The following is a 126,446-nucleotide window of genomic DNA, read 5'->3' on the forward strand; positions in this document are numbered from 1 at the left end:
TGTCATCGATCGCCATTTTCGAAACTTCCTTCGCAACCAACAAATGTCACGCAAACCAAAAACCAAAAAAAAAAAAGAAATAACAACAAAACCAAAAAAGCCGCACGCAGCGCACTATCAGATTCAAGCACGAGGGGAATTGACGGAGGGATTTGGCCTTATAATTTAGAGATGGAGATTAGAAGATTTGATTTGATTTGATTTGATGGAGGAAGCGAGGAGAATACATGAGAGAGAGTTGACGGTGGTGGTTTGGATATCTCACGAAGATTCCATTATTTCTGAAGCTGTGCGGCTTTTGTGAAGTGCACAATAGCCAATAGGTGGCGTCAGGCGTGGTGTACAAAGGGAAAGAAACCTGGGCCCACACTTTTTTATTTTTTCTTTTATTTAATGACTCGTGACTTATCCGCTAGTGATCCCAGTGGGAACTTGGAAGTGTTTTGATGGATAACTATTGTCAGGTCACGGTAAATGATACAACCACCACTCCTTTTCGCCTCAACGTAATAGTCGTCTAGTTTCACACACACAAAAAAACTATCAAAATTGCCCCAAAAGTGTGAATCAGTAAAGATAACATAATTCCAATCGTTATACCGTGCACCATGGCACAAGTAGCAATATGTGCTGTACCTCTCAAAAATGGTTTTGTTAAATTGAGTAGGAGGTTGACACGACAAAGTGTATGCGTACTGATATATAATTATGTACATTATGTTATATAACTATGTACATTATGTTATATAATTATATACATTTTTTATGCAATTATGTACATTCTTTTATACAATTATGTACATCTGAAACATGATATTTTTTTAAGAGATAAATGTTTATGTATATTATGTTAAGAGTTTATATGTATTATGTTAAAAATTTATGTGTATTATGTTAAATTATGTGTATTATCTTTTCAAAAAAGAGTATGTGTATTTTGTTATACAATTATGTACATTATGTTATGCGATTATGTACATTTTCTAAACATGAGATTTTTTTAATAAGTTAACAGCAAATACGGAAAGCGAAATTTCCAAAAAAAAAAAAAAAAATACAAAACGACGTCGTTTTGCACCAAGGCGCACAATGCAATGTGCGCCTTGGTGCACGATATAAATTGCCACATAATTCTTGTATTTAACTTTATTTTATTTTATCAAATTCGTTATATAGAACTTTTTGTGTGTCTGATTTTCTTGTATGTGTAAATTAAATTGAGTGAGTTATTTAAAATTAAAGTCAATCAATCACATAACGAGTTATCTCATAAATAATTTTGTATTGAGTCTTACATGAAAAAAAATCTGCCACATTAGATAGTAAAATTTAATGAGTAAAGTAATTGGTCCAATCCAGTAAATATTGACTTCTTTAATGGAGTAACCCAAGTTTCCTTATGGGTAGCTCAGTTAGTCATAATGGTGAAGTTTAGGAAGAAGAAGTTTTGAAAGATGGCTAAAAGCGTAGTTGAAAAAATCGCTAGGCGTTCCTCAGACGCTCGGGGAGCGTCTAGGGCACCTAGGCAGGGATTAATCGACGCCTATGTATTTTTTATTTTTTAAAATTTTATTTAAATTTTTTTAATTTTTAAAGACTTAATAAGTATAAACTATTTAATACTTTAATAGATAATATTAAAATATTAAATATTAATCTAAAAACATCTAGAGATTGAACAATTTAGGATTATTAAGTTTAAAACAATGTTGTTTTGAGTAAAATAATCCATTTAAAAAAAGAAGTGAGCAATAACTAATCGGCCAACTAGGTGACTTAGTCGGTGCCTAGACGGCCTAGTCGGTACCTAAGAGGCCTAGACGATTTAGGCGGCCTAGTCGGCCAGCAATCTAGACCACTGATTATGGTGATACGCTAGGCGGTCAGTCAGTGCCTAACGTTTAGGCGTTGATTAATCAATGTGTATGTGAGATTTTTACAAGCCTAAAAGCCATTGCACGTCATTACCAAGTATGAATAACCATTATTACATTTAGAAACAAATAAATGATATCATGACTCTCGCAATGTATCATTTTGTGTGTGGGCTATTAATATTTGGAAGATAAATATATAATAATTTGTATAGATTATACAAAGATTTAAATTTTAGCATTTTAAGCCTAAATATATCAAATTGTATTCAATGTTACTCCAAACACTTAACAATAATACTGATAATCATTCACAAATACTTTATTAATTAACTACGATCTAATTTATTTCTCAATCCATTAGTGGCTTCAAATTTATTAATACTCATGATATTTTTTTTTTTTTAAAAGAATCTCAATCCATTTAGCCCATGGTTTCTTGAACCGACATTATAGGATATGGTCAAGCCGCCAATCATGATGCTGAGGTGGAACCCACGTGGACATATGTTAAAAAGCTAGACACTTTCGTGTTTCGTAGGCCAATACGACTTTGCAAACTCACAATAAAAATAAAACACGTTCATATGAGCAACTCAACTGGTCATAGAAGTGAAATTTAGGAGAATAATCAGAAATTGAATCTCATCAACGATAATAAGGGGACTTCTTGTGCACAATAAGTAAAGATCTAGCCTCTGTGATTGAGTTGAGTTATTAATTTACTATGATTTACATTATTCTAAATGATATGTAGGACTGGGATTGAGAATTCAACTTTTTGAAAAAATAAAAATAAAACATTTATAATATTTGCAGAGCATTATGTGGATTTAAAATAGAATATCGTAGATTAATGGGAGACCACATGGGCTGCCCCAACGATGATATTCATCTTATGCGGAAAACTGTATGTGGCACGCTGAAACTACGGTACAAAATTAGTATTATCGGATCACTAAACACGTGTTAGTACGATCCAAAATTAGTAATTACACTCCTAAACATCATTAGTGACGTCAGCTTCGCTATTACGTATGGAGATTAACTAATGACAATGGGATAATAATGCACTTCTTTAGTCGGTGACCAAGATAACATGTTGACATCTTCCCATCTAATTTGAATATCCTTTGCATTATTTCTTTAATTTATGCTTATTTTAAATTTTGTTTTAAAAAAATCGATTTAATTAACATGTGAACGAGCGTATATATATACAATTCATCTTTGATTATATTTATTCTTTTAAAATTAAAAAAATTGCTATTTTTTATAATGACAACTGGAAATATAAACATTTTTTGAGGTCTTCTAATAAATCAAATTATATTATGCACCGCGGTGCATAATCGATTATGCACCGCGCGTCTTTTTTTTAAATGAAAATAAACAGTGTTTGTTTCCGCCGTTTCGCACCCTTTTGCAAAAAGTAACTCTGTTGTTCAGTGTTATTTTGTATACACTGCAGTTTCAGTTCAACACAACTACAGTTTCATTTCGATATAACTATAGTTTCATTCGATATTTATAGACTCAAATATGTGAAAATGTTATTTAATTTTATTTTATATACACTATATTTTCATTAAAACACAACTACATGATCATTTTGATATAATTACAGCTTCATTGTACAATATACACTCAAATATGTGAAATGTTATTCAGTTTCATTTTATATACACTGCAGTTTCATTTCACTATAACTACAGTATCATTTTGATATAACTGCAGTGTCGGTTTAGATATACTATAGTATCAGTTGGTGTTTAATACACCAAATAAGCGGACTCCGTTAACTCTAACGGCGGGCCGTTTCTTTATTTAAAGAAACGGCGCCGTTTTTTACCGCGGTGCACATGCACCGCGGTCTATAATATAACGACTGCAAATTGAACTTTGAACTATTCTGAATATTCATCGCATTATTTATTTGTTTTGGACTTTGGAGGGGTACATAGTTATCTTTTTGTGGTGGTGTAATATGCATGCACACAAGCACATATGTAAGCTTACATACCTTTTTGAAAAATCATAAAATTTGTAATTGCAAAATATGTATTATTATAATTAAAAAGTATATTGATAATTTGGAATACAACTATGATATCTAAAAAACTTATAGAGTGAATTTGGATTAGCACAATGATTTATGTACGTATTTCTATGCTTATGAGTTATACATTGCACTATAAATATTGTACTATTATTTTTGTATAATAAAATTATCTATCAGAGCAACTATATTTGTAATTTTTTGATGGATTTTTGCATAAAGAAAAACTAGAGAATTAGAGAGGCTTTTTGAACAAATAGGAATGATTTTATTTTTTATTTTTTGGTTGAAATTTTTATTACTGCAAGTTTAAGTTTTTTTTTTAAAGCTATTTTTTTTGTTAAATTGACGCATTAATGCGCTGCTGCGAATTTGATGACCTTTAAAAAATTTGTTAGATTTTTTTTTTTTCCTTTTCTTTTTCTTCTCTTTTTCACTCCCCTCTCTCCTAGTTGGCATGGCAAAAACTCTAAAAAAAAAAAAAAACATAACTAATGAGGTTGCTCATACATCTTTAAAATTTTGTTAGTGCATATTAAATGTTATCATAGTTAAAAAAAAAAAAATTAAAAAGATAAAAAGAATATTGTTTTGTTATGATACAAAATAAATAAATGTGGATGTCTAAGCTGATATTCAAACTCACAATTTTTTACCTAAGAGATAAGGTATTTTATATGTACTAGTATGATACCCGTGCGATACGTGGAATGATTTGTAAAATAAATGTTATACTGTGTTAATAAAATATTAGAATAATTACATCAAAAGAATATAATTAATTTCATACGACAAAATAAATTTTCATGTATATATATATATATATATATATATATATATATATATATATATATAGGTGTGTAATTAGTATGATAATGCACGGATTAAATATTTGAAATATTAAAATTCTAAACAACACATTTATAATAGAAGATCAAATGAAAAAGAAATTCCTTTAGAAAAAAAATATACAAAATAAACTCAATGATTTTTTTTTGCAATTTCTGCACACATTGAAGAACCTCCTACAGTGAGTTTTTGTCAAAATCTTTTATCATATTCAGTCCTTCACAAATCTTTCGTTTACGTATGCACATTGGTCCACTTCCACCAGATTTGTTAAGGATCATCATATAACCATTGAAGAAGCAAATAATAATAATAATAAAAAAACTTAAACTCTTTGCAAAATAAAGGAAATAAGAAAATACAAAACCCTGCATAAGAACAACCCTGCATAAGCTTACCATTAAAAAAAAAAAAACCCTGCATAATGTAGGCATTATCTATACCACTTCCAACCAGCAGATGCACTGCAGCTACCCAAACGCTCATTGAGTTGTCACCATCTTCGACCTCTACCCTGTGCAAGTAATTGAAACATCAAAATCCTTGGTCCCATAACTCAAGCCGACTCCTCTTCGATGTTGCCTCGCCTCCGCCATGTATAGTTTCTCCACCATGGCCAGCCGCAGTAATCCATACAGAACGTGAAGTTCCCCGAACCTACTTCCAGATAGCCATCATTCAAGATAGAACAAAAATAGCCAATCATTCAAGATAGAACAAAAATAGCCACATGAACAATGCAAACCTTTTCACCAGAAAGCTTTTCTAGTTTATCAATGGATCCATAACAACAATCTCCTCACCATCCTCACTAATCCATACAGAACGTGGAGTTCCCCAGAACCTACTTCGACTAACAACCCAATCCCTTGCATTTTCCTGTCAAAGAACACACCTCATTAAAAATATCAAGTGATAAATTTATTATATGAGTCGTCAAACAAATACCTAATCGGCTACCTCTTCTTTTCTTCTTCGCCTGAATGAGATCGGAATCCGAATCTGGGTCCATTTCCTTCCCGCAATCTGAGGCCTATGTGAAATCCATGAACCCAATCTTGCAACCACTATGCCTATATATATATATATATATATATATATATATATATATATATATATATATATATATATATATATATATATATATATATATATATAAAATGCAAAGATGATATCGAGAATTGAACAAACGCCTTGAGCATAACAATAGATCATTACTCTTTATCAATAAATATTTTCTAGATATAAGAAAAGACATATTGATAAATAAATTGTTTGCCTAGGAAATCTAATCCAGGAACATACACCATTAATAACATCTTTTATATGGAGTAATTAAATATTTCAAAAATTGTAAAATATCTGAGATTTTGCACAAATACCGCATTTACCAAACGGTGTCGTATTGCTTGGCCGGGAATTGGAGCCATTTTTTGTGGCCAATACATCTGGCTTTATTATAGATAAGATAGGATAAGATAAGATAAGATGTAGTAAATGTTAACAGAGAAAAAGCTAATCTCAAGTTCCAACAAAATCTGCATTTGGGAGTTGACAATGGAACATCTACATGGCGTTTGGTTGGAGGGATTTTAATTTTTAAATTCCCTTTCCACTTAATTCCCACCTAATTCCAAAGGTCATTAAGTTCCGTAGTTTGGTTGGAGGGAATTGCAATTCCCCCATTTTCATGGTTAAGTCATTAAGGTTTTGATAGTCCATTATCAATGCTTTAAGACAGTAAAAATACTCTCAGTAACATTTTTGTTTGGAGAATTCTATTTTTTTTTAATATCTAAGTGGAAGGGGTAGACCCAAGGAAAACGGTTAATACAATCAGTTAGGAATCTCTAAGCGCCAAGATGGAATACTATCCGCGTCATCCTCCAGTAATTTCTTGATATCATCTGGTGGAGCTTCGAGTATATGGATACCTCTACGCATATTTCTGGTGGAGGCCGCTAGCGCATCTGCAATGTGATTCTGCTCACGGTAGATCAGAGACACTTTCCAGTCACCTGCTTTGCTTAGTTTTTTTTCACATGCTAACAGAAAGTTCTGAGCTGCAACGTCTTCTATGTTTATTCCATTGATGCCTGCTACGAGCTTTTTCGAGTCGCACTCGATATCCACACTGGTGAAACCTTTTGACGCCCCAAATTGTATCCCTTTTAGTAGGGCCCAGGCCTCCGCAATTAATGGTGAGCATTCGTCTCTTATAACACAACCTCCTCCAGCTTTTCCGGTACGTAGATCCACCGATCCATCGACATTTATTTTGAATCGCCCAGGCGTTGGTTTGTCCCATTTTAAGAGGCTCCAGCGAGGGGCTTGGCAACTGCTCCTATTGCTTCTGGAAGCTGAAAAGGCAGAGGTGACATCCGTGAGTTGGGTTCTAATCCAAGCCACCTTGTTCTCCAGGGAGAAAACTTTATTATTAAAAATAGCTTCGTTGCGCCATTTCCACAGCCACCAACAGGTCAGGGCGAAAAGAGTGCTGCTACTGGACGGGTTTCTGTTTGTCCCTCTAGTCATAATCCCAGCGTCGAACCATTCTTGGAATGTCCTGGAGATAGATTCCATATTAAAGGTGGGAGAAATTGCATTCCAGACTTCCTGCGCCCAGGGGCATTTTCTCAGTACATGCTCGGTGTCTTCAGTAATATCATTGCACAGCCAGCAATTATCATTGGTTGTAAATCCTCTTCTTAATCTCGCGCTGTTAGTCATGATCCTTTCGTGCTTGACTAGCCATAGGAAGAAACAGATGCGATTAGGTACCTTCAATTTCCAAATATTGGACCACTTAGCTGCTTGCAACGAGGGGACTTGATCAGACGCCATTTCATAGGCTGATTTTACTGAGAACTTCCCACTAGCTTCCTTAGCCCAGCCGATGAAGTCGCGTTGTGTTTGATTTTCGCAAATCATCACTGCCGCGATTTTACAGAGGATATTCTCTGGTAATAAATGCTCCAGTTTACTCCAGTCCCACCCCAATGTGGAGTCACAGTAAGATCTTACTAATTTAAATAACTCATCATTTGGAATCTGATCTAGAGCGAATTGGTGTAGCGGTCCGTCATCTGTCCATCTATCCAACCAAAATCTTGTTTGCTCTCCGTTTTTTCACTACGCACCTGACTCCCTTATCCAGTAGCGGTATAGCTTTGAGGATACCCTTCCAAGCGTTGGACATGTTCGTCTTGGCAAACCAATCCAAGAAGTGTGGGGAGGATGTTATGTACTTAGCTTTTAGGAGTTGTATCCAAAGGCTGTCCTCATTCTGTATTATTCTCCAAGCGAGTTTAGCCATAAATGCTGTATTCATCCAGTCCAAATTGCGAATGCCAAGACCTCTATTGGATTTGGATCTTGTCACCGTCTCCCAATTGATTAGGTGGCAGCTTCTCACTTCGTCAGAGCCTCCCCAGAGAAAGCTTCGAATTAATTTCTCTATGGAGGAAACTACTCCAGCCGGTAACAAAGTTGACTGCATCGTGTAAAAAGGGATCGAAGACAGTATAGATTTCGCTAAGACATATCTACCGGCCAATGATAATGTTCTCATCTTCCAACCTGCTAGTTTTGCTTGGATCCTTTCCAACATTCCCGCGAAGGATTCGTTCTTCAGTCTCCCATGAATTGAAGGGACACCAAGATACTTGCCCATGTCTGCAACCTTTGTTATGCCAGCTATATTTTCGATTTTCAGTTGGACCTCGATCGGGGTATTCTTCGAAAAGAAAATGGAAGACTTCTGTAGGTTCACCCTTTGGCCAGAGCTGCTACAGAATCTGTCCAGGCAGGCCTTCATCTCTGCGGCTTGAATTTCTGATGCCTCGCCTATTAGAACCATATCGTCTGCAAAAAATAAGTGCGAAATGTTAGGACTTTGGTTATTGGCTTTGAAGCCCTTCCATTTGCCTGAGGACACAGAGTTATGAATAAGATGACTAAGTCTCTCTATACATAAAACAAAAAGGAGGGGGGAAATGGGGTCTCCCTGTCTGATTCCGCGTTCCGGTTTAAACCACTCAGATTGATGCCCGTTCCAATTAGTTGCCAACCTTGACGTGGTCACACATGTTATAATATTTCTAACCCAGTGACTGTCCAGCCCGATATATGTAAGTGTGTCCTTGATGAAGCTCCATTTAAGCCTATCATAGGCATTTTCCAAGTTTATTTTAATCACCATCCATCCCAATGCACCCTTTTTACACCTCATCGAATTTAAGATCTCTTGGTAGACTAAGATATTATCCGTTATTTGACGCCCTAGCACAAAACTTGTCTGGTGGGGGCCGATAAATTTTCTGGATATATCCTTGAGTCTTGATGCCATAGCTTTGGTTAAGATCTTGTAGGATACGTTGCATAGCCCAATTGGGCGGAATTGCTTGACTGACTCCGGGGAGCTGACCTTGGGTATTAAGGTGATGACTGTGTCATTACAGGAGTCCGGGAGCTTGCCTTTTTCAAAGAATTCCAAAGCAAACTTGACTACAGTGTGTCCTACAATGTTCCACGTGTTTTGATAGAACGAAGCATTAAACCCGTCTGGACCCGGGGCCTTACATGGCTCCATATCGAATAGAGCCCCCTTGATCTCTTCGGCCGTAAAGGGCTTGTTAATCTCTGCCAGCTCTGGATCACTAAGAGTGGGGAATTGACCTCTTTGGAGGTCTTGTGTATGGGAGTTCAAATCTTCCGAATACAGCATCTTATAATAATCTCTCACATGATTTCTGATTAAGCTCTCATCTTCGATCCATCTTCCTGATTCATCCTTTAATTTGGTAAATTTTTCTGTGTTGTTCTTGGCCATAGTGGCTGTATGGTAAAAGCGGGTATTTCGGTCTCCCGAGTTGATCCAGTCCTCCCTTGAGCGTTGGTACCATAATAGTTCCTCTTGGTAGAGGGTGTTTTCCAACTCCTCGCGAGGCTTTCTCTCTAGTCTTAGCAAATTAGGGGTTGCCTTGGTGCACAGACAACGTTGCACTCCTTTTAACCTGGCCAGAATCCGATTCTTCCGCTGGAAAATATTACCAAACACACTCCTGTTCCAAGCTTGAAGAGCCTCCGCTATTGACTTTTTTTCTGATTCTAGCTCCCCTGTTGTATTCCATTTTTGATCTATAAACTCTTGGAACTTCGGATGAGTAGCCCAGGCAACATTGAACTTGAATCTTGAGTGCTGGTTTAGTTGGGGAGATGCAGAACTGCAGGTGTTTACTAACAAGGGAGAGTGGTCAGATGCGACCATCGGGAGATGCTGAACTTGGGCTTCGGGGAACATTAATCTCCATTCTATATTGGCTAAAGCTCTGTCTAAACGGGCACCCCTAAAGGTTGATGAGTTCACCCCTCTCATCCAAGTGAAAGGCGCACCCGTATAACCCAGATCGAGCAGTCCCTCTCTGAAGATCCACTCGGAAAAATCAGCGCATCTAGAATGGTTGAAAGAGACCGGGTTGCTGACTTCGTCATGACCTATCACAGAGTTGTAGTCCCCAACTGAGAGCCACGGTTCTTCAAATTGTGACATGACAAATCTGCAAATAATTTCCTCCTTAGTTGCAGGTTAGGGCTGCCGTAAACGAATGACAGAACCCACGGCTCCAGACCAGTTTCACTAACCTGCACAGCCAGGAATTGTGGATGAGTCTAGATAATATCTAGAGTTATATTGTTCTTCCAAAGGACCCAAATCCCCCCGGAAAATCCAATCGCCTCTATTCTAATCCATTCGGGGAAGCCAAAGCCAGCGCATATGCTATTTGCCTGGGCTCCCGACACCTTAGGTTCAAGAAGGCATACAATGGAAGGATTATGCATCCTAACAAAATGTTTGAGGGTACGGCGAAAGTCTTTCGAAGCCGCCCCTTGGCAATTCCAAATTAAGCTAATCATTAAGTAAACAACAAACGAAAAGAAAAACGCTCAGGAGCGTGAAAAAGGATACATGTGACGTCAATCGACCAAGGGCAGTGCTCAAGAGCGTAGCGCGGCACAAGATGCCTCATGACCTAGTACTGACCTATTGTCTGCTTGATTCACCAAATTCGAACGCCCCCGATGGAGGCGTCTCTGGGTTGTCATTAACTCTGTATACCATTGTACTCGCAACCCGCCCTCCCCGATTGGAGCCTCGAACAACCGTGTGTTCTGTCTCGGCCGCGGTCCTTCTTGGAGTCCCTCTTCGCGTGTTTCTGCCCCTTTGTGCTCTGTGCTGGGCAGGTTGGGGAGGTCTTGATTGGCTAGACACCAGTTCGGAATTTTGATCTGCACTGGGTGCGTGTGGCAGAGGGGCGTTACCATCACTCCGATGGATAGTTCTAATCCTTGGGAGGTTGTTCGTTGGGTTGTTCATTCTTGTATTAACTCCTTCGTATTCCGTGTGCCCTTGAGTATTGGGTTGCAAGCCTCTATTATCATCCAGACCCGCAAGGGTAGCAAAACGTGATGGTGAACCCAGACCTTGTTGTGCTACTGCCTTGCCTGAAGGCGTCTGTCTACCGGCTTCTTGGACAGGGATTGCTTTCCTTGGGCCTCTTCTTTCTCTTCTTGCAACTAGCATCCAGGGGCCGTAATTGGTCGACAAGTCTCGTTCTGGGCGAGGCGGCCGGTTCTCCGGTTGGTTCGGTGCCTTGTCCCCTTCCCCCAATTGGTTAGATTCAGAGCTGTGATCCTTATTGGCGCCGCACTAAGGCTATCTGTGGCCGTATAAGCCGCAAGAAAAGCATATCAAATGAATCCCTTCATATTCAATCGGCCAAACCTTCTCCTCAAGCGTGAACTTTGATAGCAGTGGTTTGGAGATATCAATTTCAACACATACCCTGGCAAACATGCCTTTTGAGATTAAGCTAGTAGTGAAGTCGACCCTAACCGGCCGCCCCACTCTTCTTGATATTTTCCTCACGAATTTCCCTTCGAAGTATTCAACAGGCAAAGTAGGGAACCTTACCCAAACCAGTAATTTCTTGGTTTTGTTGCACGAGGGGTCAAAATTAGGTTCCCATTCTTGAACAACCAGGTAGTGGTCCAGAATTACCCACGGCCCTTCATATTTGGCAAATTCGTAGTCCCTGAGCGATTCAAACTTAGCGATGAAGTAGTCCTGATCTAGCGCAATTAGCTCGAAGACAGACTCTGGTTTCCACATCCTTTGGAGTCTCTGTAGTAGGTAAAAATAGCTTACTTTCCGGCCAAGAACCTTACAGATTAGCGATTTACGCCAAGGTCTTCGAATTCTCTCCTTTTCCTCCTCCGTGATGGGTATTACCGGATTGCATGGGTCCAAGGCCTCCTCATCCATTGACTCCTCGTCTGAATCGACGTCCCTGTAAGCGGTGCTGTTGAAATCCTTCCGGCCCCAAGCTTGATTCGGGGTTGCATCTGGGGTCTTCCACTGGGCAGAGGCCGGTGACAAAAGTTCATTCTCCGCCGGAGTATCTTGGACTTGACTTACTGAACCGATTGGAGATGTAGTCCCCAGCTCCGATCTTCTTCTTTTTGTTTTCTTCGAACTTCTTTCGGGCAATTCTTGGTTGGACGGCGACTGAGGGGTCGCCGTCGGCATAACGGGTTCTGAGATATTCTCAGAGGAAATTTCCATTCGTCATCATATGACACTATTATATTGATTTCTTGTTTTTCTTTCTCAGCATATTTGATTGTGATTATTATTTTCTGTTTTTGTCACCCAATAACTAATTGAACTACCCGTACTGCCGTGCAAGTATTATTTCCCATTCTTTCCTTCTAACTATTCTCCCAATTGTTCATACAGAACTCTCGTTAAGGCATATTTGGAGAATTCTATTTGCACCACCCTAATTGCTATCTACACCACCTATTTAATATGTGTGATAGTTTTATAGGTGATGTAAATAGAAAATTGTTATTTACACTATTTTCATTAATTGTAGTCAAATATGATTTTTTTTAACAAATATTTATTATAAATGACACTTTCCCCCTTAGGTATATGCTTTTAGCATTTTTTCCCTCTTAGTTATTCATGTATCCATATTTGCCTCCTCAGTTATATTAAAAGTGACATGTTTTCCTCCTTTTATGTTTGATAGACATTTTTACCTTTAAAAACTAAATATTTCATTTATTTTTTCTTCTCCAACAAATTATTGTTTATATGTACGGGTGATCACGGTTCAGTTCAAACAATTTTTTTTATTTTATTGCCAAGTTCAAAATTTATTTATTTATTATAAATTTTATTTCTTATTTTTTTAAAAAAATATATAAATTTAATAATTATTTTATTGTATTTTATTTTTTCGGCTTCTGAATCGTAAGCAAAGCCAAAAGGAGTTTGTTTTAATTTGCAATCACACGTGTTATATATTACTTTTCCAAACTTCATTTCAGTTAAAAAAAGGGAAAAAACATTGATTTCTTAGGCTTTCGCATTCATATTGAAGTTGACAATCCATTACGTTCCAATGGTATTTTGGAGTGTGATTTTATATCAAAGATTATATTTGATTTCTCTCTTTTTTAGGGATGCACACCTTCATTAGAGGACATATATTATATATACTAGTAATTTTCAATTGCTTTGATTTAAATCAATTGGTCTTTATATGATTATTATAAATAACTAGTAATTCACCCGCGCGATGCACGGAAAAAAATTATGTTATTATAAATATAAATAAAAAATAAAAAAATTAAAATATTTTAAATTATTTAATATAATAATATTTTTGAGCTTGGGGTCAAGTATTTATTATTTTTATAGAATACAAAATTACAATTAAAATTAAAATTATAATTATAATTATAATTATGTATGGTTAATATAATCTCTAATTATGTGCATATTCAAATAAAGTTATAGAGATAATTTACATAATTACATTGATTTATTCTTAATTGTATTTCATCTATATTATAATTTTCACAATACAAATAATAACTAAGATAATTACATTTGGAAAGCAAATTTTAAATTTTGTATGTGTAAATTTAAACTCTAATTGAACACATTTTTATATGATTATATAATATATAGCTATTTTATTTTTCAAAAGTATATTTTTATATGATTATATAATATATAGCTATTTTATTTTTTAAATGTTGTGTTTTTTTTTTTTTAATAATAAAGGATGTTGTGGTATTAATTGTAACATTAATTATTTCCCAAACCATATAGCTTTATTATATAATAAAATATAATAAAGGATAAAGGATATAATATATTGCTATTTTATTTTTCAAAAGTATATTTTTTATATGATTATATAATATATAGCTATTTTATTTTGTATGGTTAATATAATCTCTAATTATGTGCATATTCAAATAAACTTATAGAGATAATTTACATAATTACATTGATTTATTCTTAATTTTATTTTATTTATATTATAATTTTCACAATACAAATAATAACTAAGATAATTACATTTGGAAAGCAAATTTTAAATTTTGTATGTGTAAATTTAAACTCTAATTGAACACATTTTTTATATGATTATATAATATATAGCTATTTTATTTTTCAAAAGTATATTTTTATATGATTATATAATATATAGCTATTTTATTTTTTAAATGTTATTTTTTTTATAATAAAGGATGTTGTGGCATTAATTGTAACATTAATTATTTCCCAAACCATATAGCTTTATTATATAAAGGATTGTTATTGTTATTATAACTAGTATTTCCCGTGCGATGCACGGAATGAATTTGTTGTAATATATTAAGAATATATGAATCGATATATAATTATTTAAATTAGAATATCAAATATTATATAGTGCAATTAAAGATAGGGTTTGGATCGTTTATATATTTTGATGTTATCATTGCTTGAATTTGTGTAAATAATTGGTCAAATTAATAGCTAATGTCTAGATATACGCATACGGTGCTATAACTTTGAAGATTTTATTTATATTTAGAATTTTCATAAATTAGGCAAATGTGCTCGTTCTCTAACAACTCAGTTATAGAAATGAATTGATATCCTTATTCATTTGATTGGAATATATATTTTTTTGTCTAGATATATAACAATTTTTTCATTTAAAAAAAAAACTTAATATCACCGATTATATTTACACATTATTGAAACCTCTTTGTAGACGACATTGGTATTGACAACACAATCTTGTTCATCTTCGTCTAGAGCTAACACCTTCAATCCATCAGGACCGATTACTTGGATTAAAATATATAATGGTAGAATATTACTCAATTAGTTATCCTTTTATATTTTCAGTCAATTAGTGATATCAGATTCATTTTCAGACAATTATTTTTTTTTTATTTTCAGTCAATTAATCAATTAGAATATCAAATGCAGTGATAATTTTACCTAATTTTTCGTTCAATTTTTAATTGATGATTTAGATATTATTATTGAAATATTTCTGTTCCATTTTTAATTTACCTTTACTATTGTTTAAAATAAGCATTTACTATTGATAATGTAGAATATTATTATTGAAATATTTTTCTCTAATTTTTAATTTTCATTCAATTTTTAATTAAAATGCAATGATCTAACCATTTTTTTAGTCAATTATGGAGCATTTTTTTTTTACAGTCAATTATTAATATTCATTTCTTTTTATATTTTTAGTCAATTAGTAATATTAGATTCATTTTCAGTCAATTTTTTTTTTATTTTCAGTCAATTATAATATAGATGTATTGATATTTTTACATAATTTCTGTTACATTTTAATTTGATGATGTAGAATATTTTTAATGAAATATTTTTGTTCCATTTTCAATTTACATTTACTATTTTTTAAAATATGTCTTTACTACTTGATGATGTAAAATATTATTATTGAAATATTTTCTTTCTATTCTTAATTTTCCTTTACTTCTAAACAAAAAGAAAAAAAAAAAACTTTGGACTTCTCACTACTTGCCCACATTGATGGGCAAGCAATTATGTTTGTAAACATTTTCAAGAGCTCATCTTTCTAAACATTTTCAATGTGAGATTAAAATGATCCCACATCATTCTTCTTATTTTTTTCTAATTTTAATTTTATTTTGTATATTGTTTTGTTTGGATGATGATGATGATGATGATGATTATGATGATGATGATGATGATTATTATTATTATTATTATTATTATTATTATTATTATTATTATTATTATTATTATTATTATTATTATTGACGATTTTAAAAAAAATTAAGATTGACAAATTCACCAAAATTTTAACAAATTCGTCATTTTAACAATTTATCTTTAATCGAAACACCAAAAATATTATTTAATAACTCAGTAATTTGCTCTAAACTGCTAATAAATAAAACAACACATACATTTTGGGTTAATCTTTCCCAACCCACTAATAATAAATAATGAATAAATAAATAAAAACTAAAATAAGAAGACAAAACTAAGGTTTCTTAAATAAGAACCTTTTAACTTTTCAATACTTACAACATTAATGGACAAACAATTATGTTTGTACCTCTTATATAGAGGAGTTCAAAAGCTCATCTTTTCAAACATTTTCAATGTGGGATCAAAATAATCTCATATCATTTACAAAGAGAGTCCGTGGCTCCCTTTTGTCTTCTTTTTTTTTTTAAAAAAAAATTTAATTTTATTTTGTATATAGTTTTATTTGGATTATTATTATTATTATTATTATTATTGTTGTTGTTGTTGTTGTTGTTGTTGTTGTTGTTGTAATTTGATTATTTGGCAAATTCGACAAAATTTTAACAAATTCGCATGTTTAACATTTTATATTTAATCAAAACATCAAAAATATTATTTAATAACTTAGCAATTTGCTCCAAACTGCTAAAAACTAAAATAATACATATACATTTTGAGTTAATCTTTCCCAAACCCCCTAATAAATTAAAAAATATTTATAAAAAAAAAAACTAAAATAAGAAGCCACTAAGATAAGGTTTATTAAATAAGAGTCTTTTGACTCGTTGGACTTCAATAGGTTGAGAAAATTTATACGAATAGATATTATATGTAACATGGTCAATCGAATAGTTATGTTGTAGAACCGTGTCCACCTTGCAAGGTGGACACAATTCTATGTTAATAATTATTGAACTATATGTTCATAATTATAAAACTATATATTCATAATTATTGAACTCTATATTCACAATTACAAAACTATATGTTCATAATTACTTAATTATATGTTCATAATTATAAAGTTATATATTCATAATTTTTGAACTTCATATTCACAATTATTGAATCTCTATATTCATAATTACATAACTATATGTTCATAATTATGTTCACAACACTGTGTTCATAATTATAGAACTATATATTCATAATTATGAACAATTTTGGAACCGTGTCTATCATGCAAGGTGGACACAGTTTCACAGCATAATTTGTCGGGTTAATAGTACTCAAAAATAAAATAGGAGCATTTGGACTTCTCAATACTTGCCCACATTGATGGTCAAACAATTATGTTTGTAAGAGGGGCATTGCTCCTCTTATATAGAGGAGCTCAAGAGCTCCTCTTTCCAAACATTTTCAATGTGGATCAAAATTATCTAGCATCATTTACAAAAGGAGCCCGTGGCTCCATTTTGTCTTTTTCTTATTATTTTTAATTTTAAATTTAATTTTATTTTGTATATTGTTTTGTTTGGATTATTATTATTATTATTATTATTACTATTATTATTATTATTATTATTATTATTATTTTAATTTTATTTTTATTTTATTTTATTATTACATTATTAAATAAGATTTTATTATACTTGAACAATAATATTATTAATTATATTATAGAATATAATACCATTCATAATATTACCAATTAATAGATTTTATTTAATTTTCATTTAACATTTACTTACCAAATAAGCTTTACTATAAAAGTTTGAGGGGGGGGGGGGGGGGGGGGGGGGGGGATGAAATATGATGATTTTGTTGTTGTTTTTTTTTTTTGTTTTTTTGAAAAGGGATGATTTTGTTTTTATATAATAATAATAATAATAATAATAATAATAATAATAATAATAATAATAATAATAATAATAATAATAATAATAATATATAATATATATAGATTAATTATTACCCTAATACTTAATTTATAATTCTGATTTTAAAATTCTTCTTCTTCTTCTTATTATTATTATTATTATTAACATTAACATTTGATTAGTTTTATAAAAAAAATATATAAATTCTAAATTTTGTATGAATAAATTTAAACTCTAATCCGACGCATTTTCTTATATAATTGTATAATTCATTGTATATACACATAATATTTATTAATATGTATATAGGAAAGTTCTATAATATAATTTGATTAATTATAATTTATATTGATAGATTTATAATTAAAAAATTACATTTAAAATTTTAAAAAGTAGCATTTAAATTTTGCATAATTATTTTAGTGCATAAGTGTATGTATGATTAGAAATATTCATTTTGGTTAATTTAATAATTTCATTTCTTTAATTATATTTCATATTTTATTATTTGTAATTTAATGAAATTGTCACAAATATTTCTATGGAAGAAATCTTATATTTCTCAATTTCATTAATTATATTGATTATAATTACCAAATATTGTGGCAATTACCATAATAATTTCATTAATTATATTAATTATAATATTTGTACTAATCTCTTCCAAATTTAAATACATTACCATAATAATCACACAAAAGAATGAAAGAAAAATTATCAGAATAATTACCTTTAATAAAAATAAGGAAATTATATTAAAAATTAATTATATATTAAGGTAAGTATAATTTATTTCATGCCAATAATATTATACATTAAGTATAAAAATATATGTGTATATAAATTACCATAATAATTACACCGAAAAAGGTAACAATATATATAATTATTAGGCAATAATATTAATAATTAATTATTAAGGCAAGTATAATTTATTTTGTACTAATAATATTATACATTATATACTTTTAATTTTATATTGATAACCATAGTCTATGTATATACTTTAAGAAAATATTCATTATTAAAGAGGGGATATATAATTTAAAAAGTAAATTATTTATTAGATTACCTAATATAATTGTCTTACTAATTGATTCCATGCTACTATGTATAATTCATATATTTTAATTTTTTTAAATCTAAATAGCTATTAATTGCCTTAATAATTAAAATAATTGTTAGTCAATCAATATTCAATAGTACTAAAAGTATTATTTTGAATTTTTATACATAAGATATAATATTATTAAATCAAAATAATTAAAAATAATGTGTCTATATTACAAAAGATTTTATAATAGTAATTTTTATTGCCTAATAGAATTTGGCAATTATTAAACATTGTTTATGGTAATTATTGTATGACATTTAATACTAAAATTATTAGGTAGAATTTTTATAATTAAGGTATAATATTATTAAATCAAAATTATTAAAAGTAATGTATCCACAATATAAAATAAATTATACTTGTCTTAAAAATTATTTTTTTAATGCTAGTGACTCTATTACACTGTATTAATATAAATTTACAATAATCATTTATTAATATAAATTTACAATTATAAATTTGTATAAGGAAAACATAGAAACTTCTGATAATAAAAAAAAAAAATCCCTCCATTTCATTTTTCTCTTTCCTCACCCTCACATTCCCACTCTCTTTAGAAAAAGGCAAAGTTGGATGAGAAATGGCCTCTATCCACAACGTCTTCACCCCTCAATTCGATTTAGCTTTTGCTTGATTGTTGTTTTGCCCAAGAACCACGTAAACACTTAACGCTGCTTGTTAAAAAAAACATAGAAACTTGAATGAGATGTACAAATCTCATAGTCAACATACTAACTCTAAGTTTCATAAAATCTTAGAAGATTATCAAAATCACCGTCGTTATCATCCTCGATCGCATCTCTATGCTCTTCCATGAAAACTAAAACATTAGGGTTCTGTTACCAAGCCTCCTCCTCCTCAATCTCTTTTTGTTGAAACCCATTCACAGTAGGCTAGAGGTCCTGCTTTTTAATCAAGTAACTGAACACAAAAAATCACAATAAATTGATGAAAACAACCAATCCAACATGCAGAATGCAACACTTTGATCTCAGGGTATTTAAAGAAAAAATGTCAAAATCAAATAACATATACCCCAAATATACATACATTTACACCGGTAACTGAACAAACACTTGAACACAATGTAACAACATATCATGATATACAAACCCCTAACAAATCGAAATAAAGATGAAAACGTGAACATAGTTTACACCTATCGGAATCATAATATTACCTTGAAATGAACTATGAGATCTGAGCCCCTAGCTTTGCAGGCTGCATTCAGAAACAACCATATAAAACTTAGAAATCAAATGAAATCATGAACTATATAGAGTGCAAATGAAAGTATAATTTGTATTTATAGGTGAAAAATACTAATTCCAAAGGAAAGTATAATAATTTGTAATTAAGGTAATAACTTATTATTATTATTATTATTATTATTATTATTATTATTATTATTATTATTATTATTATTATTATTATTATTATATAGATTAATTATAATTCTGACGGAATATTTCTTAGCATTAAAATGAGTACGTGTATATATAATTTCCATATGCATACCCTAACAATTACAACTACATTTCACAGGATTATTTATGAATTTAATTATTAATTATATATAGAGTACCATAATATTCTTTCCATAAACTTCACACACAGAATATTTATAAATTTACATAATTGTCCTTAAGTTTTGGGGGGAAAATTTGGCTAGGAGGATTTTACTTTTATATATATATAGATTAACAATATTATTATGGTCTTGTGAAAATTAAATGTTGATTATCATCATTTAATTTTTACAAGACCATATGGCTTTATTATATATAGGATATGATTAAGCCAACTATCATGTAATACCATAACATTTCAATTACCATTTCAAATAAATGGTCATAGGTTCGAACCTTGGGGATGGAGTTTAGATTCTTAGGGTTAAAAATGTTTGAGAAAATATAGAACAAATATAACTAATTGTGAAGGCACAACACAATTTTATTTTCTTATACTTATGATTCAGAACCGAAAAAATGAAATAAAATAAAATAAAATAATTAATGAATTTATATTATTTTAAAAATAAGAAATAGAATTTATAATAAATAAATAAATTTTGAATTGGCAATAAAAAAAAATTTGTTCAAACCGAACCATAATCATCCGTACATATAAACAATAATTTGTTGGAGAAGAAAAAATAAATGAAAAAAATAAAATATATTTATTGTTGAATTTAAACTATTTTAAAATAAAAAATAAAATTCTAAAATAAAGACGGTTCAAAATCACGAACCAGATCCGAAACCACCAGTTTACAATTCAGGATTCAGTTTTTTATTCATAATTTTAATAAATTGAAATCCAATTATTGGGTTTTGGATCTGAATCATAACCATAAACTTTTAATTCGATTGCTATAGTGTATAGGGATGACAATTCTACCCGCACCCAATGGGTTCCACGCATCCCCGCCCCTACGAGTTTTAAAATACTCGCACAATTTGCGTAATGGGTGCGGGTATGGGGGGAATTTTGTATACCCGTGCGGGTATGGGGGCGGGTGCGGGGGAGGTATCCCCGCCCTGCACCCGCACCCGCACTTATATATATTGTTATTAGTATTCATTTATTATATAAGTTTATGTTTATTTTATAATTAAAAATGCATAATGAATTAAACTTCTTAGTTTTTTGTTAATAAAAATTGAATATAAACAACACAAATAACATAATGAGTAAACACTTAATACAATTTATACTACCACCACAATTTAAGTTCCAATTAAAGATTAACTTCATTGGCTCTTATTAAATTTTAGAGTTATGTTCAAACTTATAAAAAAATCTATGTGATAATTAGAATTGATGAATCAAATTTTTATTAGATTTAAGTGTAATATTAATAATTTGAGTTACGGGTTGGGTATTACCTGCACCCGCGAAATCCCCACGGGGGCGGGTATGGAGTAGGAATTTCATTACCCGCGCGGATGTAGGTGCTAGTGTAGGGAGTGGATTGAGAATGCGGGTGCGGGGGCGGGGGATATATCCCCCGCACCCACCTCGCTCCGTTGCCATCCCTAATAGTGTCTGGTTCAGTTAGAACCGAACCGTGGTCATCCCTACGTATACACAATAATTTTTAGAGAAGAAAAATAAAAAAAAAATGTTTACTTTAAAGGTAGAAATGTCAATTTAATATATCAGGAGAAAAACCGTCACTTTTAGAATAATCGAGGGGGCTAATGTGTTAACACGAATAATTCAGGAGAAAAAATGCTATAAGTATATAACTTAGTGGGAAAATGTCATTTTCTCTTAATTAAATAAAAAAAAATTAATTACACCTCATAAATGAGGTTTGACCAAGGTGGTGCAAATAGCAAATAAACTCCCATTTAGCTATTTACACATATGTAATTATTAAAAGTTTTTACCTTTTTACAATTTCAAGATACTTTATATACACTTTTAACCAAAGGGTGGTGCAAATAGCAACACCCTTTTGTTTTCAGCAAACTCATCCGAAACGCACTTATAAAAACAATTATTTAATAAATGATATTTTGAGCATTTCAAAAAAAGACATAGGGTGCCGATTGTAGAAAGTTATTTGGTAATTTAATTGTTAGCTGTTAGTTGATTACGTACATGCAAAACGACTTTATGAAAAAAGTTAATCGAAAAAGTTATTTTGAGTAGCTTTTTGAATTTTAGCATTTTGGAGCAATAAACTAGTTCTTACATGCCAAAGGCCTTGTGGTTGAGCAGCGTAGTTGTGGCCCTTCAAATGAGATGTCTTAGGTTTGAACCCCAGTGTGGGACATTGACTGTCTTTGCGATACTACATTGTAACAGAGTCAATAGATTTCAAAAAAAAAAAAAAATAGTTGTTACAAAATGTTAATATAGGAAGTATATTTAAGTTCGTACCATACTCAATTGGGAATATAATTAAAGAGCTCCAAATGTTATCTTAGCCGCCCATTGTAATTTTTTTTTAAAGGAGCCTTCATGGCATTTATTCAAAATACTGCGAAATAGTGTGAGGCGGAACAGAGTCCCAATACATAATAGCAGGCTGACTAGAAGTAGATAAAGCTAAAGTATGAGCTAAATAATTCTCTGATCTAGGAATGTAAATAACCGAACAATAATTAAACGTAACGATACATGCCCTGCAGGCATCTATGGCATAGCCAATATACGACCGAAGAGAGGTCGCTGAGTGTGAGAGGTATTGTTGTAGAGTCAAACAATCCGTGAACAATTGTATAGAGTGATCTCCACGAGTCCATAACCATGATAGGGCTTCCTTACATGCGAGCGATTTGGCCATAAGTGGGGACGAACAATCTGGCAAACGTATACTGAAGGCCGAGACATATATATTCTCCTTCCCCAGTCAACAACACAGCTCCAGCAGTGGCTGCTCCCGTGTGATGCGAAAAGCTAGCATCGAAATAACATTTTAATGGCGCATGAACTTCCGGTGATGGCAGTGTACTTTCGGCCATATCTTATTGGTGCGGTACGCTCGGCAAAGCAGGTTGTTGCAGCGGCATGGGAGTCCGAGCGGGATGTGCTTGCTCCCATGCGTGTACTCCGGCAGCGGCTGCGGCAATCACTCTTCGCGGACGTGGTAGGCATATGCATCCCACACCGCTCCATTTCTGGTTCTCCAAATGTAATATAGGATTGCAGCTGCGTGGATAATTTGGTTAGTGTCTAAAATATTTAATAGTTCACTAAACCAACTATAGAAAATATTTGTGATGTTGATGGGGATTGGAAGGTGAGATTGGCTCCAAATGGTCTTAGCATAATCACACAATACCAAAGCATGCATTGTGTCTTCATTTGCCATCCCACACATAGCACATGTTGGTTGTATATCCACTCTGTTTATAATCAGATTTGCCGTAGTGGGGAGAATATCATTCAATGCTCTCCATAAGAAAGTTTTCCATTTGGGAGGTATTTTAAGTCTCCATAGGCCTAGCCAATTATCAAAATTGCTCGTAGCATGCCCATAATCTCCAATAATAACCCTGTACCCATTCTTTACTGTATAGTTTCCTCCCTGGTCCCCATACCAATACCACATATCGTCATAGTTTGGTGATATTGGTATTTTTAAGATCCGGGGTATATCAATGGGGTCAAAAATATCTGTCAATATATCCGGATCCCAAGTATGTGTTTCCGGGTCTATTAATCCCTTGACAGTCGCACCATTCAAGTGCACAGGCTTTTCTGTGTGAATCTCTGGCTCATGTAGGTCCTGTAACCATGGATGGTCCCATATTAAAGTTGTATCCCCGTTTCCAATTCTCCTTCTGATCCCCTACATACCATGTCATGGGCTGCCATAATACTGCGCCAACAGAAGCTCGGGTTATTCCCCACACATGCATCATAAAAAGTCCCTTGGCTTTATAAACTTTTGAAACCAGAGACTCAGGCTTAGTGAGTAATCGCCATGCTTGTTTACCCAACATTGCCAGGTTGAAAGCATGTAGCTCCTTGAATCCCAAACCCCCATGCTTCTTTGGTATACACATCTTATCCCAAGCTTTCCAATGGATGCCACGGTCATTCCCAGATCCCCACCAGTAACCATTCATGGTTCGCTCAATGGCTGTACATATCCCCATTGGTAATAAGAAAACGCTCATTGAAAAAGTAGGCATAGCTTGAGCCACACTTTTTAATAAAACTTCCTTACCAGCCTGTGATAATAGTTTCTTATTCCAGGATACGATCCTTTGCCTGATCTTGTCCTCAATATACGAGAAAGCTGCCTTTTTATTTCTCCCTATAAAAGAGGGTAACCCCAAATACTTCCCATAATTGGGAGCTTGGTCCACACCTAAGACATGCGCCACATTATTCCTGTCATCATCTCTCATATTCTTACTATAACAGATGCTTGATTTATGATAATTGACTACTTGGCCAGATAATCTTTCATACCGTGTTAAGCACTGTTTAATCACTTCAGCTTCCTGAATTTTTGCCTTAAAAACAACAAACTATCATCAGCAAAAAACAGATGAGATATAGGTGGTGCACCTCTTGCAACTCTACAGCCATGAATTGTTCCCTGAGACTGTGCCTGTTGTAATAGCAGTGATAGACCTTCAGCACAGATAATAAAAAGGTACGGGGATAAAGGATCACCCTGTCTAAGTCCACGAGTCGAGGTAATAGGCAGACTACGAGAGCCATTCAGCAAAATATTATAAGATACAGTGGTTACACATAACATAATTAAGTCCACCCACCTAGCATCAAATCCCAACGCCATCAACATATTACGCAGGAATGACCAACTCCGAATTCTTAAGTGGTTTCATTCTGGCCGAGATCATCTTAGCCATGATTCTATAGATCACATTACTCAGCGCTATAGGCCGGAGATCCGAGACCAACTCCGGATTCTTTTTCTTGGGAATTAAAACTATATCAGTATCATTCAAATTAGCTGGAAAAGTACGAGTATTCACCCATTGTCATTAGTTACGCTAACCTTATCCCAATAAATTAGATTTGTAATTTATATCATTAAATTTGAAATTTACTCATTATTTTCTCTATATTTTTACAATTAAAAGTGGATTTACTTTTACAACACATTAAAAATTTATTTATCTTCCTCAATAATTTTTTTTTTGAAGATCAATAAATTTTATTTTTCTTCACTACAATTCTTTTATATATAAAATATGTAAATTTATCAATTTCCTCACAAAGTACACCCCAAATAAGTGAAAGACAAATTTTAAGTCAAAAGCATCAAGTAGTAACTAACTTTATTTTCTCTGTAAATTCATTTAAATACTCTTTAAGGAATAAAAATAATCTTATAGTTAAATATTTTTAAAGTGATTAAGGGAAGCTAAGAAAATACTCTTTAAGGAATAAAAATAATCTTATAGTTAAATATTTTTAAATTGATTAAGGAAGCTAAGAAAATGCTAGTAATAAAGTGAAACAATTCAATAGGGAAAATGAAGCAATTTATTATTCAACTACACATAACTATATAGGAAAAATACATTTTTAGTTCGATCTCTCAATTATATTGTTTCTTGCTAACCATTTCAGTCCTTGATTTTTTACCGTTATAATATATTTTCCTAACTCTTCAAAAAAAATAAAAAAATTTACAGTTTTAGCACATAAAGCAATAAACTAATAAAAATTATATTATAATGTTATTAAGTACATAGTATTTTAGTACTTTTTAGTGTTTTTTTTTAATTATAATTTTCTTTAGTTTGGATATTTCATTTGTAACATAAAAAAACTTGATATTAATAGGTTTGTATAAGGAAAATAGGGACAATGTATCACAATTGGAGATGACAAATTTAGTGAAGAATGTCATCAATTATATATTTTGTGGATAAAATGCCAAAACTAAAAAAGTCGTAAAGAATAAACATAATAAAATTATAAAATACTCATGTATTAAGTAAAATTTTAATAGAATTTAATAATTTTAAATTTTTCCACCATGAGATTAAAATTGTAACTTTTTTGTAGAGCTAGATTAGTATATTAATATTGCAAAGGTAAAAGTTAGGGATAAAAGCAACTAGCAGGGAACAATTGAGGGACAAAATATATTTGACACTGTAACTTGTTGAATGTTGACTATAATTGATGATCGAGGATATCACGATACATATTACTTAATATACGAATATTTTGTTAGGATAATAAAAATAAATGAAGAATTTAATTATCAAATTTATGTAAAATTATAGTATTATTTATTTATTTATTTTGATAATGTAATTATACAAATTATTTTTAATATTAAACATTTATTTAGTTGCGTAACGCGTTATATCTAACTAGTAATAACTATAAAGCTACACCACGAAACTATTAGATAAGAATATTCATATATTGTTAGATCATGTTTTAAGTTTTTGAGAAAGTAAACTTAATTCATTATATCAGAATGGAGAATGTTTACAAGAAAAGATGGAGGGGAATCCAGCCACTCCCCGCAACCTGACTCAGAAAAGGCCTCCCTAAAAACACAGTGAGCGGCACGATTCGCAGATCGCTTAACAAAGTAGAATTTAACATCCTCAATTTCAGATGCCAAATCCTTTACATCATCTACCAAATTGCCAAAAGCTGAACCATAAGACACAGAATGAATAGCATTACATACCAGTTGTGAGTCCATCTCCACATCCACACCTCCTAGTCCCGTAGCCTTCAGTCAGCTGAGAGCCTCTCTTACACACAAGGCCTCGGCTTCCTTCACCAAATAAGCTCCCGCTACAAGCACATTCTTAGCCGCCAAGAACCCCCCACTATCATCCCGCAGCACCCAACCCAACCCCATCCGTCCTTCCTCCTGCCGAACCGAAACATCCGTATTTAATTTAAATCTGGCCAACCGCGGCTTCTTCCAGTGGTCAGCGTCCACCGGGCCATTCACACGATGTTCCTGATTCGCCCCACGCCACCCCTCCAGAAAGTCTAGGGCACGCTGCACCACCATGGCTGAATTATGCACACAGCCCTTCCAGACACTATCATTCCTGCTTGTCCACAATCCCCAACATACCATTACAAACCTTGGCAAAGAGTCAGCACACAACTTACTAACACACCAAAAAAAAAACAATCAGAGACATTATCACCTGCATAAGCATTCAGCTGCGGCACACCCAAAAGGTTCCAAACCCGCCTGGCCTCCGCACAGTTAACAAAAAGATGGACCGCAGATTCAGCCACCAGCCTACACATATGACAATCAAGTGAACAAGCTACCCTTTTCACAGCCAACGCATCACGTGTGGGAAGAAACTCAGAAGCTAGCTGCCAACAGAAACATTTTACCTTGGGGGGAACATGTAAATTCCATATACGTGACCAAGGCCGATCATCCAAGGCAACCATGGTAATCCGTTTGTAGCATGACTTAACAGAATAGATCCCCTTCGGATCCCAATGCCAAGTCCAACGATCAACAGGCCTGCGCCAACTAACCGGAATATTCATAATCAATCTAGCATCACGGGAATTAAAAATATCATTAACACAATCAAAATCCCATCCCGTACCTTGGTCATTCAACAAAGACGTTACCCGAGCTCCAACGACAGACTGGTGCAACTCTGTTTCCACATATGGGTTGTTGTCATCCGGCAACCAGGGATCCATACCAATTATCGTGTCCGCCCCATTCCCAACGACCCTCCTACACCCCTCCTTCAACACCCCTTGTACCGCCATAATACCCTTCCAAATGTAAGAGGGATTACTACCCTCCGTTGCATCAAAGAAACCACCTCTCGGGTAATAACGCGCTTTGTAAACCCGAGCCACCAAAGACTGAGGCCTAGTTACCAAGCGCCAAGCTTGCTTCCCAAGCAATGCTTTATTCATCTCATGCAATTTCCGGTACCCTAAACCACCACAACCCTTCGGCTTACACAACCCTTCCCAAGAGCGCCACCGGATGCCCCGACCCCCTCCTACACTGCCAGTCCACCAATACTGATTCATCAACGTCTCAATCTCACGACACAGCCCCACAGGTAACAAGAAAATCATCATCGCAAAGGTGGGCATTGCCTGAATCACATTCTTCAACAGGACTTCCCTACCCGCTCTGGATAGGAACTTTGCACTCCATGATCTGATCTTAGCAAGTATTCTGTCCTTGATGAACCCCAGAATCTCCTTTTTTCTCCTGCCAACTAGGGATGGTAGCCCTAGATACCTCCCACTCGTAAGCCCCTCCTCCACCCCCAGTACCTCCACCACCTCATTTCGCACATTCTGCTGAACATTTGCACTAAAGCACGCAGTGGACTTATCATAATTAACCCATTGGCCCGAAGCCTTAGAATAAGTATCCAGAACATACCTCATTTGCACACTCTCATCCAAATTTGCCCGATGAAACAAGAAGCAGTCATCAGCAAAAAGAAGATGAGAGATCGCCGGGGCTCCTCTAGCAACTGTGACACCATGCAACACACCCCCATCCATTCTCTTCTCCAACAATGCACTGAGCCCCTCGGTTACAAACAGAAACAAATAGGGCGAAAGCGGGTCCCCCTGACGAAGTCCCCGCCCCGGCAATATAGGCCCCAACTGCCGGTGCTCATGTAGCACACTATACCGCACAGATGTTATCGACTCCATCATTAAATCAACCCACTGCTTAGCAAAACCCATTTTCAGCATTACAGCCTCCAGATACAACCACTCAACCCTATCATAAGCTTTGGACATGTCCAATTTTAGTGCCACGACACCATTCTGTCCCTGCGTTTTCCTCTTCAGGTAGTGGTGCACCTCATATGCTAACATTATATTATCCGAGATTAATCTCCCCGGAATAAAAGCACTCTGCGCACTGGAAATTAGGTTATTCAACATAAATTTCAACCTGTTAGCACAAACCTTTGCCGCGATTTTATAAACCACGTTGCACAGAGCTATAGGGCGAAGATCCTTCATAGATACCGGACTCGGCTTCTTAGGCACCAACACAATAAAGGTTTCAATCGCCCTCTGGGGTAATTTTGCAGTCTCAAAAAACTGCTTACAAAACAACCACACTTCTCCCCCGACAATGTCCCAGTAGTGCTGAAAAACCCCCGGACCAAACCCATCTGGACCAGGCGATTTATCAGGATGCATTTGAAAAGCTGCTTCAAGGACCTCATCCATACTCACCGGCCTTAACAACCCCGCATTATCCACATCAGAAACCCTTTTTGTAATAACATCAATCACCTCCTGCACATCCCCGTAGTCCGGCGAGAACAACTCCTCAAAATAAGCCACCATCAACTCTCCTAACTGATCCTCCCCTTCAACCCAATTACCCTCCCCATCTTGCAACCTCACTACCTTATTCCTCCGCCTGCGGGCTTTTACCGAATTATGAAAGAATCTACTATTCACATCGCCCCCCTTATACCAGTGCTCTTTTGCCCGCTGCTTCCAGTACAAACTCTGCTGTTCTAACAAAAACAACTGCTCATTCTACGCAGCTGCATAACCTCTCATTCCATACCCATCTCGCCGCATACACAACCTTTCCATCTGACTCTTACATCGGTCTATCCTCCGCTGGAACTCCTTATTATACTGACGTCCCCAACGGCCTATATCCGTGGCACACATACCGATTCTAGTAATAGTATCCAAACCCGCAGACCGGGCCCAACTCTGCTCCACAATCTCACGGCATACATACTCCCTTAGCCACATATTATCAAAACAAAATCGTGGCCGTCTCCGAATCCCGGGTAACACAACTGGAGTGACTAACAACGGCGAGTGATCACTGTAAGGGACAACTAAAGATTGCGCCCGTACTCCCTCAAACAGAATAAGCCAATCATCGGATGCAAGGATACGATCTAAATTTTCCTCAATCATATGATCTGTTCCCCTAGACTTCACCCACGTGAACTGAAAATATAAATTTAAGTATCAGTGACAAATAATATAATATATATCAAATATAATTAGGTACACTATCGATATCAAAATAAAAAGTCTTCTAGTTCTCAAATGGCTAACTGAATCCTCAACACGATATTCAAGATAATGTTTGATAGAATTTCAACAAAGGTTATAAATTTTCCTCAAATTAAATATTAAATATTTAAAATAATAGAAAAATTTATACAATGTGTATTCAGCCAATATTACGTCTAGGTTCATAATATATGTGTATCGAGCCATTATTATGTCCAGGTTCATAAAATTGTATATGTGCACTAACATTTGAAAATTCACCTTTAATTTTGGGAGAAGAAAATAGAAAAACTCTAAGGGGGCGTTTGGTTCACGGAATCTTGGATTACCCCAGGTAATAGGATTACCTCCTGGAAGATAATGTGAGATTTTGGGAATGTAAGATTACCTTGTGTGTTTGATTTGGATGGTGTAATATAATATTACCTTGTTTGGTTCATGGTTATATTTTAGGTTAAATAGATCAATTTACAATAATGTCCCCTATATATATATATATATATATATATATATATATATATATATATATATATATATATATATATATATATATATATATTATGTGTGTTTTTTTATTTATATCAATGAATGTATATCAAAACTTAAATATTAAAAAAAAGCTAAATATATAAATATACGCATATGTATATTTAATTATTATTATTATTATTAATTATTATTATTATTATTATTATTATTATTATTATTATTATTATTATTATATAAAGATTAGTTAGCAATGTCAAAGTTGGAATAATTCAAGGTAATCTAAGATTACTTAAAAAAATGGGGGTAATCACATTACCTTGAAAGATTATCGCCACATCAGCTTTCAGGTAATATAACATTACCTGGTAATCTCATATGTTGAACCAAACAATGTAATATAACATTACCAGACTCAGATGACTTAGGTAATCTAAGATGACCTGAACCAAACGCTCCCTAAGGAATTTTCAAACTCTTTGACATTATCCTCAAATTAAATATTAACTATTAACTATTAATTAACTATTTTAAAATAATAGGGAGATTTTTCTAAAATGCATCGAGACATCATTATGTTCATGTTCATTATTGTTTACTTGATATAAATTATGAAAATTTACTTTCAAATATGTAACATTTTAATGGAATCTCATTGACCCAATATAAATCCCTTGCATTTAATACACATCTATATCCCTAGCAAGCAATATACATGGGATCATGATCTACATATCGCTGTGTGGATTATGATTGTCGAATGAAACTGTAATAAAATTAAAGTGATACTTTAGTGTTACTATAATGAAATCAGTGTGTGAAAAATGAAACTAAAAAACAGAGCACATTATCGTCAAATAAAACTGTAATATAATTAAAATGATACTTTAAATCTTAAATCTTATACTAATTTAAATTGAAAATAAGTATTTTTTTAAAATAAAACTAAAAATAAGTTATACATTATTTTTTAAACACTCATGATTCTTTACAAGGTTTATTTTATACTTTCTCAATTTTTTTTTAATCTAAAAACTATATCAATGCCCCCATCACAGGGTTCAATCCTGTAACCACTCATTTGGAATAATAGCAGATCAGATGTACCATCACATGCACTACATAGTAGTTGGCAAGATAAAATGCGATATGTAGATGCAATAATAGTTATTTATTTGTCCAAAAAGGAGATTGAAGTAACAACGTAACGAACTTTAAATATGATACCATTAAAAAAAAAAAACGGAGTATTAAAAAGTGGATAAAATGGGAGCACAACTCGATCTAGACATCTAGTCCACTGTCCACCCTTTGTGAAGGCAAATTAATATATGCTTCCACATAATATATATATCATTAAAATACAAATAAAAAAAACACCATCCAATATTTTTCTATAATAATGACGCACAAATAGCCGCATATTTATGAGTGAAGGGCTGAGATGATGAGAATGACAATGAGGGGTCAAAGCCTTCTTCTCATCTCTTACTGAGAGAGAGAGAGAGAGAGAGAGAGAGAGAGAAATTAAGGAGAAGGTGGGAGTTTGATTTGTGGTGAGAGGGTGGCAATAATGGGGTCGTGCGGGTCGACGATATGATTGCGACCCAGCGGAGGATTATTTCCGACGAGAGGATGGCCGGTTTTCGTAGGAGGAATAGCAGCGGCGGCGGCGGCTCGTCGTCGTCCGGGAATAGAGGGAGCCTGTGGGCAGTGGTAAGAGAGCACCGCTCAAGATTCTACATCTTCAAGAAATGTATCTTCATGTTAATCATGTGGCATAAATATCGCAAACTTTAATTTGATTATATTCAAAATCATTTCTCCATCTTTAATTTCTTGCTCTTTTTTTGGGGTGGCCGGATATATATATATAAATGGGTTTTTATCCGTTTCATTGAAAGGGGTTGATGAATTCATGATTAGATGTCTCATGTTGTTTACATAATTATTACATGCATGCAATGCATGACATACATTGTATTGTAAATTGTTGTTTATAAATGAGATATCGAAAATTCTTGCCTTTTTTTTTTCAATTCGTGATTCGTTTATACATAAAACCAACAACTTAAGCTTTGAAACCCAGTTATATATATTTCTTGATAATAATAACGAAGAATAGCCTTTACCTACCATTTTAAGGTGATCGGAATGCTAGATTTATTTTCAGTTGGAAAATCTTAAAATTCTAACAACTTTGGTGATCGAAATGTTAGATTTTTCATAGTGAATTAAAAAAAAATATTTAAATAATATTAATGACAGAGTTCTACATTTGATATTAGTACAATAATGAAATTAATTAACAGTTAATATTGAAATATAAAAAATTTAAAAATAGTAAAGTGATTACAAATAAAATTCATTCTTAAGATATATCATCATAAAATTAAATTATTTTCAAATTTTATTGATTGGTTTTGAAATAATTATTTATACGACAAAACCTACTGGCTATTAGGTGTCTTCTTCCAAAAAAAATATATAAAAATAAAAATATTAGGAAGTGATTATGGACCCTAAAAATACATCAATATGATTAATGCCGTCGGAGCAGCATATATAATTGCAGCTATTATTTCTCTCGTTCATGGCTGTGGCACAAAGCTAGCTATAAAGACAAAACAAAAGCATAGTAATAATAAATTAAATTATTAAAATCTTATGCTCAAATAGCACCTCTGTGGCTACCCTTGAAGGAAAGTCAAGATCGAACTTCAGTGGTGAAGTATTGACTCTTTAAGCTGCAATAGTTAGAGAAAATATAGAACAGATACTATCTTGTAATAGAGTCAATAATATTAAAAAAAAAAAGATAATAATAAACTAAATTATAACTAAAAGTCTAAAACCCATGAAAGGAATCCAATTACAACGTTAGATTGGATACCAAAGGATTGAAGTCCGTAGTGACTCAAGGGACGACATCTTACTAGGCGGCAATCATTAAATTATGGGTCATTGTTCACCGGTGAACCACTAATAAGGTTCATTTTTTAGTATATTGAATATTTAATTTTAATACATTAAATTTTTATTTTTTAAAAGTATAATGTCTTTATTGGTAATAAAATCTATGACCTCCCATTTGGTCACTTCATGTTACTAGATTACTTAATAATTTGATGTAATTATATGTATAACATAGAGCAAAAAACAGTATGATAAGCATCTCACTTGAATTTGTTGCACAAAATCTTTATAGTGTGGTTTATGACAAATTATACTATAGACCATAATTCTCATTGATCATGGATAAATGTTAATTTTTAGTTTATTCAATATTCATTTTTAATGAATATATTGAAAGTTTATTGTTTTTGTAGTATACTTCAAAAAGAACTTTTAATTTAGTATACAAACAAAATGTACATGTACTAAAATAAAACTTCAATTTATATTACTTCCTAAAAATGATGAATATTTTGTCAATAATTATCTTGCAACGTGGACCAAGGTCATTGGAATAATGATTGGTTATTTACCTTGTGGGACATACACAGGAGAAAAAATATATTTTTACAATCAGCTAACACTATCAACTAATTAAACTTATTAACCTAAATCAACTAACAATTATTTACCAAACACCCCCGTAATCTATCTAAATTGACGACAGAAGATTGCTAAAAAAAATAATGAGAAAAAAAAAAAAAAAAAAAAAAAAAAAAGAGACAGATAATTTTATAAAAATTACAAATTTAAAATTTTTAATAATTATAAAACTAACCAGTATTTTTTTTTAATACTAAAATCTTCAAATCATAATAGGTGATTGTGGTCATATTCTCGGGGGTGAATTACAAGTAGCCAGCCATACGATTCCTGGATTTTCGCATGAATCTATGGGGTTTCCAACAACGAAAGACATAAAAAGAATCTTAGAGAATACAGAATCACCAACAACAAACAAAAACACAGATTATCCCAATGCACTATTGTTCTTAACTCCCTCGTAAACATAATTAAATATCAAATCGCATGAATCTGATATCTGCTTGGAACCTTTTCCCCGACCCGAACTTCAATCCGCTCTCTGCATGCGTTCATGGCCGACGGTAATAGCAGTCTTCAGCCGGGGTTACAGTGGGACGAAGGTTCTCCGGCATGGCTGAACAAAGGAGACAATGCATGGCAGCTGACGGCGGCGGCGATGGTGGGCCTGCAAACCGTTCCGGGGCTGGTGCTCCTGTACGGCAGTATGGTGAAGAAGAAATGGGCGGTGAATTCGGCGTTCATGGCGCTGTACGCTTTTGCGGCGGTTTTGATCTGCTGGGTCCTTTGGGCCCACAGGCTGGCATTCGGGTCGAGCCGAGCGCCCATTATAGGCAAGCCCGAACAGGCCATGGCCGAAAGCTATTTACTGAGTCAGTACAGAGATTATTTACTGCCCACTGCCGACTACGTTTTTTACCAGTTTGCTTTTGCCGCCATTACTGTGGTGTTACTGGGCGGGTCTTTGTTGGGGAGGATGAATTTCTATGCGTGGATGATGTTCGTTCCTCTGTGGCTCACCCTATCGTACACCGTCGGAGCCTACACCATCTGGGGATCTGGCTTCCTCGTCCAAAAGATCATTGATTTCTCCGGCGGATATGTCATCCATCTTTCTTCCGGTGTCGCTGGTTTCACTGCTGCTTATTGGGTAAACCTCTTTTCAATTTTTACTTCCACTACACTAAATTTTCAATCTTTTTTTCTTTTTAAAATAATTAGCCGCTATTAATAAAAAAAACCATTGGTTCAATAGGGATCCTGTATAGATTTCTTGTACATCCTGTCTATTGAGTCATTGAATCTTAGATCTGACCTAAAATAGACTATCAAGCTTACATTACATTGGTCAATCTGACTTACAAAAAAAAATTTGTCTGAAATTAATTTTAACTCGATTTACCTGAAGTTAGTTTTAGTTCAATTTACCTTATTGTGTGCCTGGACAAGTTCATTACTCCATGATATGATATATATAGTTTGGTGAAATTGAAAATTTTGTTATAAGAAAAATGGATAAAGAAATAAATGGGGTTAGATATTGTGTAGGTTGGACCGAGGCAACCGCAGGATAGGCAACATTTTCCACCAAACAACATCATCCACATATTGGGGGGAGCCGGGTTCCTGTGGATGGGATGGGCCGGGTTCAACGGCGGTTCACCGTTGGCGGCGGACCTGGTTACGTCGCTAGCTATTCTCAACACCCACATCTGCACCGCCACAAGCATTCTCATCTGGCTATCCTTAGACACCATCTTTTACAAGAAAAGCTCCGTCATCGGAGCGGTTCAGGGCATGATCACCGGGCTGGTTTGCATTACCCCCGGCGCCGGAATTGTGGATTCATGGGCGGCGATGCTGATGGGAGTGTTGGCAGGCTCAGTGCCCTGGTACACCATGATGGTTCTTCACAAGAAATCCGCTTTCTTCCAGAGAGTGGACGACACGCTGGGCGTCTTCCACACCCACGCCGTCGCCGGCATCCTCGGAGGAATTCTCTCTGGCGTATTCGCCAAACCCAACCTTCTCCGCCTCTTCTATCTACACTCCGACCACAGTGACAGTACCGGCTTTCTATACACCCTACTTCACGGCGAAGTCCAACGCGGGTTCAGGCAAATGGGGTATCAACTGGCTGGGGCGGCATTCATCACGGCGTGGAATGCCAGCATGACTAGCTTGATCTGCATCTTCATAAGCAGGATAGTACAACTCCGGCTGGATGAAGATGATCTGGAGATCGGGGATGACGCCGTTCATGGCGAGGAAGCTTATGCCTTGTGGGGAGATGGTGAGAGGGACCCTCCACCTCTTCGTTTCAACATGACTCCCAAGATCCCTTCATTCTGCCGCCGCCATGGCACTCGTAAACCTCATGTGTAAAGATCAATCACAGATATATCACTTTTTCAGAAACTGAGAATGTATAAAATTTATCCAACAAACAAACACGGTTAATCAGACAGATCCACTAATGGAAACAAACGAACACGGTAATCAAACAGATTCAGTAATGGAAGAAATGGTGTTCAAGAATTCAAAGGAACAGTGCCAAGACAATTTTATGTTTAAGGGTTTCGACTACAAGTAGCAAGGAAGACACAGAGCAGTAAAGGTCCCTTACGATACACTATAGATGACAGAGACAGTGATGAAAGATCCTTCTATATCTAGATTCTGGAACCATGAGCATAGTTCCTTTCAAGATGGGGGTGGTAAGGAGAATATGATCTAGACATCTCCCTCCTTGATCGTCCACCATAAGGCGAACGCCTTGGAGGAGAATAATCTCGACCGCCTCCATATGGTGATCGCCTTGGAGAATAATCACGACCACCTCCGTATGGTGAACGCCTTGGAGAATAGTCTCGACCGCCTCGATATGGTGGTGAGCGCCTTGGAGATCTTCGGTGGTATGCATAGTCATCATAGCCACGGTACCTACCACGGTCGCCGCGGTCGCCACGGTCACCACCACGATAACCTGCAATCCAGACCACTGAATATAGTAGAATTCATAACAGAGAGAATTCAAATGAAATACATAGCTCGACAACTAATATCTTACCTTCTGCCCTGCTGTTCTTGAGTCCAAGATAGTGTCCAGGTGTTGGAGTTCTAGGTCGTTTCCTTCTGGACTGAAACATAAATAATATGAAATCTAAAATACAGATATTTTATATGCCAAAAAGAGGGCAGATATTTATTTGTATAGTTTTATTTAATTTGTATTAATTTTCTTTATCAACACGGGTCAAATTTATCACAAGCAAAGAAGTAAACTGTAAGCACCTCTTCAATATACTAAATAACAAAAAGAAAAACATTTTAGGAATTTTCATACTCCATAAAAGGACAAAGAGCATCTACTTTCACCTCCCACATGACCACGAGATTAATTGTGCAAACACAAAAAAGCCTAGTCAAAGGTGTTACCGTTGCAAAAATATTGAACATGAAAAACCAATGCCAGGCATGCAACACCATTAAAGTCTGATTAGATTGTTGATATTGAATCTTGATTAGTTGAGAGTTGAAAATGTTTGCCGAGGTTGTAAAGTTGGGCAATAAAGTTGCTATGTTTAGTTGATCAGATGCATGTGAAAAACTGTTTTAGCTGGCCATTGATCAGACGGTGTGAATAATATGTTGCAATGGAAGAGAACTGATCATCTTTGATTGTTGCCAAAGAAGCCAAGGCAATGTCTTCTGAGTATAGGCAGAAAACCTCCAAGTCAAAAAAGAAACAAAAATCTGGTAATATTCTTCAGCACTCAATGTATAAACGACTTACCTTCTCCACAGTTATGTATCGACCTTCAAGAACAGACTGATTGAGGTGCTTTACGCAGCGATTGGCATCATCAGCATTGTCCATTGTTACAAAAGCAAAACCACGAGAAACACGAGAACGTGGCTCCACTACCAAAAATACTGATTTTACCTAGCAAAAATAAAGCGAAACATATCAACAAGATCACTATTAGATATTAGATACTATAAATAATAACTTAAACCAGCAATTCCAACTTGTACCCAAATTGTATTGGGAGATTAATTTTAAAAATATTAGATACTTGTACACCCAGTTATTTGTTAGTTATATTTTAAAAACCCTAAATCTGAAAAGCAATTATCAAGACCATCATGACAATGTAAGGAAAGAAATGACTTAAGAACAAAAACAATTAGTACCAACCTTCCCTTCCTTAGAGAAGTGGTCTTCAAGGTCCCTTTCTGTGACCCTTGTAGATAAACCAGTCACATAGAGAGTATCTCCAGGATTAGAAGGCGGGTCCCTGAACATACCAGTCACAAAAAAAGAAAGCAGCATAAATATGGGACAACACACAAGCCCGTTGAAGAGCACATCAATAACACAGGTTAACAGCTGATTGGCATCAGTACAACAAGGTCAAAGGCATAGTTAACTAACCTGCCACGACCTCTGGATGTGGACCTTCCCCTTGGTCTTGACAATGACCTAGACCTAGATCTTGATCTTGACCTTTCTTCCCAAGGGGAAGGAGAGCGTGAATGCCTGCCAAACCAAAGAATAATTCCATCAAAGCAGAAACTGTAAAGTAGAACAGAACCCTAGCTACTAAATGATGGCTTTAATCACTTGCAAACTTTGCCAACGTTCAACACCAAGAAAATCAAAGATTTAAGAGCACATATATTAGGCTGCCTCAACAAGTCAACAACATGGCATTAATCTAGCAGTGTGGAAATCTGCTTACACCAAATTCATTCTTGCAGTTTCAACTCACATCAAAGAGATAATATTTAATGAAATAACCAACCCCCCCCCCCCCCCCCCCCAATCATAAATATTACACCTTTTACTCCAAGGAGTAAGAAAAAAATCTTCCTAATCCATCTAATTTCTCTACTATCAGGTAGACACACACACATATCAAACTCCTTTGGATCAATTGGTATAAAAGGTTCAGTATCAAAAGCCTAGTTTTCAGGACTCTTAACCATTCTTCTTTCATCTAATTTTAAATATGCAATTTAGCCCAAATCAATCCTAACAAAGGCAATAAAAATCCAGAAATTGAAAAAATATATATAATTTAACAGAATCACACTACAAGGCCATTCCATTCACAACCCAAAATCCCATCCAACAATCAACAGGAACGCAATCAAAGAATCAAGGCGGCGATCTTAGTACAATCACACGCACACACAAAAGATACGTGCTTATAAAACAAAGTCAAAATCAATAGAGCGTAAAGCTACGAGCGACAACCGAAGCTTACCTTTTCCGAGGAGAGTCGGCCTGCAAAAAACGAAAAGAGTATATATTCAACAAACATCAAATTGGTATGGCGTATAGGTGTAGGGCACCAGGAGGGAAGGGAGTACACGAGAGGAAGAGAGTGTTTACCATTTCCGAGCAGAGAAAAGGGAAAGAAAACCCTAAACCGCGAGAGAGTTGCAGAAAAGGAGTCGGTACACCGGGGATCACCAAGACGGGAAGGGGGGCGGAGATGGAAGGAAGTTGTAGATACACACACAGATAAGTGAGGGAAGGCAATGCCCCTTTAAACCCTAGAGGCTTTGTTGATTTTTCGAACACGGATTTTTTATTGTATTACATCACATTTAAAAGCGATTTCAAAATTATTTTTTCAATGGACTGTTTGGTAAGTATAGAATTGTAATTTCGTTTTTATAAAGATTACAATTTTGCCCTTGCATTATTATTGTTATCATTCTTATTATTATATAATATACAAGGACATTGACCGTAAATAAGGTTAAAGTGTTTTTTTTTTTTTTTTGAAATGAGGTTATCAAGTATATTAGAAAAGAAATAGAGTTGTATTGTTATGTGTCCGAATACAATAATCAAAGTCTCCCCCTTGTTACATGCGTTCAGCTTTATACTATACAATAATAGTAACGACTATAATAATAGGCACTAATGGCCTCCTATTAAGTGCAACAGCTCCCCTTCATAAGTGTCAGGACTCCTCAGTAATTGTTGTGCGCTCTCCTATGATATTTTGATGAGGTGGTGTCCTACTAAGTGCACTTAATAACTCATATCTCATAATGACTATGTACTATTTGACTGCATTCAATGCGTTGACGGGTTAGACCAAGAAAGTCGAGCCGGATTCGGTGTCTTGTCCAATTATCCTATCACTAACTCCTATTCCCGAGATGCGAGTGTAGCGGAGCTAGTTAGAGAGTAATAAAAATGTAAACTTCATTGAATATCTTGTCACAAACCCCCTTGCTAGCGGTTAGCAGACAGCGAGCGTCCAGTAGTATGTCTGCTAGTTTTTTTTTTTTTTTGGTATAATAATAATAACAACAATAATGATGATTTTTTTAATTATAATACTAGTCTTTTATATGTGTGATGCGCAAAAACATATGCCTAATATTTATATTTGTAAAAATAACTAACAAATCTTTACTAATTAAAATCTATATGAATCAAATTTATTTATTATATTAATCCAATTTAAAATGTCTACAAATATTATTATCATTAAAAAATATAAGAAAATATATTGTGGATGCATTTACAAATTCCCAAAGAGTTTGTCGAAAAATTTAACAAACTCTTGAAGAAATGTAAAGTCTATAATATTCACAATTTTGTTGTACAAATGTCTCGCATGAGGTTTAAGTCATGCAAGCACAAGTACATTATGAAAGCGAACCATGACACTTTGATTAGTATTACGGATCAAGATGAATCCCAATGTTCCCAAACAATATAATATCTCCAAAGTTTGCCGAATTAATACAAATCATAAACCATGATATATAAAATCTCCAAAATTTTAGCATCGAATGCATACATCTGCACATTAGCTATTAATTAGATAATTATTTGCTCGAATTCAAACAATAATAACATCGAAAAACATAATCGATCCAAACCATCTCTTCAATTGCACTATATAATATTTGATGTTATAATTTATATAATTATATATCGATTTAAATATTTTTAAAATATTATAACAGATTCATTTCGTGCATTGCACGGGTGAAAATCCAAATTGTAACTTGTAACAATAATAAAATAGGGAGATAATCGACATGAATATGTGAATGACCTGACAAAATGTAGATTATGCACAAAACATTGGAATGCAACATGCCAATAACAAGGAGACAAAAAATAAAGTACTTAATCAATAATATGTCAACAATCAAACTCAATAAAGCTACTATGAATAGTGCATTAGTATATGATATTTAGTAAATTTAATAAATAATTAATTAAAAATCCTCAAGCTAGGTTCATTTTTTCTATTTTAACAAGTATATGTATACAACATTCAATATTTACATCCCATCTTCACACTTTATTTTTGCACTACTTCTACCTAATAGATTTACATTCTTGTCATGGAAATTATGAGCCAACTCAAACCCGGACTTGAATCGCCTTGTATAGGACTGATCCCGATCCTCCTCCTCATAGGCTTGTGGCCCTAGCTCTGGTCCGACCCTCTTAAGTCTTTACAGGTCAATCTCAATCTTCTTAAGCCCTAATCCAAAACTGGAAGTGGCCGACACTATACCAGAACACTATCATACTAAGATCATCATATGAACTCGATATTGTCTAATCATATACCAAACCTTTACAATGCCATTCACTAGAAAGCAAAATATTAGGTTGTCAAAACATCAGGAATAGTAGTAGAGTATGATCCAATTACTTTGCCCCCAACATCTGGGAAATGTTCACATCCAGGCAGTGGGCTTACTTTCCCATCTGTATCCACATCCAGAGGATACTTTAGAAGATGACCCTGCAAGGGAGTAGTGAAACTCCCATCTATGAATTTTTTCCAGTTATCTTGTGCAATCTTATTCACTCTCCTCACACACTCCAACGTATTCGGCTCCTCAAAACATTCCTCCACCTTTCCAAGGTGTTCTTCCCACAGTGACATTCTGTATCCATAGATCTGGAGATATTGATAACAACATATAAATAATCTTGTTGATGACATAGTTGTGCTGTTATATCAGTGTTCAACTTGTGTCAATGAGTAATTCAGAATTGAAAGCAAACCCTTTATTTGATGTTAAGTAAAAGACCAAACTGCGGTAAAGATATTTTGTCTTAAGTTAAACAGTTTAAACCTGGCCATGAGGGCGACGCTGCTTCCTTGCCCAAGTATGATGGGACTGATAGGCTCCCATAGCGATCTCGGTGTCTTTTGAGCCAGCCATAGATCGTTGGTTGATGTTAGCAGATCCCACTATGACATACTCATCGTCCACTATCATTCCTTTGGCATGCACATATATCATGAAGCGCTGAAACTTGAGGGATTCCGAAACCTGATTGTATCTCAAGACTGTAACTTATCAGAAATAACCCGAATTGCAATTGAAACAAGGTTTATTAGAACAACATGAAATGTACTAGGAAAACTATATGACAGAAATTTATGTTGAAATTACATTATCTTTACCGCTAATGGACTGGCTTACTGAACTTGGAACATCTTCCCGATTGCCAAGGCAATAGAAATTTAGATAGTCTGAAGGACGAGCATCTAGTTGCATGGACTTAATCTCTTGTGCAATGACCTGATACATCATATGCATTGTTTGGCTCTGCCAAAATGCGAACAAAATCAAGTAATGATCCACATTTCTGAGCAGAAAGCAAGTCACCGGCCATCGTAAAAAAGGGGAATCATATATTCATATTACCTGCCAAAAGAGAATTTCTTGCATTGTAGCTGTCTTGGGGTCTCCCTCTGGCCACATTGGCATAACAACATATATGGCAAACCTTTCATTGGCTCTAATTTTACTGACAGCTTTCATTGCCAACTCCATCGGGATCAGATGATCAGCCCCTAGAGTATTAAGTACAAAGAAAATAAAGAGTCAAGTGCACTGCACGCCTATCTCTCGGCACAAATTTTCAACATTAGTGAGAATGAGAGATAAAACTAAGCAAATACTGTGTATGTGGTAGAAAGATTACATAGAAAGAAATGTAATTTGACCTGCATCTTCGTATGATGGCCAAGCATATGATGACCCAAGAAAATACTGGTTTTCAATATATATGAAATTCTGAGCTGATCTTATTGCCTGGATATATGCTGTCTCAATGCTTTTGTCGACCGCCAGATTTTTTCCACAAATAAGGTTCTGCAGTAATTAGGAGCCAAATATATAAGATAATATTTTGTCCACCCTACTGGTTATAGGTTGTCATGTGTGAAAACTCAAAATATGGAGATTTTTATACATCACCTGTTTCTCAGCAATGTCAATTCTTTTGGGAAAACCCTTCACAGAACCTGAATCGATGGAACGAAAAATCTGCAAGAAAAAAGATATATGGCTAAAAAGATTAGAAGGAACTCAAAGGTTCCACCAACCAAATTCACACAATCCCCAGAAATAATCAACCTGAACATGCCAATGTTTTGATTGGTCATTCTCATTCACGTAGAGTTTAGGATCATCCTCCGGAATGGACGTGGTTTCCTTTCCAATAAAAAAGGCTGGGCTGAGTATCCATGATATTCGTTCAACTTTGATCATTGCATCATCATTCCATTTAGACCGAGCCTTTTTCAGAAAAGCAAATTCTCTCCACCTGGTTGCTCTCCTCCAGCGTTGAGCAAAGTTTATAAGCACGTCATATGCAGCAGGCCCGTCAATTCTACAGTGTAAGTCATGCCATGGCTGCCTTGGAGCTTTGGTCCCTGCCTAATATCAGCAACATAGAGAAAGGAAAAAATAAAAGATTGACAAAGAAGGACAAGAAAAAAAATTAAAAGAAAGAAGGAAGAAACAAATGCAGAAAGATTCATTTATCATTTAAATAAGTAGCTAATACAATGTTGTAGTAAATGGAAAATAAAGAAAACCTGTTTAACTTAAAACTGATTAACTTCTATAACCTGTATGACTTAGTTCACCTTTCGGTGTAAAAGTTCTATTTCCTTTGACAAGATAACAAGGTAATAATTGGAGGTAAGGTTCAATTGAGTCTAAAGGCGGACTTCAATTGCTCTGCACAAGTTCATTGACTAATTTGAAGATAAAATGACAATAGATATCAAATTAGACTCCAACACTTACACATAATCTAAGAATACCCAAACATGAAAAAGTAGGATGGTAAAAAACTCACCGGAAATGTAGGCTGATGAAAATCACCCTTAAAAACAGTATCAAGATCATGAAATAGACGGTGTTCAGGTGTATCATAGCGACCGTCACAGAGATCAAGACCACCCAAGAAAGCTGTAATTTTTCGATTATTACCATCGCCCTGTGTATCCACAAGCACACACTTCTGGTGGTGTGTGAACATGGTTCCAACAATCTGGAAACAATAGCCAAATTCACAAATCACAAACACATTTCTCAGACTGTCAAGATGGGTAAAAAGGAAATAATCCAACAAAAAATTCAGAGTTCAAGTGCCACTGTGCCAGTACAACCCCAAGTAGACAATGTATATATCATTACCAAAAAGAGAACTGAGCAGGTGTTTACACAAAGTCAGACCTGAAAAGAGATTACAAGATCTACTAGCACCTCCACACCATCTACCCTAGCTTCTTTACACTAAAAAATAACAGGGATAAACATTTGCCTTCACCTATGTGAAGAGATTGGTGTTCCCTAAAAAACGCTATTGTTTTTTCCTTCTTTTTTTTTGTTCCATGTTGCCCACATCAGACAGTGAGGGATTGTTACCCAGATTTTTCTAACAAAGCACTTCACACCCACAAGTTCTCCAAATAATTTGGCAATCCTTGATGCATTTTATGGCAAAAAATGGCAAATGAGTTTGAAACAAAAACCATATTTATCCTGCATGTTTGCATTTGATGGAATGATATTGATTCATCCCACTGAAGGGAAGACAAGAGTTCCCATCAAGCAACAAACAGCAACGCCTTTTTTAAAAACCTCATGATTTTTGTTCAACATTGAAAAATTATTCTCGACAAAAACATGCAATGTTAAAGCCAGTAATCTGCTCTGAATAGCCAAGACAAAACAGATGGAAGCTAGGTGAGCTGTTGAAAGGTGGTATAAACAAAGTATTACATACAGATGAAGTAATAGAATATAAGAGAACTCACTTGCTGCTTAATAAAGCTAAGCTTACTGCTGGCATAACGAGGTGACAGAACACAAATCACAGATGAGTGTTTAAAAAACTTCTTGGTCTCCTCATCATGGGTCGCCATTATTCCTGCCTGCATCCAGTGTCATCTTGAATAAATATTATAAACAAAAATTGAAAATAAAAATATTCATCAAAATAAAACTTACAGCATGGATCATCACCATCAACTACACAAACAAACAGTGGTGAAAAATTATCTTACAGAACAGCATAAACATAGGGTGTTATACATTTTGCACTGTAACAATGTCATCTTCACTTTTCATCTAAATTTTCCTTTCAACTATACTGAAGGCAATTAAACCATCAGAAGAGATTAAAACTTATATCATTGAACATTTTTTGTAATACAGAGTAAAACACAAAACCAAACTCATACCGTGTTAATGAAGAACTTGTCGTGAGAGGTCTTATCATCCCAAACTAATAACAGAACCCGAACACCTTCCTGGGATTTGTACTTGAGCAATTCACCGAGAGTCAAGTCCCCGCCGGATGGCAAGTCTCTTGTAGGCTCTCTTATCAATTTAATCTTCTGATAAACAGACCATCCGACAATGTATATCAAATGATGAGCCTCGGAGATCGCGAGACATATGTCTTCCCAACAAGAACCTCGTTCATACGCTATCCCTCCATCTAGCTTAACCTCCGGCAATTCCAGATTGTTCTTAACATGAGCGTCTTGATACAGCTTCACTGAGCATCCTTTTCTCAAGGGAAAATATGTGTTTCTAACACCTAATACCTCAGGATCGCCTGCAATTCCGTGCTTATACAGGGGATTGGTTTCAAACGGAATGAAATTCATTTCAATACGGAGAGCTGCTCCGGATTTGGGAGGCTTCCCGGAGTGGTCAATCAGTTCAAACCAATCGGAAATTTCATCGCCGCTGGCGATATCCTTGGCCGGAATTTTCACTTTCCCTATACTCTGAGCTCCGAATACATCGTTATCCTTCACGCGGAACTCCAAGCACGCCATTGGATGGGCCAGTGGGATGAGAAAATGCTCCTCCCACACCGGGTTCTGCGCGTTGGGGATTACGCGAGTACGGGCGAGTATAGTTTGAGGCGCCGAAACAGTAACATAAGCGTCCGTAGCTATAACTCCCTTGAGGTGATTTCTCCTCTCCGAGTAACTCGACATGGTAGCCCCGCCGTCGTCGGGGGCATGGTGAGGCTTCCGGCAGACGTCGCAGGCGAAACAGCGGCGGAGCCTCTCGGCGGCCAAGTCCATGTTGGGCAATTTTCGCGCCTCAATGATGTGTAGCTGCAAATCTCCATGCAAATACACCGTCTCCTCCACGGAATTCTCACCCATTTTCGACGATTTCTTCGGAAGCTGCTACCATTCAAACCTTCGCAACAACGCTTCTACCGATAATAATAATAATAATTCCCAAAAGTGTTTATGTTCTTCGATGCAAACACCGCCGTGTTCAAATGGGAGAAGGAATTTGAGACAGGGATATCCTGCGCGCGGGATGTTTGCGTGGTGATCACGTGGCGGAGGGACTGAAAACACGACGGAGTTGGGGGATGGGCGGCGAGCGAGAACGGTATTCGGCGGGCCGATGAGCGGGAAAGAGACCGATCGACGGCACGTGGCCGGAGGCAGTTCGTTTCGTGGCAGATTCAACGGTTACAATGTTAAATCACGCCAACAGCTAAACGGTTAAATCAGCCTTCACATATAAAATTACCATTTTTTTTCCTCTTTTTATAAGGAATAGTGTCGAACCCAAGACCCAAAACCAATTTGGTTGGTAGTAATTTAATTGGTCAATTTTTTTATTTTTTATTTTTGAAAAACTAATTGGTCAATTTAGTCTATTTAATATTAGAAGAGATAAAGTACAAATAAGCCACTGTATTATTTGGAAAAAAGCAATTAAGCTATCGAACTCAAATAAACCCCAAATAAGCCATTGAACTCGAAAAAAAAGAGCAAATAAGTCATTGAACCCTGAAAAAAAAAAGCAATTAACATTTTTTACAGGTTAACTCCAGATTTTTGCTGATTGGATTGTCAAATGTTTATTTTATTTATATTTTTTTATTATTATAATCCACCTACATAGTAATATATTTTAAAGCAATTATAATCAAAGTAGTTTTGTTTTGTCTAGATCTAATTTATTTATTTATTATTATTTTTTAAACAAAAGATCCAGTGAAAAAATAATAATAATAATAATAAATAAATCAAATCTCGATAAGACAAAACTATTTTGATTATAATTACTTTAAAATATAATACTATCCAAGTGGATAATAATATAATAATAATAATAATAATAATAATAAACGTAAATAAAATAAACATTTGGCAATCCAATCAGCAAAAATCTGGAGTTAACCTATAAAAAAATGTTAATTGCTCTTTTTTTCAGGGTTCAATGGCTTATTTGCTCTTTTTTTCCGGGTTCAATGGCTTATTTGAGTTCAATGGCTTAATTGCTTTTCCCAAATAGTACAGTGGCTTATTTGTACTTTATTGAGAAAAGTGTCAAATTGATCTCTTAAGTCATTCGGATAGTGCAATTAGGTCCCCTGAGTAAAATAAATAAAAAAAAAAAAAACTTCATTCAGATTCTCTAAACATATAAAAAAGTTCAATTGAGTCCAAATAAACTCGTATAGTAGGTTAATTCATCCACAATTTGACATGTGTCCCTTTTAATTTTTTTTTTAATTTTTATTTTTTAAAAAACTTTTTATTTATTTATTCAATTATTAAAAATTAATAATTAAAAAAAAAAAATTAGCCGCTGGACAGCCGGTGGCTGCGTATTTCACAGACAGTCGTGGTTGTCCCGTTGTCCGTCCGGCGAGGACAGCCGGACAGCCACGGCTGTCAAACATGAGGTACAGATCTGGACGTCAAACGGCGTGGAACGAGGGCGGTGGCCATGGACGGCCATAGCGTCCCTAGACTGCCATGACCGTCTAAAAAAAATTCGATTTTTTTTATAGACAATCATGACTGTCTGGGGACGGCACCGGACAACCATGACCGTCCATGGCCGTTTGGAACGAGGGCGGCGTCTATCGTTTCAAGTCATTTGAGGTCCAGATCTGAACCTCATGTTTGACAGCTATGGCTGTCTGTGAAATACGTAGCCACCGGCTGTCCTCGCCGGACAGTCGGTGGCTGAAATTCTTTTTTATTTATTTATTTATTAATAATTGACCCTTTTCTCTTATTAATATTATTATACAAGAGTATTTTAGTCTTTATATCACTTCTCTCATTTTCATTATTTCTCCCTACCAAACAATGTACCTGTAATTCCTAATTTATTTCCACCTTATTCTTTTCCACCACCGAATTACAATTCATTTTCCCCCTTAATTCCTTCCTTCCAACCGAATGCACTGTAAAGAGTTCACCATATTAAGTGTGACTTCCACACTACAAGAATAAGAAGAATTTTCTTGAAATTTCAATTTTTAGAATATGGCTAATTTAAAATTTGTATAATACTTTAGGTCTTTAATTATTATTTTTTTTAAAAAAAATTATGAAATCATGGTAGTTGACTAGTTTCTTGCCAATCAAACAAATACAATATAATCTACTCTATTCATTTCTCATATAATTTAAATTTTATTTTTAGGATTTCATTTTTGTGAACCATACAAACCGTAAAAATGAAATAATTAAAATAAAGTAACAAAATCATAAAAATTTTCTTCAAATAAGAATAAAAGTTTGTACATGCAATCAGTATTGAATCTAAATTAATATCATAATAGTGGGGATATTTGATGCTATATATATATCTAAAAAATAATGTAACATTTCCACTTTAGTAAAAGTATGTTATTGACCTTTTTAATCAAAACAACATTCTCTAGTGTGTCGTAAGAATGAATTTGTCAACATATTTAACACTAAATTAAGAAAGCATATGCACCGATGCATTTTTTGTGAATTTTAGAATAGTAAAAATTAAGTTTGTAGTTTTTTCACAAATGAAAAATTAGAGTTTTTTGATGTATTTTTCTCTTATAAGTGCAAAACTTTTGTAAGGTCCACTAATTGAAAAATGGAAACAAAGCGTACTACTTTTCTTCGCGTGTTGGAGACGCAGGCGCCCAGCTAGACACGTGCATTGTCTATTGATCCTTTTTTTTTTTTTTTTTTTTTTTTTTTTTCGAGTCAGACCTTTTTTTTTTTTTTTTTTTTTTTTTTTTTTTCATTCTTCTCTCTTGCTCCTTTCTTTCCTTGTGGCACTTCAAAAACCGTGTAAAATACATAGCTTATGAGAATGCTCTAAAACAAGATGACCTTTTATCATCCATCACACATATAGGCTAATATATATATATAGTTGCATGGATAGTTTGCTGTCAAATGTGGTGATTTCTGTACTGCAATTTCACATATGTTACAAGAAAGAATTTAATTGTTCATTGACAGTACAAAATGCATGTACAACATATACATACATAGAGGTAAATATGGACTAACCCCAGAGCCACACTCCTCTTTTAACTGGATTGTGAACAATTCACACTTCACTCAATCAAACTTACAGTGCCATTCACTGGAAAACACAATGAATAAGGTAAAACATCATATCAGGTTGTCAAAAGATCAAGAATAACAGGAGAGTATGCTCCCATTATTTTGCCCCCAACATCTGGGAAATTCTCAAATCCGGATAGTGAACTTACTCTCCCATCTCTATTCACATCTAGAGGATACCTTAGAAGATGACCCTGCAAGGGAGCAGCGAAACTTTCGGCCGTGTATTTTTCCCAGTTATCTCGGGCAATTTCATTCACTCTCGTCACACACTCCAGCGTCTCAGGTTTCTTGAAACATTCCTCCACTTTCCCGAGGTGCTCTTCCCACAACGACATTCTGTACCCATATATCTGCAGATATTGATGACAACACGTGAATAATGTTGTCATATGAGTAGCTGTACTGTTAAAACCGGTTGTGTTCAACTTGTATGGAAACTGTTCTGGATCAAACCACACTAAAAGATTGAATCCAAGTGGACAATCGGGCCATCCCCTAAACGAACCGAGGCTCTGATACCATGTTATAAACTAAGATTGGGACAGGGTCACTCAACTGGGCTATAATGCACATGAATCAAACCACACTAAAAGATTGAATTCAACCAATTAACTAGTCAAATTACAAGATTTGAACCTGTCCGCGAGGGGGATGCTGCTGCTCTGCCCAGGTATGATAGGGCTGATAGGCGCCCATAGCTATCTCGGTGTCTTTCGAGCCAGCCATAGATCGTTGGTTGATGTTAGCAGATCCCACTATGACATACTCGTCGTCTACTATCATTCCTTTCGAGTGCACATATATCATGAACCGCTGAAACTTGAGGGAATCCGAAACCTGAAGTAGACACACAACTTAGGCGTGCAACACTGTTGTTCAAGTCGAGAAATTTTATTCGGAAATTAGAAAAATTACCTTGTCTGCATCAGACTGGCTGAGTGAACTTGGAACATCTTCGCGTTGGCCAAGGCAATAGAAATTTAGATAGTGTGAAGGATGCACACGCACATCTAGTTTCGTCGACTTAATCTCTTGTGAAATGATTTCAAACATCATCTGCATCGTTTGGCTCTGTCGAAAATCGAACAAAATCAAGGAACAATCCACATTTCCAATCCAAAAACAAGTAACCCTCCATCGTAGAAATCAAGTGGTTTGCAGAGTGGGCAATCCCAGCCAAGTTGGTCAAGCTGTTGACTTGGTAACCCAGTGCACACCCTCGGGGCCTCGGGTAATAGCTGCAGTTTCGCTCTTTGCTAAAAAAAAAAGAGTCTGCAAATTACCTGCCAAAAGAGGATTTCTTGCATGGGAGCGGACTTGGGGTCTCCCTCGGGCCACATTGGCACAACAACATACACAGCAAATCGTTCTTTGGCTCTGATTTTACTCGCAATTTTCAGTGCCAACTCCATTGGAATCAGATGATCAGCTCCTAGAGTGTCAAGATTCAAGAATGAAGAAAATAACGAGCCAGTAAAATTTCCAGGAACAGATATCTTCACCAATGACGATGACACATAAAACCAAGTAAAAAAATTTGTGTACATGGTAACGAGGTTATGTAGAAAGAACCTGCATCTTTGTACGATGGCCAACCATATGATGACCCAAGAAAATACTGGTTTTCAATATATATGAAGTTCTTAGCTGATCTTATTGCCTGGATATACGCTGTCTGAATGCTTCTATCCACCACCAGATTCTTTCCACAGATAAGATTCTACAGTATTTCGAGCCAAAGATGCAAGATAATATGTTATGTTAAAACTCGATTAAGATATAAGGGATGAAGGTGATTGTATACATCATCACCTGTGTCTCAACAGTGTCAATTAATTTGGGAAAGCCCTTCACAGAACCTGAATCAATGGACCGGAAAATCTGCAAAAACAAAACGAAGGATTTCTAAGGTTCCACCAGGAAAATGCACACTATCACGAGAAATATCCAACCTGAACATGCCAATTTCTTGACCTATCCTCCTCGTTCACATAGAGTTCGGGGTCATCGCCTGGAATGGACGTGGTTTCCTTTCCAATAGAAAAGGCGGGGCTGAGTATCCATGATATTCGTTCGACTTTTATCATAGCATCGTCGTGCCATTTAGACCTACGCTTTTTCCCAAAAGCGAATTCTCTCCACCTCGTTGCTCTCCTCCAGCGTTGAGCAAAGTTTATAAGCACATCATATGCAGCAGGCCCATCAATTCTGCAGTGTAAGTCATGCCACGGCTGCCTTGGAGCTTTCGTCCCTGCCTAAAAAACAAATGCAGAAAGATTCTTTTGAACAAGTGGTTGATACCTCAATTGCTCTGAAACACATCCTAGGAATATCCAAACACAATAAAGTAAAGAGAGAATAAAAGCTCACTGGAAGTGTAGGCTGATGAAAATCGCCCTTAAAAACAGTATCGAGATCATGAAATAGACGGTGTTCAGGTGTATCATAACGACCATCACAGAGATCAAGACCACCCAAGAAAGCTGTAATTCTTCGATTACCACCTTCGCCCTGGGTATCCACAAGTACACACTTCTGGTGGTGTGTGAACATGTTCCCCACCGTCTGGAACCAATACCCAAATGCAGAAATCACAAACACAGTTCTCAGGACTGTTTCCATCAAGCAAAAAACAGCAATGTATTTTTTAAACAATCTCAAGACTTTTTTTCCACATTGGAAAATTCTTCTTGATTCTAACATAATGTATTAACATGCAACATTAAGCTGGTAACACTGCAAGAGAACTTACAAACTGCTTAATGAAACTAAGCTTAGTGCTGGCACGCCGAGGCGACAGAATGCAAATCACTGACGAGTGTTTGAAAAACTTCTTGGTCTCCTCATCATGGGTTCCCATTACTCCTGGCTGCATTCAGTTCCATCTTCAATCATTATTACAAACAAAAATTGAAACTAAAAATTAAATTTCACCAATATAAAACTTGTCTACAAAAAGGCAAAATTCTATGGCCCAAGGCCCCACAAGATAGTAGAGGGATAAACTTAGCGACCAATTAAGTGGGATGGGAAACAGAACATTCAGTTATGGTACTCATACTACTCAGAAAATACCACAACAAGTATGGGACAAATATGATTAACGGTCTACCGTTCAAGAGGCAACACAACAAGAACATCAACTATTGCTGGAGATCAATATTGCTTCCACCACTTCTATGAGATTAGATTATTATTCAGAATCGTTAGATTATTTATATCTAACATGGTGCACCACAAGAATTCCACCATATTAGGTGTATCTCCCACATAGCAACTATTAGGGTCTCGATTTGTGTCTTTGCTCACAATCTACCACAGGCACAGGAACCAATTGAGTTGCCCGGGGGCAATATGCCAATATAAACATGGCTCGATAGGATAGTGGATAGGTAAATTTTGGAGACTCCAACTCATGAGAGGACCAGTGCCTAGTGCCCATAAGGAGCCCACCACATTGGGTGTGAGTGTAATCCCCACATTGCAGTTGCTAAGCGTTCAATACTATTTCTTTGCCCACAATTTACAATCTACCACACACAGAACCAACTGAGCTGCCCTAACTGAGCTGCCCTGGGAACAATATGCCAATATAAACATTGCACGACAGGACATTGGATAGGTAAATTTTGGAGACTCCAACTCATGGGAGGACCAGTGCCTAGTGCCCATAAGGAGCACACCACATTGGGTGTGAGTGTAATCCCCACACTACAGTTGCTAAGCGTTCAATACTATTTCTTTGCCCACAATTTACAATCTACCACACACAGGAACCAACTGAGCTGTCCTGGCGGCAATACACCAATATAAACATGGCTCGACAGGATAGTGGATAGGTAAATTTTGGAGACTCCAACTCATGGGAGGACCATTGCCTAGTGCCCATAAGGAGCACACCACATTGGGTGTGAGTGTAATCCCCACACCGCAGCTGTTAAGCATTCGATACTATTTCCTTGCCCAAAATCTACCACCCAACCAACTAAGCTGCCCGTGCGAGCAATATAAACACGGATCATCACCATCAAGCACACAAACAAAAAGTAGAGGCAAAGCCATCACACACAACAACATAAACACAGGTTTTTAGCACATACCAAAAAAGCATCATTTGAAAACCTGTCATCCCAAACTAATAACAGAACCCGAACACCTTCCTCGGATTTGTACTTGAGCAATTCACCAAGAGTCAAGCTCCCACCAGGCGGCAACGCCCTTCTAGTCTCTCTTATCAGTTTAATACTGTGGCGAACAGACCATCCGACAATGTATACCAAATGATGAGCCTCCGAGATTGCATGGCATATGTCCTCCCAACAAGTGCCTCGCTCGTACGTTATCCCTCCGTCCAGTTTAACCTCCGGCAGTTTCAGATTACTGTCCTTAACATGAGCGTCCTGATACAGCTTCACTGAGCACCCTTTTCTCAATGGGAAATAGGTGTGCCTCACGCCTAAGAGTTGAGGATCACCTGCAATTAAGTATATCAATCTTAGCTCGAAAATGAAATAAATGGGTTTCTTTACATGTATGCACTATCATTCTTCAAGTCAACCCTAAGGGTTCCACCCCGACCCGACAGACCATTATCATAGTAACTCAACTGAACATGAACCACAGAGCCTAGATCGTACTCACTGCCCACAAGGAACCCCCTCACTTTGAGAGACTCCCACACTGTGGCCGGTGAGGAAAAGAAACGTATGCATTATCATTAGTACGAGACTTAAACGCACAACCTCTGGGTATGAAAAAGAAACGTGATGTCACATTGTCACTAGACCATAATGTTCTTGGCATATTAAAATTTGACTTAGTATATGGTATTTTAAAATTTTATTCTCTTTGTTATTTATAACATTGTCAATTTTGATATTTCATCTGCAAAATATATATTTGACAATATTCTTCGATAATTTTTTTCTTTTCGATTGTGGCTCATCGTTCTTTTTTCTCTCTCTACATGACCCTATTAAAGTCATGCTTTTTATTCTACAAATAAAATATCAAGACTAAATAAGATTATAAATAAAGAATAAACATTAACAAGTACTAAAATAACATGTATGAAGTAAAATTTTAGTAGAGTTTAATAGTTTGTTGCTCCATTAGTTAAAACTGTAACATCTTTGAAGAGTTAAAAGATTGTATATTGTCGGTAAAAAATTATGGACTAAAATCACAGTTATTATTGTATGGACCGTGGTCCACACAGCTAAAAACGACGTTATAATATTCTAACACGTAATGTACTTTATTTTAACACATAATGTATATTATTTTTACTTATAATATTCAACGACGTCATTTTGGACTGTGGTTTATATAATAATTGGAAAAAGTGTCAAATTGGTCCCCTAAGTCGAGTGGATAGTACAATTGGGTCCCCTAAGTGAAAAAAGTTTCATTCAGGTCCCCTAAACCTGTAAAATTGTTCAATTAAGTCCAAGTTGACTTGTTTATCAAGTTAAATGCATACGGTGTTGACACATGTCTTTTTTTTTTTTTAAGTATTATTTATTATAAATTAATTAAAATAATAATAACTAAAAATTTTATTTTTTATTAAAAATATTATTTATTATAAATTAATAATAATAATAATAATAATTAAAAAAAAAAAACAGCCAGACGGCCACGGCCGTCTAAGGAAGACGGCCATGGCCGACGAAAGAAGATGGCCAGTTTTTTTTTTAATTATTATTATTATAAATTAATTAAAATAATAATAATAATAATAATTTAAAAAAAGAACAGTCGCGGCCGTCTATGGAAGACAGTCATGGCCGACAAAAGAAGACGGCCATGTCCGTTTTCTAGATCTAGAAGATGGCCATGGCCATCTTCTTTTTCGTCGGCCATGGCCGTCTTCCTTAGACGGCCACGGCTTTTTTTTTTTATTTTTAAATTATTATTATTATTTTAATTAATTTATAATAAATAATTTTTTTAATAAAAATATTTTTTTAAAATTATTATCATATTTTAATTAATTTATAATAAATAATATTTTTATAAAAAATAAAATAAGGACACATGTCAATATTGTATGCATTTAACCTGATAAACAAGTCAACTTGGACTTGATTGAACAATTTTATAGGTTTAGGGGACTTGAATGGAGCTTTTTTCACTTAGGGGACCCAATTGCACTATCCACTCGACTTAGGGGCCAATTTGACACTTTTTCCTATAATAATTTGTCCTAAAACCACTAACAAGAAACAATTATGGCGTGTTTGGTTCATGGAATAGGTCGGGAATGGAATATCATTCCCGGGAATAGACCTATTCCATTGTTTGTTTTGTCATTTTATTCAAGGTAATAGCGTTCTCAGGAATGAGCTATTCCCTTTGCAGGGGGAATAGCCATTCCTAGGGGACCCCTGGTATACACTGCTGGAAATTATTGAATTTTCGACCACCTCAAAGTGATCTTAAATCAATTCGAAAGCAAAAAGTGGTCGGAAATAGCAACAAATGTTTTTCCAGATACCAAAAGTGGTCAGAATAAGGCTTTCGACTTGATTTAAGATCACTTTCAGGTGGTTGGAAATTTCATAATTTCCAGTAGTGGTATTAGCTATTCCCAAGTATTTGGGAATAGCTTTAGTACTATAATATCGAAAATACCCTACCACCGCCATCACTGCCGCCGTCTCCACCACCACCCCACCACAACCACCGTCGACACTGCTACCACCGCCGGCACCGCCGCCGCCACCACCACATATTTTTATAAGGGTATTTATGTCTTTTGAAACATATTTCATTCTATTCCTTAAACTAACCAATCATTGTAATATAATTCCTTAAGTCTATTCCTTCTGCGAACCAAACAATAGGATAGAATTCATATTATGTTCCTTGCCTATTCCATTCTTTATAGAATAGCATTCCTATTACCTCAAAATTCATTCTGTGAACCAAAAGTACGATTAAGGTACTAAAATTGTTTTTTTTTTTCTTCTTAAAAAAAATTAATAAGCCCAACAACCCAATAATTAATCTGAAATGCCATCCTACCTGCAATGCCATGCTTGTATAGGAGATTGGATTCAAAAGGAATGAACTTCATTTCAAGGCGAAGAGCTGCTCCGGGTTTGGGAGGCTTCCCGGAAGGGCCAATCACACCAAACCATTTGGAAATTGTTTCACCGGCGGCTATGTCACTCGCCGGGATTTTCACACTGCCAATAATCTGAGCTCCGAACACGTCAGTATCCTTAACCCGAAACTCCAAATACTCCACGCGGTGAGCCAGCGGGATGTGGAAATGCTCGTCCCACATCGGGTTCGCCGAGTTGGGAATGACCCGGGTGCGGGCAATCGTGGTCTGAAGCGCCAAAACAGTGACGTAAGCGTCTCCGATGATGACTCCGCGGTGGTGAATTTTCTTGTTCCGGTTACTCACCGCGCCGTCTCCGCCGCCGCCGGCGGATTCATTCTTCCGGCAGACGTCACAGGCGAACCAGCGGCGGAGACGGAATGAGGTCAAGTCCATGTTCGGCAAATTACTCGCCTGAATAATGTGGAGCTGCAAATCTCCATGCAAGTACATAAAGTCCGTAGAATAATCAGTCATTTTCGATTGTTTCTTCAAGAATGCTATGCTTACATTCAAACCGTAACAGCAACATTTATACCATAAAAAAGAAACAAAACCGAACAGTTGATCTTTGAGCTGAGGGATATTCGAGTTGTGTAACAGTCCGTTATTAGCTGTAAAAGCTAAATTCTTGAAATAAGATTGGGGAAGAAAGGGATATGTTCTAATTTAAGATTGATCTTCGCTGTAAAAGCTAGAGTGCGTCATGAAAAGGGAGAACACAAGAAAGGGATATTAGAAGTGATTAGAATAATGAGTTTGAGTTTTTTGCACTTTTAGTCCCACGGCTATAGTGGCACTGGCAGAATTGATCCACGACTTTTGAATCTTGTAATTTTAGTCCACGACTATTGATCTTTTTGCAAAAATGGTCCTTCCGGTCACTTTTCCGTCAAAATTTCACCGGAAAAAAAAATTCTCTATTTTTAGCTGGGTTAAATGCGGCGGCGGAGTACATGTACCAGTCCAAAGCTGTTGCCGGATAACCCAACTAGCTCGGGGAACGCCACGGCCGCTCCGCCGCTTACTGACAGCCCTGCCTGCTCCAGGAACTCTGCCGTCTGGGACAGTAGTATGTAGCCCAGTAATATTGTATGTAGTCAAATATCAATTTTTTTCTTTTAATTTGTTGAGATAAGTAAAATGTCAATTTTAACCCGGCTAAAAATGAAGAATATTTTTTTTCTGGTGAAATTTTGACGGAAAAGTGGCCGGAAGGACCATTTTTGCAAAAAAATCAATAGTCGTGGACTAAAATTGCAAGGTTCAAAAGTCGTGGATCAATTCTGCCGGTGTCACTATAGTCGTGGGACTAAAAGTGCAAAAAACTCTAATGAGTTTGAAGAGAAGCTTCGTGCTTGGGATGTTCAGCACGTTTTGGGGTGACATAAACACATCGAAGGTGGAGAAGAGGATTGATACTATATGTCCCACCGAGTTAGCTTAATGGTTGAATAGACAATATTTAAAAGAAGAGACTAATGTTCGAATTTCAGTCGGCAGGTTGGATTATATCCAAAATTATCCCTTGTGCGCTGGTGGGGATATTTCTTCGAACCAAGTGCCATACGGTCGGCTTAAAGGTCGGTAGCGACCCATCACATCATGCCGCTTCTAACCCGATCGATTCCGACCATATTCTGCATCCGTCCCCGTTGTGTGGGGCCTTTACTTTCCGGTCGGATTTGTCACCCCGACTGTCTAGGACAGGGTCGACCGTGCATTTCCGGTGACACTGCGGCTGTGCCACGGACATGGCACCACGTGTTGGCAATCTGTTGGACCCCGTTCTCGACCCCTGCATGTATACCACGTGCCTAATATGACGTGGGACCGGGGTTTGTCCCCTCCCCCGCCTATAAATAAGTGCATTTATTGTTGGCGGGGGCCTTATTTGGCAATCTGACCTTCATAGTATTTGATCAGAGCACCCCCGCCCACTGCCCGGCGATCTCGAGTTCAAATACTAGTAACCATAATGGTATCTATACGTCCGTATTTATCGTATCATGCGCACAACCATTTGGCAATGTCTGATGAGCCAATGAATTATCGTGATTTACATTCTCCTAAATGTTTTGTTCGAGCGGTCAATCTGTGGAGGGTCCTTAGGATTGGGGATTCAACCTTATAGGAGAAGGATTGATAGTATCTACATGGCGAGATGGCTGATGGGTTGCCCAATGCCCAGCAATTCAGGCATGACAACATTTATTATGCTGGACAAGTATGGCATTGACAAGATGATGTGGAAATAAAATAAAAAAACATTGTTTATTTTGTTTGAAATCCATATCGCTAGCAAATTTGCTAATGGCAGCAAAAGCTGCCGCCATTGCTGGATTTTAAGATGTGCAAGATAGGCAACAACACAATGCCTCAATTTTTAGAGGGTCCAATATTCATTTTTGACCTAACTATTTAAGAAATAAAAAAAATCTACAATTAATCTAAAACTCATCAGTTTTATTCCAAATCACTTCTCTCTCCTAATGATTACGACCTAATTAATTGAGTAGGGCAAAACCATTTTGTTTCCCAAACGGCACATACGATGTATTGAGCCCTGGATCTGAATAGATAACTTGAAACAATTATACTGATTTTTTTAACCAAGTCAAATCATTAATAATGATCAAATAAGTCAAAATTGAATGATAGGCTAACATTTTACCAAACAGGGCCATTATGATTACAGAATACGAATACTATATACAAACTTTAATAATGCCAAAGTCTAAGTTAAATAAAGAGTTAATTCCACTAGAGATTCCTTTGTCTTTGGTGGCAATTCCAAATTTAGTCTTAGACTATCATTTTTGCCATTTAACATCCCTAAACTATTGTTTTTTAGACACTTTTAGTCCTTCTCATGACTTTTTCTATTTTTAGTAAGGGCATTTTTGTATCTTCATATTTTTCTTTGATTATTTTCTTAGTTTCAACCGGTTTAATTGGTTTAGGACTTTACTAAAAATCGGTTGAAAAATATTATTACTAAAAATCAGAGGTTACCTAAAGTTATAAACAATGTTGCAAAAATCGCGCCTAGGCGCCATTGCGCCGCCGCGAAGAAGGCCAAAATCGGCCATCTCCGCGGCCGGCCGCCTAGCCGGCCGGTCGGCGATTTTTTTTTTTTTTTTTTTTTTTTTTTTAATGTCGGAAAAGTTTCGGAAGGCATAACTTTTGACTCGGTTGTCCGATTCGGACAATTTTTTTTTCAAATCGCGTATTTTTTCGATGGTCTAAACAATCTTTTGAACAATTTTACAACCACTTTTGTAAATAGTTTCTATGAAATAACTATGAAAACCTTATGTTTTAGTACTAAATTTTGAAAATTTGTAATTAAAAAAATTAAAAAAAAAAAAAAAATTCGGCGGCGCCTAACGTTTTTTGCAACATTGGTTATAAACCAATTAAACCGGTTGAAACCAAAAAAATAATAAAATAAAAATATGAAAAGACAAAGATGTTCTTACTAAAAATAGGAAAAGTAATAAGAAGGACTAAAAGTGTCAAAAAAAATTAATAGTCTAGGGATGTTAAATAACAAAAACGATAGTCTGGGACTAAATTTAGAATTGACACAAAAAACAAGGGACCTCTGGTGAAATTAACTTTTAAATAAATTAAAATTATATTACAAATTTAAATTTACAAACACAAAATGTTTTTTACAAAAAGTACAATTATTTAATTAGAAGGGAGATTAGTTGTTAATTTTGGGATTAGAGAATCACCCGAATAAATTTAAAAATTTTAATAGTCAAGAATTAAATGTGACAAAGATTTAAAAATTGTGAGACTAAAAGTGAAAATTTTAATAGCCGGAGATCAAATGTGAGACCGAATGTGGGAATGATTTAAAAGTCTTGGGATCAAATCTGAAAATTTTGATAGTCAAGAATTAAATGTGACAAAGATTTAAAAATTGAGAGATCAAATCTAAAAATTGTAATAATTAGGGACCAAATGTGGAAATAGTAATAACTCGAAGAGATTAGGATTAGTTGACTAAGTTAGAAACTGAATTTGTAAAATAAAATAAAAAACCTTTGTGTTGCCGCCCTTCTGGATTCCGACGAATTTTCAACGCCTCTGGAAAACACGCCGGGAGAAATCGTCTCCGATCTCCGCTGCATAAAACCCTAACACCGCCGCTCCCTCCGCAAGCATCATGGCATCCATCTACACCTGCAAAGAGTGCGAAACCAACTTAAACCTCCACACCATTCACCTCTACCCTCCGGACTTCTACTTCGAGGCCGGCAACAAAGGCACCCTCTCATTCTCCGCCGTCGATTCCTCCAAATTCCGGTTCGAAAAGGAGGATAAGATCATACCCTTCTTCGAGACCGTCAACTACTGGGGGATCCAGAGGAAGCGGACCAAGATCAAGTGCGTCAACTGCGATAAGCTCGTCGGATATGTCTACGACGACGGCCCGCCCATGACTGACAGTCCGGGCCAGTTTCACTTCGGGCCTAGCCAGGTTATTCCCAGGGCTCCGAGGTATAGGTTCAAGAACAAGGCTCTGAGAATCACTTCTGAGACTTGAAACTTTTAAAGATTCAAACTTTTCTTGTTTGTGGAGTATTCTGCAATTATTATTTTGTGGTCTCTGTTTTCGAATATTAAGGTTGTAAAAATTCTTGTGTAGCAGCTGAACTTTTTCTTTTATTTATCTGTAGCTTGTAAAGTGTTTTGTTTTTTCTTCAATTTGTATCATGCTGTCATCCTTATAAAGAAACCATATATTTGATTCATTTAAGGAAGATTGAGTTCTTAAACAACTTTTTTTCTTGATTATTGTTCAACCTGAAACCTTCATCTATCATACTACAAGATATTTGGCAATTTTTCTTAATTCTATGCTGGATTATTGAACCACAGAGTATGATCATACATCATAGGTGAAGAAAAAGAAAGAAAGAAAAAAAATTTTCTTTTGTGGCTACTAGGAAAATTTTTGCTTGTCATTGTATCCCAGTGGTTTCACAAATGATGTACTTGCTTTCAAAAAAAAATTTAAAAAAATGATGTACTTATTAGGGTACCCCAACTACAATGGTGTAAGCCTAATGGGATAAGAAAAATGAAAGAAATTTGGTGGCATTGGTTAGATTTTGTCAATCTTTTGAATCTCGAGTCGTAGTATAGCAACATAATGGTCTTGATCTGTAGGAGTTTCATATGTATTCTTTTCTTGACTTGTTCTTCTTTGTGTAGATGGACAATAAGGAGTTTGGCTCATACAAGTCACTTTCCAAATGATCTAGGCTTGAGTAGCTCCGATTTCGAGGGGGTTAAATGCTTAAAAAGGATGACTGTCCTAATTGACCGTTGAGAAAAATACGTATCAGTTGTGTTATAACAGATGACTTCTCCACTCATCTCTCACATTTGTCTCTTTCTTTTGTCTAATAGCAGCCCTATCTGTCATTGTTCATTTTACAAGAAAAGGAGCTATAACAGCTCCTTGGACTGATAAGATTAGAAACGAGGGACTTATGGTTGTGATTGTGATGGCGGCGGCTGCATATCAGCTTGTGAGGCAAGAATGATGATAGCTTTTGTTAATTAAGCTGCATTACTATGCCGGGAGACCAATGCCAGTGCAAAAAAGACAAATTTATGGTTGCTGTGAGCCTTTGATTATTTAATTGAGCTGGTAGTTCAAATGTCTCACATCAAATAATACACATTTCTTAATAAACTCAAATTTGCATTTATCTATAGCAATTTATTCATCATAGCCAAGTCATGCAACTCAAATATTATTATTTATAAGTAGTGTCTGCAATACAAGTTTCTTATGGATTCCCTATTCCCCACCGGATCTTGATCATTGCCAAAAAATTGATTCTCAGTCCATCTTCCAATCAGAATTCCCCTCGGCTTCTTCTTTTGTGCAATATCCCACTGTTTTCTTCACTTTCTAAAATCTTTATTGAAAGTCTGGTGCTGCTATCCATTTTTGCTGGTAAGCCTAATAGTCAATTAACTATTTTGTCTATAAAGTTGCAGTGAATTGTCTTATCCTCGTGAAACAGGAATAGTTCTTTATCCTTCAGGAGAGTTCAATGGAAGTCTTGTGGTCCTCAAAAGCTTGGTTGGACCCCTAGCTCCATGACTCTGATTGGGATGCTTATCTCTATGCTTTGATTTTTACTGTTCAAGTGCTTATGCATAATAATCATTAAGGGTCCGTTTGGAAACCAGGAAAATGACTTCTGAAAAATGTTTTCTGGAAAATGAGTCATTTTCCGGAAAACATTTTCCTTTCCGGTGTTTGGTTGCATTCTGGAAAACTGTTTTTGTGTGTTTGGTTCATTTTCTGGAAAATGAGTAGAATTGTATAATTAAACATTTTAATTATTTTATTTAGAATATTACAACATGTATAATAATATATAATAATATAATATTAATTTTAAATATAATAAAAAATAGCTAAGTTTTTCAACAACAAAAAAAAAAACTAATAATATATCAAAAATATTATGGTGGTGGTGGTGGTGTAGTGGTAGTGGTGTTATTCGTTATATAATAATAATAATAATAATAATAATAATAATAATTGGTGGTGGTGTGATGGTGGTGGTAGTATGACGATGGTGTGGTGGTGGTGGTGGTGGCGGCGACGGTGGTATGGTGGTGGCGGCGGCGACGGTGGTATGGTGGTAGTGGTGGCGGCGACGGTGGTTGCGGTGGTATGGTGGTGGTAGTGGTGGTGGTGGTTGCGGTGGTATGGTGGTGGTGGTGGCGGTGGCGGCGGTGGCGTGGTTGTGGTGGCGGTGGTATGGTGGTGGTGGCGGTGGCGGCGGTGGTGTGGTAGTGGCGGCGGTATGGTGGTGGTGGCGGCGGTATGGTGGTGGTGGCGGCGGCGGTGGTATGACGGTAGTGGTGGCGGCGACGGTGGTTGCGGTGGTATGGTGGTGGTGGCGGCGGCAGTGGTTGCGGTGGTATGGTAGTGGTGGTGGCGGTGGTGGCGGTGGCGGTGGCGGTGGTGTGGTGGTGGCGGCGGTGGTATGGTGGTGGTGGCGGCGGCGGTGGTATGACGGTAGTGGTGGCGGCGACGGTGGTTGCGGTGGTATGGTGGTGGTGGCGGCGGCGGTGGGTGCGATGGTATGGTGGTGGTGGGGGCGGTGGTATGGTGGTGATGGCGGCGACGGTGGTTGCGGTGGTATGGTGGTAGTGGCGGCGACGGTGGTATGGTGGTAGTGGCGGCGACGGTAGTGGTGGCGACGGTGGTTGCGGTGGTATGGTGGTAGTGGTGGCGGCGGCGGTGGTGTGATGGTGGTGGTGGTATGGTGTTGATGATGTTGGTGTAAAAGTTGGAAAATGACTTCCCCCCAAAAAAAGGGGAAGTCATTTTCCATAAAATTGCCTTCCTTTTCCATTGACTTCCACCCCATTTTCCTTTGACCAGTCATTTTCCAATGTAACCAAACACCAAAACCCCGGAAAATGACTTCCAGAAGTCATTTTCCGGGTTTCCAAACACACCCTAAGTGAAAAAGCTGGAAATTTGTTCTGTTCTTGCAGTTGCATATTCAGAAGCTTCTTATAAAATGAAGCGAATGGCAGCAGAAGGCAAGGTTGATGGAAAAAAGTTAAAGAACACGAGCCCGCCAGTTCCACCGCCATTGCCCAGGTTTCTGATTACAACGAAAGCAGCGGTTAAGCCAAAGACTCCATCGAGCGTGACAAACCAAGAGATTGCAAAGTTTTGGAGGCAGAAGCGCATGGCCGAAGAAAGTCACTTCCTTGCAGCTATCAAGGCTGCAGCTCGAATCAGAGCACAGAATCTCTCGGTAAGGTCATATATCGGTTTGATTCAATCTTGGATGTGGTGGGTATATTTCTATTATGCTTGTTGGTAATCTCAGAACTGAAAATCACTACTTCAGGATTGGGAGGGAATTGAAGATTATCAAAGAAACATAGTTGACATCCTATACAGTAGGATTCTTTCTTAGATCATTAGATTCCCATTCTGTCTCTTATTTACTGTTTTATATTATTTGTTGTAAGTGATGTGAAGGAAGGATAATGTAAATAAACTTTTGAATTGACAGAATTATGAAGTATATGCCAAAAGATTGGCTCCTCCCCTCCACGAAACGTCCAAAGAAAAAGATTAAAAAAAAGAACCTTTTTTTTTTTCCCCTAAGAAGACGCTTTCATTTCTTGTCTTGTATAATATGCTTGTTGTAAGTATCAATGATTACTTATAACTTTTGACAAACGACTTGTGTTGTCTGTCGGAATAATCAAGGCGGATGAGTACAAGGCGTTTGAAGAGTCGTTGCAGGAGGGTGGCAGTGACGAGAATGTTAAGATCATCATCAAGCCAGATAAAACCGAGAAGGAGATCAGAGTGGGGATCAAGGACTGGTAAGTTGCAAGAATATCTGAACCTTTATTTTTTTTATTTTTTTATTTTTGGTTTGGGTAACGCCCCATCATGAGCACCCGCACTTGAGTTGTTGCAGGTGGACAAAGAGCAGGTACGCGTACTTGAACCAACCAGCGATCAAGTCAATGGATAAACGCTCATCCAGAGGCCGCGCTTCCACATACATTTCGCAGCTCAATTGTTACACGACAGCTCCTCCTCCGTGGGCTACAACCACCTTCACCGTCTTCTAGCTCGTAGGCGATTCACGCCATGCATGCCAGCATTATCGATTTCTTCTTCATTTGTGTTTCCTGCAAATCTGTTCTGTGATTGTATCTTCAGCTTTGGAAATAAAATGCTGATTGAATGGCTATGTAAACTATATTGTTATGTTGTACGTTGTGTGATCAAATCATCCTTGTATTCGGTTATTTTGTCACTGCAACATTTATTCATGGTTAACATGTTATTTTATTTAGAGAGGTTCATAGGGAGTCGAACTTAGAACTTGTGTTTACCAAGTCAATTGTCTGATCAACTTGGTTGAGATTATTATACTTTTTATTAAATGTTTTTTTTTTTTTTTTGAATGCATTAAATGTTAAATGACAAAAATTTAAATGAATTATTAATTGTGATAAGCAAACAAAAATCAATAATGTAATGTAACTGAATTAAAATAATGAGATTGAATATGGCAATGTTACAATGATGTGGAATTTGCTCTTTGAAAAATGTTTTTTTTTTTTTAATTTTTATTTTTATTTCTCAATCGCAAAAAAAAAAAAAAAAACTAATAATTTATTGTGGTCCTGTTTATGTCCTTTTAATAATAATAATAAGTTTTGCAATTCAAACTAAGTTAGGCGAATTTCCTAACCTACCTCTATCCAACATTTTATATATTTATTTAGAGTTAATTTCAACGAAGTTTCATTGTCTGGTCATTTCAAATTTACTCTCAAATTATCATTTTTGTCATTTAACATTACTATTATATTTTGTATATTTTTTGTTATTCTGGTGACTTTTCCGATGAAAGCCTATTTTAAGAAAGGACATTTTGGTCTCTTCAATTTTTTTTTTTTTTTTTTTTTTTTTTTTTCACTTTTTTAGTCCAATTTTTGTTCTTAATTTTTCAATTCATCTCTTCTCCTTCAGCCGTAGATTAAGCTGAGGTAGTTGGTGTACGGGAGGCTTTAAGCTAGTTAAAGAGTGCACGCTTCGATGAAGTGGATATTGAAATGGACGCTCTTCAAGTCCATCAATCTATTAATTCCTCAAATTTCTTTTCCTCGTTTGGTTACATTATTTCTAATATTAAAGAAGCTGCTAGTGTGTTTAATCACATTTGCTTCTATTATGTTAAGAGGTTCGCGAATCGTGCTACCCATTCTATTGTAAGGGAAGCCGTTTCTATGTCTGGCCCCAGAATGACATATCATTCCTCCCTCTTTTGTTGCAAGTATGATTTCTGATGATTTAATTAATTAAATTTTCTCTTTAAAAAATCATTATTGAAGAGACCAAAGTGTCTTTTCCTAAAATACTTTCATGGGAAAAGTCACCGAAGGACCAAAAGTATCTAAAATATAATAGTCTAAAATATTAAATGACAAAAATAATAGTCTAGGACTAAATTTGAAATTACAACCAAACACAATGACCTCCGAACTCTATTTATTTATTTATACGGAATACTAGTGAAATGAAACGTGTTGTGCAATTAAATAAATGTTTAATTTCCTTAAAAAAATAAATGTTTAATAATTATAAAATTATAAAATTACATGGACAAAATAAATAAAAAACTATCATATTTTCATGTACAATTGAATAAAATATTCATATTGAACATTTGGTATTTGAATGCGTCATCAATCATATTCAACATTCAATAATGTATAGAGTAAATTGCACTTTTGGTCCCTCAGTAAGTACCCAATTTGCAATGTTATCCGTGCTTTCTAATTTGGACAGATTTGGTCCCTCAATTAGTCCACCGTTTGTCATTTTAGTCCTTCTGTTAGATAATCATCCTAAACTCCAGTTACACCATGGGTATTATAGGAATTTCACTTAGCCTTGATTATAATAGCTTAGCTTTTTCCCGTTCCTCCTCCCTGTCTGCCATTTCCTCCAGCACTGTCTACAACCCTAACCCGTTGGAAGATAAGCTGCTCCAAGCCATTTCCTCCATCACAGTTTTTGCCCAATTTCTGTTCCCAACTGAGACAGAGATTCTGATCAGAAGCCAACTGAGACAGTGAAAGTTGTAACCGTCCAACGCGAAAATCATCTTCAAAATCTAGGAAAGGAGAAAACAAATATTGAGAAGGGATAAATTATTGGGTGCCATGTTGTTGAGAGCGTGGAAATGGTACCAGAATTGCTTAGCGGTGCATCCGGTAAAACACAGGTCATCAGTTCTGTCGTGATTTGGGGTTTGAGCGATATTTCTACACAGGCCCTCACTCATTACACTGTCAAGACTCGCCACAATATTCCCTCTGTAAGTAGCCCAATTGATATGCTATTTGTCCTCCGCATTGAGAGTCTATGGGGTTTATCTTGAGCCATGGGTACGGGTTGACCGAGGTGGCTGGGGTGGTGGTGTCGTGCGTGTGGAAACTGAAAAGGAACGAATTACCTACGGTGGAGCAGGCAAAACTGAAGGCGAGGCAAGGGTTGAGAACACTAGGGACAGCGACAGTGGACGTGGTGGAGGCGGATTCCGGCTAGAGAGTGAAGCGAGACAGGTTGACAATGGGGGAGATAATTCAGAAACATCCACCGGAAAAATTCAGAAATTTGCTCTCAGAGGATCACCATGAAGATGGGGACATTAACCAACATCTACCTGGTGGTGGCTTTCCTCTACCCTTGACGTACTACTCCAACCAACGACCTCTGTATCTCTCTCTCGAACGCCAACAACAGTTCCGACGACATCTGGGTCTCACTGGCGACCCCTGTTTTCCCCAGTAAGCAGGGCAGATCCGGCGTGGGCGCGGCGGCAGACGGCGTCGTGGCTGGATCCCCTTCGTTGCAGCAGCGGACTGGCGAAGTAGAGAAGACCTTCACCTCGATCTGCAGTTTCCGGCGTACTGGTTCCAGTGACGAGTAGCAGCAGGACCGGCAGCGTCAACCTTCTCCCCTATTGATATTCAAGGCTATGTGAAAATCCATTTTTGTCCATGGTTTTAACGGAGTTTATGATGACTGACTAACAGAAGGACTAAATTGACAAACGTCGGACTAATTGAGGGACCAAATCTGTCCAAATTGAAAAGCAAGGATAACATTGCAAATTGGGTACTAACTGAGAGATCAAAAGTGCGATTTACTCTAATTTATATTATTAAATAATTATATATAGTTACGTACATAAATTATTTCATTTTATAAGAACTCAAAAAAAAAAAAAAAAGAACAAAAAAAAAAAAAGAGTAAAATATAGATTTTGTTTTTAACCATCACAAAATTTGAGTTAATTTTTTTTTTTTGATTTAAAAATTATATATACACTAATACCATAAAATTTTTTATTTAATTGAAAAAAATGAATAAGTAAATAAATGTTCAACACAACTCAGAAAGAAAAAAATTAACAAATCATAAAGATTGAAAATGATATAGGCAAAACTAAGAAAATGGTAAATTAGGAAGTATTTTCAAAACTATAAAAAAGAAAGCACAATGTATAACCCATTAATGCAACCAATTACATTAGTACAATTTTAGTTTCAATTATCACTTTTTTTTTTATTATTATTATTTTTGAAAATCAACGGATAAACGATATATTAAGCACAAAACAAATCAACAATATAAGGAGGCAGGACCGGTTTATATATATATATATATATATATATATATATATATATATATATATATATATATATATATATATTGGTGGCCCTGTTCTTGTACATAAATGGAGCCCTACCAAAAGTATAAATCAATCTTTAAAACCACCATAAATATATGATTTTTTCATTTATTGTTTCTTACGTTTTTCACATCTAGATTCATATTTTCTAATACCGAGAGCCATAGTAATGACTAATGATAATATACAAATATGCAATTAAATCAAAATTACCAAACAACAATTTATACACATAACACACTGCACATGTACAGTACATTGTAAAACAGTAAAAGTAAAAACTTAAAATTAAAGATTTAAAGTAATTAAGTAAAAACAAAAAGGATTGAAACAACCCGATTGGAAAGCCTCAAAGCCCTTATTCCTTTCCTTGATTTCGCTATAATGCTACGGAATGTCGGAAACCAGAATTGAGCCGTTTGGGAGAATTGAGGAATTGGGGAAATCTGTGAACTGCGATACTGCCGTCTGCCTCTCAGCGCCTCAGTCCTCGCCCCTCAGCCGCTGCGAAATCGGAAATTCGTCGTCCGCTGGCCGCTGCGAAACCGTCGAAAAGTATCGCAAATCACTTCCTGTGTCTGACGTCCTCTAAAATGCTAAATATTTGATTCCTATCATGCTATTTCTATTGATTTTAGTGTTCTATTACTCTCAGACGTCTCAGTGCTCTGCGCCTTTGTCAATTGCTAAGAAGATTAGAAGACAATTAGACGAAGTCACTTAATCACGAAAAAACAGGTACTCAGGTGTAGAAGAAAAACTAATTTTTTTTTTTATTTCTTCTAAACGTGGGGCGGTGGGGAAGCTGAACAGTTAGCATAATGCATGCCTCAATTAATGAATTAATTATGTTTAGTCGTTTAGAGAACTGATGCAGTGCTTGCGTTTTAATTGTAAATTTTTTATTTTTATTTTTTAATTTCTTAGGTATAAATTAAATATTGACCTATTGGCCCCCCTAAAAATGGGGGTCCTGTGCTGTTGGGATGTGATCTGTAAGGAGGCGGAGAAGACATCCATGAACCTAGGACAAACTCAAAATCAATTGTCTTTGTAAGAACATGAGCCACATGATTCGCTGACCTACTGATATGGCAAACACTAACGTTCCCAATATCCCTAGCAATATTACGACATTGCTTAACAACTGCACCAACATATGAAAGGTCTAGAGTCAAAGAATTAAAAGCAATACAGAAATTTAAACACTCAGATTTATTCGAGCAAAATATTATTAAAACTAAGGCACTTAAGCCAAGTAAGTGCTTCCTTGACCGCCATCACCTCCGCTAGATAAGGGTCTCGTTCACAGCTAAGTCTGCCACCCAAATCTGCTACAAAATATTGATTATCCTACTATCACCTACATATGTTTCATTCATCCCACCTACATACACACTACCATCACCTACCACTACTTATCTGCTTGATGGTACGAAATTTTATAAAACAGGCCCAGCCCAAAGGTGATACTAGACCAAGAACGAGGTTTGTGGGGCGTGGGGAAGTGCAAGTAAGCCATGGAGACTATGATGATAGGTCTAGGGTGGTAAGGTGTTGGCCCAAGATGAAGATAATGGTGGACATTCCTTAATAGCATGGAACTAGGTCGGGATGTGACACCTCGTAAATCTAAATGCTAATCGAGGACTAATTGAAGAATTAATCCAAGTTTCTTTGCTAACCCATTTCTAAAAGTCCTGAAATTTGATAGTCGGGGGACTAGATTTTGACTAGTTACTTAAGTCAAATGGGTGTACCTTGTGCTTCTTGAGTTGTGCCCTTGTCCCCTTGTCTTTCCAACCTTAGTAAGGGTAAAAATGGCTTTTCACATATGAATTGTGGTTCAAGCTACCATAACAAGACATTTCATTTCATTCATCCTTTCAACCTAAGACTCAAACACTCTAGCCTCTCTCTAAAATAACCTAGCTTCTTCTTCAAGCAAGAAGGTGAACTTCCTAGCCTTGTAAGATCTTTTACCAAGATTTCTACTTTCTTCTTTTTGAGCATAGGAAAGGGTAAGGTTCTTAGCTTTTTGGTGTTTTTAGTCATCTTTTGGGTGTCTTTATCTAAAGTTAGAACCTTTCTTGTATTTTGGCTTGTGTAAGAAGATGGTGTGGAAGAAGAGCTCTAGGAAGAAGCTTAATAGGGTGAAAAGTGTGGTTGTTGGTCTACAAAGGTAACCCATGCTATACAAAACCTATTTTCTTACTTAAATGATGATTCTTGGCTTCTACTTGTTGTTCTTGATGTGATTTATGAGATTTGATGCATGATCTTGTGATGATGCATGTTTAGAGCTTGTATTTAGGTTTCTTGAATGCCATTGCTTGGCTATTTCTTGGGTTCAAGTCATATCTTTGTTGTGTGTGAGATTTTGGGTGTTTTGGACTTGAACTTGACCTTGGTGATGAAAATCCCCGAAGGGATTTTGGTGTACTGGTTGTACCCCGTGGGCGGAACGGCGGGCAGTGGCCTACCCGCCGCCCCACCGCGGGGAACGTGGTTGCCTCGGGTGTGTACCCGCTGGCGGAACCACGGGTGGAGGCCCACCCGTGGCCCCACCTGCGGGGTGCATTGTTGGCGTTGTGCGGGAATTTGTTCCCCGTGATTCTTTCTTCTCGGTAGTGATGTTTTGACCTCCCATTGTTGATTTATTGGATTTGAGAGTCTTATTGATGTTTCGTATGTCTAGAACGGTGTGCTAGGAGTCCATGTAGGATTTGGTGTCTTGAATCGTGCTAAGGGTCCAACTTTGTGATTCATTGGGCTGATGTGAGTCTTGAATGTTCTTTGGAACTAATTTGGTTTACCCATTTGATAAGTATGCTAGTTTGATGTTGTTATGCTTGTATGTGTGGTTCGTTCCTTCTTATTGGGGTCGGCAACTTGTGTTGACAATCATTTGATGTTGGATAGTAATCCTTTGTTGTTGAATATGGTCTCATGTCTTTATTGTGATCTCTTGATTGATTCTTATGGTGATCGTATGCAAATCGTTGTACCCTTTGTTGATACTTGATTGGGGCTATTGTTGAGCCTTAGTCTTCTTGATAATGATGATGACTATGTGTGACTATGATTGAGGTTGGACTCAGAAGTACCAGGTGGCACTAGGAGGTAACGGTTGGAACTATGATAAGGCCGGGGGTAGCCATAAGGTTGGAACAGGGCATAAGGTTGGAAGTTGGAAGTTGAAAGTTGAAAGCGGTACACTTGGTACCATGATTCTTGTGACATGAATGTGTCATTGTGTGATTGTATGATTCCCATGCTTATGAGCATGTCTTGATGTATTCTACCTTGTGAATGGTAGGATGCATCCTGAGTTGTGTTGTCTATTACGTTTGCGGTCTTGTTGTTGTTGTGAGGTTGATGATCCTCGTTCTTATTGAGAGTGTAATGGTCTTTGATGTTGACTTCCTTCCTTGGTTTTAAAATGATATATATGGTATTCCTCAGTTTCAAATGACTTTGATTATATCTATCTATACTATGTTATTTAACGAGTATTGATGGGTTACCAGCATTATTCGCTGACCGGGTGTTATCCCCATGTTTTACAGGGTTTGAGTAGATGACGAGCGTGCTAGATGTGGATTCTAGATAGAGTAGCTCCCATGTTTAGACGTTTACTTTTGTTGGCCTGTGTGCCTAGATTAGTGGCCTGTGTGCCTAGACTAGTGGCCTGTGTGCCTAAACTTATGCTGCTTAATGATTTTGATAGTTTTAGCCTATGCACCCATGTTTTATGGGTGTGGCATAACGCTTTCCCGATTTTAATATAGCTTCCCCTTAATGTTTGTCTTAATGATTAGCTGTTTACCTTTGAATTTAAGTTTTAAAAAGTTGGTAAAATCGGGGGTGTTACACGGGAAGTAGTAAAAGTATGCTTCAATGACATAATAGTCGTAGGCCTTGGATGGTAGGTAGGGTTGACCGCGGTTCCGGTTCTACAAATGGCTAAACCAAAACTAGAACCTTATATTAATGTTCTGGTTCCGGTTCTTGAACCGGATTTATATTATAAAATAAAAATAAAAATTGGCCAATGGCCAACGCCAGTGGCCTGGGGTCTAAAATTTTGAAAAGCCAGTGGCTTTGGATTTTCAAATTTAAACTGTAAGTCTTTTTTTTTTTTTTTTTTTTTTTGGAACTGGAACCGACGGTTTCGGTTCCTTAATTACACAAACCTTAACCGGAACTGTACAGACGGTTCGGTTCCGATTTCAGTTGTACAGTGCACGGTTTCGGTTTGAACCGAACCGTGGTCACCTCTAATTGTAGGGTCCTAACTAGAGCTGTCAATGTGGACTCATAGGCTCGTCACTTGGTAGACTGAGAAAATCGGCAAATTATATCGTGCACCAGGGTGCACAATGCATTGTGCGCCCTAAGAGTTTATGTGTATTGTGTTAAGAGTTTATGTATATTATGTTAAGAGTTTATGTGTATTATGTTAAGAATTTATGTATATTATGTTAAGAGTTTATGTGTATTATGTTAAGAGCTTATGCATGTGTATTATGTATAATGTTATAATTATGTGTATTATATTAGAAGTTTATGCGTATTCTACCCTACAATTATATACATACAAAACATAAGATATTTAGGGCGCTTAATGCATTGTGCACCCTGATGCACGATATAACAATTGGAGAAAGTCCTTACCCGCTCACCTGTAAGTAATTGAAACAATGATAAAAAATTACCCCTTATTAATTAGACCAAAGCAAGCCCGCCTATACAATTTATAATGGAAAACAAATCAAATCATCATAATCAACAATATCTCTATCTCTATCTCTATCTCTATATATATTAAAGCAAAATGATGGCCAAAATTTCCCCTCCAAAAATTTATAAAATTTATAATAATTAATTTATTTTACGTATAATTTTTATACATTATATACATTATACATAATTACAAAAATGCTAAATGAATTATACAAAAATCAATGCCAATTTACCAAATATAATATTATAATAATTAATTTCATCAAATTTCCTAACTTCAATTATGCTACCACTACTATCAATTTCATTTCTTTCAATTCTACTAATTTATTTTACATATATACTTTATATACATAATTATAAAAATGCTAAATCAATTATACAAAAATCATTGTCAATTTACCATATATAATATTATAATAATTAATTTCATATCTCCGTATTTGTTATTTCAAAAATATAAATTTGTTCAATTCTTTCAATTCTGCTAATTTATTTTACATATACTTTATATACATAATACATAATTACAAAAATGCTAAATCAATTATACAAAAATCATTGCTAATTTACCAAATATAATATTATAATAATTAATTTATTTTACATATACTTATACTTTACATACATTATTATATACATAATACATAATTACAAAAATGCTAAATCAATTATACAAAAATCATTGTCCATTTACCAAATATAATATTATAATAATTAATTTCATCAAATTTCCTAACTTCAATTATGCTACCACTACCACTATATAAATCAAGCATTTCAAAAAACATATTACCACTACCAATTTCATATATTTCATTGAATCTCACTGGTTCAGATACATATTCTCCATATAAAATAATCTACATATAATATAATGGCTCCTACTTTTGTTTTATTGAATAAAATAAATGCCTACAGTGTTGCGTGGGCAATAAAAGTACGATTGATTCGTCTCTACGAAGTCAAGAATAACCGTGGAGCAACCTTAGAATCTATGCTTGAAGATGTGGAGGTATATATTGTTATTTGCATTTGGTATTCTTTTGGCATAATAATATCTGAATTATGTAAATGTATTGACATATTGAAATCTGTCCTTAGGTATATATTAATTCTTTAATTTTTTTATACTTTTCCATAAAACAGAAAAATAAACATATCACCACATTTTTTGAAAATAATTATTAAAATCTACTATATTTTTTTGATGCACTATTACATTTAAAAAAAAAAAAGAAAGAAAAAGAAAGACTATATGATCATTAAAATTTTAGTGTATTTGTAATATTGTCCCAATGGTACCTTTAAATATAAAGTTACCACAAGGGTTTATGATGGCCGTGGGAATGCATCGTTCCAATTATGGGATCGTGAATGCACTGTGTTGTTTGGAAAATCTGCATCAGAATTAAAAAAAATAAAACCTATGTGGAGGTTATAAATAATTTTTGTATTATATTATGCGTCTTTTATATATATATATATATATATATATATATATATATATACACACACACACACATACACTATTTTTTTTGATTCGTTTTGTACTAATTGAATACTCTTTATTGTTTAGGACGAAATGAACTCATTTCCACCTGAAATGGATTGTGACTAGGGGTGTAAACGAATCGAATCGAGTCAAATATCTCAGTATTCGATTCGAATTCGATTATATATTCGAATATTCGTATTCGTATTCGTTTAATATTCGAATATCAAATTTTATTCGTATTCGATTCGACCAGTTTATTCGAATATATTCGATTCGACTCGAATATTCGAATTCGAAATGCCTAACTTAATTTTTTACAAAAATTCTTTAATAAATTAAGATAAAATGTAATAAAAATTTATATTTATATAGCATAAAATATTCGAATACTATTCGAATATATTCGAATCGAATACACTCTAATTCGTATTCGTATTCGAGAAATATTCGAATCGAAAAAAGTATTCGGATTCGGATTCGTATTCGAAATATTCGAATTCGAATCAACATATTCGAATTCGAATCACGAATCGAATTTTTTTTATTTGATTTGTTTACACCCCTAATTGTGACACCCCGTAAATCCAAAATCTAGTTAAGGATTAATTAGAGAATTAATCCTAGTCTTCTTGTTAATTTATTTCTAAAAATCCTGAAAATTTAATAGTCGGAGGACTAGAATATGACTAGTCAATCCAAGTCAAAGGGTTGTACCTTATGCCTAGTGAGTTGTTCCCTTGTCTCCTTACTCTTCCAATTTTAGTAAGGGCAAAAGTGTCTTTCTACCTAAAGTTTGTGCTCCAAGCTAACCTAGCATCATCTCTTCATTTCATCCACCAACAATCTAAACACAAAATCTCTACCTTCTCTCTAAGAATTTGGTAGCTTACTCTCCAAGCCAAAATTTGGGCATCCTAAATCCTACAAGTTGTCTTCCAAGATTCATACTTTCCTAATCTTGAGCATAGGGGAGGGTAAGATCCTTGATCTCTTGGTGTTTTTAACATCCTTTTAGTTGTCTTTTTCTAAAAATAGAATCTTTGTTGTCTTTTGGTATGCTTATGAAGTTGGTGTTGGAGAAGAGCTTTAGGAGAAGCTTTCTAAGGGTGAGAAAGTGAAGTTTTAGGCTACAAAGGTAACCCATGCTTTACAAAACCTATTTTCTTACTTATATGATGATTTCTTGGCTTCTACTTGTGATTCTTGTGTTGAAATGTGAGATTTGATGCATTGTCTTGTGGTAATGCATGTTTAGAGCATGTTCTTAGGGTTTTTGTATGCCATTGCTTGGCTATTTCTTGAGTTCAAGCCATATTGTTGTATTGTGTGAGATTTTGGGTGTTTTGGACTTGAATTTGGACTTGTTGTTGAAAATCCCCGAAGGGATTATTTGGTGTACAGATCGGTACACGCGGGCGGAACCACAGGTGGTTGTCCACTCGTGGCCCCACCCACGGGGAACGTTGTTGTTAATGGTCGGAGATTTGTTCCCCGTGATTCTTTTGACTCGGTATTGATGTTTTGACCTCCCGATGTTGTTTTATTGGGCTATTTGTGAGTCTTCTTGATATTTCGTATGTCTAGAACGGTATGTTAGGAATCCATGTAGGATTTGGTGTCTTGAATCGTGCTAAAGGTCCAACCTTGTGATTCGTTGGACTAATGAGGAGTCTTGAATGTTCTATGGAACTACTTTTGGTTTACCCGTTTGATAAGCATGTTAGTTTGATGTTGAAATGCTAGTGTGTGCAGTTTGTTCTTTCCTATTGAGATTGGAAACTTGTGTTGATCATCGTTTGGTGTCGGATTGTGATCCTTCGTTGTTGATTATGGTTTCATATCTTTGTTGTGATCCATTGATTGATTCCTATGATGTGAACGTATGTAATCGTTGTACCATTTGATGGAAGCATAACTAAGGTTTATGAGGCCTTAGTTTTCCTGATAATGATGCGGTCTCGTGTGGCCATGATTGAAATTGGTGGTGTGACCTGAGCGTAGGCTCATATGTTGGTGGTTGTGTGATATGAACTGTACCCTTATGTACTGATATGTTGGCAGTTGTTGGTGGGGGAACGACGGTTCCCGGAGGCATAAGGTTGGACTCAGAAGTACAGGGATTACTCAGAGGTAATGGTTGGAACTGAAATAAGACCGTGGGTAGCCATAAGGTTGGAACTGTGAATCTTGTGACATGTAGTTGTCACTGTGGCATGTAGTTGCCAATGTGTGAATGTGTATTCTTTGCTAATGAGCATGTCTTGATGTATTCTACTTTGTGATCAGTAGAATACATCTCGAGTTGTATTGTTTACAGTTGGTACTCTTGTCTTGTTGTTGTCATATGGATGTTGATTTCCCTTTTCCTTTGAGAGTGTGAATGAGTCTTTGAAGTTGACTTCACTCTATGGCTTTTGAAATGATATATACTGTATTCCGTTTCGAAAATGGTTTTGACTTATACTATCTATATATGTTATTTAACACGTATTGATGGGTTACCAGCAATGTTCGCTGACCGGTGTCATCCCCTATCTTTATATTGCTTTACATGTTTTGAGTAGCTTGTTGGAGAGCACACTAGCAGATCGTTAGTTAGTGTAGCTCCCTATGTCTGTTTTAGTTAGACTTTTGGCCTGTGAGCCGTGGATATTTATAAGTTTGACTTTGACGTTTGTTTAGACTTAGCCTGTGCACCTATAGATGTGTAGGTGTGACATAACATCTCCCGTACTTGTCGTTTAGCTTCCGCTTTACTTTAATCTTGATGAGTAGACTTTATCTCTTTATTAAGCTTTAATTGGTTTTTAAATGTTGTGAAAATTAGGGGTGTTACATGGATGCTATAGTTGACCAACACGTTCTGTTTAAGATTCAAGTAAAACCATAAAACATATTAAATATGTAGAATCTTTGTCCGTGATGAAAGTTTGTCGTGAACCAAGACTTATTTCAAAAGTTCGTGATAGTATGTTGCTAGAGAACCAGGTTGAAAATATCTAAAAATTTCAATTATTTAAATTTTAATAGTTTATAGTTTATTACTTTTAAATAATAAAAAGTAAATAATATATGTACTTTTATTCTATAGGATTCAGATGCATTTTCCACATTACAACTTGGACAAGTTAACACTGTTGAGGTAATTTCTCTTTGTAATTTAATAAACTATTTTTATATTTATTCTTCTAACTTCGTAAATATTAGTCAATCAAGAATTATGTACACTTTTTGTTTTGTTTTTTTTTTTGTTTTGTTTTTTTTTTTTTTTTTGTTTTTTTAAGGAATTATCTTCTGGGGGTGAGGTCACCACACCAGTAAAAGAACAACCCAACAAGATGCTGAAATTGAAATAATTGAATCTGGATCTTCCAACCACAGCGTTAAGCGTAAACTGGATGATTCATTTTCATCAAATGTGGGGAAGAAGGCCAAATTCATTGTGAAGTTGGAGAAACCTTGAAATTGCATAAGTTTTGGGTTTAATTGGGAATTGGTGGACTATTTATGGATTTTTTATGAGAAATTTTTTAAAGTTGTATTTTTGTTTTGTTTTGTTTTGTTAAGTATTTGAGGTTTTTTGTTGATGTTCTTGAATAATGTTGAATAATGTTTGGGTTTAGATTTGTGTTTTATACACAATGATTTATTCTATTGTTAAATGTTGCATTAAATTTTTTTATTCCAATATATTATATTTTACTCTAAGATTTATTAATTATTATACATGGATAATTTGTTCAATTAACAATCTTATTTTAAGTTATAAATCAATTAGCTATGTAGAACAAAGTAAGCACTATCGAACATAATAAACAAAAATATACAACATACCTATCCCACATACAATGTGATTCACTGGTTGCAGATTATAAGAATACATGAAATGAGGACAATTTCCTTGCGTATATAATTGTGCATCCATCCCTGCACAATTAACCTATGAAAATTAAGAAAACACAAGATAAAATAAAAATGAAAACTATCTCCATGCACAAGATACTGATCAGTAGAGTTGTTAACAATTAATAACACAAAATAACAAAAATAAAAACACTTTGCAATTTACCGTATTTATGTAACAATTAACTCATTTCATCATCAATAGTGCAAATATTGAATATTTTATATGAACAAAATCGGTAAAAATAATTATAAATTATTTAAACTTATCTTGATGTAAAATAAAATAAAATCAAATATTTATTGAAAATCATTCCAAATATGAGATAACTAAATTTATATCATTTTTAAAAGCAAAATCATTTTAAATATGAGATAACTTTATCATTGCGGATGTGATCCAATTTACCAAATTTAATATTATAATAATTAATTAATTTCATCAAATTTCATAACTTCAATTATGCTAAATCATTTTAAAATTCTTAACGGAATTTCAATATTTATGTAACAATTAACTCATTTATCAATAGTGCAATTATAAATTTCTACGAACATCACGATGTAAAATAAAATCAAATATTATTCAAAATCATTCCAAATATGACTAATATTGAATATTTTATATGAATCAAATCGGTAACATAATTATAAATTATTTGAATTTATCTTGATGTAAAATAAAATAAAATCAAATATTTATTGAAAATCATTCCAAATATGAGATAACTAAATATATATCATTTTTAAAAACAAAATCATTTCAAATATGAGATAACCTTATCATTGCAGATTGGATCCATTTTACCAAATTTAATATTATAATAATTAATTTCATCAATTTTCATAACTTCAATTCTGCTAAATCATTTTAAAATTCTTAACGGAATTGCAATATATTTATTTATATAACAATTATTTCCGTATGAACGTATGTAACTGTCAGTTCCATTATTTACAATATACATAATATACTTTAACAATGTAAAAAAAAAAAAAAAATTAACATTAACTACTATAAATTTATAGACCGTGCATCACACGGGTATCATACTAATAACAATATAAATACATAATAATACACATCTATGTCAAAAATGAAATCAACCAGAATACAAGTCGGAGAAGAAATTAATATGCCACTGTAAATTTATTAATTACTATTTATTCCCTATTTGGGTGTAGGACTAATTATGAATATTAATTTTAGAAAGGGAAAATGACACTTTTTCTCCCTGAGTTATATACCTATAGCATTTTTTCCCCCTAAATGATTGAAGTGGCTGTTTTTCCCCCTAAAATGTTAATTGGACATATTTACCCTTAAACTAAATATTTAATTTATTTTTTTTCTCCAGCAAATTATGACCATAATTTGGTTCAAACTAAACAAACACTATAGCAACCAAACCGAAATATTCCAATTACAATTTAGAATCGAAATTCGATATTTAGAGTTTGTTAAAATCGTGAACCGGAACGGACGGTTCATGTTCCGAATTGAAAAAATAAAATACATTTATTGTTGAATTTAGACTATTTTAAAATAAAAAATACAATTTTAAAATAAAGACGGTTCAAAATCGCGAATCAGATCCGGAACCGCCGGTTCACGATTCAAGATTCAATTTTTTTGATACATAATTTTAATAAATTGACATTTAAAGATTGGTTCTAGATCTGAATTATAACCGTAAACTATTAATTTGATTGCTTTAGTATCCGGTTCAATTCAAACCGAACCGTGGTCATCCCTACGTATACGCAATAATTTGTTGGAGTAGTAAAATAAAAAAAAATGTTCACTTTAAGGGTATAAATGTCAATTTAATATATCAGGGGGGAAAAAGTACCACTTTTAGAATAATTGAGGGGGCTAATGTGCTTACCTAAATAATTGAGGGGGAAAAAGTGCTATAAGTATTGGTAGGGAATATCCCGACCGCCATAGCTCCGCCACGACCGAGGTGCCTTTGTCTTTGTCTTTTTGTCTTTGCAGGTAGCAGGTCGGGCTTTTTATGAAGAACCCGGTCGGGTGAATTGCCCGAGTGATAGTGTCGACCACCGAGCGGTAGCCCTTTGGCGAGGGAGCTGATAAAGGACACGTGGCGGCTCTCTGTGGCGACAGATAGGGCACCCGGGAGGATGACACGTGGTGGCTACGTGGAGAGCATGCCGAACGACCGGATTTGTGTCTCCGGCGCAGCGGCTATAAATACCCACAGTAGCTACAGTGTAAGGGACTTTTGGACGATCGATAGGTTGTTACTAGAGAATCCTGACCGCAGTCAGTCAGCACTCAGTGCAACCAAGTAGATTTTACTTAGGGCCTTTACCGTGATCAATAAAGAAATTTACTTGCTTTAATTGATCTCGGGTTCGTTTTATTATTGCTTACGTAGAATTAGCAGTATCATTTTGGCGCCGTCCGTGGGAACCCGTGCAAGAAAGCAACGTCTTGACGAGCACTCGGTTCCTTTCCGACGATGTATCCGTGGGCATACAACAATTTCGCCGACGATCAGGTGGATGCAGCGAGTTCATCCGATCACCACGCTACCCAACAGCAGGGTCAGACGGTGGACTTGAATCTTAATCTATCACCACCACACCCATCCAACACATACCCGGCTGCCCAACAGCCGGTGAACTACATTCAACCGGGATACCCAACACCCGGTCAGCCATATCAACAACAGCCGGTGATGTATCCCGGTCAGTATCCGTACCCGGTCCCACCTCCGCCGTATGAGTATTGGCCTGGCCAACCGATGTACTATACTCCCCCGGTTGGATATCCATCGTATACACCTGCTTACACGGCTCCAGCCAGGTAGAGCCGCAGCATCAGTCCGCTTCTCGGACTCGACGCTCGGCTCGTTCGCGGTTGGGGTCGGGGGGTGCTGATGCGATGGAGGCACCATGGCAGGCCCAGCAAGCAGCCGAGGTTCCCGCCCAAGCGGAGGATCCCGAAGAAGCTGCCCGAGCGGCAGCTTTCAATCGTCTTCGACCGGAGATGCGTCAGCGTTTGGGACCCCAAGACCCGAACTGCCAGCAAGAAGACGCACAGATGCAGGAGGCCAGCCAGGAGGCTTCATCCGGGTATAGCGGGTCGAGATCTCACCGACGGCGACGCGCTCGGGATACAGCCCAAGCTGCTCAAGCCGCCAAGCACAACGAGACCCGAGGATTGCTCTGCAACCTCCAGGCGGAGTTTGCGCAATTTAGAAACGCGCACCCTGCAACACCTCCGGTCGACCAATCGACCCTACACCAGACGCCTTTCACAGCGGCGGTGATGGCTCAACCTTACCCGCTTGATTTAAAGGTCTCTGGAGAGAAAAGTTATGATGGCCGGACAGACCCCGAGGCTCACGTTAACGACTTCTACAGCAATATGATGCTGAAGGGCGTGTCAGACGCTGTAATGTGTAGGGCTTTTTATTCCACGCTCACCGGCCGGGCGGCGGAATGGTTCCGAACCTTGCAACCGGGCTCGATCGACAAATTTGATAACTTGGCGATCAAGTTCGTGAGGAAGTTTATCACTTCCAAAGTGGTAAGGAAGCCTTATATGTATCTGGAGAAGGCCAAGCAGCTCGAAGGGGAGAGCTTGACCGACTTCCTCATCAAGTGGAAGGCGGCGGTCGGGGAGGTTGAGCCCATGGATGATGCGACCGCCACTCACATGTTACACATCTCTCTCCGGGCGGGCTATTTATATCAAGATTTCATTTTACACCCCCCGGCCACTTATGAGGGGCCCTTCGAAGGGTCACAGATTATGCCAACGCCGGCGAGGCGAACGCCGTAAAGCGCTCGCAGGAGGTCGGGTCTTCGTCCCGTAAACCGGCCGGCCGGGCGGAACACCGATCGGGTGATGACCATCCCCGATCCCGCACCAGGCCTGGTGAGTTTACGGCCTTGAACCGATCCGCAGCAGAGGCCATGCACTACGCTCAGTCCTGCAATCTCATCAAACTCCCCCATCCCGATCGAGACGGCCCCGACAAGAGTAAGCATTGCGCTTACCACCGATGCGCTGGGCATGACACTGAAGAGTGTACCCACTTGCGCCAACTATTAGAGGACTTGCTTAATCTTGGGAAGTTGGACAAGTGTGTGGGGAGGAGAGAAGACCCCAAGAGGAACACCGATCGGAGAGATCAGCGGCGCTCCCATCACCGCTCCGATCGGTCAGGTCAGGACCGAAGAGACGATCGAAGAGATGATCGTCGTGATGACCGACAGGACCCTGACCCTCCCTCTAGCAGCCGACCAGCAGGAAAGCCAACCATCCACGTCATTTTCGGTGGATTGGAGGACGCTTCCCGACCGCGGAGTAATTGCCCGGTCGCCGCAGTAGATTCCCGGGAGACCGGGAAGAGGCAAAAGATGGAGCCCATAACCTTCACCCTGGAAGATCAACCCAGCAGCGGCGACCACGGCATGGAGGCGCTCGTGGTCACGATTGATGTGAAAGGGACGGATGTCCAGAGGGTTATGGTCGACACTGGCAGCAGTGTGAACGTCCTTTATTTGGACGTGTTTGAGAAACTTGGCCTTGACAGGAAAGAGCTGACTCCGGTCGGTGTACCACTATCGGGTTTTACCGGGGCTCTTATTTACCCCGAGGGAAAGATAACGCTCCCAGTTGAGATTGGCACACCTCCAAAGTCGATCAAGACGGAGCTGGAATTTGTTGTGGTCAACCTCCATTGCGTCTACAACATTATCCTGGGCCGACCCGCGATTATGAAGATCGGTGGGATAATTTCCATGGCCCACTTATGCATGAAATTCCCCACCCCTAATGGGGTCGGTGTAGTCCGCGGCGACGTCCAATCCGCCCGGAAGTGTTACACCCGAGCGGTCAACAGACGTGACTCCGGTTCGTCTTCCCGGGTGAACACCATAGCCAAGGAGGAAGCTAAGGATCGGAAGGAACAACCTGAGCCCTCCGAGGAGATAGAAGAAGTTCCCCTATCCGAGGACCGACCGGATAGGAAGATTAAGATTGGCCGGGCCCTCACACCCGAGCTCCGAGCGGAAATCTTGGCCATACTCCGAGAGTATGCCGATATCTTTGCATGGGGGCCTGAAGACATGCCCGGGATCGATCGATCGGTAATTTGTCACAAGCTTGCCATCGATCCCGCAGCAAAGCCGGTCGTGCAAAAGACCAGGCACCTTTCTTTTGATCGCCGCGAGTTTGTCAGAGAAGAAGTTAAGAAGATGGCGGCGATCGAGCACATCCGACCGGTGATCTATCCCGAGTGGGTGGCCAACATTGTCCTTGTTCCTAAGCCCCCAGCTTGGAGGATGTGCATAGACTTCACCGACCTCAATAAGGCCTGTCCGCTCGACCCGTATCCTCTACCGAGTATCCACCAGATGGTCGACGAGACGGCCGGGGCCGAGTTGATGAGCTTCATGGATGCATTCAAGGGCTATCATCAAATCATGATGCACCATGAAGATGAGAGCAAGACAGCCTTCGTGACCCCGGATGGGTTGTATTGTTACCGAGTGATGCCGTTCGGCCTCCGTAACGCAGGAGCGACCTATCAGAGAATGGTCAATATGCTTTTTGCCAATCTGTTGGGCCGAACGATGGAAGCTTACATTGATGATATGCTGGTCAAGAGTCGGGACCGATCCGACCACACTCGGGATCTCCGGGAGTGCTTCCAGATCATGAGGAAGTACCAGTTGCGGCTGAACCCGACCAAGTGTACATTTGCGGTTCAGACCGGCAAGTTCCTCGGCTATATGATGACTAAGAGAGGAATTGAGCCCAACCCGGCCAAGGTAAAAGCGATTCTGGACATGCAACCACCTTCTACCATTCGGGAAGTCCAGCAATTGACCGGTCGGTTGGCAGCTCTCAGCCGATTCCTCTCCAAGTTAGCCGAGCGTGCTCTACCTTTTTTCAAGGTATTGCGGAAAGTTAATGGATTCGTCTGGGACGAAGAGTGCCGAGCGGCTTTTGATGAGCTGAAGGAGTATCTCATGTCACCAATTGTGCTCTCAAAGCCCGAGCTCGGAGAAGAGCTAGACGTATACCTCGCCGTCTCCGATCGTGAAGTAAGTGCAGTATTGTGCCGAACCGATCCGGAAGGGGTCCAGCGACCGGTGTACTATGTAAGCCACGCGCTACATGGTCCCGAGCTCCGGTACTCCCGGTTAGAGAAGGTCGTCTACGCCTTATACATTGCCGCGAAGAAGTTGGCTCCCTATTTCCAGGGTCGAGCGATTCGCGTGTTGACCGATCAGCCGATCGGGCCAGTCCTCCGAACTGCTTTATCATCCGGTCGCCTAGTCAAGTGGGCGTTGATGTTGACCCAGTACGCGATCGAATACCGACCGAGACCAGCTATCAAAGGTCAGGCCCTCGCTGATTTCTTGGTCGAGTGCACCGCCCGGGATACCCGACCCCCCGAGGTTGTGGATCCCGAGGCTGAGTGGTGGTCGTTGGCTACTGACGGGTCGAGTAGCAAGAAAGGGGCAGGAGGAGGAGTGGTGGTCACGAGCCCGGAGGGTTTCAAAGTCTATTTTGCTCTCATGTATCAGTTCCATCCGACCAATAATGAAGCCGAGTACGAAGCCTTTGTTAATGGCTTACAGTGCGCTCGAGACTTGGGGGCTGACTACATTCGAGCTCAAACAGATTCCGCGCTCGTGGTCGGGCAGGTTCTCGGAGATTATGAAGTCAATGGAGAGCGTCTGCAGTTATACCGAGACCTAGCCGTGGAGAAGCTTGCTCAGTTCCGGGGGTATACCGTCCGGCACATACCCCGATTGGATAATGCCGACGCGGACATCTTGTCAAAGTTGGCTCAAGACGCCCCGGAACATATGTCGAAGATAGCACGAATTTTGGTGATCCCGAGACATAGCATCCATCGCCTACCGGTCAATCCGATCCAACCGGTAGATGACAATTGGATCACCGATTTAAAGGATTTCCTCGAGCACGGTCGACTCCCAGACGACCCCCAGCGTGCTCGGAAGGCCAAGCTTAGAGCCCCAAGGTTCCAAGTCTTGGACGGTCGTCTCTACAGGCGATCGTACGGAGGACCTCTTATGCGTTGCTTGACCGCATTTGAGGCCGATCTGGTCATGAAGGAATTACATTCGGGAATTTGTTCTTCACATCAAGGGGGCCGATCATTAGCCCGTCGTATCATGCTGGTCGGGTACTATTGGCCGTTTCTCCAGCTAGACTGTGAAAAGTTAGCTCGGGAATGTGAGACGTGCCAACTGTTTGCCCGAATGCCTGGACGACCGGCAACCTTCTATCAGCCGGTCACGACTGCAATTCCCTTCGCTAGGTGGGGGGTAGACATCTTGGGCCCTTTTCCTCAGCTCTCCGGTCGGAGAAAGTTCGTGATTGTCGCCATCGATTACTTTTCCAAGTGGATAGAAGCCGAGCCCTTAGCCACGACCACATCTCAACAGTGCGCTCGGTTCCTTTGGCGCAATGTGATTTCCCGCTTTGGTGTGCCCGTGCATCTCATCAGCAACAACGGCCGCCAATTTGTAAGCCAGTATTTCTAGAACTTCTTGGCCACGATCGGGACGATTCACGTCCGATCGTCGGTGGCTTACCCGCAGGGTAATGGTTAAGTGGAGAACGTTAACTGGACGATTTTGGAAGGTCTAAAAAAGAAGTTACACTCGACTGGTCGTAGTTGGGCCGATGAGTTGCCATATGTGCTGTGGACTTATCGGACGACCCCGAGGGAAGCTACTTTGGAGACCCCTTTCGCCTTGGTTTATGGAGCAGAAGCCCGACTCCCAACCGATCGAGAGAGAACCTACAATGCGGAAGAGAACGAACATGCGATGGTCGTGGATCTCGACGGGGTCGAGGAAAAAAGAGAGCTAGCCGCTTGGCATATGGCCGAGTATCAGAAGCGAGTCAAGAGTTCGAAGGATGTTCGGGTCAACCCTCGCTATTTCCAAGTGGGAGATTACGTTCTACGACGAAGGGAGGCCAGTAAACCTTTGGAAGGCGGAAAGCTAGCTCAAAACTGGGAAGGGTCGTACGTCATCAGCGCCATCATACGGCCGGGTACATACCGACTGGAGACAACAACCGGTCGACTAATCGAGGGGACTTGGAATTCCGAGCACCTCGTTATGTTTAGGCATTAGCCTATTTTTTGTAATCTTTGAACGAAGTCGGGGCTCGACCTGCGAGTTAGTCCCGGTCGTCATTTGTAATTAAATTTATGGTTGTAAATATTTGTTCAACCGCCTGCGTGCGGAGGGTTTAATGTATATACGATCGGTGATTGCTTGACCGTTTGCATACGGCCGCCTGATCGGTTATTTTCTTTACCTTCATTGCATACAGTTAAATTCATCGTAAAGATACATCGACCGAGCGACCCTATCGACCGGTCAAACGCGCTCCTCCTCGGCGGACATTCGGGTCACGCCATTGATCAGGGAAGCCAGGAGCTCTCAGCATAATTCTCCGATCCACTCAACTTCTTTCCACTATCGCACTCACTAGTGCCTCGAGAGCACAATAGTGTGGGGGCTGGGACAAGGAAGTATCTATAGGCCCGTCGCTCGGAAAAACCCGACCGTGGGGGCTTACCCATTTTCAATTATTTCGTCAAGGCCTGGAGATCGGGTAAACCTGATCGGGTTGGCCAGTATGATGCCGAAATTTCGGATGCACGACCGGGCCTTAAGCGCATAAGGTCGGGCTTCAAACGAATTCGATTGCTGCATGACCGGGCCAAAAGGCCATGAGGTCGAGCAGTTAGAGTCGGCGCGCGTATGGCTAAAAGTTAAAAACGCGAAAAGAAAAACGAACGGTACAAGTTAAATAAAGGATAAGTTTATTGATTGTCGGAAAGAGTGCCCGGTACAAATTCGGGACCGGGCTCCCGATTAAGATCATTACAAAATAACGAAGCCGTAACTACTTCGTCTCCTTCGCTTTGTCCTTCTTAGAAGTACCCGCCTCGCTCGGGGTGGTTCCCGTTGACGTAGTCGGGTTGGCCGTAGTCTCCTTTGAGGCAAAAGGGGAAGGACCGGGATCAGCCAAGTCGGGAGGGAGTGCAGACAGTACGAGTTGGAGGTCGTCTCCTTCGAGAGCTTGCCCCAATCGCTTTTGAGCTTTTTCCAGCATCTTCCTTTGGCCGGCCTTGAAGGCCCACCGACCAAAGGATAGAATTAGATCCTCCCCGACCTGGGTCCGTCGAGCGGCTGTGAGGAAGGCTGAGCCTACTTTGTCATCCTTGAAAGCTGATTGGGCCAGCTCGTCCGGATTCTCCAGTCGGGTTTTCAGGTCCTTGTTTTCCCCGATCGCCCGTTGGGCGACCTTTTCCGCCAGGACCCGGTCCTCCTCACTCTTCTTCAAGGCCTTTTGGACCTTCTCCAGCTCGGCCTGGATGTCCTTCACCTCCTGAAGACGTCGAGCAGCCATCTTCTTGTGACGGTCGGCTTCCTCGGCTAGCATTGCCCGACCTTGAAGAAGTTGAGCCGCTCGGGAGATCTGCAATGGAAAAGATGTTTAGTCAGCTCGACCAGAAGCACTTGCATAAAGTTTAGAAGAAGAAGGTGCTTACCTCGGCCAGGTCGTGGCCAATCCGTTCAACCACTTGAGTTGGGGTCATCTTCCCCAAATCTTCTTTAACTGGCCCGGCATTACTGATTCGGGCCAGTATGGACGACTCGTCCTTATTTCGCCCGGTTGACGGGCTCGGGCTATGCTGTTTCTCGGCGGCGTTTGATACCGCCCACCTCAGTTACGCCCCGCTCCGGCGCTTTTTCTTTGCCCCGGGCGACTTCCACCCGGGTAATCAGTACGTCGCTTGGCTCGACCACAAAGCCCTCGGCCGTCGTAATGGTCGAGGTCCCCAGGGGTCGGGCCACCGGGACTTCCTTTTGCCCGGTTGGCTTCGCCTTCGCTTTCTTCTTATCGCCAAGGGAAATCTTGGCGGGTGGGGGAAGGGAAGTGTCGTCATCTCCGAATTCGGCCATTTCTGCAAAATAGAAAATAAACAGTTAGGTCGGGAAGATAAAGAGCAGTCAGAATATTGAGGGTCGGGGAAAGTAGTTAGCCTCGAACCTTTACCCTTCCTTTTGCCCCGAGCGAGCATCCTTGCAATTGTTACACCCGCCGGCTCGGGTTTGTATTTTTCGTCCAGGTCGTAAACCGGGTCGGGAAGCTGGGCCGCTTCGTAGCACTCGGGCGATTTGAAGATGCGATACTCGTAAATCTCGCTCGAGATCTTGGTCACAGCATCTATGAGGGTCTGGGTCTCGACTGGGATGACTTGCCTTCGAAAATGTTGGCTCCAGACCCTCTCGACCGGGAGGATCCACGGATCATATTTTACCGAAAAGATCCGGTTTTCCACCCCCGGTTGTTCCCGGGCAGCCCCTCAATCGAGCACTTATCTGCTCGGGACTGCGTCATCAGGAATCTAGCCCCGTATGCGGCTGCCAGCACTTTCACTTGGTAGACGAAGTTGAAGAGCTCCATGGTGCAGGCTAAGTTGTGCCGACTACAAATTTGGGGGAAGCACGCAATCATCCGATGTGCGTTCGGGCAAATTTGACCGGGTACGACCTGGTAGTAACCCAGGAATGCGGTGAGGAGGCTAGAGAAGGGGAACAAGATCGGGGCCATTAACGAATCGTAATGCATCCCGATCCACTTCCCCCGGTGCCGCTCGATGATATTCCCGAGCTGCCTGCTGGTGTCAAATTCGACTCGACCGGCAAGAGTTGCTGCGATTCTGCTTGCTTCCCCTTTCGTCAGCAAGCTCATCTGGCCTTCGACGCTCTCGCTGTTGAGGAACTCAAACCCGTTCCCGCTTGGCGTCGCCGGCCCGGCCGGGTCCTCCTCGACCGTTTCCGTTTCGTTTGCCCGGTGTCCCACCTCGGGCTCAGCTTGAGGGTAATCCCCTATTACCCTCGTAGGCGTTTCCCTAACGCCTGCATCCGGGGAATTTCGTCCGCTCGTGGACGTCTCATCGCTTCCCGACCCGCTGGAGCTCGACCTTAATGTCCCCGACGAGCTCGATGACCTTTCTGGCTCGGGGGCTCGGTCGGGTATGTGCTGTGGTCGTTGCTCGACCTCTGGAGAGTAAGACATGATGTCCACCTCCTCGCTGCTCTGCTCGATCGTGTTGTCGTAGTCTGCGACTGAAGCGTTCTGGCTGTCCGAATTCGACATATTTTTCTACCTAAAGGTCGGTCGGGGTTAGTACAGGGTTCGGGAATTTAGATCGGAGTTAGTTCTACCCTACTCCTACGCAAAGTTAAGAACGAAGAAAAAGATAAGGAATTAAGAGCTTACCGGTTGATGATGCTTGGAAGAAAACTTGAAGCTTGGTTTGCTCGATTGGTTCGCTAAACTGCTGCTCGGGACTCTCTAAGGGTACCGATTGCTTCAGTGGATTGAGGAAAGTTCAAATGAAGGCCTCAAGGGCCTATTTATAGGAGAGCATTTAGGCGGGAAAACGAATCCACTTGCGTGACACGACCCGCACTGATTCCGAGGCAACCGTTGCAATCGCCGAGGCCGGCAGTGGCCGACACGTGGCGAGGGAAGGAATGACAGCTGGCCGGTCGGTTTGATGGCCGACGTTTGGGCTTCTTCATCCCGTCCCGTTTTCTCCCGGACGGTCAAAAAGGCCCGGGCTGGGGGGCTTTTGGTAGGGAATATCCCGACCGCCATAGCTCCGCCACGACCGAGGTGCCTTTGTCTTTGTCTTTTTGTCTTTGCAGGTAGCAGGTCGGGCTTTTTATGAAGAACCCGGTCGGGAAGCGACCGGGAATTGCCCGAGCGATAGTGTCGACCACCGAGCGGTAGCCCTTTGGCGAGGGAGCTGATAAAGGACACATGGCGGCTCTCTGTGGCGACAGATAGGGCACCCGGGAGGATGACACGTGGTGGCTACGTGGAGAGCATGCCGAACGACTGGATTTGTGTTTCCGGCGCAGCGGCTATAAATACCCACAGTAGCTACAGTGTAAGGGACTTTTGGACGATCGATAGGTTGTTACTAGAGAATCCCGACCGCAGTCAGTCGGCACTCAGTGTAACCAAGTAGATTGTACTTAGGGCCTTTACCGTGATCAATAAAGAAATTTACTTGCTTTAATTGATCTCGGGTTCGTTTTATTACTGCTTACGTAGAATTAGCAGTATCAAGTATATAACTCAGGGGTAAAAAGTGCCATTTTCCCTTTTAGAAAATATGTTTTACTCATCTTGTGAGCTACACTAGATCACCAAAGTATAAAATTGAGAAAAATCATTATAGTTGAGGACCATTTTAGGTATTAATTCAATAATTATAAGTGGTGGAGGATGTAGTAGTGGTGATGGTGGTGGGGTTATGGCAAATTATGTTGTGGAACCGTGTCCACCTTGCAAGGTGGACACGATTCCCAAACTGTTCATAATTATGAATATATAGTTTAAAAATTATGAACATATAGTTCTATAATTATGAATATAGAGTTGTAAACGTAATTATAAACATATAGTTCTGTAATTATGAATATTGAGATTCAATAATTGTTAATATGAAGTTCAAAAATTATAAATGTATAGCTTTATAGCTTAGTAATTATGAACATAGAACCGTATCCACCTTGCAAGGTGGACACAATCCCACATCATAACGATTGGTGTGGTGATAGTTGATAGTACTAATTCGTACCGTAGAGATGTATGTATATGCGTATGTATAAGCATAAAGAAGAATCAACACAAGAAATAGGAGAAATTGGCTTCTTTTACTAAACTGGTTTGTTGTTGTTTGTCTCTGCATTTTGAGAGAAAGGGGAGAAGAGGGAGAGAGAGAGCCGAGAGATGGGGAAGGGAGGAAATGGGCCTCCCCCTTCCCAAAGGGCTCCAGGCCCTTTTAAAGGCCCACCGAGGCGGCGGGTTTGACCCATCTCGGGTTTGACCCTGACCCGACTGCGAGCGATGGCACGGACCCGGGGTATATACCTTATCAAAAGCCCCCACAGCCCGTGCCCTGACGACGAGCATCGAGGAAGGGTTCGGGCTGGAAAAACGAGCTACACGGTCCGTGACATATGCCGGTTGTCTCGTTAAAAACCTTAGGCTAACAAAAAACCCAGTGGGAAAAACTTTAGCCAAAGGAAAAAAGAGTGCAACGCTCAGACATAGTCCGGTGGACCGAAAGGGAGCACCCGACCCAGTGGTCGAGCTCGCAACGCAACTTGCGAAAGGCCGAGCCCAGCCGGTTCGCGACTGGATTGCCGGGCACGACTGGGTTGTCGATTCGACTGCGACCTGGAGATCTACTAACCAACTATGGGGTTGGATCCGCTTGTGACCGAGGGACCGGATTCATTCGGGCGAAACGTTATTTGGGCGAAGCGAACGCGATTCGACCGTTTCGACCGACGAACGTGCTACTCGGGCAAACTGAAACGCAGACGAGCTGCTCGGGCCAACGCAGCCCCCACTCCCGCAGGTGCAAGAACCGTCAGCACAAAGGAGTGGATACGACGGGTTACCGTCCGGGAAACGACATCGCGGTCGGGAAGTGCCTCGACCGGGTCCGCAATGTGAGTGCACCCGGCTATAACTACAGCGCCGACGATCGGGCACAACACCGCTAACGAGCGGTACACACACGTTGCTAAAAAAAAGCGGTAAAGCATCACACAAAGATAGTAAACACATCGCTAAAAGCGGCATCGCCAAGAGGCGGTAAACACATCGCACGGCATCGCCTAAAAGCGGAAACAACATCGCTAAAACGCGGCATCGCTAAGAGGCGGAACAAGCACATCGCGCGGCATCGCCTAAAAGCGGAAACAACATCGCTAAAACGCGGCATCGCTAAGAGGCGGACAAGTGCATCGCTCGGCATCGCCTAAAAGCGGAAATATCATCGCTAAAACGCGGCATCGCTAAGAGGCGGACAAGCGCATCGCTCGGCATCGCCTAAAAGCGGAAATATCATCGCTAAAACGCGGCATCGCTAAGAGGCGGAACAAGCACATCGCTCGACATCGCCTAAAAGCGGAAATATCATCGCTAAAACGCGGCATCGCTAAGAGGCGGAACAAGCACATCGCTCGGCATCGCCTAAAAGCGGAAACATCGCTAAAACGCGGCATCGCTAAGAGGCGGAACAAGCACATCGCTCGGCATCGCCTAAAAGCGGAAACATCGCTAAAAAGCGGCTCCGCTAAAAGGTGGAACAAGCATATCGCTCGGCATCGCCTAAAAGCGGAAACAACATCGCTAAAACGCGGCATCGCTAAGAAGCGGTATCAACCGGTATAACCGGACTCATAGACCCGGTGGTGGCAATGCCAACCTAACCGGTCATAGAGTGCCATAACCGGACTCATAGACCCGGTGGTGGCAATGCCAACCTAACCGGTCATAGAGTGCCAGTGGTGGCGAGGCCAACCTAACTGGTCTTTAGAAACACCGGAGGCGGCAGTGCCAACCTACTCGGTCTAACAAGGCGCGTGGCTCACTTCCCCTTCTCGTCGGAGGTGGCAGTGCCGACCTACTCGAGGTGGGAAAGCGCGTTGGACGACCGGGCTAATAGCCTCCAGGCGACCCCCATGCCAGCATCGCCTTACCCGGGCAGACGGGTTGAACCAGCCGCTCTAGGCCGACCAGGCGCATGGCCTCGGGCGACCCACATATCATATGTTATCCGAGCAGACGATTCGACCCGGCCTATCCTGCCCAGCCCCCCACTGTCGGACGTACTTAAGTATAAGGGCGTGTGACAGTGAAACTAGCGGCCGGGCGAACTTAGGGCGCGGTCTTCGGTCTTCGGGTGGGCCGTTTAGGACGGGATATTCCCGACCTTGGGCCCAAACTGCAGTTCCCGACTCGTGGGCCTTGGAACCTTTCTTAGCCTTAGGCTTGCTTCAACTGCTGCTTGGCCGTCACGATCGGGGGTTTCCCGAGTGCCAGCCCGAACCGATCCGGAAGGGGTCCAGCGACCGGTATACTATGTAAGCCACGCGCTACATGGTCCCGAGCTCCGGTACTCCCGGCTAGAGAAGGTCGTCTACGCCTTATACATTGCCGCGAAGAAGTTGGCTCCCTACTTCCAAGGTCGAGCAATTCGCGTGTTGACCGATCAGCCGATCGGGCCAGTCCTCCGAACCGCTTCATCATCCGGCCGCCTAGTCAAGTGGGCGTTAATGTTGACCCTCACCCCGGACGGGCTGTATTGTTACCGAGTGATGCCATTCGGCCTCCGGAACGCAGGAGCGACCTACCAGAGGATGGTCAACATGCTCTTTGCCGATCTACTGGGCCGAACGATGGAAGCTTACATCGATGACATGCTGGTCAAGAGTCGGGACCGATCCGACCACACTCGGGACCTCCGGGAGTGCTTCCAGATCATGAGGAAGTACCAGTTGCGGCTGAACCCGACCAAGTGCACATTCGCGGTTCAGACCGGCAAGTTCCTCGGTTATATGATGACCAAGAGGGGAATTGAGCCCAACCCGGCCAAAGTAAAAGCGATGCATCGAGGAAGGGTTCGGGCTGGAAAAACGAGCTACACGGTCCGTGACATATGCCGGTTGTCTCGTTAAAAACCTTAGGCTAACAAAAAACCCAGTGGGAAAAACTTTAGCCAAAGGAAAAAAGAGTGCAACGCTCAGACATAGTCCGGTGGACCGAAAGGGAGCACCCGACCCAGTGGTCGAGCTCGCAACGCAACTTGCGAAAGGCCGAGCCCAGCCGGTTCGCGACTGGATTGCCAGGCACGACTGGGTTGTCGATTCGACTGCGACCTGGAGATCTACTAACCAACTATGGGGTTGGATCCGCTTGTGACCGAGGGACCGGATTCATTCGGGCGAAACGTTATTTGGGCGAAGCGAACGCGATTCGACCGTTTCGACCGACGAACGTGCTACTCGGGCAAACTGAAACGCAGACGAGCTGCTCGGGCCAGCGCAGCCCCCACTCCCGCAGGTGCAAGAACCGACACGTGGCGAGGAGGGGAATGACAGCTGGCCGGTCGGTTTAGTGGCCGACGGTTGGGCTTCTTCATCCCGTCCCGTTTTTTCCCGGACGATAAAAAAGGCCCGGGCTGGGGGGCTCTTGGTAGGAAATATCCCGACCGACATAGCTTCACCACGACCGAGATGCCTTTGTCCTTTTCTCTTTGTCTTTGCAGGTAGAAGGTCGGGCTCCTTGTGAAGAACCCGGTCGGGGTCCGACCGGGAGTTACCCGAACGATGATGTCAACCACCGAGCGGTAGCCCTTTGGCGAGAGAGCTGATGGAGGACACGTGGCGGCTCTCTACATCGACAGGCAGGGCACCCGGGAGGATGACACGTGGTGGCTACGTGGAGGACATGCCGAACGGCTGGAGTCCTGTCCCCGGCATAGCGGCTATAAATACCCACAGTAGCTACAGTGGAGGGACATCGAATACCGACCGAGACCGGCTATTAAAGGTCAAGCTCTTGCTGACTTCTTGGTCGAGTGCACCGCCCGGGATACCCGGTCTCCTGAGGTTGCGGATCCCGAGGCTGAGTGGTGCTCGCTGGCTACAGATGGGTCAAGTAGCAAGAAAGGCGCAGGAGGAGGAGTGGTGGTCACAAGCCCGGAAGGATTCAAGGTCTATTTTGCTCTCATGTACCAGTTCCACCCGACCAACAACGAAGCCGAGTACGAAGCGTTCGTTAACGGCTTACAGTGCGCTCGGGATTTGGGGGCTGAATACATCCGAGCTCAGACAGATTCCGCGCTCGTGGTCGGGCAAGTTCTCGGGGATTATGAAGTCAATGGAGAGCGTCTGCAGCTTTACCGAGATCTTGCCATGGAGAAGCTTGCTCAGTTCCGGGGGTATACCGTCCGACACATACCCCGATTGGATAATGCCGACGCAGATATTTTATCTAAATTGGCTCAAGATGCCCCGGAACACATGTCGAAGATAGCTCGGATTTTGGTGATCCCGAGACACAGTATTCATCGTCTACCGGTCAATCCAATCCAACCGGTAGAAGACAATTGGATCACCGATCTGAAGGAGTACCTCGAGCATGGTCGCCTCCCAGACGACCCACAGCGTGCTCGGAAGGCCAAGCTTAGAGCCCCAAGGTTCCAAGTTTTGGACGGTCGTCTCTACAGGCGATCGTATGGAGGCCATCTGATGCGTTGCTTGACCGCATTTGAGGCCGATATAGTCATGAAGGAACTGCACTCGGGAATTTGCTCTTCACATCAAGGAGGCCGATCCCTGGCCCGTCGTATCATGCTGATCGGGTACTATTGGCCGTCCCTCCAGCTGGACTGTGAAAAGTTAGCTCGGGAATGTGAGACGTGCCAACTGTTCGCCCGGATGCCTGGACGACCGGCAACCTTCTATCAGCCAGTCACGACCGCAATTCCTTTCGCTAGATGGGGGGTAGACATATTGGGCCCCTTCCCTCAGCTTTCCGGTTGGAGAAAATTTGTGATCGTCGCCATCGATTACTTCTCCAAGTGGATAGAAGCCGAGCCTTTAGCCACGATCACCTCTCAGCAATGTGCTCGTTTCATTTGGCGAAATGTGATTTCCCGCTTTGGAGTGCCCGTGCATCTCATCAGCGACAACGGCCGCCAATTCGTAAGCCAGTATTTCCAGAACTTTTTGGCCACGATCGGGACAACTCACGTTCGGTCGTCGGTGGCTTACCCGCAGGGAAACGGTCAAGTAGAGAACGCGAACCAGACGATTTTGGAAGGTCTGAAAAAGAAGTTACACTCGGCCGGTCGTAGTTGGGCCGATGAGTTGCCATATGTCTTATGGACTTATCGGACGACCCCGAGGGCAGCTACTTTGGAGACCCCTTTCGCCCTGGTTTATGGAGCTGAAGCCCGACTCCCGATCGAGGCTTGGATCCCGACCGATTGAGAGAGAACCTACAATGCGGAGGAAAACGAACATGCGATGGCTGTGGATCTCGATGCGGTCGAGGAAAAACGAGAGCTAGCCGCTCGGCGCATGGCCGAATACCAGAAGCGTGTTAAGAGTTCTAAAGACGTTCGGGTTCACCCTCGTTATTTTCAGGTTGGAGATTACGTTCTACGACGAAGGGAGGCCAGCCAACCTTTAGAGGGCGGAAAGCTAGCTCAGAACTGGGAAGGGCCGTACATCGTTAGCGCGGTTATACGGCCGGGTACGTACCGGCTGGAGACGACAACCGGTCGGGTAATCGAGGGGACTTGGAATTCCGAGCACCTCGTTATGTTTAGGCATTAAGCCTATTTTTTGTAATCTTTTGACGAAGTGGGGGCTTGACCTGCGAGTAGGTCCCGGTCGTCGGTTGTAATTAAGCTTTATGGTTGTAAATATTTGTTTGACCGCCTGCGAGCGGGAAGGTTTTAATGTATATACGATCGGTGATTGTTCGACCGCTTGCATGCGGCGGCCCGGTCGGTTATTTTCTTTACCTTCAGTGCACGCAGTTCAATTTATCAAGCTACACCGACCGGGCGAATTTATCGACCGGTCAGATGCGCTCCACATCGGCGGACATTCGAGTCACGCCACCGGTCGGGGAAGCCAGGAGCACACAGCATAATTCCCCGATCTGATCACTTCTTGTCCACTATTGCGCTCACTCGTGCCATGAGAGCACAATAGTGTGGGGGCTGGGATGAAGGAAGTATTTACAGGCCCGGGCTGGGGGGGCTCTTGGTAGGAAATATCCCGACCGACATAGCTTCACCACGACCGAGATGCCTTTGTCCTTTTCTCTTTGTCTTTGCAGGTAGAAGGTCGGGCTCCTTGTGAAGAACTCGGTCGGGGTCCGACCGGGAGTTGCCCGAACGATGATGTCAACCACCGAGCGGTAGCCCTTTGGCGAGAGAGCTGATGGAGGACACATGGCGGCTCTCTACATCGACAGGCAGGGCACCCGGGAGGATGACACGTGGTGGCTACGTGGAGGACATGCCGAACGGCTGGAGTCCTGTCCCCGGCATAGCGGCTATAAATACCCACAGTAGCTACAGTGGAGGGACCTTTGGGACGATCGATAGGTTGTTGTTAGAGAATCCCGACCGCAGTCAGTCGGTACTCAGAGCAACCAAGTAGATTGTACTTAGGGCCTTTACCGTGATCAATAAAGACATTTACTTGCTTTAATTGGTCTCGAGTTACTTCATATTGCTTACGTATAATTAGCAGTATCAATAGTGATAATAATATAGAAACTAGCTTAAAGAGAAAGACTAAAATATCTTCCGATTAAAATGAAGATTTTTTTTTTTTAATTTTATTTTGTTTGAATACTAAATATAGAAAAATTTAAATAATAATTTTTTTTTGGAATAAAAAGATGTTTAAAGACCAATTACCCTGTAATGTGATGACATCCCGGTTACTCATTTAAGTGAATGGTCAAAGGTCGAACCTAACCTCCATAGTGATAACATAGAATTTTTGAGTTAAAAATATTTGAAAAACAATAGAACAGATACTACCAATAAGTATAGAATATATACTACCTTGAGTTTCAAAAAAAAGATGTTTAAAGAATAATTTTAAAAAGTTGTTTTTCTAGTTTCCAAACAATTTTGTTTCCAAAAGTCGCATATAAACAATAAACCTGTGGGTTATTCTTGCCTTCTTCTTCACTGGTATATCGTCAGCTATAAATAAGCCCAGCCTTTCTGTGACCGAACGCGGAATCAATAAAATCCAAACCCCAAATTCTCGCTCAATTTCTCACCAGAGTGAGTCCAAGGCAGCCTAGCCTGAGAATGGCGGCGAAGGGGAAGAGCATCCGATTGCCGCCGAGGAAAACGGCGTTGTCGTGGGCGACGGTGTTCACCGCGCTCATAATGGTTGCCTTTTTCGTTTTAATTATCCTCGCTTTGGGGGTTATCTCGACGTCCAGAGAGTCCCCGAGAGCGCACGATCTCACCACAATCGCGCGCACCGCGACGGAGAGGTACTTGACTACTTCTACTATTATACTCATGAAATTCGACTCTGATCTAATTGTTTTTGTTGGGAATCGTTGGGTGCAGGGAAGATGATGGCGATAAAGGAGATAGGTGGGTTGAAGTGGTTTCCTGGGAGCCTAGAGCCTTTATCTATCATAATTTCTTGGTACATTCTTACTTTTTTTTTTTTTTTTGGTTTAAATTTAATGAATATGTGTTGCTGTGTTTATATTAATTTGGGCTGTTAGTTGTTATGACATTACACTTTAGGTGTTAACAACGTTATACCAATCCTTCCTTCAAAACTATTACATTTTCCATATAAGTAATAAACAGTTTAGTATTACAAGTATTATATTTGCTAGTAAAGAACTTCAAGTTTTTGGCCATTGAATAAGAGAGGGAGATGGGAAGAGGTAGAGAACTGAGTACAGAGGAATGGGTTAAGTGGCTAAATAAAAAAGGTTAAAAGTTGATGAATTTTGGGGAGTTAACTCCATTTTGCTCTAATTTTATTTGGAAATCTGTTTAGGAATTATCTTTGGATTTTCTTAATTTGATAGCTTGATTGTTGCTAGTACAAGTTTAAGTTTATATATTTTCAAATTTTCATTTCTAATGCATACCATTTTGTTATTTTCTTTGACAGTCAAAGAATGAATGTGAATATTTAATTAGCCTTGCCAAGCCCAGTATGAGAAAGTCAACGGTTGTTGACGACGAAACTGGCAAGAGCAAAGATAGCAGGTGAGCATCCCTGAACACTTGTGCAAACATGTGTGTTTAAGTTACACTTAGGCGATGTTTGGAAACTAGGAAAATAACTTCTGGAAAATGTTTTCTGAAAAATGGGTTATTTTCCAGAAAACATTTTCATTTCTAGTGTTTAGTTACATTCCAGAAAACTGTCTTGGTGAGTTTGGTTTATTTTTCGGAAAATGAGCAGAAAATGAAAGGGTCAAATACCCTAAACTATATCCGGTCAACTCCGAAGACAAAACCGGCGTCGCCGGTCGCCTTCTATCTCGCTGCCCAGGAGCTTTTTCTCTGCCTGGAAAATGACTTCTCCCAAAAAGAGAGGAGTCATTTACCACAAAATTGGCTTTGTTTTCCTTTGATTGGAAATCAATTTCCATTGACTTTAGTATTTTCCCCCTTGCCAAACACTAGAATCATTTCCCAGGTTTCCAAACACACCCTTAGGCGATGTTTCTTTTGGGCTTACTATTTCCCTCTTCCTGTCAGGGTGCGGACAAGCACGGGAACATTTCTAACCAGAGGAGGTGATCAAATAATCAGTAACATCGAAGAAAGAATTTCACATTTCACTCACATACCTGTAGGTAAGCAGTTTGACAAAAGCATGGTAACTATTTGAATGTGAATAATGTTTTGTATGTTTTGGTGGCCGAGCAACTTAGCCTTCCAAGTTAATAATCTGCTTTTGAACTTTGAAGAGTAATTCTGAATCAAACCCATACGATATTTTGAATGAAATTCATATGATGTCTCCAGAGCTCAGTAAGAGTTGAAACTACCTTACCTTAATGGCATTATTATGTGACAGTGCTTCTCTTGAGCATCCCTAATTTCTACGATGGCCATGAACTTGAAATGTAAAAATTGTCTCTTGTGCTTATGCAGAGAATGGTGAAGGCCTTCAAGTTCTCCACTATGAAGTGGGCCAGAAGTATGAACCCCACTATGATTACTTTGATGATGAGTTTAATGTTAAGAATGGGGGTCAACGAGTGGCCACACTTCTCATGTACCTGTAAGCAAATTTTCTTGCACGCCATATATATTCAATTTTGGATAGGATTTTCTAATCCTCCCTTTCCTTATTCAAAAACTCTACAGGTCTGACGTTGAAGAAGGAGGAGAAACAGTTTTCCCTGACGCCATGGGTAACGTTAGTGCCGTCCCTTGGTGGGATGAGCTATCCGAATGTGGAAAACGCGGATTGTCTATAAAACCAAAAATGGGCGATGCATTGCTTTTCTGGAGCATGAAACCAGACGCAAGTCCAGATCTATCTAGTTTGCATGGTGAGTAACCGAGAACAAAACCGTGGGTTATTGACACACTTAAGTCTTGTAAATGTAGTAGTTCTGTCAAGTTGACGTGCACTTGATTGGATCAATTAACGATATATGATTCTCATATCTTTTGACAGGTGGTTGCCCCGTTATAAAGGGTAACAAATGGTCATCTACAAAATGGATGCGCTTGCACAAGTTTGATACATAAACTGTGCAAACGGTAAAATCCATTAACCAGACTACCACCGCGAATATTGTGGATGGAAACCGTGCATGTTAGCGTAATATGGTTACTGTGTTTACATTTTGACAGGTAGGGAATATGGTTTTGGATGAACTCAGTTTCTGTGCTGGAAACTGGGTATCAAGAGAGCCTTCTTCTCAACTCCTTTCATGGCTTCAAGTCTCTGACAATCTTATAGCTACAGAAAACCGGCAAATAGGGTAGGAGATAGAAACAGAAAGACCAAACTTAAAGCATACATATAGTGTACAATTTTTACTATGTTTTCCAGGGTAGCCCGTTCATGTTGTCATTCAAAGCATAAATTGTACAGTTTTTAGTATGTTTTTCTGTTTTTGGTGATGCATCTGTCTTTCTTGCTTTTCCAAATGGGTTGGGTAGTATGCGGTCCTGATGGCATCGAACCAAACTAATTTCTTGTAAAGACACGGCGTCACCTCGCTTTGTAGCAGCTCCGGCCCGCATCAACATGTTGCCTTAACAGCTATTTTCACTATATTGCTTGAGCCTACCTGTTACTCTCAGGCGGTCAAATTTCTTGAGTGGCGTGATGCAATGGACGCAGAGTTCAATGCCTTGGTCCATAATCATACGTGGCATCTCGTTCCATCTCAACAAGGTATGAATGTTGTTGGTTGCAAATGAATTTTCAGAACCAAACGGAAGGCCGATGGTTCAATAGATCGTCATAAAGCAAGGTTAGTAGCCAATGGTTTTAATCAGGTTGCTGGAGAGGATTTTTTTGAGACCTTTAGTCATGTGGTTAAGCCCACTACGGTTCGTCTTCTCTTATTTTTAGCTATATGTCGTGGGTGGTCTATTCGCCAGTTGGATATTCACAACGCCTTTTTAAATGGCGAGCTAGCTGAAACTGTTTACATGCGACAACCACCTAGTTATGAGGATAAGTCGTTACCTAATCATGTATGTTTGCTTAAAAAAATCTCTATACGGTCACGTGCATGGTCACAAGGCTACATGATTTTCTTGTCTCTGTGGGCTTCTCGCCTTCTAAGACAGATGTGTCTCTTTTTATCTGTTCTCGTGACAATATTCGTCTTTATTTCTTGGTGTATGTTGATGACATTTTGATTATGAGTTCTGACTTAGATCGTGTTACTGCTCTTATTGATAAATTAGCATTTGAATTAAAGGTTCGTGATATGGGTGTGCCTTCTTTCTTCTTGGGAATAGAAACTGTCCCGTTATCTGGCGGTATGCTTTTATCCCAACAACGGTACATGAAGGATATTCTCAAACGTGCTGGCATGGTGGATTGCAAGCCAGTAATCACGCCTGTCTCTTCTATGAAAATCACTGACGACGTAGTTGTTCCCTATGCTGATCCAACACAATACAGGAGTCTTGCTGGTGCTCTTCAGTATCTTACGGTAACTCGTCCGGATCTAACTTATGTTGTTAATCTATTGTGTCAACATATGCATGCTCCCACTACTACAGACTGGGCCTCTCTAAAGAGAGTCCTGCGGTATGTCAAAGGCACCCTGAATCTTGGCCTGCGTGTTTCTCGGTCTACATCTATGGATATTCACGCCTATTCTGACTCAGATTGGGCTGGCGATCCGAATGACTGCAAATCTACTAGTGGCTTTGTTGTGTTCTTGGGCAGTAATCTTATATCTTGGGTTTGTCGGAAGTAACGGACTGTGGCACGTTCTTCGACTGAAGCAGAATACAACGGACTCGCTGATGTATCTGCAGAAGTTACATGGCTCGTTTCTCTGTTACATGAAATTGGCATCCCACCTGCATCTCCTCCTCGACTACGGTGTGATAATTTAGGAGCTACTTATTTATGTGTCAATCCAGTGTCTCATGCCCGCACGAAGCACATTGAGATTGACTATCATTTTGTTCGCGATTAAGTAGCCAAAAAGGAGTTAGAAGTGCACTTTATTTCAACCAATGATCAACTAGCGGATATTTTCACAATGTCTCTGTCGTCTCTTCGTTTTAACTCTCTATGTGACAAGTTCAATGTTTTGGCTAGCCAACCTTGTGCTTGAGAGGGAGTATTAGGACTATATTATTCATATCAGTATCAGTATTAGGACTATATTATTCATATTTGACTAGGACTATATTATTCGTGTTAGACTAGAATTCTATCTAGCATTTCTATATATTCGTTCTCTGTACTCTCAGACATTATTATTGAATACAACACAATTATATTCTCAGGTAGGGCTTCTTTTTTCTTGAAAAATCTTGGATTGGTTGATGAAATGACTGTTTTACCCCATCACAGACCAAGCTCTCATAGAGAATAATTTTGTTGTCCGTTACAGATTGTCCCTTATGGATAAGGATGGAATCAGAGCGAGGACAAAAGTAAAACACTTCAAAATGGAATAAAAAAATATTAATGAGAAAATATAAAACGTAATTAATTAAATAAAATAATTCAAACAGAAAACACAATTAAACACATTATTAATTGTGCACCATTTTTATTGATAAATACTTTTCTTTGAATACGATTAGACTTGGCAATTCGTGAATACGGGTCCTTTAACGGGTCGACACGATAATGACACGGACACGATAAGGCTAGACACAGACACGACACGTTATGGTTAACGGGTTCAAATTTTTAACACGAACACGATTTGTTAACGGGTTGACAAGATAGACACGTTTTGTTAACAGGTTTCAAGTTGTGTCAACACGAAACTTGTTTAAACCTGCAATTTCTATTAATATATATATATATATATATATATATATATATATATATATTTTAAAAAAAACTAAAATTTAAAGTTAAGTTATATAAACAAAAAATAAAACCTACAATTCAATCTATCAAACAAACTAAAATATATTCAATTCATAACATTCATAAAATGATAAAATAACATAAAAAAAACACAATTAAAGGAGTATATACTAGTTTTTAGAATAAAATTGTACACAACAGAAATTCAAATTTCAAATTGTTAAGCATAAACAATTGGTGTAGGATCTTGGTCTAATGTAGTAAATTCATCCTTAGTCATGTTCATAATATCTTTTGTAATCTCATTCATGAGAATGATTCTTACCTAAATGACAATAGTTCTTAGCGAGTTATAAACAGGTTTGTGTAAACGGGTTAACACGATAATATTAACGGGTTAAATGAGTTCTTAATAGGTTTAACGGGTTGACCCGTTAAGACATGAAACATAACGGGTTCTTAACAGGCCAACCCGTTAACAACCCGGAACACGTTTAGGCTAAACACTAACCAGTTATTTTCGTGTCCAGTTTCATGTCGTGTTAACGGGTCGTGTCTATAATTGTCAGGTCTAAATACGATGACATACAATAAAACAATGTTAAACTAATTTAACTAGATTTTTTTAAAAATATTTTCAAATCACCAAACATATTTTATATTAATTAGTTTATTGTAGAATACTAATGTAGAATATACGAACGGTCTACTTTATTGTATACGGTCCTAAGTCGGTTTCGGGTTCGGATCATGTGCCTAGTCTGCTTGTGGTTTAAGTCTTTGGGCTCGAATTACGTGATAGTGGGTCAGAAGTCACCGAGCTAAAGATCAGTTAGTAGAGAATGTCAAAAGTCTCTCTCTCAGTAATAAATGCGGTATTTATAGTCATATGTAGGGAACAGGTTCCGGCCCTACGGCATGAAGAGCACGTGGAGCCCATGCACGAGCTCGAATCGGGGTCCCGAGAGGCTCATACACGTGCCTTAATGTTTATGCGAGTAAACATCATATTGTTGAGTCCAGGGGTCGGTAGCTCGTCCCCGACCTAAATAGGTCGGGTGTGCGCCGAGTCCTGATGGGCCTATGTGCCGCGGTAATTATAACTGCTCGGTAGGGATGACAATTCTACCCGCACCCAACGGGTTACCCGCATCCCCGCCCCAATGGGTAATAGTATAATCTCTACTTCAACTATGTGTAAAATAATAAAACCTTATTTTCTCTTAAGTCTTATCCCAATAAAATAAAATAGATAACAAAACCTTCTTTTCTCTTATCCCAATAAAATAGGCTTCTCTGATCTCTAGGCTCTAGCTTACATACATCAAATAGATAGAAGAAATCAGGCTTCTTTCATTCACTGTTTCCAATTTTCACTTTTCATTTGATAGCTTACAAAACAAGCCAAAATGATGAAGGGTATGAAACATCAAAAATAGTGTAGAAATTAACAAAGCAAGAAGAAGATCGAACGTTGAAGAAGAACAAATATTCAGAAAGAATAAAAGATCTCCAGGTTAGCTAGTACAAAAAAATGACACTTTTTTTCTCCTAATTTGATTTATCTGTTCTTGTGGCTTCTCTTTCATTTTTTTAGTTCCATTTTTAGTTCTTGGCCTGTTAGCATAATATGGTTACTGTGTTTACATTTTGACAGGTAGGGAAATATGGTTTTGGATGAACTCAGTTTCTGTGCTGGAAACTGGGTGTCAAGAGAGCCTTCTTCTCAACTCCTTTCATGGCTTCAAGTTTCTGACAATCTTATAGCTACAGAAAACCGGCAAATTGGGTAGGAGTTAGAAACAGAAAGACCAAACTTAAAGCATACATATAGTGTACAATTTTTACTATGTTTTCCAGGGAGCCCTTTCATGTTGTCATTCAAAGCATAAACTATACAATATTTAGTATGTTTTGTTGGAAAAATTAGCTTAAAATGGCATAAAATGGCATATTAAGTGGCTATTTTGTGGTACAATTATCAGTGGGGTCCACTTCCGATTTGGGTCGGGTCAAAGTGGATTCGGATTCTTCGTAGTAAGACGAAGAGATTGATATATTGTACGCTCAAAACAGATAATGAGTGAATGAGATATTGATTCTCAAAGTAGACCCATTTGAGTTGGGAAATGAAGGGAAAATAGTGGACTTTGTGCCACATTGGTTTGGAAACAAGATTTGCCCCCCTTATATACATGAGCTCTTTTGAAGCTTGTAGAATTGTATAGCATAGAGGCTCTCTCGCGCGGGGAGGGGGGTGCAAATCAAAATCCAACTAGAAGAGATCGAAAAGGCTTGAAATCAAGCCCGAGCTCGCGTGCACCGGCACCTGCGGGCACGAATGTCGTCCGGAAATTGGCTGGCCTAGCGGGTATAGTCACTTGGTTCGGCTGGAACCGAACCGAAAGCACCTACTCTTGTGCTACAGAGGAGCAAGAGAGGTTGTGGTGCATCGAGAGCACAACTCTCGTGCATCTGTGACCTACTCTCGTGTTACAGAGGAGCAAGAGAGGCTGTGGTGCACCGAGAGCACAACTCTCGTGCATCTGTGACCACGAGAGTGGTGCACTCTCGGGTTGCACCACAGCGCGCACGAGAGATGCACTCTCGTGTTGCCTGGTCCGTGTGCTCTCGTGTGAACCTGCACCCCAACGGTCTGAAACCCGAAAGTTCAGCCTGTTGTACTGATTAAACTCATCTGTTTCGGAATTAATACTGTTTTAATTCCAATTTTAAATTCTGAGTTTAATCCTACTTAGTGGGTGACCGTTACAGGTGTTATACAATTGGTTTAATACCAATTAAAGGCCATGTTGAATGCTATCCCTTCCAACATCCCTATATAAAGAGAGGTAGAGCAGTAGCCTTTTACACAGTACGAAAACGAAAGGAATTCCAGTAGCTTTCAGCTTCCCAAAACTCTGCTTCTACTATCTTCTTTACCAACCAGTGTTCTAAGCTTTGATTTGTTTGCCGGGTTCCTTGTTTAGGTGTTTAAACAAGGAATCGTAGCACGTTTTATCCTGCGAAACCTAGGCTACAACGCTCCTAGCACTTGTGGGAGGTAGCAAATAAGGTTTTAAGGAAAAGAACTTTGTGTTCGAACTCGTGCTAAACCTATACCCAAACACTCAACCTTTTCCTTCCCAGATTTTCTTTTTCCCATATAATATTAATCTTTCCGTAGGATTATTATTTTTGGGATTTTTCAACCTTATTACCCAACATGTTTTTATGTTTTTGGTGATGCATATGTCTTTCTTGCGTTTCCAAATGCGTTGGGTAGTATGCCGTCCCGATGGTATCGAACCAAATTAGTTTCTTGTAAAGACACGACGTCACCTTGCTTCGTAGCAGTAGCCGATGGCATTGAACCAAGATACACCATATCAGAAGCGGTCTAGTCAACGATGTGACATTGATGATCCGTGTCAAATTTGTAAACGTTTTGGTCACACGGGAGCCAATTGTTTTTTTGCGCTATGGTGATCCTTCTCAAATTTGTAAATGTTTTGGTTACACGGGAGCCAACTGTTTTCGGCGTTATTCAGGGACTCCGGGTTTTCAGGCTAATGTGGCCGTCTCTGGTGATAATGGTGATTCCAACGGTCCTCATCAGTGGTTCCCTGACACTGGTGCTACAAATCATGTTACGCCTGATTCTTCTTTAATGACTTCTGCAACACGTTATGATGGCCCGGAGACTCTGCGAGTCGGCAGTGGTACATGTTTGCCTATTGTTAATGTTAGTTCCGCTTCGTTAGCTACTGATTCTAGGTCTTTTAAGTTACTTGATGTTTTACATGTCCCTAGTCTCTATTCTTCTCTATTGTCTGTCCAGCATTTTGCAAAAGAAAATAATGTTTTCTTGAGTTTCACCCCCTTTGTTTCTATGTGAAGGACATTTTGACCAGGAAGGTTCTTTTTAAGGGACATGTGTCTGGGGGTCTCTACACATGGCATGCGTCCTCCTCAGCTCCTGCTGCGTTTGTTGCTGCGCGATCCTCTTACGTTTGGCACATGCGGTTGGGGCATACTCATTCTCGAGTCTTACGTAAAATTTTAACGTCTTCGTCTATTGGTACATTTAATTCTAGTGATCTTCCCAATGTCTGTTCCTCTTGTCAATTGAGAAAATCCTCTCGTTTTTCTTTGACTCGTGCCGAAACTACTAGTAAGCATCCTTTGGAATTAATTTATTCAGATATTTGGGGCCCGGCGCCATTACTTTCTGCGTCTGGCTATAAATATTTTGTGTTTTTTGTGAATGATGACACTCGTTATATATGGTATTATCCCATGCGTGCTAAATCTGATTTGTATGCTATATTTGATAAGTTTTGGTCACTCGTTGAACGTTTTTTTTTTCTCGCAAGATTATTTCCTTTCAATCTGATTTAGAGGGAGAATATAAAAAGTTTGGTTCCACTCTTGCTTCGCTGGGTATTCGCCACAGGCAATCCTGTGCGTATACTCACGAGCAAAATGGTCGAGTGGAACGCAGACATCGTCATGTTGTTGAGACAGGAGTTTCTTTAATGCCTCAAACATCTGTCCCGTCTCGTTTTTGGAACTATGCTTTTAAAACTGCTGTGTATCTAATTAATAAAATGCCTACTCGTGTTCTATCTGATGAGTCCCCTCACTTCCGTTTACATGGATCTCCCCCGTCTTACTCTTACTTGGGAGTGTTTGGCTGTTTGTGTTTTCCTGTCCTACGTCCTTATAATCGCAATAAACTCCAGTTTCGTTCATCTCCTTGTGACTTTCTAGGCTATCCTCCGTCTTATCGTGGCTATCGTTGTTTGGACACTAACACTAACAAGGTTTTTATCTGTCGCCACGTGCGATTCGATGAGACTGTGTTTCCCTTTGTTTCTCCTATTACCTCGCAGGTTGCTACACCGCGTTCTGAACCGTGGGTTACTGCACCAATTGTGACGGGCCAAGGAAGTGATGTCTCGAACACGGTTACTGATAGCGCTCGGCAGATTCACGTGTCCGTGGCGGCTTCTGGCGGTGATGCCAGTCATGGTCACGAGCAGTCCGCATCGAGTGAGCGAACTGTCTCGGACCAGCAGGTTGAGCAGCGCGGCAGACCGCGTGGACGTCCTTGACGTGCTACTCTGCCTCCTCGGTCGCATAGTATGAACACTCGCAGCTCCGGCCCGCATCAACATGTTGCCTTAACCACTATTTCCACTATATTGCCTGAGCCTACCTGTTTCTCTAGGCGGTCAAATTTCCTGAGTGGCATGATGCAATGGATGCGGAGTTCAATGCCTTGTTCCATAATCCTACGTGGCGTCTCGTTCCATCTCAACCAGGTATGAATGTTGTTGGTTGCAAATAGATTTTCAGAACCAAACGGAAGGCCAATGGTTCAATAGACCATCATAAAGCAAGGTTAGTAGCCAAGGGTTTTAATCAGGTTGCTGGAGAAAACTTTTTTGAGACCTTTAGTCTTGTGGTTAAGCCCACTACGGTTCATCTTCTCTTATCTTTAGCTGTATCTCATGGGTGGTCTATTCGCCAGTTGGATATTCACAACGCCTTTTTAAATGGCGAGCTAGCCGAAACTGTTTACATGCGACAGCCACTTGGTTATGAGGATAAGTCGTTACCTAATCATGTATGTTTGTTTAAAAAATCTCTATACGGTCTCAAACAGGCTCCACGTGCATGGTTCACAAGGCTACATGATTTTCTTGTCTCTGTGGGCTTCTCGCCTTCTAAGACAGATGTGTCTCTTTTTATCTATTCTCGTGACAATATTCGTCTTTATTTTTTGGTGTATGTTGATGACATTTTAATTATGGGTTCTGACTCATATTGTGTTACTGCTCTTATTGATAAATTAGCACTTGAATTTAAGGTTCGTGATATGGGTGTGCCTTCTTTCTTCTTAAGAATAGAAACAGTCCCGTTATCTGGCGGTATGCTTTTATCCCAACAACGGTACATGAAGGATATTCTCAAACGTGCTGGCATGGTGGACTGCAAGCCAGTAATCACGCCTGTCTCTTCTGCGAAAATCACAAACGACGTGGCTGATCCCTATGCCGATCCAACACAATACAGGAGTCTTGCTGGTGCTCTCCAGTATCTTACGGTAACTCGTCTGGATCTATGTTATAATGTTAATCTATTGTGTCAACATATGCATGCTCCCACTACTATAGACTGGGTCTCTCTAAAGAGAGTCCTGCGGTATGTCAAAGGCACCCTGAATCTTGGCCTGCGTGTTTCTCGGTCTACATCTATGGATATTCACGCCTATTTTGACTCAGATTGGGCTGGCGATCCGAATGACCACAAATCTACTAGTGGCTTTGCTGTGTTCTTGGGCAATAATCTTATATCTTGGGTTTGTCGGAAGCAACAGACCTGCGGTATGTCAAAGGCACCCTGAATCTTGGACTTGCTCGTTTCTCTGTTACATGAAATCGGCATCCCGTCTGCGTCTCCTCCTCGACTATGGTGTGATAATTTGGGAGCTACTTATTTATGTGCCGATCCAGTGTTTCATGCCCGCACGAAGAATATTGAGATTGACTATCATTTTGTTCGCGATAAAGTAGCCAAAAAGGAGTTAGATGTGCACTTTATTTCAACCAATGATCAACTAGCGGATATTTTCACAAAGTCTCTGTCGTCTCTTCGTTTTAACTCTCTCCGTGACAAGCTCAATGTTTTGCCTACCCAACCTTGTGCTTGAGGGGGAGTATTAGGACTATATTATTCATATTAGACTAGGATTATATTATTCATGTTAGACTAGAATTCTATCTAGCAATTGAATACAACACAATTATATTCTTAGGTAGGGCTTCTTTTCTTGAAAAATCTTGGATTGGTAGATGAAATGACTGTTTTACCCCATCACAAACCAAGCTCTCATAGAGAATAATTTCGTTGTCCGTTACAGATTGTCACTTACGGATAATGATGGAATCAGAGCGAGGACAAAAGTAAAACACTTCAAAATGGAATAAAAAAAAATATTAATGAGAAAATATAAAACGTAATTAATTAAATAAAATAATTCAAACAGAAAACACAATTAAACACATTATTAATTGTGCATCATTTTTATTGATAAATACTTTTCTTTGAATACGATGACATACAATAAAAAAATGTTAAAACTAATTTAACTAGATTTTTTAAAAAATATTTTCAAATCACCAAACATATTTTATATTAATTAGTTAATCAATTTAAATAACTACTATCACAAATAACACTAATGTAGAATATACGAACGGTCTACTTTATTGTATACGGTCCTAAGTCGGTTTTGGGTTCGGATCATGTGCCTAGTCTGCTTCTGGTTTAAGTCTTTAGGCTCGAATTATGTGACAGTGGGTCAGAAGTCACCGAGCTAAAGATCAGTTAGTAGAAAATGTCAAAAGTCTCTCTCTCGGTAATAAATGCGGTATTTATAGTCATATGTAGGGAACAGGTTCCGGTCCTGCGACATGAAGGGCACGTGGAGCCCATGCACGGGCTCAAATCGAGGTCCCGAGAGGCTCATACACGTGCCTTAATGTTTATGCGGGTAAGCATCATATTGTCGAGTTCAGGGGTCGGTAGCTCGTCCCCGACCTAAATAGGTCAGGTGTGCGCCGAGTCTTGATGGGCCTATGTGCCGCGATAATTATAACTGCTCGGTACGGATGGCAATTCTACCCGCACCCAACGGGTTACCTACATCCCCGCCCCAATGGGTAATAAAATACTCGCATAATTTTGGTAATGGATGCGGGTTGGGAGAAAAGTTTTAAACCCGTGCGGATATATATGGGGGCGGGTGCGGGGAGAGGTATCCCCGCACCCGCCCCGCATATATATATATATATATATATATATATATATATATATATATATATATATATATATATATATATAATGTATTGTGTTATTATATTTAAGTCAATATCAAAATATTATATTTTTTATTATTTAATCTGTTAGATCTGATCTCTAGTAGTATAGTCTCTACTTCAACTATGTGTAAAATAATAAAACCTTATTTTCTCTTAAGTCTATCCCAATAAAATAGATAATAAAACCTTCTTTTCTCTTATCCCAATAAAATAGGCTTCTCTAAACTATAGGCTCTAGCTTACATACATCAAATAGATAGAAGAAAGCGGGCTCCTTTCATTCTCGGTTTCCAGTTTTCACTTTTCATTTGATAGCTTACAAAATAAGCCAAAATGATGAAGGGTATGAAACATCAAAAATAGAGTAGAAATTAACAAAGCAAGAAGAAGATCGAACATTGAAGAAGAACAAATTTGCAGAAAGAAGAAAAGATCTCCAGGTTAGCTAGTACAAAAAAATGACACTTTTTTTTCTCCTAATTTGATTTATCTGTTCTTGTGGCTTCCCTTTCAATTTTTTAGTTTCATTTTTAGTTCTATTTAATTTTTAAGTTTCATTCATACGATTTTTTTATAGGTTGTGAAGAAGATCGAAAGTTGAAGACTTGAAGAAGAATAAATCTGCAGAAAGAATAAAATATCTCTAGGTTATGATGAAATTGAGAAAAATCATTATAGTCGAAGACCATTTTAGGTATTAATTCAATAAAGTGGTGGAGAATGTAGTAGTGGTGATGGTGGTGGGGTGATGGCAAATTATGCTGTGGAACCGTGTACACTTTGCAAGGTGGACACGGTTCCAAAACTGTTCATAATTTAGAATATATAGTTCAAAATTATGAACATAGAGTTGTGAACGTAATTATGAACATACAGTTCTGTAATTATGAATATTGAGATTCAATAATTGTTAATATGGAGTTCAAAAATCATGAATGTATAGCTTTATAATTATGAACATATAGTTCAGTAATCATGAACATAGAGTTCTATAATTGTGGATATAAAATTCAATAATTATGAATATTAAGTTAAAAAATTATGAATATATAGCTTTATAATTATGAACATATAGCTCATTAATTATGAATATAGAACCGTGTCCACCTTGCAAGTTGTATGGTAGACATAGTTCCCCAGCGCGATTGGTGTGGTGATAGTGATAATAATAATATAGAAATTAGCTTAAAGAGAAAAACTATAAAATATCTTCCCGATTAAAATGAAGAGTAATTATTTTTCTGAAAAAATTATTTTGTTTGAATACGAAATATAGAAAAATTTAAATAATATTTTTTTTTTTTTTGGAATAAAAAGATGTTTAAAGAATAATTTTTTTTTTTTGGAAAAATAAAAGACTAATTCATTAATCATAAACATGAATGTTTACAATACAGATCGTTAGAATGACAGTGCATTTTTTACAGTCAGACATAGAAACAAATTTCCTAGTAATGTTATAGAAAACTTGGATCGCAGACTGTTTTATAAATTTGAAGCTGAAGTTGTTGGATGAACTCGGTGCTTCTTCACAGATCTGGTCAGACATAGCCAAGTCTGACTCTGATGTGACCATTTTATCTTTCCACGCTTATGAGGAGAACTCGCCAAAGAAACGAGAGGAAAACTCGCCAAAGAAACGAGAGGGAAACACTCGCCAGAGAGACGAGAGAAAACAAACTAGTCAAAGGAACAAAGAGATAACGTAGAATCAAAAGAAAACAAAATAAATGGAAAAGATGATAGAAAACCTGTCAGATCTGGAGAGTCTCTACGCCTTCTCTGAAAAAACGATCGGAGAAAATGTGAGATCTAACGCTTATTCCTAAAACAACCAGATGATGGAGTCTACTAATGGCACCGCGGCTCAACCCTCCATTAGAGCGTCAGCTGGCAGTCGAAGGATGGCGTCACAGAGCCTTTACAGATGAAAAAGATGAAAAAGGGAGAGAAAGCAGTTGTTTAATTTGGAGAGAAAGCAGTTAGTGGTATTTTGGGGTGGAAAAGTGCATTGATAATTTTAAAAGAGAAAATTACACTTTTGGTCCTGTAACTATTGTAGTCTTGTTAATTTGAGTACTTGACTTTAAAAACTATCAATATAATCCCGTAACTATGTAATTTTTAACACATTTAGTCCTTCCAGCCAAATGTTGCCAGGAAAAACGCAATTGCTTTAAAATTGTTTATTTAGAGGGGTAAGATGGTCATTTTAAGCTAAATGTTCTTCTTCTTCCTTGCTGCGCCTGCGGAAAAACAAAACCCAGCACCCACGAATAATTAAAAAAAAAAGGGGGATTATTTGTTCTTGTTTTCTACAAGAGGGTATATTTTGTATATTTTGCTTCTTCCTTGCCCAACGAAATTTGCCCAGCACCCACCTGTTGCTCGTACGATGAAAAGAAGTACGGATTGCGCTTGAGTGACTCTGCATAACTTTCAAGAATTTGCTTGCCCGCCCAGCAGCGATTAACGAGTTTCTGGAACACCTTGGGACATTCAGAAGGTAGCAGTGGTCTTGCGTTCTGAAACTGGGTCGTGTTCTCGCTATCGCATTGCGGTGACCACTGGAGGGACCAGAGGAAGCGACACCCGCTGCGATCCAGCCCGTCGGCAATCTCTCTCACTTGATTCTCCGGTAGGCTCCCTTGGCTCCGAAGCATATGAACATGGCGGATTCCGAGCTCTCCACCAACGCTCTAAACGTCCGCGGAACGATGTCGCCGCCTTCCATCACATCACTACCGCCGCTGCTATCTCGTCGGAGCTCATCCAAAATTTCACATTGAAAACTGAAAATAAATACCATACAACTTCACACACTCACAATTCCATGCATATACATGCGTGCGTGTGAATTGTGACAAGTCCGCTATAAAATTGAGAAATTCTATTTTCCAGGTTGTAGTTGGGGACAATGGAGATCTGAGCGTACCTGCAATGGAGAATCGAATTTCCTTTTAAAAAAAAAAAAAAGCTTAGAATGACCGTTTTACCCTCGTTAATAAACAATTTAAAAGCATTTACATTTTCTTAGTAACATTTTGTCGGTAATTTGACCGGCAGGACCAAATGTGTTAAAAATTGTATAGTTATAAAACTAAATTAATACTTTTTAAAATCAAGTACTCAAATTAATAAGAACACAATAGTCACCGGACCAAAAATGAAATTTTCTCATTTTTTAAAAAGTTGTTTTTCTAGTTTCGAAAAGTGGCATATAAACCTGTGGGTGTTTGGCGAAAACAGGAGTACGGGGTCAATACTGCGTAACACCCAATCCCACAATACCAACTGCAATTCTCAGCTTCTTGCCTTCTTCTTCACTGGTATATCGTCAGCTATAAATAAGCCCAGCCTTTCTGTGACCGAACGCGGAATCAATAAAATCCAAACCCCAAATTCTCGCTCAATTTCTCACCAGAGTGAGTCCAAGGCAGCCTAGCCTGAGAATGGCGGCGAAGGGGAAGAGCATCCGATTGCCGCCGAGGAAAACGGCGTTGTCGTGGGCGACGGTGTTCACCGCGCTCATAATGGTTGCCTTTTTCGTTTTAATTATCCTCGCTTTGGGGGTTATCTCGACGTCCAGAGAGTCCCCGAGAGCGCACGATCTCACCACAATCGCGCGCACCGCGACGGAGAGGTACTTGACTACTTCTACTATTATACTCATGAAATTCGACTCTGATCTAATTGTTTTTGTTGGGAATCGTTGGGTGCAGGGAAGATGATGGCGATAAAGGAGATAGGTGGGTTGAAGTGGTTTCCTGGGAGCCTAGAGCCTTTATCTATCATAATTTCTTGGTACATTCTTACTTTCTTTTTTTTTTTTTTGGTTTAAATTTAATGAATATGTGTTGCTGTGTTTATATTAATTTGGGCTGTTAGTTGTTATGACATTACACTTTAGGTGTTAACAACGTTATACCAATCCTTCCTTCAAAACTATTACATTTTATTCCTAATTTAGTATTACATTTGCTAGTATAAGTATCCGACCCCGTCTTACGGGCAAGGATCCGTGAGACGGTCTCACACAAGTTTTTGCCCACCTTATCATAAGTTTGTCAACTCTTTTCTTCAGTTTTAATGGCATTCAAAGAATACCAAGCTCTTTGTTCTGGCCTCTTTGCTGAATATCTATGCAAAATTAGAAGATATTGAGCCAAGTGAGATTCATAAGAGAAATTTAGTTGCTTGGGATGCAATGATTAGTAGTGAGTATTTGAGACTTGAATTGGCTAATCAGGCGCTTTGGGTTGATTCAGGGGAGTGTAGAAGGCAATTCATTTGCGCGGGTGAATTCTTGATTTGTGCTGTGCGGCATGATTATTGATTACATTGATAAGAAAGCAATTCAGAATGGTTTTGAGGTTAATTCTAGTAAATATGTATGTGATGTACTGAAATGTCGAAAGAAATGCCTGTAGGGAGTAACTTTGAGGCCTAATAAAACCTTGAGAAAAGATCTTCAAGTTTTTGGCCATAGAATAAGAGAGGGAGATGGGAAGAGGTAGAGAACTGAGTACAGAGGAAAGGGTTAAGTGGCTAAATAAAAAAGGTTAAAAGTTGATGACTTTTGGGGGGTTAACTGCCATTTTGCTCTAATTTTATTTGGAAATCTGTTTAGGAATTATCTTTGGATTTCTTAATTGTTGCTAGTACAAGTTTAAGTTTTATATATTTTCAAATTTTCATTTCTAATGCATACCATTTTGTTATTTTCTTTGTCAGTCGAAGGATGAATGTGAATATTTAATTAGCCTTGCCAAGCCCAGTATGAGAAAGTCAACGGTTGTTGACAATGAAACTGGCAAGAGCAAAGATAGCAGGTGAGCATCCCTGAACACTTGTGCAAACATGTGTGTTTAAGTTACACTTAGGCGATGTTTGGAAACCAGAAAAATGACTTCTGGAAAATGTTTTCTGAAAAATGAGTTATTTTCTAGAAAACATTTTCATTTCTGGTGTTTAGTTACATTCCAGAAAACTGTCTTGGTGTGTTTGGTTTATTTTCCGGGAAAATGAGCAGAAAAGAAAAGGGTCAAATACCCTAAACTTTATCCGGTCAACTCCGAAGACAAAACTGGCGTCACCGGTCGCCTTCCATCTCGCCGCCCAGGAGCTTTTTCTCTGCCTGGAAAATGATTTCTCCCCAAAAAAGGGGGAGTTTATTTACCAAAAAAATGGCTTTGTTTTCCTTATCAATTTCCATTGTCTTTAGTATTTTCCCCCTTGCCAAACACTGGAATCATTTTCTGGGTTTCCAAACACACCCTTGGGTGATGTTTCTTTTGGGCTTACTATTAACCTCTTCCTGTCAGGGTGCGGACAAGCACGGGAACATTTCTAACCAGAGGAGGTGATCAAATAATCAGTAACATCGAGAAAAGAATTGCACATTTCACTCACATACCTGTAGGTAAGCAGTTTGACAAAAGCACGGTAACTATTTGAATGTGAATAATGTTGTATGTTTTGGTGGCCGAGCATCTTAGCCTTCCAAGAGTAATTTTGAATCAAACCCATACGATATTTTGAATGAAATTCATATGATGTCTCCAGAGCTTAGTAAGAGTTGAAAACTACCTTACCTTAATGGCATTATTATGTGACAGTGCTTCTCTCGAGCATCCCTAATTTCTACGATAGCCATGAACTTGAAATGTACAAACTGTCTCTTGTGCTTATGCAGAAAATGGCGAAAGCCTTCAAGTTCTCCACTATGAAGTGGGCCAGAAGTATGAACCCCACTATGATTACTTTGCTGATGAATTTAATATTCAGAATGGGGGTCAACGAGTGGCCACGCTACTCATGTACCTGTAAGCAAATTTTCTTGCACGCTTTATATACTCAATTTTGGATAGGATTTTCTAATCCTCCCTTTTCTTCTTACTCTGCAGGTCTGACGTTGAAGAAGGAGGAGAAACAGTTTTCCCTGATGCCAAGGGTAACATTAGTGCCGTCCCTTGGTGGGATGAGCTATCCGAATGTGGAAAACGCGGATTGTCTATAAAACCAAAAATGGGCGATGCATTGCTTTTCTGGAGCATGAAACCAGACGCAAGTCCAGATCCTTCCAGTTTGCATGGTGAGTAACCGAGAACAAAACCGTGGGTTATTGACACACTTAAGTCTCGTAAATGTAGTAGTTCTGTCAAGTCGACGTGCACTTGACTGGATCAATAAAGCTATATCTGATTCTCATATCTTTTGACAGGTGGTTGCCCCGTTATAAAGGGTAACAAATGGTCATCTACAAAATGGATGCGCTTGCACAAGTATGATACATAAACTGTGCAAACGGTAAAATTCGTTAACCAGACTACACGCGAATATTGTGGATGGCAATTGTGCCTGTTAGCATAATATGGTTACTGTGTTTACGTTTTGACAGATAGGGAAATATGGTTTTGGATGAACTCAGTTTCTGTGCTGGAAAATGGGTATGGGTATCAAGAGAGCCTTCTTCTCAAGTCCTTTCATGGCTCTTCAAGTCTCTGACACTCTTATAGCTACAGAAAACCGGCAAATAGGGTAGAGGATATAGAAACAGAAAGACCAAACTTAAAGCATATAGTGTACAATTTTTACTATGTTTTCCAGTGAGCCCTTTCATGTTGTCATTCAAAGCATAAACTGTACAATTTTTAGTATTTTTTTTTTTTTTTTTTAATTTTTTGGTGTCTTTCTTGCTTTTTCAAATGGGTTGGGTAGGGCTTCTTTTCTTGGATTGAGAGATGAAATGACAATTTTACTCCATCCCAGACCAAGCTCTCAGAGAGTCAGAGAGAATAATTTCGTTGTCTGAGCTAGGACAAAAAGTAAAACACTTCAAAATGGAATAAAAAAATATTAATGACAAAATATAAAACATAATTAATTAAATAAAATAATTCAAACAGATTACACATTATAAATTTTGCATCATTTTTATTGATAAATACTTTTCTTTGAATATGATTAATGGATATATTAGCAATGGGTTCGGGACGAATCGACCCGAAGAGGAATTGGCGCGGCATGAGGGGTCAAGGGGGCCCGGCACTGGTCGACCTCGGTCAAGGTCGACCCCGGCTAGAGGTCGGCGTCGACCCCGTCTAGAGGTCAACGTCAACCCCGGTTGGGGTCGACCTTGGCCTCAGCCGGACCTCGATTGGGGGCTGACCTCAGTCAGGGTGACCACGACCCGAGGGCTAGTGGCGGAAGGTGGCCTCGGTGGAGGCGTCCTAGGCCTTAAGTGTACAAGTGGACCTAGTCAAATGTGATCCAACCGCCCACCCTATTCTTAACCGGCGGTTGGGTGGTCCGTCCCCTTAACTTTAATAAAGCAGTAAAAATTCGTCATAGACTCATTTTCACTATTCGTAGGAGGGTTGGAGGGTACCCATCCAGCCTCTCCGGCTACCCTAAGGGGGCACGAGGTCCGACCTCGCGTACCAACCCCGACGGAAGAGCTTAAACGGCCCAAGTCCGGTGACTTGGTGTCGAAGGGTTACCCTAAGGGGGCACAAGGTCCGACCTCACGTACCAACCCCGACGGAAGAGCTTAACGGCCCAAATCCGGTGACTTGGAGTCGAAGGGCTACCCTAAGGGGGCACGAGGCCCGACCTCGTTGGCTACCCGACGGAAGAGTCTAGCGGCCCAAGTCAGGTGACTTGGGGCCGACGGACTACCCTAAGGGGGCGCGAGGCTCGACCTCGTTGACCACCAGACGGAAGGGTGCTCGGAACAAGGGGTACCCTTGACGGAAACACCACGCCAATAATAAAAAAAAAAAAAAAAAAAAAAAAGAGTTCGTCCATGGCGGGAGGTCCGACCTCCAAGTGCAACCTGGGCATCCTGGGACAAAGGGCGACCCCACGGGCTAGCCCATGGCAAGAACACGACAAACAAAAGCGCACGAAGGAGTCCAAGACTTGTTGATGTTCTTACAGAAGAGGAGTCTCAATCGCGTTAAAATTATGTTGAAATCTGCTAGAAAGGGAGGGGGCAAGGCGGACGTCCCCCTCGCGGGCTTGGGGTCGACCTTCGACTCGGACTACTCTCCTTCGTTGACGATGTAACATCCCACTTTTCTATCTCTTAATCACAACTCTAATCCAACATTAACATAAACTAAGCAGCGGAATTAATAACTAAAAAGATAACTAGTGGGAATGTCACCGCCACAACCACCACTCCGTGGTGATTGCACAGGCTAAGAGGTAGAACTAGAAATAAAATAAATATCTTATATCAATATTAAATACTGAAAAACATAAGGGGAAAAGTCACCCCAAAAGTTTACATCTTCGAAAGTCTACAAATCAACATAAGTCTAGAATCTGGAAACAAAGTCATCAACATAACTAGAGTTTAGACATCTCAACTACGAGACTAATCTAACTCGATCTCTTCTCACTGCAGGGCCCACCTGAAAGGAGTTTTGCAAGCAACATATAGACAAATAGAAAAACACTCGTTAGCACGAAGCTAAGTATAACCACACTCAACCCTGTAAAGCATTATAGCATATACTTTGAAAACATTTGATTTCTCTTGTAACAACAAACTCATCTCAAATCATCTTTAGATCTATCACATACTTTGTAGATGCTTGCAACCTATAATATCAACTGGCATGCTTATATATAAGCAGGGCCGTCCCTGGGCAAGTCTGCCCAGGGCCGGCGCACAGGGCCCCCAAATTTTCGGGGCCCCTTATTTAAAAAAAAAAATAATAATATAGTATGTATATATATATATTAGTGATTCCTCATTCCAACGAATTAGCGATCAGCATTAATTCAAATAAAGCTAAGCCGACAAACTTATTAACCTAACTAAAGTCCCTAATCTAGCGACTTGCGTACGAATTACGACGATAGACAAACGAGACTACAAATTTACAGAATTACAGAGACTACAGATTTGCATGAGAGATCAGAGATTACAGATTTACATGAGAGATCAGAGATTACAGATTTACAGTGGCCCTGTTTGGTAAAATAGCTGTTAGCTGTTAGATGATTGTGTTAATTAGAGAGTATAAATAGTTGATAACATTAGCTAATTGTAGAAAAGTGTTTGGTAAATTAGCTGTTAGCTGATAGCTGTTTGGTATAATTTTTTTTTCTCAAAAAGCTAATTGAAAAAGTTACTTGGAGTAGCTTTTTGAATTTTAGCCTTTTGGAGTTGCAAAAATCTAATTAACCAAACATTTATATTGATATTTTAACTAAATCAAACAATTAATAGTGGTCAAATAAGCCAAAATTGACCTATAGGCCAATTTTTTACCAAACACGGCCAGTCTACACCTAGGTATTTGTCTATTTGAACTAATTTAAATATTTAATTTGAGTTTTTAATTTGAGTATTTGAATAGTGATGTTTGTGAGTTACTGATTATGCAAAATTAAAAATTAAATTTGTCAATTTGGAATTCTCAATTCAGTCAATAAGTTAGCAAAGATGACAATTTGCAAGCATCACACAATTTAATTTTGTTCTTTGTCCAGGCAGTGCAATTTAATGTATAGACGCAAAGACGATGGATTCAGCTCGTGTGCTATTGATTTTTCAATTCCTTTTTTATTATACAAACTTTAAAGTTCTTCAATTCTCTTAACGTGTAACTAAAATTACGTATTGTTTCACAATTCTGGTTTATTGTGTTATTTATCTTACTTAATAATTCTGATTTCAGAATAATATATTCAATAATTCGTTTCTTGATTAATTATTTATTCGTAGAGTTTCTAAATAAATTTTTATTTTTCTTAGGATTTTATGTCTTCTAGAAAATATTCATCTGGGTTTGAGAAGCGTAAAAAGAAAAGGAGAATTGAGCAACCAACTCAATCTCAAAAGGGAGCTGTTGAAAAATTCATTAGATGATGTTGGTCACGGTGATAAACCAAATGATTCGCTTTTATTTGACATATATGATCTAAGAAATTGGGATGCCCTTGATTCTAAATTAATAGATATTCTTATGAAAGATGTCCTAAAAGAGATTTATCAATAAATAAATGTCCTAAAGATAAATTCTCTACAAGATTTTCATCAGCATTTTACATAAAGATAAATTCTCTAGAAGATTTTCATAAGCATTTTACAAAATATTTATATTTTGAATTTTTGACACAACTTTTTGAACAACTATTATTTATATATAAAAATTACTTGCAAAAGGGACCAAATTAAGTATTGCACAGGACCCCAATTTTGATTGGAACGGCGCTGTATATAAGACTAAACACTTAGATACTTCAACACATAAACTTCTCAATTAATTTAACAAGCAACTCATGCTCACAGGTATAATCATGCTGATAAACCATATAACAGGTATTCTCATGCTCTCACATTCTCATCACATAACTTGATATACAAGGCTTCAAATATAACAAAACAATCATGCTCGATGAACAATCTTAAATCAACATTCTCATTATGTAATCTCATGCGATACACTACTCAAATGCAATCTCGTGCAATACTATACATCATACTCATATGCAATCTCGTGCAATACTATACATCATATTCATATGCAATCTTGTGCAATACTATACTCGTACTCATATGCAATCCCGTGCAATACTATAATCATACTCATATGCAATCTCGTGCAATACTATAATCATACTCATATTCAATCTCGTGCAATACTATACAAATACTCATACACTCTTTATAAAAATAGAGTACTTTCTGTGGAGGTCTATTTCTTACTTTCTTTCTTACTTTTGAGTCTCTCTTGACTCACTTTCTTTCTCTTTGAGTCTCTCTTGACTCACTTTCTTTCTTTTGAGTCTCTCTTGACTCGCTTTCTTTCTCTTGAGTCTCTCTTGACTCGCTTTCTTTCTCTTGAGTCTCTCTTGACTCACTTTCTTTCTTTTACTCATAGACGGCTTAGGGTTTCACCGAAGCGTGAATTACCCCATCGGGAGCGGCATAAATCCGACCCAATATCTCCTACCGTCTACGGAACCAATCTCGTGGTTCTCTCTCCGTGGAATCAGGTATCGAACTATTAGTGTGCACACCCCCTGACCAGGATTCCAAGCCTGGCGGGCAGTTTCCAACCTCGTAACGTGGGAATACGCCGCGTTACATATACTAGGACCGCAATGTCCATAAATATATCCCGAGAGGACATAGTCTAACCGGTATCCTCCAAAACCTCACCAATATAGATAATACATAGATATATCTCTCATGCATGAAACAACTCTACTACTTCTCAATGCATCAAAGAATGATATACCACATGCTTATGGTTTTTGAAAATATTACTTGGGCTCACGTTGGCCCCTTATGCATTTTTGAAATATGACATATGTGAGATGCCAAATATTCTATAACATGTTTCTAAACCATGTATAAAATAACATGAAGTACTCAAGAATATAACGTCATGCTCGATTTGCAACATGGCAAATTCTATACATTTCTAACAACAAAATACGCTTCGAATCTCATTGATCAAATATCACATTCTAGTCATGCTTTCATAATAAATCATATTCTCAAAGGATCATGCTTTCTCTACTCAATACAAAAATATCAACAGATCAAATTATCAAGCATTTCTTATACACAGTGAACTTAGCCAAATATATACTGTGTAGCAAATCCTTCATAACTTACTCATTTTTTATCCAAATTCCACGAAATCAAAGCCAAAACGTGCGTCGAGACGAACCCGAAGAGCCGAGCCACAAGGACCCGTAACACTCAGCCCGAAACGACACGTAGCTGAGCCACAAGGGCCCGACCACTGCACAAATTCTTCTCAGATCAAAACTCAGGGACCTGGGGCGGGACTCCTCAAGAGCCGCCCCATGTGCCCCGTTACACCATCGGGTCTAGGCAGCGACCCTCCTCTAGGGCCGTGCCCTAGACCTGTGTAACCCCGGCTCTAGCCGGCGGCCCTCCTGATGGGCCGCGGCTAGGGCCGCTGGTCTGATATGTGTGTGCACCAGATGGCATTTCATCTTCAAACTCAAACCAAACAAGTCCAAAACATTCTCAACAACTCAAAGACAAATACTAGATCACTTCTAAGCATAAACACAACAAAATCTCATAATTTCTACTCAATAACAAGGCTTCACAAAGCCAAATTCAAGAAGGAATCCATGGGGTTATACCTCTTGTAGCTTCTTCTTCTTGTGTGGATCCCTTCTCCTTTCCCTTTCAGAGATTACTACCTTCCCCCACCTAGCTTCCTCAAACAAACATACATGCATGCTAAGCTTAAGGCAACTCAAAGATGGGAGGTAAAGAATGAACAAAGTCTGTGAAATGAAAATGAAATGGATGGAGGAATGAATAGCAGAACACTTACTGTGATTTCTTCTAAGGCTTGGGGTGAAGAGGCAAATGGAATGGATTAGGAGAAACAAAGAGAATATGTTCTATTTATATGGGTTCAAAATCCTATGTAGGTGGCCAATGATTGGTTGGGGGCAAAAAGGAAATTTTAGCTTGCTCTCTAAAGTATCAGACAAAGCTTTGTGGTTCACCCTGTATCATGGACCAAGGGCTAGAAATGCTATTTTTAAATACTTTGAGGTTGAAAATGAATTTTCTCAAAGAGTCTTCTAGACGAACACTTGTTTAAGGCTTCTAAAAATTCTCCCGGTCTCACTCAGATTGGTTTCTCAATTTAAAGCTTGGTACGCGAAGTACCCGAAAATTTAGGATTTTGGATTAAAAATAAGTTTTGGTGTTGAATTAATTTAAAATGTGACTAAAATAATTTATTCAAACACCAATTGATCACAAAAATTTTTAATGGAGTGAAAATGACTATTTTGGAATTTCTTAAAATTGGATTTATAAAATAAAATTTTGGGTTGTTATAGACGAAGGCTCTCAACTCTGAGAGTGGGGGACTGATGATGGATATATTAGCAATGAGCTCGGGGCGAACCGACCAGGAGAGGAGTTGGCGCGGCATGAGGGGCCAAGGGGGGCCCCGGCACGGGTTGACCTTGGTCAAGGTCGACCCCGGCTAGAGGCGGACTTCGCCCTCGCGGGCTTGGGGTCGACCTTCAACTCAGGCTACTCTCCTTCGTTGACGAAGACTCGCAACTCGGAGAGTGGGGAACTGATGATGGATATGTTAGCAATGGGCTCGGGCTAACCGACCTGGAGAGGAGTGGGCGCGGCATGAGGGGCCAAGGGGGGCCCCGGTATGGGTCGGCCCCGGCTAGAGGCGGACTTCCCCCTCGCGGGCTTAGGGTCGACCTTCGACTCGTGCTACTCTCCTTCGTTGATGAAGACTCGCAACTCGGAGTTTGGGGGCTGATGATGGATATATTAGCAATGGGCTCGGGGCAAACCGACTCGGAGAGGAGTTGGCGCGGCATGAGGGGCCCCGGCACGGGTCGACCTCGGTCAAGGTCGACCCCGGCTAGAGGTCGGCATCGACCCCGGTTGGGGCCGACCTCAGCCAGGGCGACCACGACCCGAGGCTAGTGGCGGAAGGTGGCCCCGGTGGAGGCGTCCTAGGCCTCAGGTGTGCAAGTGGACCTAGTCAAAGGTGATCCAACCGCCCACCCTATTCTCAAGGGGCGGTTGGGCAGGAGCTTAGTATATAAGGAGGCATCCTTGTCTTATTTAGGACAACTATTACTACCTTGTTTGAATATTACATATTCCTTGTAATTCTCCTACAAAATACTATCAATACGAAAGTTGTCCCCGCGACATATATTCATTGCCTTTTCCTATTGTCTTTATTACTGCATCATTCTAGTCCTTTTATTATCGGGTTTAATTATCCGGGCTACCCCATGATAATTAAATCCATCAATGATAATGCACAATAAAAAATGTTTAAACTACATTGACTATATGCTTTATAAAAAAAAGTAGACTTTCTTTTAAAATATTTTCGAATCACCAATCATATTTCATATTAATTAATTTATCAATT

The 126,446-nt window shown here is 38.7% G+C and overlaps 9 protein-coding genes and 1 long non-coding RNA gene across 22 annotated transcripts in view; 4 read left to right on the forward strand and 6 right to left on the reverse strand.

Annotated features, from left to right (window-relative positions):
• LOC109167651 (serine/threonine-protein kinase STY17-like) overlaps positions 1-309 on the reverse strand; it is a 5,582-nt gene extending 5,273 nt beyond the window's left edge. For both annotated transcript variants that reach the window (XM_019316720.1, XM_019316721.1), the window contains exon 1: positions 1-309. This exon is cut by the window's left edge and continues 181 nt beyond it. In XM_019316720.1, coding sequence (XP_019172265.1) covers positions 1-16 — 16 coding nt within the window. In that variant the 5' untranslated portion in view covers positions 17-309.
• Positions 310-11,497: 11,188 nt separating this feature from the next.
• Positions 11,498-12,406, reverse strand: LOC109167539. Its single transcript, XM_019316561.1, has one exon. The coding sequence runs from the start codon at positions 12,404-12,406 to the stop codon at positions 11,498-11,500; it is 909 nt and encodes a 302-aa protein (XP_019172106.1).
• Positions 12,407-34,663: 22,257 nt separating this feature from the next.
• LOC109167617 (ammonium transporter 3 member 2-like) lies at positions 34,664-36,891 on the forward strand. Its single transcript, XM_019316668.1, has 2 exons — positions 34,664-35,522; positions 35,921-36,891. The coding sequence occupies exons 1-2, from the start codon at positions 34,926-34,928 to the stop codon at positions 36,755-36,757; spliced, it is 1,434 nt and encodes a 477-aa protein (XP_019172213.1). The 5' UTR covers positions 34,664-34,925; the 3' UTR covers positions 36,758-36,891.
• On the reverse strand, positions 36,857-39,979 carry LOC109167620 (serine/arginine-rich splicing factor SR45a). Its single transcript, XM_019316673.1, has 7 exons — positions 39,774-39,979; positions 39,646-39,665; positions 38,811-38,915; positions 38,574-38,673; positions 38,169-38,318; positions 37,443-37,512; positions 36,857-37,358 (listed from the first exon to the last, which is right to left on the reverse strand). Exons 1-7 carry the CDS (start codon positions 39,774-39,776, stop codon positions 37,045-37,047), a joined length of 762 nt encoding a protein of 253 aa, XP_019172218.1. The 5' UTR covers positions 39,777-39,979; the 3' UTR covers positions 36,857-37,044.
• Positions 39,980-41,628: 1,649 nt separating this feature from the next.
• On the reverse strand, positions 41,629-47,223 carry LOC109167615 (phospholipase D delta-like). Of its 3 annotated transcripts, XM_019316666.1 has the most exons (11): positions 45,922-47,223; positions 45,496-45,612; positions 44,532-44,726; positions 43,802-44,104; positions 43,643-43,711; positions 43,521-43,537; positions 43,390-43,490; positions 43,088-43,236; positions 42,844-42,988; positions 42,509-42,726; positions 41,629-42,330 (listed from the first exon to the last, which is right to left on the reverse strand). In XM_019316666.1, the coding sequence occupies exons 1-11, from the start codon at positions 46,864-46,866 to the stop codon at positions 42,031-42,033; spliced, it is 2,559 nt and encodes an 852-aa protein (XP_019172211.1). In that variant the 5' UTR covers positions 46,867-47,223; the 3' UTR covers positions 41,629-42,030. The 3 variants fall into 3 exon arrangements, with proteins under 3 accessions (XP_019172211.1, XP_019172209.1, XP_019172210.1); XM_019316664.1 differs by having other exon boundaries at positions 43,390-43,537; positions 45,922-47,221; XM_019316665.1 differs by having other exon boundaries at positions 42,509-42,709; positions 42,833-42,988; positions 43,390-43,537; positions 45,922-47,218.
• Positions 47,224-49,939: 2,716 nt separating this feature from the next.
• LOC109167616 (phospholipase D delta-like) lies at positions 49,940-57,865 on the reverse strand. Its single transcript, XM_019316667.1, has 11 exons — positions 57,112-57,865; positions 54,183-54,556; positions 52,835-52,951; positions 52,453-52,647; positions 52,035-52,337; positions 51,895-51,963; positions 51,655-51,802; positions 51,366-51,514; positions 50,998-51,153; positions 50,719-50,919; positions 49,940-50,432 (listed from the first exon to the last, which is right to left on the reverse strand). Exons 1-11 carry the CDS (start codon positions 57,668-57,670, stop codon positions 50,133-50,135), a joined length of 2,571 nt encoding a protein of 856 aa, XP_019172212.1. The 5' UTR covers positions 57,671-57,865; the 3' UTR covers positions 49,940-50,132.
• Positions 57,866-61,841: 3,976 nt separating this feature from the next.
• Positions 61,842-66,104, forward strand: LOC109167618. Of its 4 annotated transcripts, none has more exons than XM_019316671.1 (4): positions 61,842-62,867; positions 64,745-65,013; positions 65,478-65,596; positions 65,695-66,104. In XM_019316671.1, the coding sequence occupies exons 2-4, from the start codon at positions 64,771-64,773 to the stop codon at positions 65,849-65,851; spliced, it is 519 nt and encodes a 172-aa protein (XP_019172216.1). In that variant the 5' UTR covers positions 61,842-62,867; positions 64,745-64,770; the 3' UTR covers positions 65,852-66,104. The 4 variants fall into 4 exon arrangements, with proteins under 4 accessions (XP_019172216.1, XP_019172217.1, XP_019172214.1 ...); XM_019316672.1 differs by lacking the exon at positions 61,842-62,867 and adding an exon at positions 62,887-63,179; XM_019316669.1 differs by lacking the exon at positions 61,842-62,867 and adding an exon at positions 63,208-63,400 and having other exon boundaries at positions 64,712-65,013.
• On the reverse strand, positions 65,074-76,026 carry LOC109167621. Its single transcript, XR_002051880.1, has 3 exons — positions 75,857-76,026; positions 70,818-70,823; positions 65,074-65,083 (listed from the first exon to the last, which is right to left on the reverse strand). It is a non-coding gene; the product is annotated as an uncharacterized LOC109167621 (long non-coding RNA).
• A 23,367-nt stretch (positions 76,027-99,393) lies between these two features.
• Positions 99,394-102,239, forward strand: LOC109167720 (probable prolyl 4-hydroxylase 8). Of its 4 annotated transcripts, none has more exons than XR_002051903.1 (8): positions 99,394-99,596; positions 99,676-99,757; positions 100,241-100,338; positions 100,837-100,934; positions 101,236-101,365; positions 101,452-101,639; positions 101,768-101,946; positions 101,995-102,239. XR_002051903.1 is itself a non-coding variant. In XM_019316820.1 (8 exons), the coding sequence occupies exons 1-7, from the start codon at positions 99,406-99,408 to the stop codon at positions 101,839-101,841; spliced, it is 861 nt and encodes a 286-aa protein (XP_019172365.1). In that variant the 5' UTR covers positions 99,394-99,405; the 3' UTR covers positions 101,842-101,857; positions 101,949-102,239. The 4 variants fall into 4 exon arrangements, 3 of the variants coding, with proteins under 3 accessions (XP_019172365.1, XP_019172366.1, XP_019172364.1); XM_019316820.1 differs by having other exon boundaries at positions 101,768-101,857; positions 101,949-102,239; XM_019316821.1 differs by having other exon boundaries at positions 101,768-101,853; positions 101,947-102,239.
• A 13,524-nt stretch (positions 102,240-115,763) lies between these two features.
• Positions 115,764-119,181, forward strand: LOC109167719 (probable prolyl 4-hydroxylase 8). 4 transcript variants are annotated; one of them, XM_019316818.1, is made up of 9 exons: positions 115,764-116,149; positions 116,229-116,310; positions 117,241-117,338; positions 117,831-117,928; positions 118,202-118,331; positions 118,413-118,600; positions 118,730-118,815; positions 118,899-118,905; positions 118,961-119,181. In XM_019316818.1, the coding sequence occupies exons 1-7, from the start codon at positions 115,959-115,961 to the stop codon at positions 118,801-118,803; spliced, it is 861 nt and encodes a 286-aa protein (XP_019172363.1). In that variant the 5' UTR covers positions 115,764-115,958; the 3' UTR covers positions 118,804-118,815; positions 118,899-118,905; positions 118,961-119,181. The 4 variants fall into 4 exon arrangements, 3 of the variants coding, with proteins under 3 accessions (XP_019172363.1, XP_019172361.1, XP_019172362.1); XR_002051902.1 differs by having other exon boundaries at positions 118,730-118,906; positions 118,960-119,181; XM_019316816.1 differs by lacking the exon at positions 118,899-118,905 and having other exon boundaries at positions 118,907-119,181.
• Positions 119,182-126,446: the final 7,265 nt, after the last annotated feature.

The sequence above is a fragment of the Ipomoea nil genome, unplaced genomic scaffold (assembly GCF_001879475.1).
Source record: "Ipomoea nil cultivar Tokyo-kokei standard unplaced genomic scaffold, Asagao_1.1 scaffold3169, whole genome shotgun sequence".
NCBI lineage: Eukaryota > Viridiplantae > Streptophyta > Magnoliopsida > Solanales > Convolvulaceae > Ipomoea > Ipomoea nil.

What these genes read in the sequence shown, in the direction of transcription:
- LOC109167539 (XM_019316561.1), bottom strand. Translation starts at nt 12,406, where the DNA reads ATGGAAATTTCCTCTGAGAATATCTCAGAACCCGTTATGCCGACGGCG.
- LOC109167617 (XM_019316668.1), top strand. Translation starts at nt 34,926, where the DNA reads ATGGCCGACGGTAATAGCAGTCTTCAGCCGGGGTTACAGTGGGACGAA. An exon ending in GTTTCACTGCTGCTTATTGG is followed by an intron (nt 35,523 to 35,920) that starts GTAAACCTCTTT and finishes GATATTGTGTAG; the next exon opens with GTTGGACCGAGGCAACCGCA.
- LOC109167620 (XM_019316673.1), bottom strand. An exon ending in GATACATAACTGTGGAGAAG is followed by an intron (nt 37,513 to 38,168) that starts GTAAGTCGTTTA and finishes TTTATGTTTCAG; the next exon opens with TCCAGAAGGAAACGACCTAG. An exon ending in CAAGAACAGCAGGGCAGAAG is followed by an intron (nt 37,359 to 37,442) that starts GTAAGATATTAG and finishes TCTGGATTGCAG; the next exon opens with GTTATCGTGGTGGTGACCGT.
- LOC109167615 (XM_019316664.1), bottom strand. Translation starts at nt 46,866, where the DNA reads ATGGGTGAGAATTCCGTGGAGGAGACGGTGTATTTGCATGGAGATTTG. An exon ending in TTGACATTGCTGAGAAACAG is followed by an intron (nt 43,538 to 43,642) that starts GTGATGTATAAA and finishes TAATTACTGCAG; the next exon opens with AACCTTATTTGTGGAAAAAA. An exon ending in AAGAAATTCTCTTTTGGCAG is followed by an intron (nt 42,989 to 43,087) that starts GTAATATGAATA and finishes GCATTTTGGCAG; the next exon opens with AGCCAAACAATGCATATGAT.
- LOC109167616 (XM_019316667.1), bottom strand. Translation starts at nt 57,670, where the DNA reads ATGACTGATTATTCTACGGACTTTATGTACTTGCATGGAGATTTGCAG. An exon ending in TTTCAAATGATGCTTTTTTG is followed by an intron (nt 52,952 to 54,182) that starts GTATGTGCTAAA and finishes AACTGAATGCAG; the next exon opens with CCAGGAGTAATGGGAACCCA. An exon ending in AAGAAATCCTCTTTTGGCAG is followed by an intron (nt 51,154 to 51,365) that starts GTAATTTGCAGA and finishes GATTTTCGACAG; the next exon opens with AGCCAAACGATGCAGATGAT.
- LOC109167618 (XM_019316671.1), top strand. Translation starts at nt 64,771, where the DNA reads ATGAAGCGAATGGCAGCAGAAGGCAAGGTTGATGGAAAAAAGTTAAAG. An exon ending in TCAGAGCACAGAATCTCTCG is followed by an intron (nt 65,014 to 65,477) that starts GTAAGGTCATAT and finishes GGAATAATCAAG; the next exon opens with GCGGATGAGTACAAGGCGTT. An exon ending in AGAGTGGGGATCAAGGACTG is followed by an intron (nt 65,597 to 65,694) that starts GTAAGTTGCAAG and finishes GAGTTGTTGCAG; the next exon opens with GTGGACAAAGAGCAGGTACG.
- LOC109167720 (XM_019316820.1), top strand. Translation starts at nt 99,406, where the DNA reads ATGGCGGCGAAGGGGAAGAGCATCCGATTGCCGCCGAGGAAAACGGCG. An exon ending in GCGCGCACCGCGACGGAGAG is followed by an intron (nt 99,597 to 99,675) that starts GTACTTGACTAC and finishes CGTTGGGTGCAG; the next exon opens with GGAAGATGATGGCGATAAAG. An exon ending in GCCACACTTCTCATGTACCT is followed by an intron (nt 101,366 to 101,451) that starts GTAAGCAAATTT and finishes AAAACTCTACAG; the next exon opens with GTCTGACGTTGAAGAAGGAG.
- LOC109167719 (XM_019316818.1), top strand. Translation starts at nt 115,959, where the DNA reads ATGGCGGCGAAGGGGAAGAGCATCCGATTGCCGCCGAGGAAAACGGCG. An exon ending in GCGCGCACCGCGACGGAGAG is followed by an intron (nt 116,150 to 116,228) that starts GTACTTGACTAC and finishes CGTTGGGTGCAG; the next exon opens with GGAAGATGATGGCGATAAAG. An exon ending in AGATCCTTCCAGTTTGCATG is followed by an intron (nt 118,601 to 118,729) that starts GTGAGTAACCGA and finishes ATCTTTTGACAG; the next exon opens with GTGGTTGCCCCGTTATAAAG.